The sequence below is a fragment of the Sarcophilus harrisii genome, chromosome 2 (genome assembly GCF_902635505.1).
Source record: "Sarcophilus harrisii chromosome 2, mSarHar1.11, whole genome shotgun sequence".
Taxonomy (NCBI): Eukaryota; Metazoa; Chordata; class Mammalia; order Dasyuromorphia; family Dasyuridae; genus Sarcophilus; species Sarcophilus harrisii.
Window position 1 is genome coordinate 262348345 of NC_045427.1, and position 144179 is coordinate 262492523.

At 35.9% G+C, this 144179-nt stretch overlaps 5 protein-coding genes and 2 long non-coding RNA genes across 15 annotated transcripts in view; 3 read left to right on the forward strand and 4 right to left on the reverse strand.

Annotated features, from left to right (window-relative positions):
- Nucleotides 1-1890: 1890 nt before the first annotated feature.
- On the reverse strand, nt 1891-18042 carry EXD1 (exonuclease 3'-5' domain containing 1). Of its 2 annotated transcripts, none has more exons than XM_031952113.1 (12): nt 17629-18042; nt 15442-15615; nt 13356-13424; nt 9873-9927; nt 9367-9500; nt 8726-8784; nt 7676-7762; nt 6809-6913; nt 6622-6702; nt 4766-4909; nt 3913-4104; nt 1891-2791 (listed from the first exon to the last, which is right to left on the reverse strand). In XM_031952113.1, exons 2-12 carry the CDS (start codon nt 15572-15574, stop codon nt 2234-2236), a joined length of 1617 nt encoding a protein of 538 aa, XP_031807973.1. In that variant the 5' UTR covers nt 15575-15615; nt 17629-18042; the 3' UTR covers nt 1891-2233. The 2 variants fall into 2 exon arrangements, with proteins under 2 accessions (XP_031807973.1, XP_031807972.1); XM_031952112.1 differs by having other exon boundaries at nt 15442-15684.
- Nucleotides 18043-18350: 308 nt separating this feature from the next.
- On the forward strand, nt 18351-64239 carry CHP1 (calcineurin like EF-hand protein 1). Of its 3 annotated transcripts, XM_031952115.1 has the most exons (8): nt 18484-18574; nt 27592-27664; nt 38918-39017; nt 40102-40182; nt 44462-44589; nt 53428-53489; nt 61872-61994; nt 62253-62589. In XM_031952115.1, exons 2-8 carry the CDS (start codon nt 27652-27654, stop codon nt 62304-62306), a joined length of 561 nt encoding a protein of 186 aa, XP_031807975.1. In that variant the 5' UTR covers nt 18484-18574; nt 27592-27651; the 3' UTR covers nt 62307-62589. The 3 variants fall into 3 exon arrangements, with proteins under 3 accessions (XP_003756043.1, XP_031807975.1, XP_031807974.1); XM_003755995.4 differs by lacking the exon at nt 38918-39017 and having other exon boundaries at nt 18351-18574; nt 62253-64239; XM_031952114.1 differs by lacking the exons at nt 18484-18574; nt 27592-27664 and adding an exon at nt 31007-31043.
- Nucleotides 44524-68041, reverse strand: LOC116421550. Its single transcript, XR_004231956.1, has 4 exons — nt 67927-68041; nt 46569-46620; nt 46036-46094; nt 44524-45793 (listed from the first exon to the last, which is right to left on the reverse strand). It is a non-coding gene; the product is annotated as an uncharacterized LOC116421550 (long non-coding RNA).
- A 95-nt stretch (nt 68042-68136) lies between these two features.
- Nucleotides 68137-87263, forward strand: LOC100926175. The gene is made up of 5 exons (XR_004231955.1): nt 68137-68211; nt 68336-68573; nt 71293-71385; nt 74838-74878; nt 79117-87263. It is a non-coding gene; the product is annotated as an uncharacterized LOC100926175 (long non-coding RNA).
- Nucleotides 87264-94327: 7064 nt separating this feature from the next.
- On the reverse strand, nt 94328-108338 carry OIP5 (Opa interacting protein 5). The gene is made up of 5 exons (XM_023500452.2): nt 107725-108338; nt 104420-104486; nt 101414-101536; nt 98731-98812; nt 94328-95392 (listed from the first exon to the last, which is right to left on the reverse strand). The coding sequence occupies exons 1-5, from the start codon at nt 108197-108199 to the stop codon at nt 95294-95296; spliced, it is 846 nt and encodes a 281-aa protein (XP_023356220.1). The 5' UTR covers nt 108200-108338; the 3' UTR covers nt 94328-95293.
- A 130-nt stretch (nt 108339-108468) lies between these two features.
- On the forward strand, nt 108469-131966 carry NUSAP1 (nucleolar and spindle associated protein 1). Of its 3 annotated transcripts, none has more exons than XM_003756024.4 (12): nt 108469-108671; nt 112076-112144; nt 115280-115429; nt 116530-116689; nt 116993-117052; nt 117783-117895; nt 120858-120908; nt 121461-121642; nt 124983-125149; nt 127140-127256; nt 130441-130546; nt 131036-131966. In XM_003756024.4, the coding sequence occupies exons 1-12, from the start codon at nt 108579-108581 to the stop codon at nt 131127-131129; spliced, it is 1362 nt and encodes a 453-aa protein (XP_003756072.1). In that variant the 5' UTR covers nt 108469-108578; the 3' UTR covers nt 131130-131966. The 3 variants fall into 3 exon arrangements, with proteins under 3 accessions (XP_003756072.1, XP_012401542.1, XP_023356367.1); XM_012546088.3 differs by having other exon boundaries at nt 116533-116689; XM_023500599.2 differs by lacking the exon at nt 116993-117052.
- An 11141-nt stretch (nt 131967-143107) lies between these two features.
- The window catches only part of NDUFAF1 (NADH:ubiquinone oxidoreductase complex assembly factor 1), a 10633-nt gene continuing 9561 nt past the window's right edge, over nt 143108-144179 (reverse strand). For 3 of the 4 annotated variants that reach the window (XM_003755996.3, XM_023500459.2, XM_031952117.1), the window contains exons 4-5: nt 144074-144148; nt 143138-143347 (exon numbers count right to left, since the gene is read on the reverse strand). In XM_003755996.3, the coding sequence (XP_003756044.1) occupies nt 143204-143347; nt 144074-144148 (219 nt within the window). In that variant the 3' untranslated portion in view covers nt 143138-143203. Of the gene's footprint in view, nt 143348-144073; nt 144149-144179 lie in introns of all 4 variants that reach the window. The other variant, XM_012546096.3, reaches the window with a different exon arrangement.

The window sequence follows — 144179 nt, forward strand, 5'->3', positions numbered from 1 at the left end:
TTCCCAAAGGCAGAGACTGTTTTGTTTTTATTTATATACCCAGAAGAGATCGTCTAGAAGGACTTCTTAAACTCTATCCACTTGTGATCCCTTTTCACCCAAGAAATTTTTACAGGATCCCACCTTGAATCTGAACCGATGTGTTTCTGGCAGCATTAGTGCAAGTGAAGAAGTACAAAGATAGTGTAAAGATAGTACAATACGCATGTTGTGTGTTCAGAACTAAGGCTGCAATGAAGTCATGTAATGCAGTAGAGCAAATACTGCCAGAAACAACTCAGATTCATTATGCATTTGATTCTGAATTAATTTTTGGTTGTTACATTCAGAAAGCTTTTTTATTGTTGCCAAATATTTCACAATCTCACATTCAGTTACATTTGGTCTAGAACATAAGTATTTAATAAACTTAGGGAATTGAGTAAAGAGTAGCTCTTTTATTTTTGTTACAAACATTCTACACATCCATTCATTTGCAAAGTCTTATCAATGCTGCAGTGATATCATCCATGTGTCCCCTTCTACATTCCCACTAATATGACTCAGCTCAGATTCCCATCACTACTTATTGACCTAAACGAAATCTCTTTGCATATGTCCTACACATTTACTTATTTTAAAATGCTTTTAGATATCTTTTCCTTTACATCATCTACTTTTTTTCTTTGACATTCTTCTTCTTGAAAGTCATCACAAAGAATTATAAAAATATTATGTAAAACTCTAAGGCTTTAATTAAATAAAGTCCCTAAGAAAAGAATCTTATCATTGGAAGGAGATGTCTACATAAAATATTTCTGATCAAACTCTGGTATTCAAGATGCATGGATAACAAATAAAAGATAAAAAATTATTCTTCAAAAATTAGTCAAAAGATATAAAGTCTCATCAGAATAATAATTGTAAAGTTATGAATAATCATATGAAATGCTCCAAATCACTAATAACAGAAATGTTAATCAAAACAAATGTGAGGTTTTGCCTCAAAGGTAAAGAACAAAAGATGAGAATAATCACTATTGTTATGGGTTATGAAAAGAAAGTACAAGAATGTTCCATATATGGAATATAAGTTGGTCCAATCATTTTGGAAAGCAATTTTAAATTATTAAATAAAGTGATTAAACTGTCCTTATGTCCTCCAGGCTTCATCTAAGGCAGTTATCAAACACCTTGTTAGGAGTTTCCATTCCAATCAGTAAAATTAGGATATGAGATACACAAAGAATCTTTCAAAATACCATGTTTTAAAGATAACTAGATTTCTTCTGGATTATTTCATAAAAATCAAACCCTGATCCTCTGAGCAATTTTTTTGAGAACATCAAGTATCAATATAAACTTGTTTATATTTAATAAAACAAAAATTTGAAATTTCAAACTACATAGATAGGCTCAATAAGCACCTAAAGACAATACCTGAGTACCTTGCCTAAGGATTTAAAGAAAAACACACCCATTAGATACAATTTATGAAAACAGTAAATCAAATTCATGTGCTAAGCAGTTGACAATGTATTGCTTCAAGAACGGGGTAAGTAAATAGAGTACAAAGAAAGAAACTAACTAAAGAAACTAAAAATTTCCTTGGCAGAAAGAAATTTGAAATATAATTCACTGATGTGCTATGGCACAAAGTCATTAAAAACAAAGGAGAAAAAAATATTAAAAACAGTAATGGTTACAATGTACCAACAGTAAAGTGCTATAAATATGACTGAAACTAAAATTCACCACCTCTCTCAAAACTAAACCCCAGGTAGAGAAATGACTTTTTGATAATCAAATAAGATTTTCTTCTACTTCAAACTTTTGTATACAATAGAAATAACTATTCCTACCATTGGTAACCTTGCCATACAATGGTGTATATATAATTTTGAATCTGACTTTCTCCATTACTTAACATGTCTTTTTTCTCACCCTCACCATAACAAAAACAAATAAAATACTAAGGAGTAGGAAGTGAAGACAGAATAAGATCACATATAAGAACCAAAAATTATACACACTAGGAAAAAACTCTTCCAACACTTACAAAACTAGGAAGATGACTATATACATGTTCCATTACAGGGACTGAAAGCCTGCTTTTAGGTTTGCAGAGCAGTTATATATGAATTTAGCTAGGAGCCAGGCTTCTTCAAGGCTGATCTAATCTTATTTTGGATAAGAGTAAGATTAGGGAACTATATAGTTCTCTTTAAAGGTTGAAAGTAATCTCCTAGAAACATTAGTTTCCTGCAGAAGAGAAAGAGACAGACACTTTGTTTTCTACATTCTCATCTTCCTTCCCCCCCATCAACAGCAGCTCTATTTTCTCTTGCAAGGACATGCTGGATTGAGTCTTGTTTGGCATATCAGTTTGTTCCTTCTGAGTTACTCTGACATCCTTTGACCCCTGTAAACCAAAACAATTAGATGTCTTTGTGGTAGAGTCACCTGTTTCTGTGACCTTCCCTGTGGAAGATGCATGTTGATGTTTTGTTCTCACTTGTTTACTGTCATATTTTGTTTCTTGTTTCTGCAAACATGTATCTTCCTGAGCCTGCTGAGGTTTGAGATATCCTAAATCCAAAGTTTTAGGAAGCATGGCTCCTTCAAAAGACAAAGAACCTCTAGTGCTTTTCTGTTTCCCTTCTTCCACTGCCTTTTCTTTGGGATATGTTAATTGTGGTCTGACAAGAAGCCCCTCTGCATTTGTCTCATAATCTTTCATGGCTCGTTCTCTTCGAAGTCTCTGGAAATCCATCAACTGACGTAATTCCTCTGGTAGTTCCATACATGATGGCTATGGAAAGAGAGTGAAACATTCCTGCTTTTTCAAAACTCTAATTTGGGGGGCAGCTAGATGGCATAGTGGATAGAGGTCCTAAAGTCAGGAGGACCTGAGTTCAAATTCAGACTCAGACACAACACTTCCTAGCTGTGTGACCCTTGCCAAAAAACAAAACAAAACCAAAAAACTCTTTAATATTGTATTTCAAATCATCTTGTACTTACTTGCAAGCTATAAAGTCTATACTTTAAATTATGTTAATACACTGCCCTCTAGTGGCATCAACTAGTATTGAGGACAGAAATTACTAAATTCATCAACAAAACTTAAAACAAAACCTGGTATGAGTGTGTATATGGTAGCAAACAATTCCAGAATGTGTTTCCAATAAGAAAAATTGTCTTCCAATAGACTTGGGATGGAAAATGCCAACCGTATCGAGAACTATGGAGACTGAATATGGATAGAAGCATAATACTTTCACTTTTTTTTTTTAAAATTCTTTCTTTCTCGTGGTTTTTTACTTTTTGGTTTGATTTTTCTTGCACAACATAATAAATATGGAAATATGCTTTAAATTATTATATGTATTTAATCTATATCAGATTGCTTGCTGTCTTGGAGAGGGGGGAGGTAAAGGAAAAAGGGAGAAAAATTTGGAATACAAAGTCTTATAAAAATGAAAGCTAAAAACTATCTTCACATGTATTTGGAAAAGTAAAATACTATTGAGGAAAAAAGAGCATGTGGAAAACTAAAATATCATTGAGGAAAAAAGAATAGCTGTCCCCAGGAAACGCCATCAATATGTTTGCTATAGCGACTAGGACACAGCTTAATAGAATGATAACACTAGTCATGGTTCAGTTCAAGTTAAACTTAGGTTCAAGTCCTGGTGCTGTGCCCTATAGTGTGATGATGGACAAATCTTTTAATTTCTTAGTTGGGGAAATGGGAATAATATCCACATGAGCTGCCTCACAAGATAATTGTAAGGAAAGTACTTCATAAATCAAAGTGCTCCATAAATGCTAACTTAGTAAACATTTCAAGTAGAACAGGCACTGTGTTTTCACAAAAAAATTAAGAATACCAAGATCTTTTGTCATATACCCACAAGCAAAACTGCCTACCTCAGTGCCTCCTAACAAATCTCCAGATCCTTCCCGATAGGTATTCAAGTATGCATCCACCAGTGTAGTCAGGTCAGACATCATCTCATCCAGAAGTAACAAGCGAAGGGGCAGCAAATACATTGTCTCCAGGGCTAAAACTTTCAGCAAGGAAGGTGGGAGGGGTCGCATAAACCATATTTCAGGATTCTCCTATAGCCACCAAAACAATGTCTTCTGAATTATAAGCAGATATTTAAGACTAACATCTACTTTTGTCCATGTTTCCTTTACTCAAGGGGTAATACCGCAGCTTCTTAAATACTTGTCCAATGCATATTTGATAAGTCAACTATTAATAGTTCCTTATTAGGAATTAGTATATCCCATGCCCTGCCTCAAGTTTCCAGTGATGAGAAAGCACTAACTTCTAATCAAATGAAGTCTTCTTCGCTCAGAGCTGGGCCTAGGAAAGTTAAATGAACTGGTTGTTGTAGCCACTGTCTTTATGGTTGTTGTGGCTACTGTCTAAAGTTTGGGGATCATGATTAGACCTCCACAGTAGCAGAAGAAATTATATTTTCTTTGAGAGAAACTGCTGAGAAAATTTTGATTCCCAATCCCTTAAGTAAGAATTTTGCCCCTCTATACCTAAACTTGAAAACTGAATGCTTTCAGAGAACATCTCTTTGGAAACCCAATAAAACTGGTCTTAGTAAGGTTAAAAATATTTTTCCAAGAAGAAAAATTAAAAATTTGTTATTATCCATATCTTAAGATTGCATCTAGCCTCTTCTCTTAAACTGATCGCTTGAACAAACACTAGAAAAAGCAAAATCATGCAGAATATTCTTTGAAAGTCTCTATTAATCACCTGAACCATCTTTTGCTTGTCATCCAGGAAGGAGACACATTTGGGGGTCATTTTAAGATGTCGAATTAAGCTCTCCTGCAAGGTACTGATACAATGTGGAAGAAAACCACCTGTTTCCATGGAAAACTGAAGGACATCAGCTACCTGTTATAAAATAAAACAAACATAAATAACCACACAAAAAGTATTTGTGCAGTGTGAAAACAGTATAATGCAGAATTACCAAAACACTGAACCCCAGTATTGGCACAAATCTGGCAGCCTAAGAGAAGCTTTAAAAGATTTACTACAAATCATTGTGAAGTTTGCTTTTAAGATTATAATTAGAAATTTAAAGTTTCCTTTTAGATATGGACTTACTAGGATTTGGCTAAGATTATCCTAAATACCAAAGAATTCTGAGGAAAACAGAACATTTGAGCTAGGCACTCTCTCAATGCTATTATGGAGCATATTTCATTCCTTGGCTTTGCCCAGTTTAAACCTACAAACCCTTTTCCACAAGCCTTCTAATCCTCACAAGTAAATCATTTTTTACCTCCTGATATTGTCTACAAAGAGTAAGCACTAAAAGCCATGTTTTCATATGTCTACATACAAATGCACAAAGTACAGGTGACTAGCAAAATAACCCAGAGATCCTGATAGTAAGAGCCCAAGTTTTACTTCACAGTCATTCCTGAGACTTGGTGGGATGAGGCCCATGAATAGAATATAGCTCTAAAATAAGAAAACAAGGAGAAAGAGAGAACAGGTGTAAAATGGCAATATTTATCAAGATATGCCTCTGAGAGGAAATCTCAGAATTGAAAGGGTAAAATACGATATCTGAGTAAACATTAGAGAAGTATAACAGAATTCTCTGAACTGGAAAGGACAAAACAAAACTGATTAATAGGGTATTAAAACCCAAGATATTTAATAAGAGAACATTTAACTTTGTCTGAGTTCTGTCTGCTAAAGTCCACAGATAGATTCTAAAGAGCTCCAGCTCCACTCTGTAAGTGACTACAAGAACCTACAGATGTGGTTGCTAACCCACACCATCAGTGATTCCTGAAGGAGTGCTGAGAAATGGAGAGATGCTATAGGACAAAAGGACAAATGTTCCCATTTAGACCATAGCTAGAGGACTGTTTTCTATTTGGAGTTCCATGTTTTAAGATGGACTGCACTGTTCTTAAACTGAAAAGTATCCATGAGAAGATAACCAAAATAGTGAAGGACCTCAACGTCATATCATTAGATTTGATGTAGAGAAAAACTTCCTAACTACAAAAGCAACATGTCTCCAGGAAAGGATAGATAAATACCTATGAGGGATACTGCAAAGGGAATTAGCAGCTTTTGAGTTCTCTTTCAATTCTGAGATCTTGTGATTCACTGCCAGATTTCAGAATCTCTCCTTTTAACACAAGGGAACTGGCCATTTGGCATAATAAGGCTTTTACTTTATTTTTTTGTCATAGTTCTTTCAAGTGAACTTAGGAAAAAAGAATAATATATATCCTATAATACAAACTGACTCATTTTTTTCTTCTGAATCAGAATCTACTGTTTTCTGTGGATTCAAAACAACAAAATACACATATTCCAATATACCTCTATATGCCAGAGAAGATTTACAGAGAAATAGTGACAAGAGTAATGAGGTGAAGAATTCAAAGACCCATGCTGGAGTCTTGGCTCTAACACTTATACAAGGGTAATTTTAAGCAAATAAATCTCTCTCTGGGCCTCTATCTTATCTGTACAATAGGGATAATACAGCTGTACTCCTGCCTCCCCAGGTAATGGGAAAAATGTTTTGAATGGCATAATATGATGAAAATATCAGTTATTATTATTGCACATACCTGCGTGTCAAATACATTGGAAAGAACAATTCCATATTGATGAGAAAGACAGTCAGAAAGCCAACGACAATCATGAATAACCTGAGGAACAAGAAAACAAAGTAATTAAGACCTGAATGACACAACAAATACCAATCTCAGACTACCCAACTTCATTCCACATATTAGGAGAATTACTTATACTCACCTTCAAAATCTTTCTATCTTCTAATACCATCTGAAGTCCATTATTGAAAGCTCGACTTCCCAGAAGGAAAATGTCAAATAAGTAAACCCGACTACTTGTTGCCACCTATTAAAAAAAAAAAATATATATATATATATACATATATATATATACATACACATACTCCAGGACTGAGAAGTTGTGGAGGAAAGAGTACAAGAACTGAATAATGGTGAAAATGTGACAAAAAGTTTGACATCCATGCTTTTATGCTATGGAATGTGTTAATAAAGATTTTTCTTTTCCTTTTTCTTTTTTTTCTTTTTTTTTTTTTTTTTTTGGCTGAGGCAATTAAGGTTAAGTGACTTGCCCAGGATTACACAGCAAGGAAGTGTTAAGTGTCTGAGGCCAGATTTGAACTCAGATCCTCCTGACTTCACAGATGGTGCTCTATCCACGGTGCCACCTAGCTGCCCCAATAAAGATTTTTTAAAGCAGGTTTATAATTATTTAAGAAAGGAACTACAAATAATCTGGGATATTTTCAAAGGAAAGAAACCAACAGTGTTTATATACATAACCTTTTTTTTGGAAAAACTGAAATCTCATTATGTTTTGACTAATTTACTTTCAATAGTTTAGTAATGCCCTCGAAAAACAAAGATTTAGAAGGAATGAGGAATAATATGTAATTGCTACTAGATAATAACTATATACCATTATGAACACAATATTATGCTAAAGGTTTGTCATATAAAGTTTCATAAACCAAAAACTCAATTTTATATAAATGCTTTCATTTTAAATGGGCAACACAAATTTGACAAATGTCAATACAGCTTAAAATATTCTGAGTTATAACTGGGTTCAAATTTTTTTTTTCTTCACCTGAAGCCAACAGAGTTTCCCATGACGACATAAATTAACTCCTTCAGCTGCCACACTCAGGACACTCTGTTTCTTGATGTGCAGCATCTAATAACAACCAAAAGAAAACAGTTCCTGGAAACTCTAAGGCTAATCAATAAAGGAAAGGAATATTAGCAGAACACAGATTTTGGTAATGAAAGAATTTTCACATAAAATAAAGATCTATGCTCTTATGAACCTGTTATATTATAAAACTTGCCTTACCGAACCTCCATTATGCATTACTTATTTCTTTCACTGGTAAACTCAAAACAGAAACCCCAACCTGAGAAATGAACTACATTTACAAATCAATATAAAAGCAATAGAAATTAGCTCCCACTAGCACAAAGGCTATTGTTTTTGCTGAGAAATTTTAAGATTCAAGTATCGTTCATTCCAAATTCTACAGTTCTGTAACAGATATTGGTAGTGTCTTTCTTTGTTCAGAGAAACTAAAATGCTCTGCATGAAAGCAATATAACATGATACAGTGGAGGGACCATTGGATTTGGAGCCAGAAAACCTGTGATCTAATCCTAGCTCATTCATTTATTCTCTGTGAGACTTTGGACTTGTTACATACTGTCTCAGAAATGACTTCCATATTTGTAAAACTGATGGAGGAAAGAAAAAGAAAAGAAAGCAATATGATTTTCAAAAGTCCCTTCCATCTCTAAATGTATTACAATAGTGAAAAAGACAAAATTTAGAACAAGTTGCTTGTTGAATGATTGAAAACAGAGAGAATAGAACCACATTTCTTCTGATTTAGAATGGACTCATGCTTCGGACCTCAGGAAATAGACCTTTAAAATCCTTTCCAATTATAAAGTTCTATAAATTTCAGGTTTCTTTTATTAATCATTAAACCAAAATAAAATCTTTCATCTAAAATTTCTCAAATTAACAAACTCTTGATAAAATCAGAACTAATCAATGCACAAACCTATCTAAAATGTTGTAGAATTTTGACCAGTAATGTTAAAATCTAGAAAGATATGACAAAGAATTTTAAATGATACTTACAGCAGAACCAAACTTTTGTTGGAACTGATTAACTACTGTGTACGTCACATCTTCTTCCTCTAAATGAGAAAGATAACATTACAGACAACTCTCTCATCAACTGATCCTCCAATTTTGACTATCTTTATGGATCTTCCCCATTTGCAAATCAAATACCTACTTTCATTATTGCCTGGTAAAGCCTCTCTACTGTCCCCACATCTATACTTTGAACATAGGCACAGGAAAGGGAATACCAGGAACAATTTCTTTTGATAATGCAATATTTTCATCCTTATAATGAAACCTTAAAAATCCTTTCTAGTTTAGATTCTATGTTATTTTCACAATAATTCTCACAAGATCTGAGGCCAGATTTGAAGTCAGAAAGATGTCTTTCTGACTCCATGACTGGTGTTCTGTGAAGTACTACACCACCTAGTGGTCAGTTTGTATTATATATTTAGCCTATTTTCAATACAGCTTATTTTATTACACAACTATCCAGAGGAAATGAGGCAGGTTAAATATTTCAGGAATAATCTTTTCATTAGCACAATCAACACTAGGTCAAATCCTGAAAAATTTTAAACCATGATAAATCTCATTGTGGAAAATTCACAATACAAGATTCTGTCTTCAGGCCCTTATCAATTAATTACCTGATGGACTGTATTTTAAGTCATTCAGCAAGGTGATAGTATGTGACTCAAAGGAAGAAGAAGCTGAATCATTCAGACTCTGGTCTGCTTCTTTCACTTTGTCCATCCTTGTTCCTTCTGTTTTTAGGCTATCCCTACATTAAGACAACACTCAGAGGTATTTATTCTCTACTACCAATGACACATATAGATTTTATCTTATATCAGTATTATAACACTGCAGGTCTTGCAAGGATGATCTTGCCCTTAGCATACCTGACATGTAGCAAATAATTAATAAATGCTTATTGACTGACTGAATTTAATTAAAAAAAAAAAAAGACCTAGTTCTTCTGGCTTAGAATCTCTTGAGAGAGTAAAATTACCTACAAAATAGAAAAACCCATCCCTATATCCCCTGTACAAAGTATAGGAAAGACTTTTTTTTATCCTGACCAGAGTGACATTGTTTCCTTGGCAAAGTTCCTAAAAGACAATGATTTTTAAAAATGATTCTTTCTTCATACCTAACAGAAGCTGTCTTTTCTCCTACTCCTTGTTCCATATCATCCAGCAGTTCCACTAAAAAAAAAAAAAAAAAAAAAAAAAAATACATATATCTGTTTCTGACAGTTCCTCCATATGGAAACCACCATAAACCCTCAAAAACAGACCCTGATTTTGTTAACCAACACAAGGAGTAAACTGAAAAATATAAAGTTTTATTGATGCCTTTTGCTTTTATGTCACTTTCCCGTCTATATATAGTCCTCTTCTCTCTCCAATGGTTCTTCCCTTCTAAGATTTTTAAAAAATCAAAACCAAATGATGTTGTCTGAGATCATATGGAACAAGTCATCTTCCCAACTATACAACAAAGGGAAGGAGATAGATTTTTTTTTTAAGCTTTTCAGCTGTCCCAACAACAGCTGAGATCACGCTGTTCTTTCTCTTTCTGCCAGTCCATTCAAAACTTTTGTGGTTACTCAACTGAGTTATAAGGCCATTTCCTTTTATGTATGTACCACATTTGCTAAGTCTTCTTTTCTTATTTTACAAGTTTTCATATTATTTTAAGTTATCAATGGGAAGAATTCTTTCCATTAATGTAAACCAATGATTGTCTCTACTGAAACTACTTTTTTCAGAGTTTACCAAATGCTCTACTAATTACTAAATCCAATGGCTTTTTCTCAATCTTCCTCTTCTGTGATCTCTGTATAGCTTTCATTAGTCATGATCAATTCCGCCTCCTGGATTCTCTAGATTTTCATAACCTTGCTTTCTCCCTCTTCTCCAACCTGACTGATCATTTCTTTTCATTCTCCACTAATTTATCATGCTACTCCCACTCTCAAACCATAGGTATCTTCCAGGACTCACTGTCTCAGAAGACTTGCTCTGCTGAAATGCAAATTAAGACAACTCTGAGATATCAATCCACACCTCTCTGATTAGCTAAGATGACAGGAAAAGATAATGATGAATGTTGGAGGGGATGTGGGAAAAACTGAGACACTAATACATTGTTGGTGGAATTGTGAACGGATCCAACCATTCTAGAGAGCAATTTAGAACTGTGCTCAAAAAGTTATCAAACTGTGCATACCCTTTGACCCACAGTATTTCTACTGGAATTATATCCCAAAGAGATCTTAAAGGAGGAAAAAGGACCCACATGTGCAAATATGTTTGGGGCAGCCCTTTAGTTTCTAGTGGCAAGAAACTAGAAACTGAGTGGAAGTGGATGCCCATCAATTGGAGAATGGCTGAATAAATTATGGTATGTGAATGTTATGGAATATTATTGTTCTATAAGAAATAACCAGCAGGATGATTTCAGAGAGATCTGGAAAGACTTACATGAATTGATGCTAAGTGAAATGAGCAGAACCAGGAGATCATTACACACGGCAACAATAAGATTATACAATGATCAATTCTGATGGATGTGGCTCTCTTCAACAATGAGATGATTCAAACCAATTCCAATTGTTCAGTAATGAAGAGAGCCATCTACACCCAGAGTGAGGACTGTGGGAATCAAGTATAGACAACATAGCATTTCCACTCTTTCTGTTGTTGTTTGCTTGCATTTTGTTTTCTTTCTCAGTTTTTTTTTTCCTTGTTGATCCAATTTTTCTTGTGCAGCAAGATAACTGTATAAATATGTATACATATATTGAATTTAACATATTTAACATGTATTGGACTACCTGCTATCTAGGGGAGGGGTTGGGGGAAGGAGGGGAAAATTCAGAACAGAAGCTTTTGCAAGGATCATTGTTGAAAAATTACCCATGCATATGTTTGTAAATAAAAATCTTTAATTAAAAAAAGACTTGCTCTGCTTATTACACATTCTCTTTTTTTTTATGTGATCTACTCTCAAGTCACATACATACCTTTACTATATTTCCTAAACTCTACTTATGTACCTTCAACAGCATATTACCCATATCTACCTCTAGCACTTCAAATTTAGCATCTCCCAAAATGAACTTTTATCTTCATTTTCCTTTCCTCCCCTTCTAAACTTCCCTCTTTCTGTTGGTAATATCACCATCTTCCCAAACATTGAGGTTCAAAATCTCAGAGTCATCTTTGATTCTTCCTTCTTCTTTATGCCTTACATAATAGATTAGCTGGCAAATCTAATGGATTCTAGCTCTAAAACATTTTTCTTATTTTTTTTTCCTTTTTTCCCATTAACACAACTATCACTGCTTCAGGCCCTTATTAGTTCTTGCCAAGATAATTACTAACTGGTTGCTGTCTTTTGTGATATAATTGCCAAAAAAAAAAAAAAAAAAAAAAAAAAAAAGTTTTTAAACCATAGGCCTGATAATGTTATTCTTCTAGTCATAAATGCTCAATAGACTCCTACCTCCTTTATGATAAAATGCAAACTCCTTGACCTGGAAGTAAAGACACCCCCCCATTCCTACCAGTATCCAGTACCAAATTATCTTCCACTCATTTTATCTCCATTCATAATATGTTCCAGGCAAACAGGATTACTTGCCATTTCTCCTAACTCAATATACTTCCTCCCACCTTTATGTAGTTAGTCATACTCTGCATAGTGGGAATTTGTATCTTCCTTTAAAGGTCAGGTATTACCTCCTTTTGTGATGTATTCTAAAATGTTCTCTTCCTTTCCATATTTTCCTTGGGCCACTTTACTTTCACTCCTATCTATTGTCATATTTAATCTATGTACACATATTTAATCTCCCCCAGTAGAATGCTCTTGAAGGCAGGGAAGTTCTCATTTCTGTTTTTATTACCTAGAGTACTGAGTTAATAAACTTTTGTTGAAATGAATTTAACAAACAAACGTACACTGAGATGCTCTGGCATAATGCTTCAAAATAGTAAGAAAAGGTAAAACTACACACAAAATTCTAGTGGCTTTATATTTAATGAAATTTCCTTGGGGAGTATGAGAATATTTCATAATCTCTTAAAAAATTTTTCAATAATATTTAATTTTTCCAAATACATGCAAAGTTTTCAACATTGACCTCTGCAAAACCTCATGTTCCAAATTTTTCTCTCTCTCCTTCTTTCCCTCCTCCACAAGACAGCAAGGAATACAATATAGGTTAAACATGTGCAATTTTTCTAAACATATTTCTTTATTTGTCATGTTATACAAGAAAAATCAGTTAATTTTTCCTTTAAAAATATATTATAGGAGGCAGGTAGGTGGTGCAGTGGATAGAGCACAAGCCCTGAAGTCAAGAGGGCCCAAGTTCAAATCTGGTCTCAGACACTTAACACTTCCTAGCTGTGTGACCTTGGGCAAGTCACTTAATCCTAACTGCCTCAGCAAAAAAAAAAAAATAAATAAATATATAAATAAATAATATTATCAAGAATCTAAGAGTAAGTCCCATCATAACAAAATAAAGTAATACTGTTCTTTTATTCCAATTGTTGGAGAATCCAACTTCAGTTTACTAATAGGATTAATATCAATCTTCTGTTCAACATGAAATACTCACCATTCACAATTTCATGGCCAAAAAACATCTTCACTCCTGGGACACTTCTGCCAGTCTCCAAATTCTTGACTACGTGTTTGAAAAATGATATTAACAAAATATCATATAGTAACAAGAATAATGAAACTACCCCAAATCTATAAAATATCTTGTCTCTTAAAAGCTTAAAATGCTTAAATTTGGATGGAAGAATAAATTGAACAGACACCACCAGTTGGCATTGATAACCTCTCCTTCCACCCCCTACAATTAAAAATTCAGGTAAGAAGTCAATACCTATTTCAGAAAAAAAAAAGGGGGGAAGGGGAGCTTTGAACTAGAATTTTCCTGATGTAGTAGATAATACAGGCAATTGCTGACAATAGAGATTAATTTCATGATAATGCTTTTGATTTGCACAGAAGTATGTAGTTTTCAAAATGATTTACTTCTATGATTTCACTGATGTCCATAATAGCCATCTAAATTTTTCTTAAACTTCATTTTGCTCATTAGGAAATAGGTCTCAGGAATATACTCAAGGTCATAAAATTGTGACAGAGAAATTAAAACCCAGATATTAATTAACCATAAATCTCTCCCTACTATATAGTACCCTTCAGAACAAAGATATTTCTCCAACTTAACAATAATAGTTCACATTTATAGCTTACATAAATCTTAAGGTTTGCAAAATGTTGATTATACAAATACTATATCCTGTTGAGTTTCCCTACTCACCAAGGGGAACTATAACTGAAAATCACCTTTCAATATCCCCTTTCACAAATGAGATAGTGGGCTACAGAGCAATTAAGTGACATATCCAGGTTCACATGACTAATTAGTAACAGGGCCTGGGCCCAGGACATAATCCCATGTTTTGCCTACTATAAACTGTGCTCTACTGTGCCTCTTACAAATGGACTATGTTCAAAAAGTTCATTTGTAAGTACATTCAAAATGTAAAAAATCATTTGAAATTTGGAACTCACTTTTCCACAGAAATTATGTTATGATTAATCAAGAAATTAAAACACAAAGCCTAATTAACACAAATAAAATGGAGAAAGCAATCACTACACTATCTTTGCCAAGAAATCCCAAATAGGAGCACAAAGAATCTGAATTTGCTGAAACAACTGAACAATAACATATTAACACAGTTGAACCAATAACTAAACATCATTAACTACAGTGTCTGTGTAGAACATAGGTTCCAAGTTGCAATTTGTATCACAGAATGCCTGTGAGCAGCCGAAAGGGAATCTTCTCCCATCACTCCTTTCTTCAAATTCTGTTTCACTGGAAATGGAGAAAAGTTCTCTTGTGAAAGCATCTTGAGAAAGGAAGTCCTTTAAAATAGCTGCTATTCTTAATACTAGGTGTTTTCATGTGAAATATATTACAAGCAATAAGAATAAATATTTCCGAAAAGGCTATGAATAATCATATAAAAAATTACACAGAACTAGACTTAGAGAATTTAGCACTTTAATAAGTGGTTACCTAGATTTATCATCTAACTAGTTGAGAAACCTAGCCAAGTCAGTATCTTTTCACCTTACATTTCTTATCTGTAAAATAAGGTAATTGGAATAAATTATTTCCAAGGATCCCAAACCCAAGTTTTGATTCTGTAAATTTAACATTCTTTGTAAATGAAGTGTGTGAATTGGAATAAATTTTTCACCTTAATGGGAAAAAGGATTATAGAAACTTTGAAAGGCAAAAAAGGTTACAGAGTTAAGGGCTGTTAGGCAAAACATTATCTGCCACAATCTCTCCTGTTGAGAAAAAGAAGTCTAACCAACCTTCCAATTTCCCTCAAAGTAGAGAATGTTTCAATATCCAAATGATCAAATGTTGTCATTTAAATCTTAATCATGGTTCATTTAAGAGAATCATAATTAGAAGATTAAAAATAAACAGAGGGGCAGCTAGATGGTGCAGTGGATAGAGCACCAGCCCTGAAGTCAGGAAGACCTGAGTTCAAATCTGCCCTCAGACACTTAACACTTCCTAGCTGTGTGACCCTGGGCAAGTCATTTAACCCCAATTGCCTCAGCAAAAAAATAAAATTAAAATAAAATAAACAGAATAAGACCTTTTTTCAGAACAATAATCTTGCTAGGGTCCACATGTTGAAGCACACCCTGGAAGATGCCACAGACTAAAGTAATTTTCACCCTTCTACCCAAAATCTGGTTTAAGAAATGGTAATCACTGCTGGGATCCATCTTGTTTGATACTAAAAATAATTCTTCAAGCTTGCAGCTTCCTAAGCAGTTGAAAATCGAAAAGAAAATGAGATAAAAGTTTTTTGCTATTGTTTTTCCTTTTCTTTTACCTGAAAGAAACAAAGAAAAGAATAAGAATTATTAACTTGATACAGTTACTAAGTTCCTATTATATGCCCATGCACTATGCTATGAGCTCTCTCAGGAAGTTCATAATGGTTCTTTGAAAGAAATATATTATCACAAATACCAATACAAAGTCATATTCTGAAAATCAAAGAATTATAGGAAAATTCTCCTGCTTCATTAACTAAGAGTAAGAGGTCAAGGAGACAATACATAAATTTATATGGCTAAAAAATACTTCTTAAACAAAATATAAGCAAATAGGAACAAACCAACATTGTGAATTGTTGTCCAAAACATTATTAGTTTCTATTTATTCAGTCTGATATTTAAACATTATAACTACATCACATCACTCTAGGGAAATAAATGGGTATCTCTGAATCTAATAGAATTGCTTGAAGAATGCTGAATGAAAGCTAACACCAGGAACAGAATATTAAATTCTATCCAGCATACAGAATAATCTCCAAAATATATGTCAAAACATATCACAAGCACAAAGCAAAATTAAAGATCATATTCTTCAAGCAAATGTTAAATTCATTTTTCTAAGTTAAATAGATAAGATTTACAAATAACATAAAAAAGAAACTGAAGAAAACCGATTCTAATAAAAGAGAAAAAACGTGCAGTTTCCTTCTATTACTTATTTATTACCTTACTTATTTGATTTACTTCAAAGCTTAATTTTAACATAGCTAAAGTAAAAATTAAATAATAATAAAACCACAATAAAGTTTTTACAATTATATCTATTTCATCATGTATAACATTCAAATAGAATAAGGCTATTATTAAGCTGGTGAACAATTTAAAGCAACACCTTGAAAAAAAGTATCCTTGAGAGGATAACCATATAACCTGGAGGAAAAGATATTATTAACTTTCCATGCTTGGTAGTGCCTTGCAGAACTTTTGTTCCAGTGGCAACCTCAGAAATCTCCAGGTTCACCTCTATAGCCACAGTGGGATACAATAGAGCAGATCCCACGCAAAAATTAAAAGTAGCAGCCCACTTTTTCAATTATAAAAGCTAAGGTAGCCAATTCTAAATATACACAGTAACTCTTCTCAGTTCCCTTCTCGAAATGGCTTAAAGAATGAGACTTTACAAAGTTTTATATGTCTAAAAACAGGGGAAATTAGAAATATAATTAGAAAATAGAAATAATCCTATGATCTGACAGATTTGCTGGTAAAAAGTAAAAGGAAAGCTTAGGAAATATCAGCAATGAAAAGCTAAACTAACTATAAAGCTGCAATCTAAAATAATCAAGATTTGAGCAGGGTAAGGATTAGAAGAAAAAAAAAAAAACAGATCATGGAATTTAACACATCATGGACTTTAAGCTGGAAGGTCGTGCATCCGACCAGACTTATCTACAATGAAGCAAGTTCAAAATGAAATGCCTATCTTTTCCTAGGCTATCCTGATTTTCCTAATCAACCAGGAAAACCTGCAATGCAAAAGAAAAAAAGTTCCTCTTTTTTTTCAAGGGTCAACAAGTTATCTGGGAATATTCTATCACTAAAAAAAAAAGATAAAAGAGTAGACCGTTTATGAAATGTGAAAATTATTGGCCAACAAAATGGATGGCTTTCAAGGCTTGCTTGACCATTTCATTCTTTATTTCAATGATGAAATAAAGAAAATTGGTGGTCACCTGCCCCTGCCTCAGAAACTTCTACCCTTTTCTGATTGTGGGAAAGGACTGTTTCTACCATAGAGCGGAAGGCGGAAGAAGTATATATGAAGCCCAAGTTCGTGACTACTCGAGGCCTTGCTAGGGGGCACCGGAGGGGACAATAAAGACAAGGGAGGGGAGCCGGATGACAGACGCAGTGTGGCCCAAGTCGGTGATTCCTCGAAGCCACGAAGTACAGGCGGCCCAGGCAAGGCCAAACTCGGACTAGGACGCCATTACCCGGGCTGTCCGAAGAGCCGGGCCCGGGAGACAAGCGAAGGGAGCTTGAAGGCGAAGAACAGGGCACTGGTCCGAGCTCAGTGTCGCTATGGCCCAAAATTCCGAGTCCTGCCGCGCCGAGCCTCCAGGACTCGGAAAGAACGCGGCCAACTTGGCGGCTAGCCCGCCCCCGCTCACAGGTGCCGGAGCTTGCTCGTTTCCAAGCGAGCCAATCAGCGGGAGCCAATGGGCGCGCGTCCCCGAGGGCGGAGGAGGGAGCGCGGCAATACGTCACCAGAATCCAGAAGCCCTCAACTCCCGACTTGCATTTCTCTAGCGGACTGGACTAAAAAGAGTGGGTTTGGGGTTTGGTTTTGTTTTTCACCCCCATCTGTCCAGCAAGCTGTAAAGCGGAACCCATAGTGAGCTTTTTTCAGGCTATAGAAGAGACCAGGCCTTGAGAACGCAAAAAAAAGGGGTGGGTGCACTTCAACTTCATTTTTGAGGTCACCCTGTCAGGCCACAGTTTTTTTGGATTCCTAGTGTATATGTGCCTCAGGCATTGCCCTGTTTAAGGGAAAGTAACCTGGTTTCAGGGGGCGGGGCTTCTCCCGCAATAGACTAGACCCGAGGGTCGGGTCGGCGATTTCCACACCGGGTCTGCGGTAGGCTACACGGACGTCGGTTCCGTGCGCGGGGGTGGATAGGCTGCTTGCGATTGGCTGACACTCTCGGGCCGCCCTCCTCCTCGTGCCCGCCCACAGTCCTCCCTCGGGTCGGCCGAGAGTCTCTGCCTTTCCCTTCCTGACCCCTATCCCTTCCTTCCCTCTCCCTCCCCCCTTTCCCTGCTGCCGCCGCGGCTGTCGCCTTTGCCTCGGGAGGAGCTCGTCCGTCTCGGCGATGGGTTCTCGGGCCTCCACGTTATTGCGGGACGAAGAACTCGAGGAGATAAAAAAAGAAACCGGCTGTAAGTAGGGGCTGCGGTCGGGGAAGAACTGGGCCGGGCCGGGAGTGTGAATACGGTAGCCGCGCTCCCTTTCCAGACCCGCGGGACGCTTACGGCTTCCCGGAGAGCAGGGTTTCGTAGGCCACCGAAGGGACACACCATCCCTACCTCCCCAAGCCGCGGCACCCCGCCACGGTGGTCTGGGAACCTTGTCCACCCCTTGGTCAGTCCGGCCTCGCGCGACACGTCGCCGCCGCCCACTCCACGAGTATGTTCTGGCGGGAGGAGGGGGTGAGCTCGGGTTCGGGGGGCCGGGGTCCGCATCTCGGAATGCGAGCGCCCCTCGCTTTTGTATGCATCGCTTGTTCTACTCCGTCCCCGGTAGAGGACAAGGTGTAACTCTCTAAATGAAGGTCTATCTAGTCCCTCCCCTATTCCAACCCCTCTTTAAACTGAGCGGTGCCCCGGACTCCGCAAGGCAAGCTGCAGCTTCCTAAAGGAGACTGCCGGCTCCCGTGACGTTTCTTAGCAGGGACCTCAACCGCCACCAGCTGGTGGAAATCGGAGATCTTTGCCAGGCGCAGAGTGGCTGCCCCCAAACGGGCAATGAAAGCTAAGGAGTCCGAGCTCCGAGGAGTGACCCAAGACCAAAAACCTGGCCAGTGTGTTGGATCCTAGGATCCCTCCAAGTAGCTCCTCACCCCCAAGTTTTCCCTTGTAAAAAGGAATCCATAGTCAGTCCATTTGAGTTGTCCAAACTTGTTAGCATCACGCTTGCTACCTAATTCCAGAGAGACCGATTTCTACAGCACTAGTGTGCCATATACAGTGGCCTTTCGAAATTGAATGTATTCTAGAAAACTCGGTAAGAATTTGTTCTTGCAGTTGACCCAATGTGCATATCTCCTCAGCCTGGGCTTAGAGATGATAGAGGACTTTTAAGTAAATCCATAATAATAATTTTAGCTGACATTTCTGTAGTACTACTTTCTAAATCTATAAGAGAGGCAGTTGTTGGATAGTTGATGAGTTAGGAAGATTTGGGTTCTAATTCCATCTTTATTTTATCTACCTGTGTTACCGCAATCCAGTCATATCACCCTTTCCAGTGTATTTTCACCTAAAAATGCATTATTATCAGTCTCAAAGGGTTTTTGTGAGGGTCAAATGAAATAATATATGCAAAATTTAAACTGATACGTGTCAGCCACTGTTACTATCAAATCCAGTTCCCTCATTTGATCTTTATAGCAACCCTGTGAGGTAATTGTTTCAGCTATTCTCATTTTCCATATGGAGTAATTCAGACTCAATGAACTTTGGTCACATAGCTTTCCTAATCTTCAGGTGAAACTTGAATCCAGAACTCTCCCTTGATAACCAAGTACAACGCCCTTTCTGTTTTACCAATTGGATGCCCTTACATAGATTATCTTATTTGAGTCTTATCATAACTCTGTGAATTATTACTACAAGTTTTATCCACACTTTGCACAAGGAAACCTGGCTTTAGAAAGTTTGCTATTCACTCATGATTACACAGCTGGGTTAGCTAGTAAAATGGATTTTAAACTTCCTAACTCCAGCTTTAGTGCTTATTCTCTTATGGTAGATGGGTATATCTCCTAAGACTCTGGTTTGAGTTTTCTAAATAAGACCAATATATAGACCCAAGTATTGACCCTTTAATGACATCTGCCTCTCAGTATATATACTGCCATCAAGGATAGTTCCTGAATTTTAATCATCTATATGTAAATTATAGAGAATATGGAATTGCTAGGATTTTAAATGACTGATAATCCTCTTGGGGTAAGTAAAGTACTGTCTTATGCATCCAAATGAGGATTGTGTTGCACAGCTTTATAGAGTCTTAGCGGTAGAAGGGGCCTCAGGTTAAACAATCCTATTTCCCACTCTTTGCAGCAATCTCCCCTTGTACTGAATTCCTAGTAGTCATTCAGTTTCTATTTAAATATCTTCTGTGAGGTGAAGTTTGAATATTGAGCAGGAAAGGTGGCTTAGTTAAATGCTTTTGATTTACAGTATTCATTTGGATTCTTAACCCCAACATTCTTTTTATGACTGGTTCTAACTCTAAGGATAGAGGCATAAGGAGTTCTTGAGTTCTTCAAGCACTTTATTACATTTAGCAATTCTGGCTTCTGGCCACATTGACAATAGGGCAGGATGACAGGAAGAGTTTGTCAATAGTCAGCAGGAAATAAGTTCTTCGAATATACTTCTTACCTCACTCCACCCCACCCTACCTCACCTCTGAAAAACATATCCAATATGAGGAAATGTGAAAGGAATCAAGAAGTTGAAGAGAAGATCCTTCCTTTAAAGTAGAAAAGATAGTAGCTTAGAACTGTCTTTTCTCTGATTAAATAAATAATCCACATATGGGGAGAGGTTAATCAATCTCTCCTAGTAACTATTTTAATGATATGTATTAAATTTTTGTTATCATTTGATTCCCAGTTTCTCTATTAAATTCTCTCTTTTCCTCCTCTACCTGTTGCATGCAAACATGTCTCAGTCCTCTTAGAGAAACATTACTTTCCTGTCCATCAGAATATGCTTTCAGCATGATGAGTGTCCAAGCTTCATCAGATGAGGATTTAAGTGGGTGGGCCAGAAAGGGGCTCCTAGCTTGCCTAGGAGGAATTCTAGCTAGCTCTTTGTTAGAGCAGGAGAGTCAGACATCTCTCAAACAGCATATTGATTTGGAAAATCACAAATTGACTTCTTATACAGGTGGTATACTTGTTTCTTTTATTAAACATTTTCACAATACATTTTAAACTGGAGAGTTTTGCCTTGAGTTTAACACCTTTGTGTGAGGACTTGCATGGTAACTCAATAGTTTGGGACAAGTCCACAGGTATCTTTTTTTTTTTTTTTAATAGCCTTTTATTTACAGGTTATATGCATGGATAACTTTACAGCGTTAACAATTGCCAAACCTCTTGTTCCAATTTTTCACCTCTTACCTCCCACCCCCTCCCCTAGATGGCAGGATGACCAGTAGATGTTAAATACATTAAAATATAAATTAGATACACAATAAGTATACATAACCAAAACATTATTTTGCTGTATAAAAAGAATCAGACTCTGAAATATTGTACAATTAGCTTCTGAAGGAAATCAAAAATGCAAGTGGGCATAAATATAGGGATTGGGAATTCAATGTAATGGTTTTTAGTTATCTCCCAAAGTTCTTTCTCTGGGCATAGTTGGTTCAGTTCATTACTGCTCCATTGGAAATGATTTGGTTGATCTTGTTGCTGAGGATGGCCAGGTCCATCAGAACTGGTCATCATATAGTATTGTTGTTGAAGTATATAATGATCTCCTGGTCCACAGGTATCTTTTTAAAAAGCTTACTTAGCTGTGGAGAAGAGACTGGCAGATATGAAATCATGAAATAGTGATACAAGAGTATCTATGTTTCTGCTAAAATTTGTGCCGTACTGTCTGGTGAGGGTTTGTCGATGTAGGTAACTTACAAAAATAATGAAATATATAAACCAAAGAACAAGCATTGCTTAAATCTCCTACCCCTAAAAACGATAGGAAAGAATGTTCCAAATCATTAATAAGAGAAGTATGAAGCCAAACTACACTGAAGGTTGACTTCACTGCCAGCAAATTAGCAAAGATTATTCATGGTGAGAATGCACAATATTGAAGGTGTTCTAAGAAGAAAGGGATATGGACACATTGTTGGTAGAGCCATAAATTGGTCCAACAATTCTAAAAAAAAAAAAAAAAAATTGGAATTAATCAAAAGAAAATAACCATAAAATGTCCATACACTTTGAATTAGAGATTCAGAGATAGTTGTCCAGGATAATGATAAAAAGAAAGTAACAATATAAATATTTGTAGGAGAACTCTGTGGGTAATGATTAATATTACTATTCTGTATAAAAAAAAAAAAAAATGCATTGTTGACTACAGAAAAGCCTGGGAAGACTTACATGAATTTTTTTTGAAAAAGAAAACCAGGGTAATAACATACACAATGATGGCACTGGTGTAATGGGAAATTATCTGCTTATGTATGATTTTTGCTTTGTTTATTTTTATTCTTTTTTTATTTATTTATTTTGATAAGAAAGAGTCACTAGTGTGGTACATAAGTTATCTCATCTTTACTCTCATTACCTTATTGGCCCATTTCCTTTTCTAGTAATACATGATTATGATGTCTTTTTATCAGTTCTGTTCAAGTCAAGAATAATTTTACATCTTTGAAATTCCCCTTATCTATCATATGTTTTAAGTTGGAGAGCATGGATTTGAGGTGGTCTCTGTGAAAGCTTTATACTGGAATTTGAAATCATATTCTAAGATTACCTTTTCATAGTTCCAACTTGCTTGAAATTCAGATGGTTACTTTAGCTATTTCTCACAATTTGAGCTATTGGCATTAGGTAAAATAATTTTAGGATTAGTTCAATATTATCCATTTTAATCGAACTATAGACCATTTTACTTACACTGTATCAACACTAATATAAATTATTGTCTAGAGCCAAGGCAGTGTTGCATAATGGATAAAGTACAAAACATTTAAATTCTGTCTGACATACACTGGCTATGTGACCATGGGCAAATCATTTAATTCCTTAGTGCTAGTTTAGGCAATTCTTTTAAAATTGAAAAGAAGATACCTTTTCTTTGAGGGTGTAGCTTAATCTTTGTACTTTGGCAGTCTCATTTATCATTTTATATATTTATTTGTATATGTGTGTGTGTGTATATCATCTATCACTACAATCACTGGGTGTATTTTTTTTTTTTGAGTAGTTCTACTTATTGCCATCTGTTCATATAAGTCATCATGTTTATTGTTCCTTAACAGCATAATAATGTTCCATTGCATTTGTGTAAATTCATTTAGGTACTACTCCTTGATTACCACTAAAAGGATGGCTATAAATATATTCGTGTGTAGGGAACCTTTCTTTTTTGTCGACTCTTGCATATGTGCTTAGCAATGGGATCTGTGGGTCTGTGTGTTTGCTCATTCCAAATTGCTTTCTGGAATGGTTGGAACCCCAATAATGACTATGCCACTGTTTGTCATCTTTTCTTGTATTAAGGGTATCAGAAGAGTTTTTTGTTTTATTTTCACTTATTAATAATTTCAAATAGTCTTTCAAAAATAAATGTTAATAGTTGTTAACAGTTTGCAGTTCTTTTGAGAACTATTCCATTGTCTACTTTTGTATTGGCTTTTGTACTTATATATTTCTGTGAGTTTTCTATCTGTGGTGGACACCAAGTCCTTGTCAGAGATTTGATTCAAAGATTTTTCCTGCAGGCTGTTTCCTTTCTTATCCTAAATATGTTCATTTTATTTGTGCAAAAGCTTTTCAATTTCATGTAATCAATATGACCTATTTTGTCTTTTATAATTGCCTGTATCTGTTGGTTAAAGAATTCATCCCCTGGGGGCAGCTAGGTGGCGCAGTGGATAGAGCACCAGCCCTGAAGTCAGGAGAACCTGAGTTCAAAAGTGATCTCAGACACTTAACACTTTCTAGCTGTGTGACCCTGGGCAAGTCAATCCCAATTGCCTCAGCAAAAACAAACCAAAAAATAAAAAAAATAAAAAAAATTAATTCTGAAAAGCCTTAAACCCTTTGACCCAGGGATTCTACTGGTGAACATGTATTTCAAAGACATTAATGACAAAAAGAAAAGCTATATATACATTTCACAAAATATTTATGTAGCAATGGTTTTTGTGCTACCAAAGAATTGGAAATAAAGTAGATGCTCACTCTTTAGACATTAGACAAGTATATACAATGAAAAATAATCTATAAGAATGTGATTACTATAGAGACGCATAGAAAGGCATTCATGAACTGATGCAGAATTAAGGAAGCAGAACCAGAAGAACAATATATACAATTATTCCAACACTATGAATGGAAAGAAAAACAAAATTTGAAGGAAATGAAAATGAGATTAGTCCCAAAAAAGTGATGAATAGCTTCTCCTGTGCCTTTGCCAAAAATAGGGTACTATGGGAGTGAGATGCCATAAATAATAGCAGATTTTAAAAATACATCAATTTTGTAGAATTTTTTTTCTTCCTTCAAACTTTATTATAAGATATTGAATATAATGAGAAATCAATAAAAAACTTTAAGGTTTATTTATTGTGTATATGATGTGAGTTTTATGGCATGTTGTTTAATTTTGCTGAATTTTTTCTTTATTGTAAGTGATGATTCTCTGACGTGTTGAGAGAAGATAACAGTGGGAAATGTATATGATATAAAAACAAGATAATAAGAGTTTATTTCTTTAAAAAACAGTCTATGTTAGACGTGTTAAATCAGGAAGGTTTTCAGGATCCAATTTCCTTCTTGGAAAGAGCACAAGATCTGAAATCAAAGGGTCAGTGTTTGAGTCCTAGCTTAGTCACTTTTAGCTATATAATCATGTCCAAGACTCTGAGCCGAGTTTCCTCATTTGTAATATGGGACTTAGAATATTTGTCCTTCCCACTTCCTAATATTACATATAAACTTTAAAATGTTATAGAAATGTGAACTATTATAGTATGAAATAATGTTTTATTAGAGAAGCTATCTTTCTTTCAGTGATCATGAAATTCTCATTTATATTTTATATATTAAAATGCTCCACAAGGAAGCAATTTTAAACTACTAAGGGTCTTCCTTTGGTCACCAAGAATGGTGTAGCTATCTGGCAGTTGTCCTTAGCTAATGCCTTCTAAGAGAAAAGAGTTAACAGGAAACACAGTAGGGATTGAGTTGATGCCAATAACTTCCTGAACTTCAGCTCCTTTTAAGGATAGTTTGGAATTTTGCCCAAATCCACTCCACCCCCTTTTTTTACCCTCTCAGGGTGTTCTTTGTGTTCACTGTTAGTATAGACTTGGCACCAGCTCAAAGGGTAGTATTACCATTTAAATCCCCAAAGCCCTTTGTAATAGTTTCAATACAGAAATGCCTTTGGAATCCAGGAAATAGGTCTTGGATGACACTTCATTGGAGAATGTTAAATATTGACATTTGATTGTGTATTTCCCCAGTAGTTCCATTGGTATGTTTAAAATAAAAAACAAAATCTTTAAAAAAATTTATAAAATGTTCACTAGTAAAGACTGACCCATTTTACAGGTTATAGTGTATAATGTATATCCCTACAAACTGCCTTATTGGGAGATGGAGAAGGCAATCTTAAAAGCATCATAGAGAGAATTGTTTTGACTATGAGAGGTTTACACCAAAGAATATCTTTTTGTTCAACTTACTTTAAAAAAGGATGTTAATGTTAGACTGAATCCTGGTAGCGAAATTCTAGGACAGTGGTAGATGAGCCTTTCTGTTTTTTTCCCCCTCATTTCTAAAATGGGGTAACATCTGATGATTGAAATCTACCTCGAAAAACTGTTGTAAGTTTCAGTTCAAATACTGTAGACTCTTCTGGATTTGCTAGAGGAAGCCTCTGGATACGTTCAGATTTGGGTACGAAGGGTATTGTTTTCTGGTCTATCTCCTGATCTCTTCAAATTGCTTTACACAAAAACTAGTCCATAAGAATAAATCCTAAGGAGACTGTTGGTATCCTGATAGTAATAGCTATTTTGTGATCTTCTGCCAAATTTTGTCCTGCTCCCTTTTCCCACTTTCCCTTATTTCTCATCGTCACTTTTGGGCGAGTTTTTGTTTTGTTTTTCCTCTGGGGCAAGACTGAGGTGCTTTAGAGAACTAGTTGTGCCTAGGTGCTTATCTACTCCTCCCCAGTGCAGCCACATCTCTGGCAACATTCAGCTTTCCTGGGGACTAGGCTGTAACAAAGTCCAAGCTGGTCACACCCTCTTTTTCTCCTTTGTTATTTCTCCTCCCTTATTCCTTCTGCACAAAATAAGTGACTCAAAAAGCCATTTTTAGGGATTCATTTTGTAAAGTTCTTTGTACTTTTGTCATTTGATAGTGATATAAACTTGCTATTCTGGATTTCTTTTTCTGTGTATGTCTGTGCCTTCCCCAATAGTTTTAAACTCTCCAGGAGTAGAAACTGTTTCATTGTTAATTTTTTTTTTTTTTTTTATCCTCAGTGCATAGTGCGTAGGTTCTTAATAAATGCTTATTGCGTGAATGCTGAATGCGTTGGCATAACCCAGTTCCATAGTTCCCTTACTCCCTAACATATTAGGAACTATATAGTGCTCATAAGAAAAAGGAAACTTATCTTAGATTGGTTTTAAGGCTATGACTACTCTTTACCTTTCCCAAGAGGAATTTTAAGTCTCAAATGGTTGATAAAAAGGAATAAATCCCTTCGTAAGACATAAAGAATCTACTTATCATTCCTTAATCTTTAATACTTCATCACTTAAGTCATTCACTTAGGATAGTGCCATACTGAAACATCAAACTGATGAATGGGTTTGTGGGTGTCATTAATAGATATATTATAAAAAAAAACCAGTAAGAACATAAGAGACTTGAATTTTTTTTTATTTCTTTTTTTTTTTAAAGAAACATTTGGATCCCCTTGGCTAAGAATTTATATTATATAAAGCAATAAAGTATATTGCTTTATGACAAGTAGATTTTTAATCCCAAAAATTCAAACCTATAGGCTTAGAACACAAACTCTTGAGTTAATCTATTTATAAGTTGAGCTAAGGACTTAGCCAAATGAAGTTTTAATTCAGCCCAGACCTTTCTTTATTCATGGCCATATTTGTTTGCATTTGATTTATCTTGCATTTCCTAATTCCTTTTATTTAAGTATCTTTACACACTTAAAACTTAGTTATTAACTTATTTAGCCATGTGACAAATTAGATGTGAGGCTTTGTAAAGGAAAAACGAGGCACATGGTTTGTAATTATAAAATGGTAGAGTCGGGAAGAACAAGTAAACTTGGTCCTAAAATACATTCATACAGTATAGTATTTTAATTTTGTGTTTGACTTTATGGAGGGGAAGACCCTTGCCATATTAATCTAGATCTACTTTTGTATTCCTTAGTCTCCCACAGTCAAATCACCCGTCTCTACAGCCGGTTTACCAGCCTGGACAAAGGAGAGAATGGTACTCTCAGGTAAGCATTGCCTTTCTTCATTCGCTGGACTAGGGCAGACTAGACAATCATTTTTTTAGACCAAGTTACCACTCCTTGAACAATTTCAGTGCATTTGGTTCATTGCATCTCTCCCACAGTGATTTCCTAGGATGCTTGACTAGTGAGATTCACTAGTAACAATCATATATTTTATATTTATTGTCTTTATACTTTTCCTTCAGATAGTTATTTGGCTGTTTTTAAATCAACATCAGGGTAAAAAATAATGACGTGTTGCATATTTAAGTATCAGATAAGTCTGATTGTTAAACTTCCCCACTGTAGGCTTTCAGTCTTCCAGAGTTGAGCTTGTTTTCTTATGGTAATGTAATGTTATTATAAATTATTTCTTACTGAACTCAAATGAGCATTTCCTCTAGTAGCCGTACATCGTGTTCTCAAATTAAGTAGATAACACACAATGAAACTGGTCTTTTTTAGAGGCTGGTCCAAAGAAGGTCAGGATTTCTATGTACCAAGTTTCTAGCACAATCAATGGAAAATAATAGAGGATTGAATGTATAGAAAGAATTTTTAACATTGTAGATTCTGGAAATAAATTGTAGAAAGGAACAGCTTGAACCATAAGACTACTTGGAGGAATTTCCTTGCAGAGAAAGCTATAAGTTCATTAAAATTAAATTTCAAAACTTAATATTCATTTGCATGTGAATCAGGCTAGAAATCTTGGCCTGATCATCTCCAAACACAATTTAGTAACCTATTTAAATATAGAAATTTGATAGCAATCTTCATTTGAAATGTAAACCACTTTAAAAAAGAACTAGCCTGCTTCAAGTCAGTTTCAAATTAGTGCATTCCTTTTTTCTTTGTAAGAGACAATTTTTTTTTTTTGCCTTTTGTTTTGTTTTGTTTTGCTGAGGCAATTGGAGTTAAGTGACTGCCCAGGGTCACACACCTAGGAAGTGTTAAGTGTCTGCGATCTGATTTGAACTCCTGACTTCAGGGCTGGTGGTGCTCTATGTACTGCACCACCCAGTTGCCCCAGGGTCTGGTTATTTGAAGGGAAAATTGTGCTAAGACTTTTGGAACATCCTGTATAGATTTGGGAATCTTCAATGCAAAGTGATAGATAAATTCAAAAGGAAAGGGGGAAAAAAATCTTAGAACTTTGTGAAGCACCAGAAGGAAGGAATGGGAAATGGGGAATGATCCAAGAAGCAAAATTGGGGAAGTTGGAAGAAAACCAGAAGAGAGCAATGTCATGGAAACCAAGGCCAGAGAATCAAGGAGGATATGGTAAGCACTATGGCCCCAGCTACAGAGAAATCACTCAATGAGCACTGGAGGGGAAATAAAGCACACATTAGATTCCTCAATTAAGGGTTCCTTGAACAATTTGGAAAGACCAAGTTGATTTTAGTAGTGTGGTCAAAAAATAGATTGCAAGGCAGTAAGAAATAAATGAGAGATAAAGAAATAGAAACAGTGAGTATAAATGGCTGTTTCTCAGACTTTGGCTATGAAAGAGAAAAATGAAAAAACTTTTGATAAGTGCATACTATATGCCAAGTACTACTAGGTGTTTGGGATAGAAATACCAAAGTGGGAGTCCCTACCCTTAAGAAAACTTATATTTGATTGGGCAAAATAACAAGTGCATTTAACAATGCAAAAATATATACCCAACTATAATATATAGACACACATGTATACATATGTGTGTGTGTGTGTGTGTGAGTGAACTGAGAAGGAAGCATTAGCAATTAGGAATCAGGAAAGGCTTCATTTAGCAGGTAGCAAATAAGTAAAGGAAGTGAGAAAGGAGTACATTCCTAGCATAGAAACAGCCAGGAGAAACACAGAGATGGGCAGTGCCATTTCATGTATGAGGAACTGCAGAAAGGCCAGTTTGATTGGTCCACAGATTTTGTAAATGGGAGTCACATAATCTAGAAATACAAATTCAAATCAGATTGTAAAAGGCTTTAAAGAACAAATGGAGGAGTTTCTTTGGCAATTATATGGAGGATGGATTAGCATGAGGAGATCTTAGGCAGACAAACAAATTATGAGACTTTACAAGAATACCTGGGAGAAGGAGTTAGAAATAAGTATTGTGGGAATTGTACTAGTAAAATGTCTTCCTGGCTTAACAATTTTTTTTTTCTTTTTTGCTGAGGCAATTGGGGTTAAGTGACTTGCCCAAGGTCACACTAGCTTAACAATCTTGAGTTTAAATCTCCCTGTTTCTGAACAGCATTAAGAATGTGTGTCCTTACTAGATAAACTCCTCCTTATGCTTGCTCATTATATAAAAAGTCTTCTAAATGTTAAAACACTATGCAACTTAATTGATTGTTGCTCCTGATCAGCTGATCTCTCTTGAAAAGTAATCCTTAAAAATTTCTAGTTACTGTGTTAGGAAATTGTACTGGGAAAATAGACCCATATGTGATAAACATTTGCCTGGTAGATTGAATAATCTCCTTAAATTCCTTTTAGTCCTGCTTTTTTGATTCTACTCTAGTGTCAGACTTATTTCAGAATCCTCCAGTAGCTTTGACTTTGGTAAAATTGAGTTCTACACAATTCCCAAAATAGAGATGAAATGGTAATAATAATCTCCATTTATAAATAAGTTAATTCACTCAGCTTTGGAATTCTTCCCTAGGGCTGAGCTTATTTGACAAGTGAGCGTAAACTCATCTAATCATGTTTATCTGAAAGTCTGAGCAATGCTTCCTGTCCATCTACCCTGAACCTCTTGGGACATCTTGCCATCCCACTTTTAACTCCCCTTTTCCTCTCACTACTTTCCTCCTCTTTCTTTGATAATAGAAATCAGATCAATACTACTATTGCTTCTGAAAAGGGTATGATAAGCTTCTAGCTCCCCTTAAACACCATCCCTGTGACTACCTTGATGAAAACTCAGTTTTCTCACACACACACACCCCCTCCTTATATGATTTGTCTCCTCTGTTAAAACCATCAGGATCTTGAGGACAAGAACTGTCTCATTTCAATATTTGCATCCCTAGTGTTTCATTACCCATATCGTAGCTATTTGAGTGCTTTTTCATTCATTCATACTCAAGTACTAATAAATATTGGAGAAAACTCCAAGAAAAGTTATTATGGTTAATAAAATCTCATCTATTTAAACATGAGGATGAAATATAAATGAGAACACTGCATTAATTAAGAAAGCCTTGGATTTTATTCTCTTACTAAAAGTGTCTTTTATCTTGAGCTATTATTTAATACCCTTCTGTGATTTTGATATTTCCTATGTAAAATGAAGATAATATTTGGTCTCCTTATTTTGACAGGGTTATGGGGATCAAATGAGATGATAAAGCCATTTAATAGATGAGAAAATGTTCTGTATACAGTACGTATTTAGTACATTTTTATTGAATTGTTGACATACTGTACAAATGTAAAATGTTATTGTTATGAACTATATAGAGGTGTGGTTTTCTTAGCTAAGTGTGACTATTAGAAGAAATAGGGGGAAGGGAGTTTTATCTTTTCATTGAGTATAGAATTATCTAATACATTAACTTCCTGTAGAGGCAAACAGGTGAATAATTGACCAAAAAAAATAGTTTTTTGGACTTGAGCTTAAAATATAAAAATTATGGCTATTTGGTGAGTAGGGAGAAAATAATCTGCTTAGAGATTTGCTTATCTGATCCAAAGAGCCTTAAACAGAAATGGGAGAGTGAGGGAAACAACTATTAGATCAAGATCAAAAAAGTAATGTGCTTGTTGGAGGAAAAACCAGGAATGAAAGGTTAGAGTAATTTACAGAAAATAATAGGAAAGAAAAACAAATTGTTTTCATATCCACAGATCAACATATTAATATACAAATCATGGGGTAATATGTCGATATAGACATTTCTTAAAGTAAAGACAAAAATATAACTTCATAGACATTACTAAGATCCACAATTGAGATCCACAATTTATAACTGGCTATGAGCAAAAGAAAAGTATGCAGCAAAAGGCAACAAAGTGGTATTGTGAAAGAAAAAAATTTATTGTCTATGAAAAATAAAATACCTAAGGGAGGAAGTAGAGTAGAGAGTATATAGGTGAAAATTAAAGAAAGAAGAGTCAAAAATTACTTCAGAGTTAGAATCAATTATAGGGACCTGCCTAAAAACAAAAATGGACTCTGAATTCCTCATACATATCACAAGGCTGACAAAGCCAATCTTCTTGGTATCACAAGTATTTATATGACAAAAGCAAAATAGCTAATACATTCTTGATTTGATTACCAATTATTTTATCTTTCAGAAGGTAAGAGCAATAAGAATTGGTATTATAGATCTAATTTTGTTCAATAAGGAAGAACTAATAGAAGAAATAAAAATTATAGGACTTAGCATGATGTATGAGTTTGTAATAGATAAGTAGATTGCCCAACATAGTTTATGTTATCCATTAGACTTTAGGAGAATAGATTTTGAGGAATACAGAGAAAAATAAATTTAATATGAGATGATAACAAAGAAGTTTGCTTACTAGGGATTCGGGGGTGGGGAGGGGAGAGAATGTACACAAGTCCCTTGAATGGAAAGGGGGGAAGGGAGGATACAGATATGGTATGGATGGCCCAGTGATACTACTGGTTTAGCAAACAATCTACTAATGCGTCTTGGTTGCCTCTAGTGCTACAAGCTTTTGACTAGTTCAAGATATATATCAGAAGCCAAACTTGAACCCAGATTTAAAGCAAACTACAGCTTGCCTGCCACCTTTTTTTGTACAGCCAGTGGACTAAGAATGCTTTTAATATTTTAAAATACGAATTATATTATTATGGCCTTCCAGCCATACGTTGCAGAAAGAAAAGACTTTGAAAAGACTGGTATAGCTATACAAGTTGTTTATGAAAGGACTTTATTTTTAAAGCAGATACTCAAAAGATAGGTGGACCAGGTAACTGAAGTTGAATGAAAAAGTGTAACATTTTCTTTTCAAAAAAATTTCAGTGAGACTAGAGTCTAGATCAGATTGTGGCACCAAAAGTGCCTTTTTAAAAGCTCTTTTGGAATCAAGAGCAGGAGGAGCATGAACAAGGCAAAAATGGGGAGGGGAATAGAATGATATCTGTCCTTTCTCAACCAAGGAGAATGAGCTTCACAGTGAAAAGGATAGAATGAACATGGTTAACAAGTAATTGGAATCCAAAGTAAGTGAAATATGAGCACCTGTTATACTGATAAGTTATAAGGTTTTGAAAGAACTTCCTAATAATGCTAAAAACACAGTGTTCTTTGAGGAATCAAAGAAGCAGAGAGGTACCTTGGGACTAGAGTTGGGCAAGTATAACACCATTTTTCTGAAAGGAGGAAAAATAGATCTATTAAGCTGCAGACCAATGAAATAGATGCTGGTTTCTGGAAAAATTGGGGGGCAGATTGTTAAAAGAACAGCTTGTGAGCACTTTGGCCAACTCACTATTTTGCATCCCTAAATCTCAACAACAGGTGGATTGGATTAAAAGGATTTTTAGCTCCAAGTTTCTGGCACAGACCTCAGAATGTTGGAACAATAGATAATATGTAATAATAATGGCTAGCATTTGTATAGCACTTTTAAGTTTTATAACATGACTTACAAATATTATCTCATTTGATCCCCACAATAACCCCTGGAAGATAAATGCTATTATTAACTTCATTTTACAGATGAGGCAATTAAGAAAGACAAAGATTAAAAAATTTGTCCAGAGTTACACAACTATGGAATTGAACTTGAACACAGGTCTTACTGATGCCTAAGCCTGCACACTATTAAATGGCCCACTATTTTCATCTAATAATATAAAATCTAATGGGTATAAGTATAAAACCCTTAAATGTTGGTTAAAAATTAACTCTGCAAGTACCAGATTAAGAAGACAAAGACAAAAGGTTTGGATGAAGTAAACTTGAGGGTTTTAGTGAATTTTGAACGATAAAAATATCCAATTTGGTGCCACAGTTGCATCCCCACTCCATTGTAGCATGTGGGACTTAACATGCACTGGTGGTTCATGGCAGTTACTAAGATCAGAATGAAAGAACTTTTTTGTTTGTTTTTAAGAGAAAAAAGTTATCTGGAATGAGTAAACAAGTTTTAAATACTATGAGTTTATTTGGTGAAGCCAAAATTCATAAGGTAAAACCAAGAGACTCATCATGGAATCAGTCAGTAGTGAATAAATATCTGTTAAGTTTCTACTGTATGTCAGGCACAAGAATGTAAAAAAAAAAAGAAAGAAAGAAAGATAGTCCCTGCCCTCAAAAAGCTTGTAAACTAATGGGAGGGAGACATGAAAGAACACACAAAAAGATGTTGAAAGGGAAGGGATGCCATACCAGAGGATACCCAGAGCAAAAGCATGATGTTAATGTTTTATGTTATTGAAATCAAGCAGAGACTATGAAGGGCTCAAAGAATGCACACTGGGTCAGTCAACATGCTGATGAGCTTATGGGGAAGAAAGTCATAAAACTGCCAATGGAAAATGAAGATATAGTAAGAGTGTGTATAGAAGCTGTCAGTGTAAGTAGAACCTATATAAAATGGAAACACTGTGCCCTCAGGGAGCTTATATTCTATAGAACAAAGCAACATATACATATCTGAGTAGAGAGAGAGATGTCCACAATCCTACATAATTAGGAAGGAAGTACTAGCAGCTGAAGGAAAAGATTTATAAAGGAAGTAAAATTAGTAATGAAGGAAGCTAAAAATTCTAAGATTCAGGGAGTGTGTTCCTGCCCATAGAGATGACTGGAGCAAGGAGGCCAGCTTGATTAGAGCTTAGAGTTACTTATAATAAATCTGGAAACATCTCCCTACCTTTCCTTGGTCTCCCCCCTTGGAGTAAGTGTGGCTGCAGACAGAGGGAGCCAAAATAATCCAGTGCTCAGAACAAGAGAAATGATCATCGATGTGGTCCTGATCAGACCACATCATGTCCAATTCCAAATGCCATAGTATTTTTTCTTCTATAAAAAAAAAAAAATAACTAACATTTATCTAAGTCTTTAAGGTTACAAAGCACTATGCTTACATCATCTCATTTGAGTTTCACAGTGACTTTGAGGTAGGTAGCTCAAAGGGGCTTTTGTGGTTTTCCTGATGTCACAAAGTGAGAAATGCCAAAAGCAGAACTCAGATTTAAGATTTCCTGGTGCCAGGCCAGCATTATCCACCATGGAATGCTGCTTTTCCTGTTTTGACACCTTAAATATTTCTCAACAAAATCCCTCTGCAAAATATATTCAGCCTCTTAAATAATTATGTTACCAATTCATTAGTCTCTTTTATCTTTGGCTTTTTGATATTAACATTGATTTGTATTTCACTGGAGTTTTGTTGCTTCTTCATGTTGACTTTCCATTACATTAATAGATTATAGTTAAACTAGATGACCTCTAAGGTTCCTTTTAAAGAGATCTTAAAGGATACCTACTACACTCCCTTCCTCATTCCCCACCCCCACCCCCCTTTTTTTAAACAGTTGAAGAAACATGACTCCCAAAAGTATTTTCTCATTTGGGTTGTAAGTAGCAGAAATTAGATATGTAAGCCCAAGTCTTCTAACTCCAAACTCGGCATTCTTGACCTTACCATGTTGCTGAGTACATTTTGTTCCTAGATTTTTGTCGCCATAAATAGTTCCACTCAATATTTTTTGGTACATAGAGGTCTTTTGTTGATGTCAGTGACCTTTTCAGTGGTGAAATCTCTGGGTCAGGAGCGGGAACAATTTAGCAACTTTTCTTTCATAATTTAAAATTGTTTCCTAAAGTGGTTGAACCATTTTGTAGCTTTACTAGCAGAAAATTGTTTTTCTTGACTTCCCTTAACCCTTCCCTATGCTACCACTTTTGCATTATCATAGTTTTCAAATGCTTTAAAGGTTATCTTGTGTGAGTATGATTAGGTTATTCTCTTTGGTCCTAAACAAGACACATTTTTGGCTATAGTTAAGGAAAAACTTTTATTAATTAAAGATGGTCAGTTAATATTAAGTCTACATTGTGTCAGAATACAAAGAAAGATAAAATTCCTCTTAAGGAGCTTATAAATTAACAGAAGAGGTTATATGCAAACAACTATGTACAAAAAAAGATACTGACAGGATAAATTGGAACTTGTCACTAGAGGAAGGAATTAAAAGGGGTATGGAAAATACTTTCTATAAAAGATGGAATTTTAGCACTTGAAGAGAGCCAGAAAAGCCTGAGAGATGAGATGAGAAGGAGCAGGCAAAGGAAGTACCAGTGAACATGTACAATTAGGAAATGGAGTGTGTCTTGTTTGAGAAACAGTAAAAAGAGCTCAGTGTCCTGGAGAAGTACTTTTGAAAATTATCAGCATGGGGGATGATAATTGAATCCATGGGAAATCATCAAGTGAGTAATGTTAGGGAAAAAGAGCCTAGGACAGATCCCTGTGAGGTACCCACATGTGGAGTTAGCAGACTTGTCCTGGATGAAGATCCAGCAAAGGAATCCTCAGGTAGAAAAAGAATCAGGAGAGTGAAGTTATGAAAACTTAGAAAGAAAAGAATATAAGGAAAAAGAACCTTTGGCATCATCAGAAGCTGTTGAGAATGCAGACTGATTAAAAAAAACCAAAACTATTTAGCAGTTAAGAGCTCATTAATAACTTTGGAGAGAGCAGTTTTAGTGAAATGATGAAGTTGAAAACCAGGTTGTATAGAGTTAGGAAGAAAGAAAAGAAGCATTTATTATAGATAGCCTTCTCAAGGAATTTAGCTACAAAAAACTGAGGGAGCAGTATGGAACTAGAGTCAGCAGGTGTGAGATAGATCAAGTGAGGGGTTTTGGAGCACAGAAAAAATACAAGCATGGTTGTAAGCAGTAAGGAAGCAGCCAGTAGACACAGAATGAAGAGGAGGGTAGAGGGAACTGTCTTCTGGAGAAGATGGGATAGAATGGGATCACTTGTACATGTAGAGAGGTTTGCCTTAACAAGGAAAATAGTCACCTCCTAATCTGAGACAATAAAGGTAGACATAGTAGCAGAGGGCATCTAGTAAATTTGAACTGAGGATCAGAGAATTGGGGAGCTTCAAGTGACTTGCGTTCTTTTAGTGAAAGTTGTGGCAAGATTTTCAGCTGAGAGAATGGGAAAGCTTTGGGAAGTTTGAGAAGGTATGAAAAGAAAGTCAACCAACGGGGATGAAAAGGTTTGAAAAAGTTCCTGTGGTCATTGAAGTAGGTTGACATAAGATAGATATAAGTGGAATGAAATTAAAAAGCTCTCCAAAAAGGGAGCAAGTTTCCTGGAGAGGTGGTGAAATTTCCATCGATATGGATGATCGAGTTTTGAAAATGTTGGGGAAGGAATTTGTACTAAAGGAATAAGACTGGATTTTATGGGGAAGATTATCTTGTCTTACCAATTTACACTTTTTAAAATGAAATTCCAGAGCAAGAAAAAGAATTCTCAATGTAGAGATAACTTATAGAGTCCACATCCATAGTAGCTGCATGCATGATTTTCTACCCTCACACAGAGGATTTCTTTGCCAAATAGAATACTGGTTAAATCTTAACTTGTCATCTTAAGTCATGATGATTTGTGACTTTCATATAAATCCAGGAGAAAAATAAAACTAATGGGCCTACAGAGCTATCAGATTCCGTTAAGGAAACTAACCTTGTGCTGAGGTACAGGAATCATTAAGCCAAGTAATATACCATGTTTATGCTCCTCAGTCTAATGACTCTTTCAGTATTGACTATTTGAACTTAGGGTGAGCTAAAATGAAAATCCAAAGCTGGGGCCCTTTTTCAGACTGAGTTTAAAGGAAATTGCTCACCAACCACTTAATCCTAGACTTGTTATTTAAACTGTGCAATTTTTTTCTGTTGAAATTACTTAAGACTGGTTAGATATTAAACTGAAGTTTATGACTCTTGCAATTCAAATTAGTCTTAATTTACCTCCAAGAATCAATGCCTATCTTTTTCCTAAGCTTCCTGTTTGTCAGACAACCAATAGCTACATTTTGAAGATAGTGTGGCTTCTATATTAGAGATTTTTAAATTGTATGCAAGGTTTCTAGTAACTTTTGTTACATTAATGGCATCAGGAGTTTTCTCTCTCTTTTTTAAACTTTATTAATTACCCCCCCAAAAAAAATCACAGAAAAGTAATTGTGACCCAGAAAAATAAAGGCATTTGCCTAAAGTTATACAAGTAGTGGGGTCACGAAAGGTAATGAGAAGTCAGTACGTGCCTCAAATTAAACTTTTTTAGTTGCCTTTCCTCTCCCCCACCTACTCATCCTTATACTATTTCCATCAATGGCATTACACATTTATTCACCCATAATTCAATTTTTATAATATTATTTTTTATTCTTAACATCAATTTTCAAATCCTTTAAGATTTATTGAGTAATATTTTTTATGTCTCTTCTCTCTGTTACTACTGTTACTATCTTAGTAGAGGTTCCATGATAGCCCTACCAAATGGTCTGGTCTCCTCATAGAAAAAGAGGTTATATTTATTTTGCTTATTTCCAAAACTAGGAACTGTGATTGAAATTTGCAAAGACTCCCATTCAAACAAATAAAAAAATTTTCTTATAGCTAGTATTGTCCAAAAATAGAACAGGCTACTGCCAAAGATAGGGAGTAAGCTCCCCAGCACCAGAAGTCTTCATGATGCAGAGGTAATTCTTGTCGACACGGGTGTTGGACTAGATGACTATATAAATGTTAGTATTTATCATCTTTATCTTTCTAATTTTGAGGTTCTATGGTTCTCCATGTCTGCCACACAATGCTGTGGAGAATAGTTTGGTTTAGTCGATCATTAACTAAAATTTAAGCTTCAAAAGAAATTGGTTAAAATTCACTTTTGTGTGAAATAAAAGCATTTCCAATTGAGAAGCAGCAGTAGGTCTTTGAATTGATTATTTTGTATTTAAGTAATTTTTATCTTGTAAAGACCTCAAAATTCTTTGATATATTTTGTCCTCAGAGCATCCCTTAGAAAGTTGCCTGGTTTTGCAGACAAAAGCATGGAGATCCAGAAGGACAGAATTATTTTTTTAGGAAAAACGTTCTTATTTCATTTTTTCACTTGGTATGAATTGTTTGACTCACCTGACATCTTTTCTTATATTCTTAATTTACACATAAAAATGACTTTATAATTTCAAAATATGACATTGAATGGAAAGTATATATAATTTTCTTTTGACCTTACCCTCAGGTCTCAACAGTTTGCTTACATTTAACCAATATGTATTAAATGCCTATTATGGTCAGGACATGGCATTACTCAAGGCTCTGGAGGAGCTACACAGATTAAGGTACCTACCTGCCCTCTTGGAGTTGATAATTTAGATGGGAGGATGCAACACAAACTCAACTATAATATAAAACAGAACAAGATAAGTGCTTTGCTTAGGTATATAAACCAAGTGCTATGCAAGCTGGGGGATGTCAAAATATCAGAAAAGATATTATTCTTCTTAGAGAACTCATTTGGATTGGTTTTGGGGAAGAATTTCAACAAGCAAAGATAGAGGAGAGGGGAATAGAAAAAGGAGACTTTCCAAGTGCAGAGAGTGGCATAAACAAAGATATAATTTGACTGGAGCATATGATTATGATGAGGAGCCACACAAAATAAGATTGAAAAAGTAGAGTGGTTTAAAATTCGTGGGGGGGGGGGGGGGGGGAAGCGCTGAATAATAGTGATGCAATCATATCTCATAAAGACTAAAATGCCATTAGGAACTGGCTCTAGAGTTTTGTGAAATACTGTATTTTATGTAAAATATTTACTACAGCAAAACTTGTTGGAGGTAATTCTAGTTACTCAATTTTTTGACGTTTAATTTTTTTCCTCTTAATTTACAAGCTAAAATAAAACCAGAGCAAGGAAGCTGCCTATTATTTCATGTTGTTATTTCTATAGATATAAACATTGTCTAAGTAGCCCTATATAGCAGTGGAGCCAGAGTTCTGCTTTCTTTGCTATTAATTAGGGGTAAGAGGGCTATCTGTAAATTTTTGCTTAGAGAACCAAAATTTCAGGCTAGCTCTGCCTTTGCTTGGTGATGGCATCACTTTTGCCATAAACTGTCCTGATTGGACTGGAAATAAAATAGGAATGCCTAGGGAATCATTAACTTGTAGGATTAGTATTTGCCTAGAAATTAGTTTCCTTAATAAAGCTATGTGCCGAATTCACTGGAGTATAGCATAATCAAATCTGGCTTCTTCCTGCTTCTCAGAGTTGTTGAAGGAAGAACATTTGGCAGCTTTTACAGTGCTATATCCTGCAGTTGTTCAACTACATTTGGCATATAAGTACGTTTCAGAAGGTGAAAAGTGTGATCAGGGTCAACGCGTTCTTACTCAAGGTGGATTTTTTTTCTAATTGGGTAGCCGGGAAGACTTCCAGCGGATTCCAGAGCTTGCCATCAACCCCCTGGGGGATCGGATCATCAATGCCTTCTTCCCTGAGGGGTGAGTTTTTCCCTTGGTTGGTAGTACCTTAGCCTCTATGAAGGTCTAATTTGAAATAGTTTTGGTGACTAGAATCTTACTAGAATTGCTCCCCAGTTCCAGACCTCTCCTCCTAATGTTGCTTTGTCTTAAGTATCACAAAACCTAGATTTGCTAGAATCAAACTGGGTATAACATTGCCTCTAATTTGTATGTTAGAAAGTGTTCGGAGATAAACTATAAGAAGTAAATTTATGAGAAACTGAACAATCTGTAAAACAGTTTCTAGATTGGTCTGTCTTGACAAAGCAGACTTTCCTGGGTCATTATATTCCTTTTTTTTTTTTTTTTTTTTTTTTTAAATTTAATAGCCTTTTATTTACAGGATATATACATGGGTAACTTTACAGTATTAACAATTGCCAAACCTCTTGTTCCAATTTTTCACCTCTTACCCCCCCACCCCCTCCCCTAGATGGTAGGATGACCAGTAGATGTTAAATATATTAAAATATAAATTAGATACACAATAAGTATACATGTGGGTCATTATATTCCATAAAGCTTCTTAAATTGCGGGTCTTTACCCAAGTGTGTAACTGAATGCGGGGGTCCTTAAAAATATGACAACAACAAAAGATTTCTTGACAGGCAACAACCACAAAATTAATTCAGAATCAAATTCTTACTGAAACCAAGGTATTTCTGGCAGCACTTACATCATTGGACTTCACTGCATTCTTGGTTCTGAACATACCAGGTGCACTTTGCACTGCTTATGCCCTCACACCATGCAGTACCCAAAGAACACTGCCAGAAAAACCTCAGCTCAGATTTGAAATGGAATCGAGTAAAAATTTCTCAGGCAAAAAGAGGTCATGAGTACAAAAAGTTTAAGAAATCCTGATTTAGAAGGACCTCTAGGACCATTTTTTGATCTGCCTTTTCTTTGCCCTGCCAGCTATGTTTTATCCCTTTTCTGAACCACAGTCCAATTTAACATTTCTTGGGTAGAGGCAATATTTAGTGCTTTTTATAATGGTCAAACAACTGTTGTTTTTAAAGAGGAAAAAATGAGAAAGAAAAAAGAAGAAAAAAAGGTGAAAAGAGATGAAAATATTATGCTTTTATTCACATTCAGTCTCTAGAGTTCTCTCTCTGGGATACAGATGGCTCTTTCCATCACAAGTTTATTGGAATTATCTTAAAAGTCACCTCATTGTTGAAAAGAGCCAAGTCCATCACATTTGTCACATAATCTTATTACTGTGCACAATGTTGTTTTGATTCTATTCCACATCATTTAGCATCAATTCCTGTAAATCTTTTTCAGGCTTTTGTGAAATCAGTCTGCTCATTATTTCTTATAGAACAGTAATATTCTATTACATTCATATACCATAACTTATTCAGCCATTCCTCAACAAATGGGAAATTGCTACACTATTGTTTCTAAATCTCATCACTCCACCCACACTTTTTCATGTAATCCATTTCTTCTCCTTCCCCCACTTCAGGTATCCTGTGGCAGAGTTTCTGTCTGTCAGAGGGTGAGGTACATTGGGAAGCATTACCCCAAGACACAAGACACACAAGTGTTCCTATCCTAAATCTCATCTCACTTGATTATCTCCAATACTCCTCCACTTGCCAATTAAGATACCTGATGTTGCCCCCTGGATTCATCTAGTCAAATGACCCTAAAATCAAAATTATAATTTTTTTTGGAATCAGCAAGGCTTTCAGATTTCTTCTGTGCTTTTCACTTAATAGATGCTTTGTAACTATTTGCTGTTTTGATTTGAAACCTTAAAATTTTTAATGTGTATCTAGGTGCTAGTATTTGGTTTTATTCATGTGAATAAAGACTATATAATATAACTTTATACTGAGCAATTACACAATCGCTTTCTGTCTCCATGTCCCAGGTGAAACTGGTACTAAGAACAAAAATTCAAGTAAATGATGATTCTCAGTTGTGAAACAGTTCCACCTAGAACAGTAAATGTAAATGCCTAGTCTGGAAGTTTTGATATCTAAGATTATCAGCAAAGGAACTTTTTAGTTAGCAAGGAGAAAAAAGAATGGGAAAACTGGTAGCTATCTTGTTTAATCAGATACTGAATCTAAAGAAAAAGTTAAAGGAGGATGATTCGTGTTGATAATATTTTCCCAAAACTTCAAACTTTACTCCTTCTCTGCATACTAATCTAGCTCATTTCAAGTTTAGCCCTCTGTAATCTTTCCATCTCCTGATGCAGAGCTAACATTGAATGCTAGGTCTGCCCAGTATTCAAGCAAGTTTTCATTGAGAAAAGAAAAACCTCATTAAACTACTCTTCTCTAAATTTACTTATGTTTTCATGCATATAAGAATCCTCAGATACTACTGATAGATATGAGCATAGATATTAAGTTTAAAAAATTTAAACTCAGAAGGCTGGTTCATGCAGATAATACTTTCTCTAAATATTAAGTTTGTCTGCCAACAAATCAATTTTTACTATGAGTACAGTATTACTTGTATTTGTGGCACTGCCTGCCCATTTTCTTTTTTTTTTTTCTTTCTTTTTTTAAATTACTATAGCTTTTTATTGACAGAACATATGCATGGGTAAATTTTCAACATTGACCCTTGCAATCACTTCTGTTCCAACTTTTCCCTTCCTTCCCTCCATCCTCTCCCCTAGGTGGCAGGCAGTCTCGTACATGTTAAACATATTAAAGTATATCTTAAATACAATATATGTGTACATATTTATACAGTTCTCTTGTTGCACAAGAAAAAATGGATTTAGAAAGGTAAAAATAATCTGGGAAGAAAAACAAAAATGCAAGCAGTCCACACTCAAAATTTTCCCAGTGTTCTTAAGCTGGGTATAGGTGGTTCTGTTCATCATTGATCAATTGGAACTGATTTGGATCCTCTCATATTGAAGATAGCCACTTCCCTCAGAATTGATCCTCATATAGTATTGTTGTTGGAGTGTAAAATGATCTCCTGGTTCTGCTATTTTCACTCAGCATCAGTTCATGTAAGTCTCTCCAAGTCTCTCTATATTCATCCTGCTGGTCATTTCTTACAGAACAATATTCCATAACATTCATACCACAATTTACTCAGCCATTCTCCAATTGATGGGCATCCATTCAATTTCCCGTTTCTAGCCACTACGAAAAGGACTTTTTCTTGAGCAAGTTGGAAATAGATTGTATATCTGAGTTCTTGGCCATTCATTACCTCACATTACCTCAGAATTAGGTGTTTTTCTTTTCTGTTCTTTTTGATTAAACATGAAAAATCAGATTTGGAAGTAGACTTTTAAAGATAATTTCTTATTAAAGATATTTCTTATTATTCAATCAAAGATAATGAAAAAAGCAAAGATGTGAATGGACCAGAACTACTCAATTCTTATTTACTTGCTAGACTTTACTCTGGTATGACATGCCACCACCATCTACTAGTATTATCCTAACAAAGTAATTGCATTGTGAAACGAATGTATCAACTTTTGTCTTCTTAAAACCTCTATTCCATCTCTTGATCATGCTGAGCATCCTGTCATCCAATATACCCCACATAATATACCCACTGTGGCCTGGGATTTACTTTTAGATGTCTGTGGTAGGTAGGCAATGTGTCCCATTACTGCCTTTGAATGTCTAAATAACTTCGTAAAATATTTTATTTATCTCTTTAAAACAACAACAAACTCTTTTGAAGAATCTTTTTATTTTTCCTTTTTAGAATTGTTATTTGGTCTAGAGCAGGGGTCCTCAAACTTTTTAAATAGGAGGCCAGTTCACTGTCCCTCAGACTGTTGGAGGGCCAGACTATAGTAAAAACAAAAACTTTGTTCTGTGGGCCTTTAAATAAACTTCATAGCCCTGGGTGAGGGGGATAATCGTCCTCAGCTACCGCATCTGGCCTGTGGAGCAGTAGCAACACAGAATGTAGACCTGTCAACTAGTTGAAGCAATTGTCCTTAGTTATCACTAATTTAGTAGTAGGCTACTATTCTTTAAATTTTTGATGAATGAATTATCACAACTAATATTTAGCAAGTACATTGCATGTTATCCTTCATGAGCTTAACAACAATTCTGTTGGGCAAATGATATTTCCATTTTATAGATAATTTAAAAGAATTTCAGACATAATAAATGAGATTGCCTTTGATCACGTGTTGTCAGCAACAGAATTTTAAGTTGAGTCATTTAGTTCCAGCAGTAACTATATAGAAAATAGTCATAATAATCAATAAACATTCTTGTGTTTGTTTTAACTGTTATTTAGAGAGGACCAGGTAAACTTCCGTGGATTCATGAGGACTTTGGCTCACTTTCGACCAATCGAAGATAATGAAAAAAGCAAAGATGTGAATGGACCAGAACCACTCAACAGCCGGAGCAATAAACTACACTGTAAGGAGCTATCTGTCTTTTTTGTTGAACTTTTTACTTTTTTATCTACTTTTTTTATTTCTATTGTGTTTCCATTCATATCTCTTCAGTGTTCAGTCAGACTCCAACTCTCTTATAAACTTGATGAACACAAACTTCAGGTCTTTTCTTCATCCCTATTACCTAATTCCTTTAATGATAATTTAGATTCAGATATTTTCAAGAGTTGACCTTCTGTTCTTGTTTCATTTGGTGATTCCTCCTGACTTTCCAACTCCTTTTTCCCTGTACACTGCAAGAATTTATTATGTTTTTTAATTAAAGTATTTTAAAATTGTGGAAAGTTGAATTACCACATAGATGGAAACTTAAAACCAAGCTGCTGTGCTATAGGAAGCAAGAAAAATCACTAGGAAATTCTGCTAATTAAAATTCTGTTTATAGTTCTGTGAGAGATAATTACTTTGTAGCTGAAGAGATGTTCCTCAATTGACTATAAATATAAGAAAATGTTGACTTGACTTTCATGCTCTGGAATTGTAAAGGAGAACTCAAGTATTATTCATTAAGAAAAACTAATCACCAAAAAAGTAGGAGACTTAAGTCCAAATGTGATTAGAACTGGCAGTATGGTTAACAGTCCCCTAATTAGCCCTCAGTATGTTTTCATTCTTAAAAGTATATTGATTAAAGGTATTAGATTAGCATATAAAGTTTGGGAAAACTTGGTTGTAATTAGCAAGTGAATTTGTGTTTGTATTCCAGAAGTTTTACGTGTCAAAAGTCTTTCATTTCATATTGAAATTAACCCTGTTGAGTCTCTAAGCAATATAACTTTGATAGGTGTGAAGAGAAATAGTAATTTAGCATTTTTTTCCTAGTGCTTGTTTTTATTCAATTTATTGTGAAAATGGTGAGTATCACATATTAATATTTGATTATCCAGAGATAAACAGCATGGATATTTCAGCATTTTGGATAAGTCGGAAGTCATTTTATTTTGCTTGAGAAAGTGGATTTTAAATAGTCTCAGTGATTTTTCCACTTCTGACACCTCAAAAATGGATGATCTTTGGCAAATCACTGAATCTTCTGGGCTGATGTTTCCTTATCGGTAAAATGAAGGCATATTAGGGGCAGCATAGGGCCTCTTCCCAAGTTTAAATCAGGCCTCAGATACTTGCTGTGTGATCCTGGGCAAGTTCCTTTGTCTCAGTTTTCTCATCTGTAAAATGAGATGAAAGAGAAAATGGCAAATCATTTCAATATCTTTGCCAAGAAAATCCCAAATGGGGATCACAAAGAGTCAGACTTGGCTGAAATGATTAACAACAAAATTGACTGTGAGACCACTTATAATTTTAGATTTATGATCCAAGAATTCTCTCCAAACAAAATAAGGAAACCATATGTTGTGCTTAGTTCTGAAAATACCCAGTTCTCTCATCTTGGTGTTAAGTAGATTACCTCTCAAATATTCCTTAAAGCTGGATCATGGTATAAGTTATAGATTCCAAAGATCTTTCCTGAATGAGAAGAAAGAGTAAACAAAATGTGATATGCACAAAAACAGTTACTTTTTTTGACACGAAAAATAAGAAAAGGTTGGTTTTAATTTTTCAAAAAGTTAGTTTTAAATAAAGTTTTAAAAAATTTTTAATCAGAAAAAATCAGTCTTTTTACCCTCCTACTCTTGAAAATTAAAGGAAGACAAATCCAATTCCAGTGTGTATAATCAATCAAAACAAACTTCTACATTGGCTAAATCCCACCCCCAAAAAAATATTTGTCTCATTGTGCACGCTTTATAGTTGTTTGCCTTTACCATTTTGCTATCCTTATAAAAGTTGTTCTTCTGATTCTGTTCACTTTACGTGGCATTACTTTGAGTAGAAGTCCTCCCAGTTTTCTCTGAAACCAACCCCTTCACTTCTGAGGCAGCTGGTAGCTGGTACTGACTAGAGCTAGGGTCTGGATTCAGGAAACCCTCAGGTACTTACCAGGTGAGTAATCCTGAGAAAGTTACTAAACTTCTCTTCTCATTTTCTTTACCTGTAAAATGGGGTTAATAAAGCATCCATCTCAGAGTTATTGTATCAAATGGGATAATACTTGTGAAAAACACTTAGCATAGTTCCTGACACACATAAATGCTTATTCCTTTCCTCATTTTCTTTCTTATACTATCATATTATTCTATAATATTTATAGAATATATAATAACTTATATAATATCATTTCCCAACTTACAGGCACTTACTCGGGTTTCAATTCTTTGCCACTTCAAAGGAGCTATAAATATTTTTACATAGAATTCATCACTCTCTTAATTTAACCTCTCAAATTCCTCCTGTCTCTTCTCTTTCTTTCCTATTTTCCTGTTGAGTGAAATGTATTTCTGTGTAAAATTCATTCTTCCTTCCTTTAGCCAATTCAGATAAGAGTGAGGTTCAAGTACTCTTTACTCTTTGAATAGATCTCTATTTGTGCACATAATTATATGAGATAATCTTCTTTACTTTTCCTTCATCTTCCCCTTTTTTCCATTCTTAAGATCAACACTACATAATAGGATGTCTCTCAAGCTTTATCTAATTAGACTTCTTTCTGTGATCCCTGATAATAGATAGGGATCACAGAGAAGACTTGTGTGGAGTGAGGATACCATGTTTGAATTGAATTAAGTCATTTATGTTTACCTTTTTATGTTGTTCTTTACTTTTGTATTTAAGTTGCAAAGTTTCTCTGCAGCTCTGATCTTCTTAATCAGGAATTGATTGGATCTTCTATTTCTTTTCCTTGTAATATTATACTCATTTTTATTAGGTAAATTACTCATGGCTGTAAGCTGTTTGTTTTCTGCAATATCTGATTTCAGGTTCTGTATTCCTTTGTCAAGGTGGCTGCTAAATTGTGTATGATCATCACTGTGTCTCCTCAGTACTTGAATTCTTTCTTTCTGGCTGTTTGCAGTATTTTTTTCTTTGACCTAGAAACACTGACTTTTAGCTATGCTATTCTTGTGAGTCTTGACTTAGGGATTTCTTCCAGAAACTACCCACTTTACTCTTTGCTTATAAGAGAACTGAGTAATTTTAATATTTCTTGAAATAGAATGTCTAGGCTCTTCTTTTTTTAATCATGAAATTCAGATAATCCAGTGACTCAAATTTTTTTCTCCTTGGATCTGTTTTTTGCCATGTAATAATTATATTTTCTTTTAGTGTTTCAGTCTTTTGATTTTGTTTTAATTTATCTTATTGCCTTATGAAATAATTAGCTTCTATTTGATCTATTCTAATTTTCAAGTTGAGGGGTTTTTTTGGGGGGGGGAGGAGGCAAGGCCTAATATTTTTTCTTTTAAGTGTTTTCATATTTTTTTTAATATAAACTTATTTTTAAACTTTTTTTAAAAAATTCTTCATCTCTTCAAGGAATTCTCATTAATTTTGTGCTCTAGTTTTTGTCTCAAGCTTTATAGATGTCTTGGAGTTATTCTCTACTTTTGGGTTTGTTTCTTGAGCATCCCTGCCCCTATAATAGCTGTTTAGGATGAAATTCTTTTTTTGTTTGCCCATTTCCACATTCTAACATCAAACTTATGCTAGAGCCAGGCTCTGCACACTTTGAGGAAAAATCTAGGCTGAGCCTGTTAATGCCTTCTTCCAGTTTTTAGTGTTATTATCCCAGAATCTCAAGGAAAGACTGGAGACCTGCCAGTTGCTTTCAGTGCTTCTTGGTTTGGTTTGGTTTGGTTTGGTTTGGTTCTTCTTGGCTCAGCCAAGAAGTTTTAATTAAACCTATACAAAATATTACGCACTGAAAATGCAAAAATCAATTAGTCTCTTAAAGGAGCTTCAATGCCATTAAGAGAGAATATGTTTACATGAATTTGTATATGAAAAAATATACAAAATGTACACAAGGACATTTCGCAAGCACTAGCAGTCAAGGATGGAGGGTCAGGGAAGGTGCAGATGTAAGGACAGTTTGGTTAGATTATAGAGTTCAGGAAATGGAATAATATAGTTGGAAATAGGCCTAGGACCAGTTTGTAAAGAGTTTTAATTGCCCAAAAGAATTGTTGTTTGATCTTGTTAGCCACTAAACAGTAAGAACTTTGCTACGCATTGGGGCTACAAAGAAAGGCAAATGACAGCCCCTTCCCCCAAGGAGCTCACAATCTAATGGGGGAGGCAACATGCAAATGATTATGTTCAAAGAAGCTTTATACAAGATAAATAGGAAATAATTAACAGAGGAAAAGCACTAGAATTAAGAGGGATTAGGAAAATCTTCCAATAGAAGATAAGATTTTGCCTGGAATTTTAGGGAAACTAGGGGGTGAAAATGATGGGGGGGAGGGTCAGTGAAAATACTCAGAATCCTTATTGAAAAAATGGTAAGGAGGCCAGGGTCATGAATCAGAGTATTCACTGTCTGGGAAGGGTGTGCAGCAAACTATAAGGTGGAAGGGGGGTGAGGGAGTCAGGTTATCAAGTGCTTTAAATGTCAAACTGAGTATTTTATTTTTGATTCCAGAGATAATAGGTTAGCCACTGGATATTAATTAGTAAGCATAGAAATGATATAATTAGACTGCACTTAAGGAAAATCCCTTGAGTCATTCAGGCCATTTATTCAGGAATCAGAAATCAATAGTAACTCTGCTAAAAGGTCTAGTTCCATTGGTTTGGGTATTTTATGCCTCAGTGAACAATGAGGCCAGACTAATGTTTCTAACCCTAAATTCATCAGGCCACTCAATTCTCAAGGACATCCTCCATATACCCTTACTAGGAAACCAGTCCAATTGATGTAAAACAAGCACCACCAAATTACATCCCACCCCAAAGGCAAACTCCCAGAATTTTTCTAGTACCATCTACCCTACTAAGTAGTTTTAAAACAATTCAAAGCTCATAAAGAGGAGCTTAATCAAACAGTAAAAATTTAAATAATCTTCATTCTCATAGTGATGATAATATCAAGATTAGGTTAGAGTAGATTTCCTAATCGAAAAAGAGAAAATGTCAAGGAGTATCACAGGAACAGTTGATCAGTAGCACAAGTGACAGTGCCTCCATTGCTAACCAGGTCATCTGTAGCAAAGTATCTAAGAAGTCACAGACTTCTTGCATGAAATGAAACCCCTGCTTGGACTTGAGTTAATGGCAGAACTCATCCCCTGCAGTATTTTAACAACCAAATAGACCATTACAAAGAAGCTCCATCAGGAAATGGTACCAAATCTTACCCCCTTTAGAGGACTCTATTGTGAGAGCTAGTTGCATACTCTCTTTTCTCCCATCCTGGGAATTATATTACCACCAGATCAATTAATGGATTTTCTTTATTCTAGGTGAATTTTTATCAACCACAATTATAAAAATACAACTTTACCTTGTCTATATTTTTTTAAAAGAGCACACTTTCCAGCCTTACAGGAAAAAGTTGTTCAAATCATCCTTGGGGAAAGGTTACCAATTAAGTGGAACTTGAATCATTTTCTTAGGTTTTATAAAATATTCTGATGAGACAGAAACCTTAATTGAGATGATATCCAAAAGCATTCTTTTCTGATCAGGTCAGTCTTAAGGCCAAACAGCTTTCTCCCTTCTTAAGTGCCATTAATATATCAAACAGAGCTTTAATGGAAAACATACAATCCCAATTATTAGGGGTGTGGTGGTGGTGATGAAATTGTACTTTTAAAAATTTCTACAAACATTCAGTGATAATTGCCTGTGGAAAATCAATTAATGGTGATGGTTCCAAGCCAAATTTAACCTTCATAATGAATGTCCTGATCAGAGGCAATGGTATGAGAGAGCTATAAAGAATAAGAATATGTTCACATGAGCTTTGATGCTGGTTTCCATAGGAGCAATTTAAATGATACTTCAGTCTCCTTTCCCGAATAGAAACTACAGTGAGAACCTCTTGCCCTGAGATAGAATAAGAGAATAAAGGCAAATTTCCTGATTGACATGGAGTGTTACATCAATATTGTCCTTACTTAAGATAATCATATGGTCCCACATTCACTGCAACACTGCATATTCAAATTTAAGATAGAGTGAGTCCCTAATCTGCCACTATTGTACTAGATTATTTGGTTCACCAGAGGACATGTGTTTCTAAGGGGCTTTAATTATACCCCATAAACAGTTGTACGGAATAAGACATTAACAAAATTTCTCTATTGTTCTTCACCTTAAACAGGTATGTCTTTAATTTTCCTGTGCTAGTCTTTCAGGACTCTAGACTACTTGAGCAGATCCATGGCTCCTACCCAAAAGGCAGTATAAATAAAATTTTTTGTCAAGACTATTACATGTCAGCCATGCAATTTACATCTTGACCCATTTAAAAGATTTTTAAAGGTTGATCTCTCCTACCCCATAGCTTATATAAAACACCATCTATCTGTTCTAAGACCTGTGTTTTCCCATTTAACATTGATTATGATTTTAGATTTCATTGCCCTCAGGAAGCAGGTCCTTTTTCAGGTCTTTGTCCACTAACTTGGCAATAAGAAGATTCAAGAAAACTGAGGAAAATTGATAAAGGTAGTAGAGCAAAAGCCTTCCCAGAAAAGACAAACTACTTCTACCTCATCTTCAGTCAGGGGGATGGAGAAAAAAATCATTTTAGAGATATCACTCATTCAGGGCTCTGTCTTGTTGAAATCAAGAACAGCTACAAAAATCAACTCAACTTCATTTATCTCCTGAAAATCTCCTATTAGTAACCAGGTTCCATCTGCTTCCTTCACTGGCTACACAAAAATATAGCGGAGTCAGTATAATGAAGAACTCCTGCCTCTTCCATCATTAAGAAGGAAAATATTTGTCACTGCTTCCTTCCTCACAATCTGAGGAACCTAACATTATTTGATACTAATTACAAAGGGTGGCTTGGGCAAATCCAAGGATTTCTGTTTAGCCTTACCTACCCTTATAAATACTACCATAGGCTGCCATAAACATATTGACTCCTGGAATTCCTAATATCTACAAATACTATATACCTGAGCTCATTATTGGATTCCCTCCTATACCCCATGCCACATTAGAAATTGGGAAACTCCTGTAAATTGCTAGGGAATCCCTGGAATGATGGTAACTTGATTACTAGTATTTAACAGCTTTCTCTCTTTCCAAATCATAGTGATTAGTGATGTAGCTTCCAGATCCTCCTATAGTCTTATGGGTTAGACTTCCTGCACCTTGGAGGAACCACTGTTCCCCTGCTACCTGGATGAATTAGAATTCTTTTTGTAAATGTATTTTATAATTATTTTTAAGGTAATTGGACTTAATATAGCCAATAATCATTCTGAATGCCTTTTTACTTTATGATGGTTGGTTTATTTTCCACTTTTGTCTGTAAAGGCTACTTAGGTTTAACTTAACCTAAATATTTTATGGAAATGTGGAGCTCTCTAATTACTTGATGTAAAATTAATGTTCAGAGAAATTTTTATTTAATATTTTGTTTGTTTTATTTCAATAACTTGTAATTATTTGTATGTTCATATTACCTTTTATTAGGTGAAAAGAGTTTGAAGCATGCCACTGGGCCTCTCAGTATCTCTGGGCCAGTCTTTAGGACTTTAAGTTTCTAAACAAGTACTGATCCAAAATGATAAAAGGAACATTATGCCTTATTTCACTGAAATCACAAGTCTGCCAAGTGATTGAGGGTTCCATCTGTGATTTTCAGATGGATGGAAGCTCATGACTTACTATAAAATAATGACTTTGCTGAATATAATTATTTAAAGTTAAAGTGATAGTAGATATTAGAAAAAGACAAGTCCCAGTTTACCAGTTGCCTTCTATTTTTCTGTAAAATTAAAATCCCAGAATCACATGGCTAATAAATGAACCTAGGCCAGAACTGGAGTCGTCAAGCATTTATCCACAAGCATTTACAAACACTCCCTATGCTAACCTCTGGGAAGACACAGAAAGGCAAAAACATGGTCATTGCCCTCAGGCAGTTCACATTCTAATGAAGATGGTGTGCCACATATACAAGGAGTAGTGGAGATAATTTCATAGGGAAGACACTAGCATTGAGAGAGTAAGAAGTTGTAGATGATACCTAGGTACCTGGAAGCCTGATGGTAGCCTCAACATTAATGGTAAAATTTTTAAGTAGGAACAGTTTGGGAGAGCAAAGAAAATGATGAATTCATTTTTAGATATGTTGGGTTTTATCCAATTTGAAATGTTCAATAGGCAGAGAGAGTGACTAGAGATTTAGAGAAAAGTTTGGGCAAGATAGAACTGAGAATTACTTGCATAGGGATGATCATCAAATCCATAGGAACTTATGAAATCAAACAAGATAAAATACAGAAGAGTTTTGTTGTTTTTTTTCTAACTGTAGATGAAAAGATAGATTTATTGCAGTCTTATGCACCCTTATACCCAAAGCAAATAGATACATATTAGACTGAAAACAGATAACTAAAAGGGATAGGTAGCTGCCCCACCATATCTCCAGCAGGGATTTTTACTAGAGGAACAATCTGCTGAGACTTAAGTAGTCTTCAGGGCAGTTAATGTCATGCCTTCATCTTTTACCCCACCATTTTTAATAGCGAAGAGAAGCATCAGCTAGGTTGGCTATCAAATTAAAGGCTGGTCTACATTCTTAAGACCAAGGATTATCATTTCAGAATTAATTTCTTTTAATTTTTAAAAACCCTTCAGTAATAATATTGTTCTTAGAGAAATCTACTATTTTTTTTTCAATTTTATATATTTCCTTCATAAATTCAATACTTTGGGAAAGGAAAGAACAAAATGCCATCCATTTGAAATTATTTTATCTTTTCCTTCCTAGTTGCCTTTCGATTGTATGACTTGGATAAAGATGACAAGATTTCTCGAGATGAATTGTTACAGGTATGTAGTGCTAGAGCTATGGATTAATTTGTGTTTTGATTCAACCCGTTATAAAGAAAATCGTCAATTCATTCAGCTAGCTTCTGATATACAGAGCACTATATAAAGAAACTTGAACTGGTAGATATTTTAGTAGGAGAATGGCAAAAAGATTGTCCTTGCTATATATAAAGTACCTGACTTAACAAACTCTGTATATTTGGTCAAACAAGCATATAGGAAATAATTAAGCTCAGAAAAATTAGTTGTTGGCAGATGACCTCTTGGGCAGTAAGAACACTTGCTGAAAGGATGGCAACTACATATGTATATATATACATCCTTCAAACTCAGCCTCAAAAACAAACAACAACAAAAAACCCAACCAGGAGATATTAGCTAAAATGAGAGGACAAAGACTGTTCTGAAAAGGCCTGCCTCCTGTTGTCAGCTGGCCTTACTACCTCACACTCCTAGCATAATCTGTGGTTTTCCTGACAGGGGCTGCTAGATGTTTACTTTGGCCTAATCTCTCTCTTCCTTTAGTTTAGGGGAGGAGAAAATACATTTCAGTTCAATACAGCTTTATAGTAGTTGTGATCTAAATGATCTTCTAGGACCTTAGTTGACTCGGCATTTATTTTATTTTAGAGTGGGCTCACAACTTGATAATTTGGAGCTATAAAGCTTAGTCTAAATAAAGTAAATCAAAATTAAATTAGTGTCTGGAAAGGAGGAAATGGAAGATGATTCAGGCCACTTTTAAGGATTATTCCAATTGATTATCAGCCTGTAGTTGTAAAACGATACATATTATAACTTGTCTTTAGGTGAAAATATCCTGTCTTAAATGAGAGGTTCATTCATTTCTTCTGTAACAAACTCAGAAGCCAATGGGCAATAGGATTTCATAAAGAAAATTCCATAGAATCATGTCTATAAGGCAATTCACCAGAAGGATCTTTCTATATTTTTATACTTTGGCTTAGACCAGACCACAGGAAAGCTTTCAGTTGATTTGGGTTTCTTTGTATTTTCCCTCAGGCTTATTAAGTGAAAGGAAAGCTGAGAGAAGGATGTCTGATTAGAGCATGGTTCTAGACTTTTTTGGTGTCATTGATGCCTTTGGCAATATAATACAATCTTTGGACCTCTTCTCAGAATAAAGTTTTTAAATATATAAAATGTATGGCATTACAAAAGAAACTAGTTATATGGAAATAAAAACAGATTTTTTCCCCATCTAAATAACAAACCTCCTGAAACCTGTCGAGGTTCTTGGAACCCAGGTTAAGGACCCTTGGAACTACAGTGTCAGTCAACTCCTTTTCTAGTCAGTGGCACTGAAATGTTGAGATTAACTATGCAGCATATTCATTTTTATATTTTAAATGTTTTTTGTTGGTCTGATAGCACTTTCAGAACTCCTGCTTTCTTTTTTTATTCAACATGATCTATAATAGTAAAAAAAAGTTCTAATCCTTGTTTTTATGCTGTATATGTCTTTGTTGTAAGCAGCAGGTCCTTTTTATCCTTAACCAATGCCACTTTTTCATCTTGTCGGATTACTTAATCCATTCATATTTCAAGTTATAAGTTAAGTTTACCTTTTTCCCCCATTTGCACTAATGAAGTTTTTTCTTCCCTCTTTCTTTGTAAACACAGTATTATGTCTCTTCAATTATTTTAGCTAAGCTGTTTTAGGCAACTCTGTTCCTACCAGCTCTCTTCCCCTTACTTTAATCACCTTTCTCTTATTACTTCTTCCCCTATGCAAGAGTTTTTTGCTTAACATTTTATTGCCTTTTTCTTCATTTAGGGGCAGTTAATGTTGCATTGAATAGAACACTGATCCTGAAATCAGGAAGAACCAAGTTCAAATCCAGCTTCATATACTTACTAGCTATATGACCCTGGGTAAATCACTTACCCTCTCTTTGCCTCAGTTTCCTCATCTGTAAAATCTGTAATAGAACCTACCTCACAGGTTCATTTTAAAACTCAAATGAGATATTTTTAATCAAGTTGTTGGCACAATGCCAGGCAAATAGGAGATGTATAAATGCTTATTAGTTTCTCCTTTATTGTTTTTATCCAGTTATTTAATCCTTCCCCTCTTTTTTCCTCAAAGTTAGTCAAGTAAAATCCTCTTTCCTCTGCTCCCCTTCAACTTGTTTTGTTAGTTTTAAGTTTAATTATTATTATTATTTTTTTAATCGGGCTTCTCTCCTTCCCAATCTTCTCATAGAAGTTGTTGCAAACATGTATAGTCAATTAAAACAAATTTCTGCATGGCTAGGCTCTACCATGCATCTGGAGGGAAGATCTGGACTGCTCCTGTGCTGTTCTCTTGAGGTATTGGATGCTTTGTTATTCTAGGATCTCAGAGGTGGATTTGGGACCAGCAAGCTCTCAGTGACCCAATCTAGTCTGAGTACTGCTCTCTGGTCTGAACTTTTTGAGTTGCAACCTGTATTTGGGTTCGATCCACAACTTTGTTCAGAATAAAGGAACTATAAGCTTCTCTTTGGTTTGCAGTCCCCGCTCTAGGTATTTTTTTTTGCGAGCTTCAGATTGGGCTAGAAGTTCTTACTGAAATCCTATTTTACTGTTAGGGTCTGAGCCATAGCATAGCACTGCTGCCTACTTTTGAAGTTGCTGCCTCCAATAGAGCCTAGGTCCTCTATCCATTCTTTACCCTAGGATGCTACTCTTAGATTCAGGTCCCCCTTCTCAGTCCAATGTGGATATGTGACCTAGAATTGTTAGTAACCAACACAGCTTGTCTGATATGAATCTGTGATCTTGTCTTGCTCTTGGGTACAGTCCCTGCATATTACTCCTTAAGATGTTGAGAACCTTTTTTACTCTGGCATAGTATACATTTTCTATATATACTTGTTCATCTTAGCAGGTGATTCAAGTGTAAATTTCTTGAGAGCAGGGACTATTTCATTTTATATTTTGGATCTTTTAGTATTGATATATAGTAGACACTTGATAAATGCTTGTTGAATGAATGAGGTCACTGTGATGTTGAATGGTTAATGTAAAGTTTGTCCTGCAGGGAATTTCAGTAAGAGTGTTCTTTTGCTACTGAGATGTTTGTCAAAACATAATAAATAACAGTGACACTAAAAAAACCTTAATCTGTGATGTTTGTACAATCATGGTATGAGATTAAAGCTCAGTCTTGTAACAAGAAGACTTGAATTTCACAGCTAAGTCACTTAAAGTCTAAGTGCCTCAGGCAACTGTGTAAAACTATGTGTTATAGTTTAGTGCTGATCTTTATCAGTGTAATAGTTTCCTATACCAGTAAAATCAGAAATCTGACCCAAAAAAAAGAAATAAGACGATTGTGGGAAGATGATGGCATTATTAGGTCCTAGAGGAATACAAATCTCCCATGAACATCCTACTAAAGTTCTAAAAATGTGTAAGGTTTTTTTTTTTTTTAAGGAGATTTCAACTGTAAGCTCCAAACAGTACAGAACTGCAAAAAACAAACAAACAAACAAAAAAAAAAACTGCTAGAATCTTGTAGAAAATTGAAATAGAAATGATGAAAGACAAAGTACAAAGTATTTGGTCCCACTGGCAGGAAGAGCTCCAGACCCACCCTTAGTAAATTCCAAACAGAGCCCATATTTACACATTGAAACTTCCATGTCTCTTATAACACCAAAAAACTTAGTAAAAATAAAAAAGATTTTCTAGCTACCCCTTGAAGAAGAGAGAGAGAGAGAGAGAAGAATCCCTGTATCATAGAGTCAAAATTAGTATTACAGAAGAATTGGCAGTTACCAATATGAAGGAGAGAAAAACTTGGAATATGATATTTCAAAAAGAAAAAGGCTTGCAACCAAGAATAACTTATCCAGGATCAATAAGTTTAATTCTACAGGGGGAAAATGAACCTTTAATTAGAGGATTTCTTTAATTGCAATCAAGATGGCACAGTAGTAGGAATTAGTATATTCAAACTTAATTCCAAAGAATTCCTCCAAACATATTTAGAAAATACTAACTCCTGATGAAGAAATTTTAAAAAAGTCAAAGTGAGCCATTTGTTCAGGTCAGACTAGCATAGAAAAGGAGACAGGTCTCCAGGGATGGATTTAAGCCATGTTGTACAGTAAAATAAGAGAGTTCCAGGTGCATACTTAGGCACTGTGATTTTAACAGGTCATGTCACCCATTACCCAGGTCCAGCTTACATATGCAGGATAAGCTAAGAAGGGGACCTTTGCAAGTTCTCAGGTAGAGACATCCTGGGCCATAATAGAGAACAGAACAAGTTCTAAAGACTTCATCACTGTGTTTTGGACCTAGGAGCAGGGTGGGGTCATATTTCCAGCATCCAGCCTAGCCTGCAGAGAAATAACAAGGGCAGGAATACCAAACCAAAGGGAAGGTTACAGTTCTGTCATTGGTCCAGCAGAACTTCCTAACTGGATGATATGGATTAAGTTCAGCAGCAGACTACTCATGCTAAGACCCAGGGCAGGAACTTACAGAGTTTAGACCCAGGATCAGATCACTTTGGGAATATCGGAAGCTTGCATATTCTCAGTCCATTCCTGAGATCCTGGAATAACAATACTCAATACACCATGAAAACAACAATAGGACCAACTTAGATCTTCCCTCTAGAAGTGCACAGAGCTTAGTTCCGACCATTAAGTGGGAAGTCAGAAAATAGGCTGGAATAAAGCATCCCATTATAAAGAATTATTATGGTGGCAGGGGCATTCAAGATACCCAGAATAAGTCCAAAACATCAATTAAAAGCCCCAGAGAAAAACACAGCTTGTACACAAATTCAATTAGAGTCCTCAAAGAGATGAAGCATTAGTTTGTTTGTTTTTTTTTTAATTTTTCAATGAAATGAGAGCACTTGTGAAAAAAATTAGAATAAGGAACTGGAAAAGGACTTGAAATCTAAACACAGGAGCTACAAACCCTCTAATAATTAGAATGGAACTAAGTAGGAGCCAATGACTCCATAAAGCAACAAGAAATATTAAGACAGTAAAAAGATAGAAAGGTTAGGATGAAATATAAGATATCTCGAAGCAAAAACATCTTATTTGGAAAACAGATCAAGTAGGAAAAAAAATTTAAGAATTGGATTATCTGAACGTCGTGACCAAAAAAATAGCCTAGATACTGTAATTCAAGAAAACTTAAAACTGCCCAGATAACAGAATCTAAGGGGCAAAGTGGAAATAGAATCTTCAGTTTACCTCCTGAAAAGAAATCCCAGAATGAAAACTATTAGGAACATTATAGCTTAAATCAAGAATTTCCAAGTCAAAAAAAAAAAAAAAAAAAAAAATACAAGCAACCAGAAAGAAAGAAAACAAGTATCTAGAAGAAACAGTTGAGAACATATATGATTTAGCAGCCATTATTATCTATAAAGATGTGAGAATTTGTATTACAATATTGCAAAAGATAAAGCCAAGAAAAACTTATCCATTAAAGTAACTTATAATAGAACAGGGTTAAAATGAACCTTTAAAAAAAACAGGACTTCCACATACTCTTGATAAACAGACCAGAGCTGCAAAGGAACTTTAAAGTTAATAAGAGTAAAGAGAAACATAAAAAGGTAAATATGAATGAAAAATAATAAGGTATTAAACAAGGATAAACTACATTCACATGTGGGGAGATAATACTTGTCTCTCTTTTAAGCCCTGTCTAAGGAGGGAGTTTAAATAGATTAGGGGTGGGGGAAGTAGAACCTGGAATTGGTTCTATTATGTCTTGACAGTCTTTAAAAAAGAATGGAGAGAAGGAAAGAGGAGTACATATGAAGGTGAAGGGAAAGCAAGGTTAGGAAAAATTTTCTTAGAATGCACAAGTAGGCCTCTATACCCAACTAGGTGGTCAAGTAGGAGGGAGTGGCTAACACTTCAACTTCACTCTCATCTGAAATGTTCAAAAGAAGGAAGTATATATGCAAACACACAATTGGGTACAGAAATTTATTTCATTCAACAGAAAAACCTGAGGAAGAAGGGAATTAGAGGGAAGAAAGATTAAGAGCAGAATTAGTCCTAACTGAAACAAACCAAAGATGGACAAAAATATTTATAGCTCTCTTTGAATTGGCAAAGATTTGTCACTTTGAGGCATATCCATAAATTGAGAGAGGATAAAGAAGTTAAAGTATCTGGGACACAATTCATTGTTGGTGGATTGTGAACTGATCCAACCTTTCTAAAAAACAATTTGGAACCATGCCCAAAGGGCTATAAAACTGTGTATACCATTCAATCCAGTAGTGCCACTACCATGTATGTATTCCACTTGTTGGTTGCAGCTCTTTTTGTGGTAGCACAGAATTGGAAAATGAGCAGATGCCCATCAATTGAGGAATAGCTGAATAAGTTGTGATATATGAAGGTAATGGAATATTATTGTCCTATAAAAAATGAAGAACAGGCTGATTTTAGAAACACCTGGAAAGATTTACATGAATTAATACCAAGTGAAGCAAACAATCAGGAAAACATTGTACAAAACAATAATAACATGGTGTGGTGATCCACTGTGATAGACTTGATTCTTTTAAACAATTCAGTAATTCAAGACAATTTTAATAAATTTTGGATGGAAAATGCCATCCTTTTTCAGAGAGTGAAAACTATGAAAGACTGAAAGCAGATTGCAATATACCATTTTCATCTTTTTTTCCCTCATGGTTTTTCCCCTTTGTTCTAATTTTTCTCTTGCAATATGACTCATGGAAATATGTAAAAAATAAATGTAAAAAATTTTTTTAAATTTTTAAAAAATTAAAGATATGTAAAAGGAAGAAAAAATATTACAGCATATAAACATGTTAGAGTACTATTGTGCTATAAGAAATGATTTAAAAAAAGAATGATTTCAGAGAAACCTGGGAAAATTTATGACCTGATACAGAGTGAAGTAAACAAAACCAGAAAAACAGTTCATTGCAAATACAATATGGTAAAAACAACTTTAAAAGAATTAGATACTCTTATTAATTTAATGAGTGGCAAACCACCATTGCTGAATAGTAATGAGTTAGTAATGGTAAACAGTATTCAACTCCTTTGATAGGAGAATGAGTTTTTTTTTTTTCTTAAGAACATAAGCCAATGTGATTATCAATCAGATTATCTACTCTAACAGGCTGTAATGCGTTCAAAATTTATAATGAGACAGACATTTTTGGACATGACCAATGAGGGAATTTCTTTGCTTGATTATTCGTATTATGAAGGTTTTGATTTCCTTTTTTGTTTTAAAACACTTGGGGGAATATGAGAAGTGGGATAAAATAAAATAAAAATTAATATAAATCTAAAAGGGTAAAATATAGGAGAAAATAATGAAATGCATTATGGTGGACTCTTTGTAGTTGGGGCCCTAAATTCTAGTCACAGTTTGGCCACTTATGACTTTGGGCAAGTACTTTTCTTTTTCTTTTTTCTTTTTTTTACTCTTTTTTTTTTTTAAATAGTTTTTTATTTACAAGTTATATGCATGGGTAATTTTACGGCATTGACAATTGCCAAACCTTTTGTTCCAATTTTTCCCTCCTTTCCCCCACTCCCTCCCCCAGATGGCAGGTTGAGCAATACATGTTAAATATGTTAAACTATAAATTAAATACAAAATATAGTAAACATGTCCAAACAATTATTTTGCCGTACAAAAAGAATTGGACTATAAAATAGTGTACAATTAGCCTGTGAAGGAAATAAAAAATACAGGCGGACAAAAATAGAGGGATTGGGAATTCTGTGTAGTGGTTCTTAGTCATGTCCCAGAGTTCTTTCGCTGGGTATAGCTGGTTCAATTCATTACTGCTCCATTGGAACTGATTTGGTTCATCTCATTGCTGAAGATGGCCAGGTCCATCAGAATTGACCACTATATAGTATTGTTGTTGAAGTATATAATGATCTCTTGGTCCTGCTTATTTCACTCAGCATCAGTTCATGTAAGTCTCTCCAGGCCTCTCTGTATTGCTCCTGCTGGTCATTTCTTACAGAACAATAATATTATTCCATAACATTCATATACCACAATTTATTCAGCCATTCTCCAATTGATGGGCGTCCACTCAGTTTCCAGTTTCTAGCCACTACAAACAGGGCTGCCACAAACATTCTTGCACATAAAGGTCCCTTTCCCTTCTTTAAGATCTTTTTGGGATATAATGGGCAAGTACTTTTCAACCTTTATTGGCCTCACTTTATAGATTCTTTTCTAATCAACCTGCAATTCAGAGTTAAGCTAGTTGAATGTAATTGACTAATGCAAAATTTCAAACTACCTTGGCTCACCATTTTCATATTTACAAAAAGGTTTTCCCCAAAAGCAACCTGTGATTCCCTGGACTTTTTGTGTTGATAGGTACTACGTATGATGGTTGGAGTGAATATTTCAGATGAGCAGCTGGGCAGCATCGCAGATAGGACAATCCAAGAAGCTGACCAGGACGGAGACAGTGCCATATCCTTTACAGAGTTTGTCAAGGTCAGGGAATCATTTCTTTTGTACTAGAAGTCAAATTCTAATCCCTGAGAGGAAGAAAACATATATGGTCATGTATTTGCTGGGGATAAAACCTGTAAACTTGATCTTTGCTGTGTTGGATGTAGACTTCTCTCCTTCCCCTTCTCTGAGATTTGGCTTCCTGACCCCACACATGACTGATTTGTGGGTTGGGTTACTAAAGGGATGGAACTTAAAGCCAAGAAGTTGTCTGACTGCCTATTTGGATTCTTCTTCCAGGTTTTGGAGAAGGTGGACGTAGAGCAGAAGATGAGCATTCGATTTCTTCACTAATAGATTGGGACCAAATTGTTCCTGTCTTGCATTTAAGAAGTGGAACTTGAGTTTTTCCTCCCTGTCCCTTCAGAGCCCCTTCTCTCCCCAAGTGCTGCTGCTGTTGCATGACAAACCCTGCCCTGTTTGTGCCAGCACACATTTGCCAGCCTTGGTTTTAGAAGCAGGGCACTAAGGAATGAATGGTACACCTGGGCTGTCCTGCTCTCTTCGGTTTCTCCCTCTACAAATTTCCATTTATCGATATTGCCTTTCCTTTTTGTGTTATTGTCAGCTATAAATCCATCATTCTAAAAAAGGGAGGGAGGGAAGCACTCCCACCATCCCCCATCCCCAAAGAGCCAGCAAAGCCCCTTTCCTAGATAGAGATCGGAGCCATACATATGTTCTAGTCAGTTTTTAGCATGCCTCCTCAACTTTCTTTAATGTCTCCACCTGCACGATTGTAACTGCACAGCCAATCTTTCAGTCTCAAATTTCCTTTTTATTGAGTCTCACTCTCCCTTGTTCTTTCTTCCCTATTCTATACCCTATTTCCTTTCCTATACCTATCACATTCACACATTTGTCAGGGCTTATAAAGTTGGTGAGGTGGCTTAATGGTTTTTAACCTCCTTCCACTCAACTGGGACTCCTAAAACATTGCCTCTCCAGGAGTTTTTGGGTACCTACCACTCCTCTTTGAAGAATAGGAACACATCCTTGGACTCCTTACACTCTATGTTGTAATTGAAAGACTGCAGGATGGAGGCATTCTTCCTGAAAGTGAGTGGCCAAAGTGGTCAAGCTCTCTGGGTGTGCTCACGTAGGTCACCTCACCTCTGATCTCTGACCTGCATGATTACTCTTGTTAGTACAGTATTTACCCTTCAGAAACTGGCCATCCACATGGAAGCATGCTTGATTTCTGGGCAGGTATTAACTGAGAAGGCATCTGTAGAAGTAAGTGAGATTTCTCATGGCTCCTTGGAAATGGAGGCAGGCTTAGTGTCCTCTGAGATCTTTGGTATTGACACCTACAGCATGGTTTATACTTCAATATTATTACACTTAAGTATCATAGACTTTGAGTGTCCAAGTAAACAGACTAGTGTTAAGGAAGTGCCTAACTTATCCTAGACCAAGAGATTTTAAGATTGTTCTCAGTATCTTGAAGTTTTGCACACAAATTCTCTTTAAAATTGACATTTGCAAATGATTATGCTGGAATTCATTACCAGCTCATGTTACAGGTTCAAAGAGATGAATGTATTGCAAAGTTAGCCTTCTGGTTAACTAGCTTTCTAGCTCCTCATATATACTGCAGCTGATTGTTCAGGATCGAGGGCTCTGGCATCAATCACACATGCCGAAATGGGTTTGCAGGCCCTTGAAAAAAGCCAGAGCAACTTCCCTGCCAAAGTCAGCTTAATTGAGACTTCCCTGAATTGGACTGTGCCATGCTGTTGTATGAGTTGATTCATTTCTGTATCTGCCCTGAACTGGCTTTTTCCTGGCTCCTTGCTTGCTTATTTGCAACAGAAGACTAATCTAAGGTGTGCATAGGATTCTTTGGTAAGGTACCTTGCTGACCTATCCTGAATCAGAATGCCAGCTGAAAAAGTAAGGTAGAGTAAGAAAGGGGTCAGGGTGGGGCAGTGTAAATGCAAATTGCCAGTGATTTTCTCATGAGGGAATGAACCTAATTTACTACTCAGATGATGTAATATAGGAATTGTATAAAAGGGAAGAATTGTCCAATGTGATCTGTTAGAGAGGTACTTAAGTGGCTTTGTGACTTGCATATTTAAGGTTCTTAAGGAAAAAAAAAATGCATTTTCCCCCATTGGCTGTATAGCAAACTGTTTTAATCCACGGTTGTGCCTTACTGTTCCATTAAAAAATTGTACTCTTCAATCCATCAATAAATACTTGTGGTTAAAACAAATAAAAAGCTCTTGTTTTAGACTTTGTTTCAAAACACAACTCTACTCCTTTCCCATGAAAACATACACACATTCTTCTCATCTCCTTCACCAATGGTAGATTGCAAGTACAATAATTTATCACTGATCAACAGACCATGACCACAGATGCAACTAGACAAAAGACAGCTATCTTAATTTGATACATGTGTTTGGGGGAATTCACCAAAAGTCTATACCTTTCTTTTTTAAAATTAATGAAAGATGAACTTCACACAATCACCACTAAGCACACAGATATTTCCTTATAGAGAGAATAGAAAATGAATGTTTCACATAACACCATTATTGTTACTTACAGCTATAAATATGTGTGGATAAAATGTATATAATTTAACATTGTAATTTCAACACTGCCCTAATTGTGTAGCCTAAACTGCATTTTTTGAATGTTTCTTTGATTGCTTCTGTCATATTTTTGGAGAATATTATTAGCACTCTTTCCACAATTCTCTCCCTTCCCAATTCCCCCCTCCAATCTTTCTTGTAATAAGCAAAATGAATCCATACATAAGCTGTGTCTGAAGATGTATGTCTTATCACACCTCTAGTCCACCTCCTCTCTCCCAAGATGATGGAAGCATAACTCCTTATCCTTGGTCATTTCGTCTTCTTACAGTTACTTTGTTTTACAATATTATAATTTATGTTCACATCACTGCCTCTGAATATGTCCCATGTGTCATGTGTTATTCCCTATCCCTCTTATAAACAGTTCTAACAATTCAATCCACAAGCATGTATTGAGCACTTACTATATTCTAGACGCTAGAGAATTAGCTTTTCCTAGCCCATGTGACAAAAACCAAACTGGGAATGCTTTGAGAATGATGACTGTAAGAGAATATGACATAGCTGAAAGTGAGCTAATCTGTTGCAGACTGGCCCTGCATGAGTCATTTAAGCTCTAAGAGCTGACTCTAAGAGACAATGCTCTTAAGAGTATCTTATAAAGAATGTAGGAATTTATGAACTCTCAAGTTTAAAATAAAAAAGATGACATGGTATGAGAGAACCTTCCCCTCCCCCCCAAAAAAAATCCATAAAAAGCAATAATAGCATCCTCTGGAGCTATAGTATTTATATAATTCTCTCCAAAACAAAAGTAAATATTTGTTCTAGATACTCTTAAGAAATCAAAGAATGAAGTGACACTGCTCAGGAAAATTTCTGTCTTAAAAGGTTAAATAAAATAAAGGCATGTGCTTAAAACAGCAATTACCACTTATCTAGAAAAATCCATTTATGTGGAACAGATTTGGCATCCCAATAAATGGTTAAATAGTGTTTCTACATATGGAAGCTTGTTATATTTGGAGTTCAAGAAATTGATATTTTAACTCCTATATAAGTGGCTATCATCTGATTTTTTTAATTAGCTGGGAAAATCCATTATGAGATTAGCACAAAACAAGGATGGTCTTATCAACATAAATTCTAAGCCCATGAAATGGTTTTTGGAATGTCAGGAGAAAAACTTGTCTGCCTACAAGCTGCCCTCTCTTCAGCTGACTTGGTTCACATCCATATTGTGACTATTTATTGAAAATACACAATTTGTTTAGATGTGACTCACCCCGATGAAAAGGATAGCTAATTCTGCTCTGTTTGTGTATGTGTACATTCCTAGAACTATGTGGCATTAAATGCTGTCTGCTATAAAAGTGTGTGCTATGAAGAAAATATACATAGGAATCTCTTGAATGCATTTTCTAGGAGGCAGAAAAATAAACTAAAGTAGCCTTCCAAGAGTGGCTTTCAGAACTGTCCTGCATTTTCATGCTACAAAGTAACAAATGCAAAATACAGAATCAACTATAGGTCTTTATGCGAAAATAAGTTCAATGACTCAGATACAGTATCTGAGATATAACAGAATTAAAAGAATAAGCTTAGAGATTTGGGTGCCAGTGATACTCAGCTAAAGAATTGGAAGACAAGCAGATAAAGACTGATAGTTTCTGTACATCCGTTTTCCCCAACTCCCACCTATCTACTTCCCTCCCCCCACGCCCAGCACTCCAGTCAACTGAGTGAATACCTTATTATTAAAATAATAACAATCTTACAACTCTGAGATACCACTACACATCTGTCAGATTGGCTAAAATGACAGGAAAAAATAATGATGATTGTTGGAGGGGATGCGGGAAAACTGGGACACTGATGCATTGTTGGTGGAGTTAGGAAAGTAGTTTGGAACTATGCTCAAAAAGTTATCAAACTGTGCATACCCTTTTGATCCAGCAGTTTTTCTACTGGGCTTATACCCCAAGGAGATACTAAAGAAGGGAAAGGGACCAGTATGTGCCAAAATGTTTGTGGCAGCCCTGTTTGTAGTGGCCAGAAGCTGGAAACTGAGTGGATGCCCATCAATTGGAGAATGGTTGGGTAAATTGTGGTATATGAATGTTATGGAATATTATTGTTCTGTAAGAAATGACCAGCAGGACGAATACAGAGAGGATTGGCGAGACTTACATGAACTGATCTTGAGTGAAATGAGCAGAACCAGGAGATCATTATATACTTCAACAACGATACTGTATGAGGATGTATTCTGATGGAAGTGGATTTCTTTGACAAAGAGAAGATCTAACTCAGTTTCAATTAATGATGGACAGAAGCAGCTACACCCAAAGAAAGAACACTGGGAAATGAATGTAAATTGTTTGCATTTTTGTTTTTCTTCCCTGGTTATTTCTACCTTCTGAATCCAATTCTCCCTGTGCAACAAGAGAACTGTTCGGTTCTGCACACATATATTGTATCTAGGATATACTGCGATATATTTAACATGTATAGGACTGCTTGCTATCTGGGGGAGGGGGTGGAGGGAGGAAGGGGAAAGTCAGAACAGAAGTGAGTGCAAAGGATAATGTAAAAAATTACCCTCGCATGGGTTCTGTCAATAAAAAGTTGTTTTAAAAAATAATAATAACAGTCTTAAACCTTGCTGCTTCCCCTTTAGCTTTCACATCTCTGGAGTCTTCCCGAAGGCATGGATTTGAAAATTCCTATCAATTGCATCAGTTGGGAGATAGTTAAATAAGTTAATGTAATGAAATATTGTTCTATATGAAATGAGGAGGCTGATTTCAGAAAAGCCTGGGAAAGACTGACATGTACTGATGCTAAGTGAAGCAGGACCAAGAGAACATTGTACACAGTAATGGCAAGATTGTGTGATGATCAACTGTGATAGATGTGGCTCTTTTCAACAATGAGGTGACTCAAGGCAATTTCAATAGATTTGTGATAGAAAAAGCATCCAGAGAGAGAACTATGGAGACTGACTGGATCAAAGCACAGTATTTCTATCTTTTTTATTTGCTTGTTTTTTCTTTCTCATGTTTCCCCCTTTTGATCTGATTTTTCTTGCGTAGCATGAGAAATATGAAAATATATTTAGAAGAATTGCATATGTTTAACCTATGTTGGATTTCTTGCTGCCTAGGGAAAGGGGAAGGGGGAAAGAAGGAAGAACAATTTGGAAAACAAGGTTTTGCAAAGATGAATGTTGCAAATTATCTTTCCATGTATTTGGAAAAATGAAAATCTATTATAATAGACAAAGAAAATCCTGTCATTTTAGACTTATATGGAATTGAAATAACTTTATCTTCCTAAATCATACCTAAAGATCACATGCTTACCTGCACAGTCTTCTGCCTTCTCGATTGGAGTTTAACAATGATCAATGTCACGGTGCTTTACAATGTGCAGTGATGTGCTTACAGTAACAACGTGGTAGAGTTGTGAAAGCACTGTCCCTTAGCCACGCCATAAACTTTACCTGGAACTAGTAAATAGAATCACAAAGCCCAGTAGGGCAGAAGGGAAAACAACTTGGTTCTAAGAAAGAGAGTAACTCCATGTCGCCCCCGCTTGACTGCTGCGGGAACAACCACTAAACTAGGTCCTAGAAATGCAGGGAAAAGGTGGGATAACAAACTAGTCCACCAATCCCCGTTCCCAGAAATGTCTGCCTTGTTGCCCAATTGGATAAAAAAAAGGTGAGGGAAGAGCCAGTTGATAGACATTAATTTCGACCAATTATTACAGGAAAACCGAGCATGACGGGTGAATTCAACTATCAATCAGATTTCGGAGACGGATATGAAGGTGGAGCTTCGGGATTCCCTCGGTCTCTGGGTAGGCGGAGCTGAGAAGGAGAGAAAGATGGCGGAGTGAAGAACTGCCGCTCCCGCTGCGGCTGTGGCTGCGGCCGCGGCTGCGGGGAATCCTCGGAGGCCGAGGTGGGCCAGCCTTGGTCAACGGCGCACTAGTCTTGACAACTCAGGTAAGCGCGGGAGGAAGACGGATAAACGGTCACGGGTGCGTCCTCCGTAGGATACGGAATGGGTAGTGCCTGTTCTTCTCCCTGTCGGAGCCTCCCTGTTATCTAGGGGGCGAGAGGACCGGAGATCGGTCCCTTCATCCTGGGGAATGCCTCCTTCTCCAGTCCCCGTCTCGGCCGCCATTGGCCTGTTCCTGGGGGTCCCGTATTCCCTCCATCTCTACAACTTTCATTGGCTCTTTCCGGCAGCCCGCCCTCTAGGCTCGCCCATTGGCTGACAGCGCGGCCTCCTCGATCAGCCTCTCGTCCTTCTCATTGGCTTGCCCTTGCTGCCTTTGTGTTATCCCGGCTGTGCTTCCCTAATTGGGCAAAACTTGGGCGTGTTACGCATCCGCTTTTCCTGTTAGCCTTTGCGGCCTAGGCGCTGCATCCTTCATCTGGCTTGTTGATTTTAATTAAATTTTTTTCCTTCTGTCATTAGAATTCTAACCCTTTGCTCCTTTCTCTCCCCCTTTTCTCCTTACTCATTTTCTCATTTGGGGGGAGTCGCTTTGATCCTGACCCGCCCTCATTCCATTGACCTTGAGATTTGTCTTCCCCGAGAGGTTTCCCGGATGGGCTTTATTCTGGTTCTGTGCAAGGTGGACACTACCCAGGTTTCCCTTGGGTTCTTTTTGGGGAGGGCCTTTGCATGTCTTACTACTGAAGTCACTCCTGCCTCCGTTAACTTGAGCGTTCTGAAATTCACAACTAGATTATTGCCTCAGGGTCAAGAGAAGCCATATATAGAATCGGTCTCTAATGAGAGTGCTTTTGTCAAGAAACCTCCTTATGGAGTCATCTCCTGACACGTTGGATCAACAACAAAGTAGAGGGAGAGGCCAAAAACATTTTTAAGGGATTTGGTTGTATGTATGTTGTGCTATAAGTTGTTTTGCCATACTGAGAATTATTAGAATGTACTATATAACTTGGATTCAATTATAAAATGTAATTGAGGCAAAAATGAATTTATTATGTAACAATACTGTTCAGTAGCTCTTTGTAGTTATAACACCTCCCTTCTCCCATCCCACCATATAACTTCAGGGACTTTTACAGACTTTAGAAGGCAAAATATAGTTTTTCTAATTAAGTTTCATAAATATTTCTATATTATGTGCTTTAAATTCTAAACTCATGAACTTTAAGTCGTATACATTGTTGTTCCTGCCTTTTACAAAATAAATTTAATTTGATCCTCTTTCCCCCAGGGAGGAAGTTAGTGCAGTTCTCTTCACTGCAGATGAGAAAGCTGAGACTTAAATAAATTAGGGTGGGGTATGTGGTGAGAACATTGGACTTAATCACTTTAATTCCTTAATTCTTCAAGTCTTTAATTTCTTCCTCTATGAAGGCTGGTACTTTCACTCTTTGTCTCTGGATTCTTTTACCTATTCCACACAGATTCTTAGAAAAAGTCAGGTGCTGGAAAGGCTAAATTCTTTTTTAAATTCTCCCAGAGTTCTGATTAATCAGTATTAAGCTTTTTTTTTTTTAATTTAAGCCTTTTTATTTTCAAAACATACATAATTTTCAACATTCACCTTTGTGATACCTTGTATTTCAACTTTTTCCCCTTCCTTTCTCCCCACCTCCTCCTCTAGATGGCAAGTAATCCAATATGTTAAACATATGCAAATCTTCTATACATATTTCCAAAATTACTATGGTGCACAAAAAAAAAAAAAAAATCAGATAAAAGGAAAAAATGGAATAGAACAAAAATACAAGTAAATAAATAACAATTTTAAAAGGTGAAAATAATATGTTGTGATCCACATTCAGTTCCCACAGTTCTCTCAGGGTGCAGATGGCTTTCATCTCAATTGGCCTGAATCACCTTGCTGTTGAAAAGAGTCACGTCTGTCAGAATTGATCTGAATTCTTATTTGTTAATGGGTTTATGTCAAAGGAAATCTTATATAAGATAGGACTTATTAAAGCTTTTGTCTGTCAATCAAGAACTGTTTGAACATTTTATAATGTAAGGACATAGGATGTTTAGCCCAGTCCCTTGTATATAGTAATGTCTGTGTATGGAACTAAAGTATTTCTGATATTATGTGCTTAATAGTGTGGTTCTTGTTTCAGCATGGCCTTGAAATACTAGAAGAACCACATTTAGTTACCCTTAAGTCATTTCTATGCAGTTCTGTTTAGTTTTTGATTATAAGAAAGAATATCAATTTAGACCCTTTTAGAAGAAAGGAGGATTTAAAAGAAAGAAGGGAAATTTTCTGTCACAAATCTTTGATCATCATAAAGAGAGATTTTTTTTTAGCATCATTTATTTTTAGGTTTCCTTTTTTTTTTTAATTAAAGCTTTTTGTTTTCAAAACATATGCATAAATAATTTTCAGCATTCACCTTTGCAAAACCTTGGGTTCCAAATTTTTTTCCCTTCCTCCCTAAGATGGGAAGCAATCCAGTGTTAAACATGAGCAATTGTTCTATAAGCATTTCCACAATTACCATTTTAGCATCATTTTTTAGGTAAATTCATTTCAGGGTAAAAGAAAAAATAATTATCAAGCTGTGATTTTTTGTAGCATGTGATAAGGAAATTTTTAAAGTTAGATTGGTTCATTTTAATAGTCCTATACTGATTCATAAAGTACCCATGAAGGGTATATTAAAAGCCTTTGAAATAATGGAATTTTCATTTTTTCCTTATCCATAGGTTCCTCATACTAGGCAAAACAATTTTCCTACAATGTTTATGGTTGTCCTCATCTTGGAAGGAAAACAGAACCCAGAGCTCAGGATTTAGCTGGTAAGTAAAAGTTGAAGCATTATTCCAAATCCTTTCTTTTTTGAACAACCTCTTAATAATTCTCTGGACAGTTTGCCCTAAACAAGTAACAATTTGTAATGGGCAAGTAAAAAAAAAAAAAATGCAAATTTTATTTAATTTACTACCATAAAAGAGGTAAATTAGTTTAAAAAAAGTTATATAAATAAGTAAATTTTTAGTCTAAAAGACTGATTTAAAACTTTTCATAAGGATTTGTGTAGTGTAAATACCTTGAAATCAAAAGATCTTAGTTAATTCTTGGGGTCACTCTGGACAAATCATGTAACTCCTTAAAATGATCTAGCATGTAATCATTTACAAAATACTTTCGATCAAAACCCAGTGATATTGCAAATATTAGCATCCTTACTTTACAGATGAAGAAGTTTAGGAATTTAGGATTTTAGTAATTACATATGTGAATTTTAAGTTAGTTTATGTCCTGTAAAATAATTGTTATGTAATGTTTTCTTTGATGACCATGTATAGTATTATATAAAAACTTATCAGGAAATGCATCTGAAAGATTCCTAGTTCTTTGTCTTCCATATCAGTTATGTGATATCTTCTGAATTTATCATAGAAGGGAAATAATTTTTATGCTTAGAAATTTGACTTGAAATGTGAATTTTTTAAGGTTTCTGCCCAGTCTCCTAATCTAAGAAACAGGCATTATAACTACTCTACTATAGTTAATTCTATGATGTGAACATTATGTAGTATTAGAAAATTAATTTGAAAATTAAGAACCTATTACATGAGTTTCGTTTTTGGAAGAAGGGACCAAAAAATGAAAAAATAAACTGTTGAATTAAATCTAACTGAATTTATTACCCATATTCGGCACTTTATGTAAGAATTGGACTCTGAAAATAGAAAATTAAGGTTCTGTCATCTCTAAAAGTATGTATTTTAGAGAAGATGCTAACCTGCATTGATAGAAAAAATTCCTGTCAGCTCACAGTTCTGTTTAAAAAAATAATTATCCAAGTGATTTAAAAAGAAGCAAAGAGAAAGGAAAATGCATTTGTATAGCACCTGGTATATATCATGCACTCTACTGAGTGCTTTTTACAATATTTTATATGATCCTCATGACAACTGTGCTAAGCAGGTGCTTTTATTTATTATCTTCATTTTACAGTTGAGGAAACTAAGGCAAATAGATCAAATAATTTGTTAAGTCACACAACCAGTATGGATCTGTGTCCATATTCAAACTCACATTTTCTCGACTCCACACTCAGTGCTGTATACACTGTGCTTATGAAAGTCATTTTGCCCATTTTTTATATGTACCTTCCCTAGATTACAAATTTATGATGTGCAGAAACTGTTTTCTGTACAACCCTCTATGGTATCTAGCATATTACTACATGCACTTTTTTCATCAGTGCTTTGGGCAGCATTATGAAAGAGTATTACAAATTTGCAGTCTGCATTGTAGGGCAAGATACCTGCATTATTCTGGACAATGAATCATTCTTCTGTCACAAAAATAAAAACGTGGTTCTTAATTTCCTAAACAGGGTAGTGAGATTGCTTTTATCAGTTTTTACTGAAAAGTCCTGTTTTCCTTTTCTGCTAGTAAATCACATTTGCTAATGAAATGATCACTTTAATTTTATGTACGGGTGGCTTCAGAGCCTTGAAAGTGAAACATTGGACTTCAGCTTTATAGGGCATTTTATATCTATCCATATCTGAATGATAGTTCCTTCTCTTTAATACTATATAACATAGAATAGAAACTTATTTCTATCCTTTCTATTGAGTGCAAGCATTTAATAAGAGCTTGTGTAGAAAGCATTGTTTTAGATGCTGAAGGAAGTAAAGGTTCATGAATATAACATACTATTATGGCAGATAAGAAATGGAGGTAAATAATTTAATTGCAAAATGGAACCTAGGTATATAAGAAAAGTAGAGGGGAAAGATTATGAGATTTCTGAATGGGAGACATTTCTAGATGAGAAGATTTGATAAAAACTACATGAATTAAGTGATCCTTCAAAATGAATAGGATTTTAGCAGGTAGAGACTAAGGGAGAATAAAATTCTATACTTAGGACCTCCAGAAAGCATAGAATATGTATTATTTGACTGAAGAGTAGACTTTAGGAGGAGATAAGAGCTAAAGTTGGAAAATTAGATTGCTGTCAAGTGATGTGATGCTTTGAATGCCACTATGATTTTTAGCTACATATGAAGTAAGAGCAAGTTATAATTATGAATTATTTATTAGATAATTGTAATGCACTGAATTCTTTGCAGAACATAAAGATGTGTCCTGTTGAATTATTTAATTACTGAAACAGCAATGAGGAAGATTTTAGAGATTATACAAGAGTGAAGATAATTATATCATTTCTGGGAAGAGCCTATGCTATTAATTAGGTTGATTCTTGAAAGCATCATCTATAGAAAAAGAAACATTAGTTTTCTTCTTACGCCAAATTTTCATTAGAGATCTTTTATAGTATAGGGGTAATAAATGTCTAGTTTGCTTCAGAAACCATTTGCAACCTATTTTCATTGACCAGAAACAAAAACAGTATAGGAAGAAAAGTCAGAGGAAAATACTTTCTTCTTTTATGTTTTCTTTACCTTCCAGTTTTATCCATTCTGCCACTTATTTAAAAAAAAAAAAAAAAAAAAAAAACCTAACTGCAGCATTACTATGTTTTCATTTCCTCTTCTGCGTTTGTATAATCTGAGAAAAAGTATTTGCTAATTCTTCAGAGGAAGATAACCTTTCTTTAAAGTAGAGTTAAGAGTAGAACATAGAACTGAAGATTACAGAAAAACTAATTTTAACCTCTTGTCCGTAAAGGATTTTTGCTGATGAAGCTAAGGCTAGGGAGTAAAGACAATGTCATACATATGACTCAAACTATAGTTTGTAAAAATTGACCAGAGGTGTTTACATAAAGCATAATGAAGAAATGGAAATAGATCTCTCTAGAAATCAATATTGTAGCCTGTTAAGTTACCTCATAAAAATTTAAGCAAATAAGTGATTAACAAAATAAATGATGATCTACAAAGATTAAAGGGTTTAAAGTGATTTTTGGAAACTGGAATTCTTGATTGGGAACTGTCAGTATGAAAAGCCTATTTTGATGTGGCATGTATCACTGCAAACTGTTGTTCGTAACTCTGAATGACAGTGTGCCAGAGAAAAAAAATTCTTCTACATACAGCCTTTGTACAATTTGACCTCATTTCAGAGAACTCTTTAGGAGTTATATGTCCCCGTCTTCTCCTTCCTATCTTCTTTCACAGTAAGAATTTCCCTACCTAAAAAAATGTCTCTAAGTCTCTTCTCCCGGTTTTCAACAATTAATTTTCTAATATTAGTAGCTACCAGCTTCTATTTTTTTCTGCTTTTAAAGAATCCTCATTAGATATATTTTTTCTTTGTCTTACAGGTTCTTTAGAAGAAGAAAAAAGATTTCATTTGCATCATTATGTAGGTATCTCTGGATTTAATTTTGGGGAAATCTTAATAATAAATTAGTAACAAATCAATGATTCAGCTTTCAGGCTCAGTCTTATCCTCTTTCCATTTCATTGAATGACCCAGAATAAGTCCTTTTCAATGTCTTTATTTCCCCATGTGTACAATGAGGATAATAATTTTTACTTGCTTACATCATCAAGCTGTTGTGGGAATTAATGAGGTTATGTCTTTGAAATGGAATTTCTCAGGGGTGTAGTACTAAGCAGACACATAATAATTAACAGTTAATAATCATTTTATAACTCAGTGTTTTTGTACTTTAACTAGATACCAATGTCATTCTCGTTTATTTATGAATAAATAGGCTGTTTGAACCATTTCTTGTAAATTGTCAATTTTGCACACAGGGGTGTGACTACTATTCTTTGCATAACTCCTACTGATAACACAAAATGAAATATGAAATGTAATGTTTTTCAGTATCAAGTCCTATGTCTTAAGACTTTCATGAGTTTCCTATATAAAAGTAGAATTACATTATACCACTGAAAGTTGATGACAATCATTTCTCTTTTCTCTTATCCTCAGTAGTCATGGTTTAGATAGTTTTTCTTTTGGAGAATAGTCTTTGTTTGCAAATGCTTATGTTGTTTGTATTTCATATGTAGCTGAGTGTAAAAGCTGGAAGTTTCGGTTTGAAAATCAGAATCAGACAGCAAGAAATTACAGACTGTCATGACAAAATGCTGTCAAGAACCACAGAAAACAGTAGCAAATTGCATCTTACAGAAAGGATTTAGTCTCTTCTGCCTGTAGGAATGTTTCACAGTGTAGATGAAAAAAAAAAAGGAAACCAGCTTTTGTAGGCTTTGAATTAGTCCAAGAAAGCTCTGGCTAATGAAACAGGCTTGCTAAACAGAAGTGATCAGTCCTTTCAACTACCGGGTTGTCAACATCCCAAAGGTTGCCAAGAATATTCACCTAGCCTGCTCTTTTATTTATTTATTTATTTATTTAATAAATATCTCATCGGTGCTTCTTGCGGGATTTGCACATTTTCCCTGATGGGGCTTCTATAATTATCAGAGTTTCTCTCCCTAGACTTTTATAGCAGGTTTCAGTGGAGAGATTTGTAATAGTCGAAAAATCAGATAGAGGCAATTAGGGGCTTCAGGGGGTAGAGCACTAGACCCAGAATTAGGAAGACCTGACTTCAGATCTGGCCTTAGACCAGAGGTCCTCAAACTTTTTAAATAGGGGGCCAGTTCACTGTTCCTCAGACTGTTGGAGGGCCAGACTATAGTAAAAACAAAAACTTTGTTTTGTGGGCCTTTAAATAAAGAAACTTCATAACCCTGAGTGAGGGGGAACTCAGCTGCTGCATCTGGCCCGCAGGCTGTAGTTTGAGGACCCCTGTCTTAAACGCTTGCTAGCTGTATGACCCTGCTCAAATGACTTAACCCTGTTTGCCTTAATTCTATGGAGAAGGAAATGGGGATCAACACAAGAAAGGCCTAAATAGGTCATAAGAAATTAGACATGACTCAATAAAGACCAAATAGGGGTTATTAAAATTAACTAACTAATTAAGATCATAGTTATAGTTTTGTCATTTACATTTCGAAATCTCCCTTTCAAACCTCTTAGACTCAAACTCCCTTTTCTGGGCTCTGCTTGCCCTATATCTGTAATGCTTCTGTCACTAACAAAAAGAAAAGCCTCATATATACCAAAAGTAAAGGAGGACTTTTGTCCTGAAGCACTTCATACAATGTCTAGCAAATAGTAGACACTTAAGTTTTTGTTGATTTTCTTATTTTACAGGATCAGAAAACTGGGAACAAATCACATGGCCTTTGACTGGGGAATGAATAAATGGGTGTGGGTCAAAATATTACTGTGTATAATGGATATGATAAATGCAGAGAAGCAAGGGGAGACTTAAATGAAGTCACATAAAGTGAAGTAAATAAAACCAGGGAACAATATATTACCATAACATTGATTGTGGGAAGAATAGCAGTTAAGCCTGGCTTTTAGAGAAGGTCCACCCCACCTATAGTACAGGCCAGGAGAAGGAATGGATTGGGGCAGGGTATGAATGCACACACTGTTAGCTTTTCTCATATGCTGGTTTTTCTGAATTTTCTTTGTTATGAGGGGTAGTTTACTGGAAGGAGAGAGGATCCATTGGGAAATGTAAGGAATATTTTTTTAAAGTTATTCGATTAAAAAAGAAAGTATTAATCTGGGAAGCATTTTTGCTTTTGTATTCCCAGGGAACTGGTACACTCCCAGGTGTTTACTAAATTTCTTTAATTCTTTTTTCTGCCTTTTTACAGTAATTAATGTGCCTGTCTAATGAAATTTGTTAAGTGCTAATCATGTACCACATACTGTGCTAGGTTTTGGGATACAAAAATCAGAAGTGAGAAGAGCACATTTGGGAGGCTATTGGGAGGTAGGAATAAAGTAAAAAACTAAAAAGAAATCACTCTTGCTCTTAAGGAGTAAACAAGGAATTTACATTAGGATGTAGGAAAGTAAAAATACAGATTATATAAGGATGTAATTGTTAGGTGATATTTATGTGCAAAGTACTTTTATACAATTACTCTAGTAGACAAATTTGTCTATTGTCTTAATCAAAGCTAAAGAACTTCAGCAGAAATATAAATAAAACTCTGTCTAGTGAACCTTTTGTAACTGACCTGCGGCTTTGTCTTTGACTGTATCACATTTAAATCACCTTAAAGGTAGTTTCAAATGTTATGCATGAGATAGAGAAATGTTGTTGCCAGAGGAAGACATAAAATAAATTAGCATGTGTTTCATAGATTCAGGAATTAAATAAGTTTATGTCTTTGGAGAATAGTAACCATATTTTTTTTTTCTTGGACTTTGTTAAGAATATGATATTCTCATTATTTTCTGATTTGCAGCTGAACCAGAATAGAATCTTAGATTCTTAGCAGTATTTTCATTCAAACCTCTACCTAATGTAGGTGTTTTCTATCATCCTTTCTTTGTAACCAAGCTTCGTCATTGTAATTTTACAGCATTCAATCTTGTTTGCTTTGTTCTTACCATTTAGATTGTTGTTGTGATTATCCATATTGTTTTGCCAGTTCTGTAATTCATGCACGAATGGGATCCTTGTTGGAAGTATGAAATGGAAGTGCGTAGACTTTTATATTTACATTCTATAGCATACTGATATTATCTTTAAACCCACCTAATTGATGGAAAGATGCATGGAAAGGAATTTCATCGCTTATTTTTTATCAACATTTTAAAAGCATTGAATTTGGTAAATTAAAAAAAGCACAGCCTTAAAACCAACTACCAACAAGTTTTCTCTTATGCATTTGTAAAGATTGAAGGATTATAGATGCAGAGCTTAAAGACACCCTGTGGTCAAATTTGCTTCCATCCCCCCTTCATTTTGCAGAAGACAAGATTTGAACTTGGAGAAGTTGTGATTTGTCCAAGGTCACACAGGTAGTAATTGACTGAGATAGGAATTAAATGGAAGTTCTCTGCTCTAAATCCAGTACTCTTTGTATTACACCATGCTGTTTTCATCAATTCTATAAATTCCTTGAAAGATATAATAGTATTATTAGATGATCCTCTTATTATAAATATTAAACCAGACATAAAACAGGAAGATAATAAACTCTTCCAAAGTGTTTTCTGCTGTCATGGAGGACATTTTATAACAGAGGGTAGATTGCCTGTAGATATTAAGGTTTTCATAACAAATAACATTGTTATGATTATAACTTTAAAATGTTGAAAGTCTTAAATTACAAACACTTGAGTTCAATCTAATATCCATATAGGGAAACAAAAAATGGGAACAGTATTTGTTGCCTCATAGAGTAGATTAGATTGTAGAACTGGCCCATTGATACCCAGCATATCTAGCTAGACAGTGAGTAGTTGGGCCTAAAAATAAGAAGAGAGTTTTACATTTGAGAACTTATTAATGCTATGTCTGTAAATGTATGGATATTTTCTGTAAGTGCTTAGCTGCTTTTTCAGAAGAAACACTTTATGCTTACGATTTTGCCAGTATTTATTTTTTTCTGATTGAACATTTTAAACCATATGTTATAGATAGATAGATTGACTGATAGATATAGACATATATATGTTTTTGGTTAGAGAAATAAACCTTTTCAGTGAAATAAGCTCAAGCAGAAATAACTATCCTAATCCTATTTTTCTTTTTCTGTTTTTAGATCCTTCACTGTTTTCTCAGGTGATCCTGCTTTTTTTTACTTAACTGCAGTCCTTGGTCTTGACATTTGGATCTATCTCCTCTCTACTTGAACTCCATGAACCAGAATGGAAAAGATAACTTCACATCATGTTCCACTTCTCAAATCCAGCACATTTAGCTTTGTTAGGTGGCTTTCCCCAGGGTGCCATCTGTCAATTACACCAGGAAAAAAGAAGTGATTGATGTTTGGTATGCAGCAACTGTTTGCTTAGATGAAAGAAGGGATTTTTTTCCTCCCATATAGAAGCATAATATTTAGATTGGTGCCAGGTCCTTAGATGGTGATATTTGTGAGTTCTTTGCCTAAGAACTCAAAATGTCTGCAGGGGCCACTTGTATCCTGTTTGAATTAGTATAGAATTACATGTATACATAATTAGAACAAGATATCTTTTATTTCAATATGGAAAGTTCATTTTGGAAACTAAAAACAATGTGTCTGAATCCTAATTAATTCCATCACATAGATTTCTTAATCCAGAACAAAGGGCCAGCTTTGTAGATACCCATGTGACATGGTAAGTAAAGCAGCTTATGTATAGTATACTAGATTTTTTTTTTTTTTTTTTTTTAACGTATGTGAAGAAAATATCATGTTCTTTGAACAAATATATTTCTGGAAGAGTATGTCCACATTTATCAGTGAGAAGAAAGATTTCTTCCTAAGAAACAAAGCCTGGCTGCATTGCCTGTTCCCTAGGTAACATTTGACTTCATACCATTAAGATGTTTTTTTCCATTTTCACAAAAAAAGGAGCAGGTTGTTCACAAGCATGCTCCATGAATGCATTCCTGGATCCGTTGGAGAAAACAGATTTCATTGACTTTTGATTAAACAAAGAACAAAAAATTTTGATCTTACCAAGAATTAAGGCTGTCTTATGGATACTTGATTTGCTGTCACCTTTCTTCTTTGTGGAATTTTAGTTTTCATCCTGCTGTTGCCAAGAGTGAACTGGAACAAGGAGTCTGCCTCTGTATACTTATAATACCAGATCAAATTTGTGGTTGGCTATGAATATAGCAGAATGGAAAAAGAGTGGGAGTAGGAAAGAATTTTCCCATGTAACTTCACCTTGAAAGACAAAAAGCTTAAATACTTTTTGTAGCTCCATTTGCATGACATATCCTATATTATCATCCCTTTCAGTGTCAGTGGGAACATAATCCTTCAAATCAGATGACTCTAAGAGAAATTTCCATGAGTGAAAACTGAAGCATCTTATAGGAAGATGGGCTGCATAATAATGTTCATCAACTTTGGCTTGAGGCAGAGGTCTTGGAGAATTTTAGGGATTCCATTCCCATTTGCACGTCTTCCCCCCCAACCCCACCCCCCCCCCAAAAAAATCCACAAACATAGTTTTATATCTAGATCAAGCACTGCATATGGCATAGCTTATTTTCCTCTGGGGAAAAAAAATGCTTCCCTTGGCAGCTGAAATCCTTCCTTGCTCCTGAGAAGTACAAAGCAGAGTTTGGGATGAGGCATTACTAGTTCAAGAGAAGATCACTCTTTTATTTGTGATGTTACATGACTAGAGAAATCAGTCATGAAACTTTCCAGATAGTAAGACTCTATGTTACATCTTTGAGTTTCTGGGAATGTGCTCATCCAGAACCTTGGTATGATGCTAAAAGTAAAGACTCTGGATTCAGGATTGGGTCTGCACAAGTGGAAGTTTGTTAAAGATGAGGATTGTCAAAATGGAATATGAATTAGTAGGTCTTAACCAATGGGAATTGAAATCTAAATCAAAATGTCTTTTAGGAGGAAAAAAAGATGTGAATAAAGTATGATTTTATAAGGGCAATAGTTGAAATTGGCTAGCAGTAAAATACAGCATTCTCAAAGTCCTAGTGTAGTTAAGCTTTAGTAGCTTAAAATTACACTGAGACTTTTGGGATACTCTGAATAGGTGGTAGTCATGCCTTTTGAAAGTTCTATGTTTGCATTAATTAAAAATCTTTCAATTCAGTCAGGCAGACCTCCCAGTCATTTGTTTATATTTTTATTCATTACTATTCTGCAAAGGTAAAGGTCAGTGTTATTGGAGAAACTCCTTACTAAAGGGGTATTGGTGCCACCAAGATGTTGAGAAAGACTGTAAATCTTGGTTCTCTGCCCTTCCCTTTAATGTCTTGTTATTGGTAGCCTTTCTGGCAAGATCTGCTGGCAGGCAGCAGGGCCAACCTATTCTCTTTACGTCTTCTGTCAAACTTGCAACAGATCTGCTCTGGCCCATTGGTGCTTTTGGCATCAGATCTACTACTTTAGATTCCTTAGAGTTTTCTGAATCCATAGCCAATAACTTAACTGTTTAGTGTTTCCCTTAAATATATGCCTGCCTTATTTACAACTGTCAAAAAATCTTGTTACAACTAAAATTTGTTTCATGATCGGTTGTTTCAGCCTTATATTCCCTTAAGACACCTTTTGTGTTTTTTTTTTCTATCTGTCTTTCTACAATTTCCTTCCTGGCTGTGGTTTTAGGCAGTGCTGTCTATGACCTCTTGCTATACTCTCTATTTTTCCAGTCCTTCTTGTTGAGTGGGAATTTTCCTTTTTGAAAAGTTAAAACAAATAAACAAGGGACATGTGCAATAATTACATATATATGTGTGCATATATATATGTATGTATATATATATATATATTTTTTTTTTTTTTAATACTTGTGGACAAAATAATGTTACAAGTTGTTTGAGAACAACAAAATCACCAATGTCTTCCATTTTGATAATATGTATAGTTTCAAAAGCATTAATGCTTTGTAGGAAAATGTAGTGCCATGTTAGGGGCCAGTGCATGAGCCTAGTAGTAATTTTAAAATTAAAAGTGATGAATTCTTTATATTAATAATCAATAGTATAACAAAAAATGGAAAATGTAAAAATTTCCCTTTTTGTGTAAAAGTTCTGAACCTGTATCTTCTCCCTGGGGGGAAAGTGACAGACTAAAAGGACTAGTTTAGAAATAGAATTATTCTGGATTGGAGGCCTTGAATATGTGTGGGGATGTTTCAGCTTCACATAATATTGCATATTCTAAACCTGATGTAATTGACTGTATCCAATCTATACCACAAACTTAAACTCTGGATGACACCTCCGTTTCCCCTCCAACATTGTGATCCTGGCTTATGCTTCTTGTGTAGGTGAGATTATCCCCATGTCCCTGTATATCTTCTAGCTTAATCCTGTTTGATTTCTGTATGTAGACTTTCTCTGTATCCAGGGACCACAGTACAATTTATATATCTTAATTGGATACTCTTATCTGCCTTACATGAGATGCTCTGTCAACTCAAGGGTAGCATGTAGACTGTTTCACATTTCCTATCTGCACGTCACTGTCTCTGGATTGTGCAGAGAAATCTTTGTAAATATTAGAATCAAAGTATTTGTTTTAGGTTGTCCTCACTTTTCAAATACATTTTATTATTTTTGATGTGGTTTTCTTGCTACTTCTCTTGCTTGATTTGCATTTTGAAAATTGGACGTGTAGTCAGAAATTTAATAAGTTACCTTGTAGTGAGAAGTAAAAGAGTATTTCTTGTGTTTGCAGTATGCAGTTTAAGGATGTAACTTTCAAACTTGTACATGTCCTCTTTTTCCTACCTTTCCAGAAGAAGTAGTTTTGCCACTCATAGGCTAGTTCATCTTTCTCTGATAAAGCAATTCCTGTCTGTAAATGACTTCTTTGAGAAATTGGAGGTGATTTTCCTGAAATTTCTTCAAATAATGATTTGAATCCAAAAACCTCAGATAATCCAGATTTTATAAAATATAGACTCTACAAATATGTGATAAGTGTACAACACTGCATGAGAAAACAACTTTGAGTAAGTAGGCCCCTTTGTAGCAGTTCTCTAGGGACAAGGTTCAGGTTCTCTTAGTCTAGACTCAAATAGTTATACCTTTGATTCAAATAGTATAGTGCTTAGGAGAATCAGTTTTTTAAAAAATACCTCTGAAACTGGAATGCAAAATAGCACAGTATGCAGGGGAAATGCCCCTGATGCAAACAAAGCCATAAAATAATAATTTTAAAAGGATAAGATTTTAGTAGCAATAACTATTTTGCATGTACTAATAACTAACTTGAATTAGCAAACATGTAAAGTAAGTTACCACCCAAGTTTGTGGTGTGTGGTGCTCAGTCCTTGACAGAGCTGCATGAAAGAAAACATGTTTTAGGTAGATGACATCTATAAAAGAGAGGGATATGTGTGCGTGTGTGGGTGTGGGTGTGCATGTGTATGTACACACTAGAGAAAGATTTCATTATGTGAGACTGAAAACCCTATTTGTTTCCCCAAGTAATTGAAGTGAGCTTTTTCTGGGAAACAAATTGGAATCTCACCAGTGCATTCCAAGTAGCTTTTCTACTTGAGATTTTACTTTGAGGATAACTCCTCCATGACAGATTTTTTTTTCTTTCTTCTTTGGTTTCTTAAATTCATTCTCTTTTTTTTTTTTTTTTAGGATTAAGAAAACAACTTAAATTTGATATTTGCATTTTCTATATTTGTGGTTAAGAAAGCTCTTAGTGTTACACTTGTGAGAAAGACTTTATGTGTGTGAATTTGTTTTTCTTTGTTTTTAACCATATTTTTAATGGAGGAGTGGCCAGAGTCTCTGGCAGTTTGTCCTCTAATGTGGAAAACTGTTCCACTTCCCAGCACACCATCCCAATTCAGGAGCCAAGATAGAGTAGTGAGACCAAGTAAATTTTTCTGTTGTCTCATACCATCTGTCTATATGGATAATTCATCCTGGCCATTTAGCGCCTAAAAAATAATTACATTTCTATATAAGCTGGTTATAAATCCCTTGGTTCATGATGTTTAATTATATGCCTGTATGTGAACCTGGGGAGGGGAGGGGGAAGGCAAGAAAGTCATGCCTCTTGATCTGATATTCTTTCTTATTTGCTGATCCCCAAAGGTAAGACAACAACTAAATGTAAAGTAACCAACATGTCTCAACCCACCAGAGGAATGCACCCCCTTGGCTTCCTCTTGTTCTTTAGTGTGCCCCATGGTGTCACACATTGGAACAGGCAAACAATTTTCAGATATCTGGCTTGGTCACAGGTGTACATTTATGCTAGATAAAGGACTTTATAGAACAGCCACATTAATTGTGAATCTAAATGCTGTAATTGACCAGATACATCCAGTGCAAGGATGGTATCCAGATAAGCATCTTACATTCAAGGGTGTAAGCATTACCTTTGCGTGGAGACATCACACTGATGGGTGAACTCTAATTAAATATGAAGTGTGATCATATGGTACTCCAGGCACTATGCAAAATGGGATGAGGTCTTTGCCCTTGAGGAGTTTACATTCTCTTGGTGCTGCTGGTAAAGGCAAATAGCTTCCTTTGTTTAGAACTTGTTGGGCTGTTAAAATAACCTTGGCCCAAAAGATTGCTTGTTAAAATAGTTTTTAGAAGCAGAGAGCTACACCAAATTTTAAGGCATTGGAAATTTAACTAGTTTATATTGTACTAGCTATGCTATTAATCTTTCCAGAATGTATGTGGAGCAGGAGGATAAGGAATACTATATAAGTAATTTCTTTCAGCATTAGTAAAAGAAACCACTTTACCGAATAGGTTCTCCACAACATACTACCTTTTCCTTTTGTGGTATCATACCCATCACAAAGTTGGCCAGGAAAATCCCTAACAAATATAAAATTGCATATTTACTTTTCTTAATAGTGGCTATTATTTCTGCTGCCATATCATTTCCACCTTTAAGGGATTGGATTTGTATCCCAGTCTCCCTTGTACCAGTGTGAAATGATCCTGAATTTTACTTTTTTATTTGTTGGTAGTTTTGTAATTCCATTCAGAAGCATCATAGGAATAGACATGTAGAGAACTTGATTAATACTGTCTTCCCAAAGGTTTCTCAGTTTTCTCCCTTTCAGTTACAGTATTTCAAAGAAAATTAATTGCATGTATATCAGCTAAATCCTATGATGCCTCTGAATCAAGAAGTTTTGTTTGTTTTGCATGTTTATCAAATATGGGCCTGATTGAGGGACCCAAATGCATGATGACCATAAAAGTAACAGTGGCACAAAGCCCATAATCCCCATTTTGTAGAGCTAGAATTCTAATATGCATGATTTAAAATGCTTAGTGTCATATAATTACTAGAAAACTGATATATGCATTTATATATAACAAAGCAATAGTAACTATTAATAGCTTGAATTTACTGCTTGAAAACTCAGTTCTTGTGTGGTTTGCCTCCCATCAGTAAAGGGAGGGTGGGTAGAGAATAAACAGGGATAGCAGCATGACACTCCAGCTGTTTAGAAGAGGATTTATATTAGCCCCCAAAGCATGTTTTTTAAAATAACGGGACAAACTAAGAAGAAGCATGTGGTGTTGATGAATGATTTTTTAGTTATCTCAACTGTAGCAATCAAAAAGGTGCAGAGTTTCAGGAGTGAGTGGGTGAGGCCCAACTGTAGTATAGAAAGTAATAACTGGGTCTATTTTTAAAAAGGCAAAAGTGGCCTGAGTGTAAGCCCAGTAAAACTAGTACTTTGAAGGTGAATGATATCAATGAGCACAGTGCACGTATTTCAGGTGTTGAGTAGCTTTTTAATACAGTATTTTTAGGTAATTTTAGCCACTTAAAGACAACTGTACTGAATTGTAACGGTGTCAATTAGCAATAATAATGGCTCCCTGCAACAAAGGATACTGTTCCATTTTGCAGGATTCACCTGAAAATATTGTTACATCTTTGTTTAGTTGTTATATTGATATATTTTTGAATTTATGTAACTTGAAATAGGTTTTTAGAGCCAAAGATACAAAATTATTTAGCCCTGATGATCTGGTCAGTTAGACTCCATAAAGAATTCTTGTCCCTTAAGATGAATTTATGTGCATCCTTATTTCATTAAATAGATTTACCATTAACTTCCTCATTTAGGGAGAAAAAAAGCAAATGCTCTTCAATTCACTGTAATACTTAAGAATGTTGGGGACTAAAGATTCTTATGGAGCTTTTGGAGTAACTTGACCGAAGCATGTGTGATTATAGCAAACAGGAACTAATACATGACAAAGAAGTAATAAGAAGCTGCTTCCCGCAGAGGTTTTCCTTAAGTTAGTATAACCTCACTGTAATTGTAGGGCTTATCTTGGCACTGTTGGAAAAACTCTCATCTTCCAAGTTAAAGGATAAAAATAACCTTCAAATAGGCCAGAGTTGAACCACTTAGTTCATACTTAGCAAGTTTGTTCCTAACACACATTGGAAAGATGAGCTTTACTAAGCCTCTTTACAGTTTTTCTCTAGCCACTTATTGATAGAACATCTGTGAAACCAACTAGGGAAATTAATTGTTAATTGTTTTTGGTTTAAGAATACATTAACCATCAATCTTCAACTCCTCTAAAAGGGAGTTATAAATACTCTTATATGCAACTCTTTTTATCTTAAAATACATCAAGAAATTCAAACTTTAAGAATTATTCTTTAAAAGCAAAAACTCATAAACAGAAAGCCTTCCTTGTAAAGATATTTTTCTTTGAAAATAAAGGTGTCAATATGCTGCGCCACTGTTGGAATGTTAGGTTTTATTTTTTCCATCATGGGGTGAAATATCCAAAATAAATAAATTGGAATAGTGTATGATAATTTTCTGTAACTGTACTATTCTTGAATCTGCTTTTAAGTTGTATGTAAAATAAAACAATGTGACATTAAATTAGGAAGACCCAATACTCACTTTTATTCTATGTATTGATTTTCTTTAGTGCAGGAAAGATTGTTTACTTACTGTATGCACATGCAGCACTGTAATCTCTATTCCATTGCACAGTTATACTTTATGAGGTAATATTGTTAGAATTTCTTGTTGTATATACCTGAAATTTTGCAGACCGCAGCTTGCTGTTATATCTATGCATCTTTGGGATTTTGAAGAAGAGATTTTATTCTTTTGATGGTATAATGAGAAACTTTTTTAAACCATACATTGGAAACTCTGCAACTCTGTATAAAATTTTTGGGCTTTGTTTTTGGTTTTTAGCAATAAAGCAGCATGAGCTGAGAATGCACTGAAACTTGACTCTGTTATTTGTTACAAAGAGTGAATGGTAATTCTACAAATGATTGTGAAAATGAGTTGGGAGCTTTAGGAAATGAAAAAATCAAAAGAGGGTTTCTAAGGAACAAAATAACTCATGGATGAGTTCTATTCCATATGAATGAAATATATTTACAAACAGATCTTGTCTCTCCCCTCTCCCATGCCTCACTCTTTAAATTTCCCCAATAAACATCCCCTAGGATGTGAAAGATTCCAACATCCTAGTTGCCAAGGCTTATCCATCTCTGGCCGATTTGCTATACCTCATATTTCCAATCTATTGGGGGGTTTTGTGTGTTTTTCATGTTACCAATTTTATTTTCTGTATTTCATGTTATGGATTATTTCTTGGTCACTGTTAGGAAAAGTACATATTATCAGAATCAGTATTACCCCAGGCAAGACAAATCATTTCTATTTGCCTCAATTTTTTTTTAAGTTTTTTTTATTTACAAAACATGCATGGGTAATTTTTCAACACTGACCCTTGCAAAACCTATCTGTTCCAAAATTTCCTTACTTCTCCCCACTCCTTCCCCTAGATTGCTGGTAGTCCAAAACATGTTAAATATGTTAAAAGTATATGTTAAATCCAATATATATACATATTTATACAGTTATCTTGCTGCACAAGAAAAATCAGATCTAGAAAGAAAAAAAAAAAAACCAAAAGAAAAACAAAATGCTATCAAACATCAACAGAAAGCATGAAAATACTATGTGGTGATCCACACTCAGTTCCCGCAGACCTCTCTCTCGGTGTACACGGCGCTTTTCATTACTGAACAAGTGGAACTGGTTTGAATCATCTCATTGTTGAAGAGAGCCCCGTCTATCAGAATTGGTCATCATATAGTCTTGTTGCCGGATTTAATGATCTGGTTCTGCTCATTTCACTTAGCACCAATCTGTTGTTGAAACTACTAGGTAGAACTCTAGAGCCTAGACTCCAGAAATCTCAAATTCAAATATGACCTCAGATACTAGTTGTGTAAATTCCTCTGTCTTGGTTTCCTTATCTGTAAAAGATTGGGATAAAAGCACTTATCCTACAGGGTGGTTTGTGAGGATTGAGCTAATATTTGTAAAGCTCTTCTTAAAGTACCTGATACACTAAGTCTCTATAAATGCCTAATCACTTATTGAATATGTTTATTTCTAATTTCACAACATCTATATGTCCCATTTCTACTCATAGCCACTAGATTGGTTTAGGGCTTCCTCATCCTTGGACTAATGTAATAGCTTTCTGGTCAGTCCTTTGCAAGTCTTTCCCTGCTCTTGTCCATCACCTGCTCAGATGCCAAAATAATTTCTCTAAAGTATAGATCTAACTCACTCTCTACCCAGTCAGTTCCAATGGTTCCCTGACATCACCAGATAAAATACATCATGATGTTTAGCTTTTAAAGCCTTTCAAACCTCTCTACCTTTTTAAAAAATCTTTATTCTCCAGTCCACCTATTCTGACTTTGTTGCTATTCGTTGAACATGATACTCCTTCCCTCTTGACAACCAGTTCCCCATGCCACGAATGCTTTTCCTTCTCATTTCTATTACCTGTTTGCCCTGACTTCTGTCAAGACTAAGCTTAAAACCCACCTTCCACAGAAAGCTTTTCTTGGTTCCCCTTGCCTCTCCCACCATGGGCTAGAGCCTTTCCTCAGATTTCCTTCCATTTGTATTGTACATATCTTACATGTACATTGCATATTGTGCCTACCATTACAATGTAAGCTTGAAGGCAGGGACCGTGTTTTTTTTTTTGTTTTGTTTTGTTTTTTAATTTAATAGCCTTTTATTTACAGGATATATACATGGGTAACTTTACAGCATTAACAATTGCCAAACCTCTTGTTCCAATTTTTCACCTCTTACCCCCCCCCGCCCCCTCCCCTAGATGGCAGGATGACCAGTAGATGTTAAATATATTAAAATATAAATTAGATACACAATAAGTATACATGACCAAACCGTTATTTTGCTGTACAAAAAGAATCAGACTCTGAAATATTGTACAATTAGCTTGTGAAGGAAATCAAAAATGCAGGTGTGCATAAATATAGGGATTGGGAATTCATTGCAATGGTTTTTAGTCATCTCCCAGAGTTCTTTTTCTGGGCATAGCTAGTTCAGTTCATTACTGCTCCATTAGAAATGATTTGGTTGATCTCGTTGCTGAGGATGGCCTGGTCCATCAGAACTGGTCATCATATAGTATTGTTGTTGAAGTATATAATGATCTCCTGGTCCTGCTCATTTCACTCAGCATCAGTTCGTGTAAGTCTCTCCAGGCCTTTCTGAAATTATCCTGTTGGTCATTTCTTACAGAACAGTAATATTCCATAATATTCATATACCACAATTTATTCAGCCATTCTCCAACTGATGGACATCCATTCAGTTTCCAGTTTCTAGCCACTACAAAAAGGGCTGCCACAAACATTCGTGCACATACAGGTCCCTTTCCCTTCTTTATAATCTCTTTGGGATATAATCCCAGTAGTAACACTGCTGGATCAAAGGGTATGCACAGTTTGATAACTTTTTGAGCATAGTTCCAAACTACTCTCCAAAATGGTTGGATTCGTTCACAACTCCACCAACAATGCATCAATGTCCCAGTTTTCCCGCATCCCCTCCAACAATCATCATTATTTTTTCCTGTCATCTTCCTGTCATCTTTCCTATGGGAGTAGGTCCTTCTATGGCTGATGGTAGTCAGGGGTGTGATTAATAATGACTTGGAGCATCTTTTCATATGACTAGAAATAGTTTCAATTTCTTTCTGAGAATTGTCTGTTCATATCCTTTGACCATTTTTCAATTGGAGAATGGCTTGATTTCTTATAAATTAGAGTTAATTCTCTATATATTTTGGAAATGAGGCCTTTATCAGAACCTTTGACTGTAAAAATATTTTCCCAGTTTATTGCTTCCCTTCTAATCTTGTCTGCATTAGTTTTGTTTGTACAAAAACTTTTCAGTTTGGTATAATCGAAATTTTCTATTTTGTGATCAGTAATGATCTCTAGTTCTGCTTTGGTCATAAAGACCTTCCCCTTCCACAGGTCTGAGAGGTAAACTATCCTGTGTTCCTCTAATTTATTAATAATTTCATTCTTTATGCCTAGGTCATGAACCCATTTTGACCTTATCTTGGTGTACAGTGTTAAGTATGGATCAATGCCTAGTTTGGCAGGGACCGTGTTTTAGCCATTCTCTGTAACCGAAAGTTCCTGGAGTATAGTAGGTACTTAAGAAACACTTGTTGACTAACTTGACAATACCATCTTTATGACTAGCTCACCTTCACATAGTATTCTAAACCTAATAAAGCACTTTCTTCACAACAACCCTATAAGGTAAATAATAAAAGTCATTGCCTCCACTTTATGGCTAAAGGAACAGAGAGGCTAACTAGACTTGTGATTTCAAGGTCCATGCTCATTTCACAGTGGCACAACACTTGGAATATAAAAGGTATTATTTTAATGAATCAGTAGTTGATATTGGAAAAATAAAATAGGAACTTAATTGGAGGAGTAAAGTTGCATTATAAACAAATTATTTAATATATTCAGGTAGGGGTCAAAGGGAAGAATGAAGGTTAGTATGGGCAAGAATCTCATCTATTATCAATCAATCAGTTTTTCAGGGAAAGAAGGGCCAAGAATTCCATATTAAGGATGTGGTTGAGTTTCTCTGTGGTATGGTTTGGTAAACGGAATATTATTGTGCTAAAGAAAATGAAGTAAATGGTTTCAGAAAAACCTGGCAAGTCTTAAATGAGCTGATCCAAAGTGAACAGAACTAGAATTTTCACAATGCTCTAGAGAAATGCACATTAAGATAACTCTGAGGCATTATCTTATAACTATCAGATTAGCTAACATAACAGAAAAAGATGACAAATGCTGGAAGGGATTTTTCCACAAAAATAGGTACCGCTGTTGCACTGTTGGAGCTATAACTCTCTGTGGTATGATTTGGATTAAGGGTTCATCCAATTTTGATTATAGATCTTTGGGATGGGGGAAGGAAGAAAGGAGGAAACCCATCGCCTCCCAAGGCTGCCCATTTCACCCCAGGACTGAATTTTTTTTTTCTTTTATCAGGTGCTTCTTTTCTCTCAATTCTGTTCTGTGTCCAAAAACAAATTTAATTTCTTCTTCCACCAAGATAGTTGTGTATCTTCTTTCTCTAGGCTACAGAACCCCTCATATAGCATCTCAAGATTTCTTTCCTATGATGGTAGCCCTTCCCTAGACGTCACAATTCACCAGTATATTTATCAAAACCAAACACAATCATAACATGGATAATTTTGATTAGATTAAATTAAGAAAGTTTTGCACAAAACAAATGTAGCCATTAAATAAATTAGAAGGAAAGCAGTAAATGGAGTGAAAGTTTACAAAGTTTCTCTGATAAAGGTCTCAATTTTTAAATATATATGGAACTGAACCAAATTTATAAAAATAAGACACAGTCCAAATTAATAAAAGGTCAAAGGATATGAATAGGCACTTTTATTTTTTTTTAAGGAATCATTGAAATTTATTTTTTTAATAGCTTTTTATTTACAAGTTACACGCATGGGTAATTTTACAGTATTGACAATTGCCAAATCTTTTGTTCCAATTTTTCCCCTCCTTCCCCTCTCCCCCTCCCCCAGATGGCAGGATGGCCAATACATGTTAAATATATTAAAGTATAAATTAAATACAAAATAAGTATACATGACCAAACTGTTATTTTGCTGTACAAAATTGTACAATTACCCTGTGAAGGAAATCAAAAATGCAGGCAGGCAAAAATAGAGGGATTGGGAATTCTATAATTCCCAGAACTCATCTCCCAGAGTTCTTTCACTGGGTGTAGCTGGTTCAGTTCATTACTGCTCCATTAGAACTGATTTGGTTCATCTCATTGCTGGAGATGGCCAGGTCCATCAGAAATGATCATCATCTAGTATTGTTGTTGAAGTATATAATGATCTCCTGGTCCTGCTCATTTCACTCAGCATCAGTTCGTGTAAGTCTCTCCAGGCCTTTCTGAAATCATCCTGTTGGTCATTTCTTACTGAACAATAATATTCCATAATATTCATATACCACAAATCATTCAGCCATTTTCCAATTGATGGGCATCCATTCAGTTTCCAGTTTCTGGCCACTACAAAAAGGGCTGCCACAAACATTTTGGCACATACAGGTCCCTTTCCCTTCTTTATAAAACACTGCTGGATCAAAGGGTATGCACAGTTTGATAACTTTTTGAGCATAGTTCCAAATTACTCTCCAGGATGGCTGGATGTATTCACAGTTCCACCAACAATGTATCAGTGTCCCTGTTTTCCCACATCCCCTCCAACAATTGCCCATTATCTTTCCCTGTTATTCTACCCAATCTGATCCGTGTGTAGTGGTATCTCAGAGTTGTCTTAATTTGCATTTCTCTGATTAATAATGACTTGGAGCATATTTTCATATGGCTAGAAATAGTTTCAATTTCTTTGAGAATTGTCTGTTCATATCCTTTGACCATTTATCGATTGGGGAATGGCTTGATGTCTTATAAATTAGAGTCAATTCTCTATTTATTTTGGAAATGAGGCCTTTATCAGAACCTTTGACTATAAAACTGTTCTCCCAGTTTATTGCTTCCCTTCTAATCTTGTCTGCATTAGTTTTGTTTGTACAAAAACTTTTCAATTTGATATAATCAAAATTTTCTACTTTGTGATCAGTAATGATCTCTAGTTCTTCTTTGGTCATAAATTCCTTCCTCTTCCACAGGTCTGAGAGGTAAACTTCCTGTGTTCCTCTAATTTATTTATAATCTCATTCTTTATGACCAGGTCATGAACCCATTTTGACCTTATCTTGGTGTAGGGGTGTTAAGTGTGGGTTGATGCCTGAATAGGCAATTTTCAGAAGATATCAAAGCTATCAATTTTCACAATACTCTAGGGAAATGCACATTAAAATAACTCTGAGGTATCACCTTACAACTATCAAATTAGCTAACATAATAGAAAAAGATGACAAATGGTGGAAGGGATTTTTCCACAAAAATAGGTACCACTGTTTCACTGTTGGAGCTATAAACTGCTCCAATCATTCTCAAGATCAGTTTGGAACTATTACACTCAAAAGGTGATAAAACTGCATATCTTTGACTCAGCAATACTTTTTAAAAAATAATAGCTTTTTATTTTCAAAACACATGGAAAGATAGTTTTCAACATCACCCTTGAGAATCCTTGTGTTCCAAGTTTTTCTCCCCCAGTCCCCTCACTTAAACAGCCTGTAATCCAATATAGGTTAAACATGTGCAAGTTTTCTAAACATATTTCCACATTTATCATGCTCAACAATACTTCTACAAGGAGTATGAGCCATAGAAGTTGAAGATAAAGGACCAATATGTACAAAAATATTATAGCTCTTTCTGTGACAGAAAAGAATTAGAAACTGAGGGGATACCTATCAATTAGGAAATAGTTGAACAAGTTAGAGTATATGTATGTGATGGAATATTATTGTGCTAAAAGAAATGAAGTAAATGGTTTCAGGAAAACCTGGGGAGTCTTAAATGAGCTAATCCAAAGTGAACAGAACTAGAACATTGTACACAGTTACAGCAATATTTGAACAAATCAACAATATTTGAACTTTGAAAAACTGATCAATTATCTTGTTCAAAAGAGCAAAATCCATCATAGTTGATCATCACATAATCTTGTTGCTGTGCACAGTGTTCTCTTGGTTCTGCTCACTTCACTCAGCATCAGTTCATGTAAGTCTCAGGCTTTTCTAAAATTACCTGCTCATTTCTTACAGAATAATATCATATTATATTCAAGTATCATAATTTATTGAGCCATTTCCCAAATGATGATTCGGAATCCACTCAGTTTCCAGTTTCTTGCCACTACAAAAAGAGCTGCTATAAATATTTTTGCATATCCACATGGGTCTTTTCACTTTTTTATGAACTCTTTGTGTTACAGACCTAGTAGAGACATAGAGACACTGCTGGATCAAAAGGAACATACACTGTTTTATAGCCTTTGGACATAGTTCCAAATTTCTCTCCAAAGCTGTCTCCCACCTTATTAAGTGAGATCCTTGAGAACAGAAACTGTTTTGCCATTCTTTTCACACAGTACCTGGCACACATGCAGTATTTAATAAATGTTTGTTGACTGGCAAAAATATTATAACCAGAAATTCCTTTGTAAGAATAAATACACAGCTCATCACAATTTTCTCCAAGTTCTTTTTAATAACTTACTATTTTTTTAAAATAAGTAAGAGATTCATAGGTAGGAAAAATAAAAAAGAAAAGCTGTAATAATATATAGACTGTCAAGATCTCAGCAATATTTATATAAACAAATACTTTGTACAGGTTCAAAATTAAAATAATATTCTGTTTACTTTCAATATTTTAAAACAAAAGACACATTTGGAAGACAATCATATATCTTAAGTTTGGGGCACATACAGCCCATTATAATTACTAGTTACCTTTGAATTTATAGTCATTAAATGTTTTCTTTTTTTAAAAAAGACTATACTAAAAAAAATTTTTTTAAGACTACTTACTAAAAACTTTTTAAAAAAGACTACTGACATTTATATAAGCTGAAAAAAATTTTTTAACACAACTGAATTCTGAAGCACTGCAAACTGGACAACATTAAAAGGAAGTCTCAATAAGCTTACTTGGTAAGAAATGTTCTTACAGACAAATTACTTTATGAAACTTGAGTCTTGAGATATATATTCCTGGTTTTTAAAGCTTTCCACTCCCATCTTTACTTTTCAGTTACAACTTATCAATACATCTGGCTAACCAGAAGAGAAAGATTTTATTTGGAGAATATGCTTTTTTTATGTCCTAGAAATCAACCAAAGTTAAGACATTAAATACTTCCTGTGATCACAGTACAGAATGAGCCTATTCTTAAAAGGTTTGTTTCTGATTCAAATGTTATTCTAGCTCTATATCCAGTGGTCCATGGATCATCCTCTTCAGCTCCCGAATTATTTTTGTTAAGTGAGAGTCCATCATCATAATCTTCTCTTTCAGCTAGGGAGCACACAGAAATCAAAAAAATTCAGTATGTATTAAGTTACAAAATACATTAAGTAACAAAAGAGCATCTTTACATTTAAACTAGATCACTAGCAAGTGAGCTTTCACTCTTTCAAGACTTAAATAATATATTAGATCCATTTCTGGAACCATGGAAACCATATCAAGTTTTACACTATTGGGCTTTAAAAAAAAAAAACTATAAATCTGAAAACCACCAGAAAACCAAGAAACACTTAAGAGGAAAAGAAAAAAAATTAAACAAAATACCAAGTAAAACAGTTTGACCTTAAAAAAAGAAAATACACTAATTCTGGAATAATTTAGGAACAGTAAAGAACAGAGGCAGCAATGTAATGATACAATCTTATTTTCATCTTATCCTTCCAAATGAATCTTTTCTCTCTGTCATTTCATCTTAACTTATTTATTGTGCACTTTTATCATTATTTACAGTGCAATAATATTTCATTTCATGGATATATCAATTTATTTAACCATTTTCCAATAATTAGACATAAGAATTTTTCTTCCCCTTTCTTTAATAGGAGCTAGTTACTACTGTTTTTCGATTAGGTTTTTTTTTTCGGCTGAGGCAATTGGGGTTAAGTGACTTGCCCAGGGTCACACATCCAGGAAGTGTTAAGTGTCTGAGGTCACATTTGAATTCAGGTCCTCCTGACTTCAGGGCTGGTACTCTATCCACTGTGCCACCTAGCCACCCCTAGTTACTATTATTTTTCAAAATCATCAAAACTTTAATGTCTCACAAATAAAAGTTGTTTCATTATTTAATATATCTATCAAACTAAATCTATAGTAACCAAAATATCTTTTTTTGAAGTCCTAAAGGATTTCCCTTAGGCAGTACCTATTTCCAGATAGGCAACATATATATATTTTAGACATGTATAATACAGATAAGCAGAGTCTTGGCTAATTCAGAACAAAGAGCTTAAAATTTATAAACTCATGGTTCTTCTATTTCAGAAATAAAGAGACTTTTGCTGAGCTTTAAAAAAAAGAGGGGGGATACAATGGAGTTTTATTGGACTGTTTGCTGAAACAAAAACTAAGAGGTTTGTCAGATAAACCCAAATTCCAATAAAAGTTCAAAAATGTATGCCAAAGCTAAATATAAAAGATTGTGGGTTATCAATGGAGATATATCCATCAAAGATTTGGGGCCTCAGGAAGCTGGAAGTTTTGGAGTGCTCTAAAGACTGGGAGCTAAGTACCTAATCCATATTCAGCTTTTTATCTTGGAAGAGGCTATAGAGCAGGAAACAAGTTTGTAATCCTAAAATTACAAACATTGGTCATCATGACTACAGAGCTCTCAGAATTGTAAGAAATCTGGCTAGTGGCAATGGAGGAGAGCTTGTGCCCTGTGGAACTCCCATCTATCAGAAATGTTTCAAGGCGTACCAGAAATGCTGAGACTTACAGTTCTTAGAATTCAAAGACTACAATCTAAGTATTGGCTCAGTTCGAAATAGACTAAGTGTGTCTCATTCTGTGCTTAAAAAAGATCATTGTTCAACCCAAAGAACCCAAGCATCCCATCTTTATTTATTGGGCCTTCCACAAGTCATCTCCCTATTGCTCACCTCACTACATCTCGTATCTCTTCCTCTCCCCATCTTTTTTTTTTTTTTTTTTTTTTTTTTTTTTAAAAAACAGGTGTTCAGGGAAAGCTTGCTTCCCCCCTTAACAGTTGTCCTTTCCAGGGCTGGGGGCTTATTCTTTCATGCTCCTTATCACCCTGGGCATACTTCTGGGTTTCTCATAACTCCTTTTATTTTTTAATTTCATTTTTTTCCAATTATCCAGGGTCTACTTCTCACAGTCACTTGTGGACTACAGCTCTGCACCATCACACAGCAACTGCTCTGTGGTTCACTGCCTTCATTTGGTTCACACAGTCCAAATCCTGGTCTCCACATCATTTCTCTTTCTTTCTCAAGGAAATCTATAGCTGGCTCACCAAATTCCTTTTCATCCCAATGGGATACTCAGAGGGCTTCAGTAAACATTGTTGTGTCTCCTAAAATGCCCTGGGCTCCCTATTTCACCCCTACTCTCATGTCGCCCATAGGGATTTCATTATCACCTATTACTAGGGTTATCTCCAAAATCTTGAATTCTGCCTTTCTTCCCTCTGACCATAACTTCTTATCCCTTCAATCTAACCCACTCCTCTTTTTATCCTCACTGTGACTTCAAGTCATTCTTCCCATGCTCTACAAATTCCTGCTAAGGTCTTTTTCCCCCAAAACATATTCTTGATTGACAACTTCAAGAATATACCAATGATTACTTGATAACTACAAAGTTTAACAGCCTCTTCCCAGTCTTATTTCTCTTGATACCTCTCCAGTGTTTGATGCTTTGTTACCACATCTCTTACTGAATACTCTTTCCTACCTTGTATTTGGTGATACTTCTCTCCTTTTTCTAAGCATCTGACTTCTCCATCACAGACTCCTTTGATGAATTATAATCTTTCTCCTGTCTACTGAGTGAGAGTGTCTTCCATAGCTCTGTTTGGAGCCCTGCATTAATTTCTCATTAGTCCCACAGCATCAACTGCTTACTAAAGAACTCCATTTGGATTTCCCATCAGCACCTAAAACTCAACATGTCCAAAATAGAGCTTATTTTTTTCCCCTCAATGTATCCCTCTTCCTCCAAATTTCCCTGTTTAAATTAAAGGTATCACCACCCTCTCTCAGCCATCCTTTCTTCTTTACTCTTCCTCCACAGCCAATCATCTGCCATGCGTTTCTTCTACAATCACATTCTCTCTTGCATCTATCACTTTTCTTCCTATTCATAGTCTATGAACAAGTTTAGTTCCTTATTCCTTCCGATAAAATGACATAAATGGTGTCCCTGCTAATAATCTTTCCCCTCTCCAATCCATCCTTCACAAGGTTGCCAAATCAATATTCTCAAAACAAAGATCTTGCCCATGTTCTTCCCTTATTAAAAAAAAAACTTCAGTTTCTTCAAGAACAAAATATAAGCTCCTCACCCAAGAACATGAAGCCCACCTTCCTCCAAAACTAGGCTTGCCCTAACTTTTCAAACATTTCATTGTACTCCTTCTCCCCCCCTCCCCCCCCCATATATTCTCTGATCTGGCCAAGCTAGTCAACTAGGTAAAATATGTAGATTGTTGATTGTTTTATTTTTGATTTTGCATGCCCTGCTTTTAACTTAAATGTTTTAAAAATTCTATTTTATGCACCTGAAATCCATTTCTATTAGTGCAAATCACCAAGGGGATTCTATTTAAAAGAAAAACACACAATACAACAAAAGTTTACCTTTGAAATTTGTGCACTTAGATGCTTAGTGGGAAATTCCATCTCAGATGCATTTACTACAGATTTAGTTTTTAAAAGGTAGCTGTAAGAACACAGACATGTCATTAGTATTACTTTCTATTACTTAATAGAGGAGATATATTACAATAACACTACCTACAAAAACAATTTCTATGGAGCAAACCCTACATTATTACTGACTATAAAAAAGAGAAGAGAGGAGGAGTAGAGAAACTTGAGATAAATTTCTGTTATGCAATAAGTAATAGAATAGTGAAATCCAGATGGGAAATAATGGGTGGTATAAGTGGAAAGGCAATCAGGTATGGATAATCCCTGGGAACTTCTGAAGAAAAGAAACCCAGACCCAATTTGTGGCACCAGGTAAGTGGTCAGTCTTGTTGCTTACTACCAACTCCCAGGGTACCATCCCTCCCCTCATTCCTGATCTTTACATTTTTCCCTCAATGAAGGTATTCCAAATCCTAAAATTTGTAGTGTCTACTAATACCAGGTAAGTGAAGACTGATTTGGGTATCCTTGTTCCCAAATCCCTAGTATGGTTAGTGGGGAGATCTATTTCTGGCATCTCTGAAAGCTATTTCCAATAGAAATACTGATGGTTAGGTTGTATAACACAATAAATTCAGTACCATAATGATTCAAACATATTATGGCCTAAATAAGGTGAGGTGGAAACCTCTTTACTGTAACACTATGGAAAAATGACTTTGTAGTTTCAAATAGTTCACTAAGATAGAAACTTATGTATAAATTGACCTAAGCGTTATGTTCTTAAACAAAAATTACATCTTTCTTTAGTGAGAAACAGTGTCTTGTAGAAAAGCTCTGGTTTGAGATGAGGCCTGGGTTTTATCATATACTTGACACCAATTTGTTATATGACCTCAACAAGTTATTTAAACTTTCTGAGATTCAGGTTCTTGAAAAGAACAGTATCTACTGCAATACCTACTATGGAATTTTTAAGAGGAAGATGTTTTGTAAACCATAAAAATTCAAGTTCAGAAGCTGTCAGATTTAAAGCTAGAAAGAATCTTACAACATTTAAAATACCTTTTCACCTTACAATGAAACTTGCCTAATTCTCGTTTTTCAGTTTAACTTTTGTCTCTAAAAATTATAAATGGTGATGAACTGTAACTGAAGCAATGTGTTAATGACAACATACCTACTCAATTAGTGGTTTTATAAGAAATTATAATTAACTTTAAATGAAGAGATGTGGTTTTAAATTTTTTCCCTCCTCATACTGCTACTGCCTGTATTTTACTTATTTTGCCGAGTCTCTCCATCTCACTCAAAGTGGGGTTGAAGTTTTCACCTGCTGTTGTTTCTGACCACCATTGGTTCATCCCTACTTCTAGAGGCTTTTTATCGATGGTGGACATCCAGTCACGGTTAGCCCTCCTTCAGAGGACCAGCCTCAGAACCCCAAACTCTAGTAGGGATTATAGGTATGTCCTATCATACACTGCTTATGTTTGGCATTTTGATAGCTTGTACAATGACCTGTGGAGCTACTCAGTTCTATAAAAACGAGTACAGTTATTGGTACTGCCCATATTCTATGAGACAATATGGTCCAGTTGAATAAAGTTCTCGCCTTGGAATCAAGAGATGTGGATTTAAATTCTGCCTCAGACTAATTTTATCGCTGGGGCAAATCATCTAAGTGTTCAGTCTCAGTTTCTTCATCTATAAAATGATCACAATAATACTTGTACTATGTACCTCTAAAATTTGTTCTGAAAAAAGTACTCTGCAAACTTTAAAATACTGAAGTGTTGCACAAACTTCAGTATTTCTTATTTTACTAAAACAGAAAGTCAATTCTAATACTATTAGGCCATATTTGGCGATTTTTTTTTTTCTAGACAGGAGACATGCGAATTTTAGAGATGCAAAAGACTTTTTTAAAAAGCCCATTTGACCCAGCCCTGTCAATTATAAAGAAACTCAAGAGGCCTACAGAAGGACTTGCAAAGGACCACAGCCCTAGTACTTAGGGGAAGAACCTGGACTAAAATCTAGTTCTTCTGACTCTCAATTTAGAACTCATTAAATGCTTCATTTAATTCTGAATAGAAATTTCATAGTGGTAGAAACTAGAAACTGATAACCAAGTTTCCAGACTGTAATACCACCAGATTTTATTATCTTGAGCCCCTTAATGGAAAAATAGAAATCCCATGTTTTTTTAATGGATACAAAAATAGGATGCCACTAAAGAATGGACAGAGCAAAAAACAAACAAACAAACAAACAAAAAACTTAGAATTTTCTTCCAATTCAATACTTTAGATCCTAGCTAGTACATTCAAATAGAAATTAACTGTGGAGAAAAAAAATGCAATGGCTTCTTTAATAATAATGACAGCTAACATTTACGTAGATTTATAAAGCACTACATGTGTTATCTCACTTCTTTGCACTATTAAAAATAACAAAATGTCTTCTGAAGATATTTGCTAAGGAAAGAATTTAGAAATTATTCTGATTGTTTAAATGACCAAGATTCCCTGAATAGTTGTATTCAGTACTACTCGTCATACTAACACTTAGTCCCTGTTCTTAATTCAGTTCTTTAATATCATTCCTATAACAAATCACCCTGATCCCCTGAATATTTTCATATATTTAATGATTAAAGTTTACTTACCATACAATGCTATCCTTAAAAAGGCAGAAGAGACCTTTCAAGTCAGAAAGAGTAGCATATGTAGAATAAAGTCTGAAGCCTATAGAAAGCCCACAAGAATGACAAAATAAAGGGTTGTAGGTACTGAAAAACAAGAAAGATAAGACAAATTGTAGCACAAAAATTAATCAGTCTCCAGAAGTTACCCAGTTTCCATTGTTCCCTTTTACCATATACTTCTAGAACAATATTCAAATCACCTTGGTCACTGCCCCTGAACTTCCCTAAGAGTCTATTTGCAATCCTTAAAGTTTCCAAAGCAAAATCTCTCTCCTTTGGCCATCATTCCTTAATATGTGTTCTCTTACTCATTCAAATACAAGTTTCAGAAAGCAGGGACTATCTTTGCTATTATGCTTAGCACATAATAAGCAAGGAATAGGTGCTTTTTCATTCATTCATCACCATTAAAAACCAGCCAGTCACTAAGCATTAATAAATTAAGCACAACTTTGTGCCAGACATTGTGTTAAGGATACAAAGAAAGGAAAAGACATTACCCTAAGAGCTCATAATTCTAACGAGAGAGATACATGCAAACAATTTATCCTGTAAAACAAACCAGAGGATGAATTGGAAGTAATCAACAGAGGAAAGTCATTGGCATTAAGAGGATTCAGGAAAGGCTTCCAGTAAAAAGTGGGGCTTTAGCTGGAGCTTAAAGAAAGTCAGGGAAGTCAGGAGGTAGAGAGGTAGAGAGCAGAACAGAAATCATTCCAAATAAGTGGGACAAATAGTTCAAAGATAGAGCATCTTTTGTGAGGAACAGCAAGGAAGCCATTTCATCTGGGGAGAGGGCAATAAGGTAAAAGAAGGCTGAAAAGTTAGGAGACAATTGGGTTATTAAAGGCTGTGAATGGTAAACAAAGATTTACAGTTGATGCTGGGGTGATAGGGAGACACTGGAGTTGAGTGGGTAATAAATAGGGTGGTAACATGGTTAGGAAGACCAATTTGATAGGATAGTTTGGACTGGGGAGAGACTTGAGGCAAGGAGCCCAAGTGGAATATTACAACAATAGTTCTGTCATAAGGTGATCCAAAGCCCATAGCATAAAGTATCATAAATTCAATAAAATTTGGCAACAAACTGGATATGGGAGAGTGAGAAGAAATGAGAAGCCTGGTTAGAAGACTTGTTTGGAAGCCTGAGTAACTAAGAGGATAGTGGTATCCTCAATATTAATAGGGAAGTTCAAGGATGGGGAGGATTTAAGGGAAAAGATGAATTCAATTTTAAATATGTTGAGTTTAAGATGTCTACTGGATATCCATTTCAAGATGGTTATCTATTAGAGATACTAGACTGAAGGTTCAAAGAAAGGATGTGACTAAATAAGTAAATTTAAGAACCAGCAAAATAGAAATAACAACTAAACATAAATAATCTAACCAAATGGTAAAACAAAAACAAATAAAAAAACCATTGTGAATACTGATTGCAAACATCAATCAAAAGTATGTTTTAAATTTTTTTAAAACATCACTGAATGTTTTACATAACAGCACATGTATAAACCAGATCAAACTGCTTACCTTCTTTGGAAAGGGAAGAAAGAAGGGAGAAAAATTTGAAATTCAAAATATTGTAAAAAATGGATGCTAAAAATTTTCTTTTAGAGTATCTGGGGGAAAATAATAAAATGCCATTATATGAAAAAAATTTTTTAAATAATCATTGAAAATGTAAGAAATTATACAGTAACATCAAATATATAAAAGATTTAAGATCACAAATATTACATAATAAAACTTGGTATCATCATGTGAATTTCTAATTGAAGGAGAAAAAATGAAACCAAATGTCTCCCGATATTGCCAACAGTCTCTTTCTAGCAGAACTTGGATAATTATAATGAAAATCAGCTTTATTTGAATACACTGATAATAATATAGACCATTGGCATTCAAGACACTATAAATTGGCTCTAATTCATCTTTCAAGTAATATTCCACTCTACTTCCCTTTATACATCCAGCCTAAGTGGACTTAATACACAGTCTCAGAATTGGATGGGATCTCGGACACCAATTTGATTCAACAAGCATTTACTATGTGCTAGAGATGTAAGACAAAAATCAAGCAGTTTCTCTGCTCAAATTTAGAATCCTGCTCCATCCAGCAGATGATAAATGATTCCTGTCCAGTCTTCTGATTTGAAGATTTCCAAGAAAGGGAAAACCACCAGGTTCTGAGGCAAATGTGGACAACTTCAATTGTTGGGGAATTATCTCTTATCTTAGATTTACCTCTGAATTTCTACCTACTGTTTTTACTTCTCCAACAAAAGTATAATTCTTCCATACAACAGCCCTACAATTCCTAACAACTGTCTTCATAAAACCCAAAGTCTTTTGTTCTTTAGGCTAATAGCTCATGGCATAATCTCTGTCCTTTTCAGCCATCTCTGGATATACTCTGAACTTATTTATGTCTTTCCTAAAAATGTAAGGACTGGACACAGTCTCTCAAAGGTAGTTTGACTACCTGTGCTCTAGATGCAAGGCTTTCTCTTAAGGCAACAAAAAAATTTCTAGTCATACATCCTTTGAGGCTAATTTTTGTTTCTCAACTGTAAAACATTACATTTACTTCCATCTCAATTCATCTTATTTATCTTGGCCTTCAATCTAATGTATGGATCCTGAATCTGTCATCTAATGCAATAGTAATCATTCTAAGCTTTGTGGCATTGACAAATTTACTAAAAGTTCCAGGTAAATTGCTGATGGGCACAGAGTATCCCTTACCAGAGAGCTCCTCACAGACAAAGTTTAAAAAACAAAGGGGGGGACAGAAGGGAAAAAAGGGTAGAAAGAGAAGAGTATAAAATGGCACAAAGATTATATAAAATGTGAAAAAAAATGGAGGAAAATAAATTCTTTTTTCTAATACATCTAAATATCTTTCATTATAGTTTTATCAAATCAGAAACCACAGACACATGTCAAACAATTAGTACCTACCTGCCAAGGAGACCACCTTCAATGCCAACCAGTAAGGACTTATCCAAAATGACATTATTTGTAAGTCCTAGAAAAAGAAACACTAATAAGAATCTGACTCTCTAGTAGTAGTAATTAGAATTCTTCATCTAGTATCTTTTAGCCTGGTTCACCTTTCTCAATAAAACAATAATTATAAAGCTCCAATAAGATGCAAGGTATGGTATATTAGGCCTGGAGATGCAAAGAAAAAAGGTTCAGGGGCATATATCCTAACGGAACACAACACATACATAAGAGAGAAGTTAAAAACAAGATAATCTGAGAAAAGTAGCAACACTGTTTATCAAAGAAAGATTCAGAGAAGATAGGTCCTAAACTGAACTTGGAAGTTAAAGGCTCTGGGCAGACCAAACTAAGGGTTGAGGATATTACAGACAGGAAGAAAGTCCCATGTGAAGGTGCAGAAATGGAAAGTTAAATATGTGAGGAATCTTCACTTTGGTTGGAATGTAAAGAAGTAAGTCTGGAAAGATAGATTGGAACCAGGTTGTAAGAAAGGGAAATGAAAAAGCTGAAGATTTTGTATTTTATCCTAGCGACAATATAGAGCAAGGGAGTCAGACCTGTATCTGAAGAGCACATTGAGTTGGGAGAGTTTAGATGGAAACTATTAGGAAACTTTGTAAAGAGAAATGTGTGGGAAAAGGTTTGAACTAGAATGTCGACTGTGGGAAAAGAAAGCAGAGAGAGATGACAAAGAGGCTGTAGAATGGCTTGACTCATTAGATGGGGTGGCAGGGAACAGTGAGAGAGAAACAGAAATCAAGAACAAATTCTAGGTCATACTACTTCTCCAATTTTAAGAGAGGATTGGAAAAGAGTGGGAAGTTCCATTTTGAACATATTAGATTTGAGATACCAGATGACATCTAGGCAATATGCAGCAGGCAGCTAGCTATGACTTCAGGGAGCAGGAGTAGAAATGGGCCTCTGGGATGTACAGACAAGTAGAAAGGATCATCAAAGAACAGAACAGAAGAGAACAGGGCACAAAACACAACCATGGAGAATGCCTATGTATGGCAGGCCAGAGATGGGTCTTGAAATGGAATGAGGATGCTAAGTGAAATGAGCAGAATCAAGAGATCATTATATACGTCAACAACGATACTGTATGAAGATGTAATCTGATGGAAGTGGATTTCTTTGACAAAGAGACCTAATTCAGTTTCAATTGATCAATGATGGACAAAACAGCTACACCCCAAAAAAAAAACTAGAAATGAATTAAACTTTTAAATTTAAAACTTTTGTTTTCCTCCCAGGTTATTTTACCTTCTGAATCCAATTCTCCCTGTGCAACAAGAGAACTTTTGGATCTGCACACATCGTTGTATCTAGGATATCTCGTATTCAACATATAAGGACTGCTTCCATCTGGGAGGGGGGGGGGGGGGAGGGAAAATCGGAACAGAAGTGAGTGCAAGGGATAATGTTGTAAAAAAAAAAAAAAAAATTACCCTGGCATGGGTTCTGTCAATAAAGTTATTATAATAAAAAAATTAAATTCAATTAAAAAAAAAAGAAATGGAATGAGGAATAATCTGATAGGTTAAAAAAAAGCAGGAAAGAACAATATCCTAGAAAGCAGCAGAGACCTCTCCCCCACATCTTTTTTTCTTCCCTCTTTCTCCCCCCATTTGTCTCTCTTTCCCTTTCTTTGTCTCCCCCCCCCCCTTTCTCTTCTCTGTCTCTCTTCCTCTCTCTTCTCTCCCCCCTTCTCTTTCTCCACACCACTGGATTTGAATGTCAGATTTTAAAAACATCCTAGATTTATTTTTGCTTTTTCTTTGTATTACCCATGGAATAGCACAGTGCCTGGCACATAACAAGGATTTAATAAAAACTTGTTGAGTGGCTGCCAACTCCCACTTATTTGTCTAGTGGAGCAAGATCATTTTGAGGGTTGAACCACTAGAAACCCATAACCCACAACCCAGAGAGTTTTGGGAAGTCTGCTCGAAGACTCCCGTGTAAACTTGAAAGTCAAACCTTCCATTTCACAAATGAAGCAAGTGAAGCCCCCAAAGTGAGATGCCCAAAGACACATGAGAAGAAAATGACAGAGGTGGAGAACCTGAAACAGGAGCCTCAGACTAAGCCAGCATTCTTTCTTCTGTGCCATGTGTAGCCCTGCCTCAATGGGAGTTAATTTGCCACTTGAAACACGGAGATTTCTAGAGACCCTCAGACCTCTCAGGCTTAAGTTGACAAACTTAATCAGCCCTGACTTCACTGGATTGTAAAGAGAAGCAAACGAGATAATCTATGCAGATTGCTTTGCACACTTTGAAGCGCTAAGTAAATGCTAGTTATTTATTTTAGGTTCAACCCGCTATTACAGGGAGCTGACCCCAGAGCTCACACCCCTAATATTCATCTACCCGTAAATCGCTCGGCCCCTGACTCCCCAAACTCCCTTCCCCCGCCAGGGCTTCCCCTTACAGGAAGTTGTCTTCCAGTCAGTAAGCAGTGCACGAAGCGCCTACTACGTGCCAGCCACTGTGCTAACCCGCTTCTACATCCCCGCGCGGTACCCGCAGTCGCCCCGCGCAGCGGCGGCCCCGGGGCGTCTCGCTCCCCATTCATTCATTTGCTCCCTCCTTCCCTCCCTCCCTCCCTCCCTCCCTCCCTTCCTTCCTTCCTTCCTTCTTCCTTCCTTCCTTCCTTCCTTCCTTCCTTCCTTCCTCCCTCCTCCCTTTCTTTCTTCTTCCCTCCCTCCTCCCTCCTTCCTTCCTTCCTCCCTCCCTCCTTCCTCCTTCCTCCCTTCCTTCCTCCCTCCCTCCCTCCCTCCCTTCCTTCCTCCCTCCTCTCCTTCCTTCCTCCTTCCTCCTCCCTCCCTTCCTTCCTTCCTCCCTCCCTTCCTTCCTCCCTCCCTCCCTCCCTCCCTTCCTCCCTTCCTCCCTCCCTCCCTTTCCCTTCCTCCCTTCCCTCCCTTCCTTCCCCCCTCCCTCCCTCCTTCCCTTCCTCCCTCCCTCCCTTCTTTCCTTCCTCCTCCCTCCTTCTTTCCTCCCTCCCTCCCTCCTTCCTTCCTTCCTCCCTCCCTCCCTCCCTCCCTCCCTTCCCTTCCCTTCCTCCTCCCTTCTTTCCTTCCTCCTCCCTTCTTTCCTTCCTCCCTCCCTCCCTTCCTCCCTCCCCTCCCTCCCTTCCTCCTTCCTTCCTCCCTTCCTCCCTCCTCCTTCTTCCCTTCCTCCCTCCCTCCTTCCTTCCTCCCTCCTTCCTCCTTCCTCCCTCCCTTCCCAGGCAGGAGCCCGCCACCTCACTGCTGAAGACGAGGATGCTCAGGAGGCGCGTCTCCTCCCGGCACAGATGCACCGAGTCTCCGAGCACGGCGAAGCAGCCCAGGCACTGGAACACCACCATGTTCTCCAAAAACTCCGACTTCTCGGGCGCCGCCGGGCCCGGGGGATCCGGGAGGCTCGAGGGCCCCGGCACCGCCTCGTCTCCGCGGAGTCCGCGGGGACGCAGCGGGCAAGACCTCTTGGCCGCCTTGGTCTCCCACTCCATGGAGGCGAAGGAGGTCTCCTCGCCCACCGACGGCTCGCCGACGCGCCGGCGCTCCCTAGCGGCCTGCGCCTCCAACTCCTCGAAAACCAAGCCGAGCGACTTCCTCCCGGACCTCTTAGAAGCTGCCGCCGCAGCCCTCTCCTTTTCTTCCCCCTCCTCCTCTTCTTCCGCCTCGCCTTCCGTCTTGACCTCGGCGCGCGGACCCCGCTTCCGACGCGAGGATCTCCTCATGGCCAGACTCGGCGCCGCGAGCCGCAGGACAGCTCCGGATGATCCGCCGGGCCGCGGAGGGGAGTCAGTGACCTAAAAGGTTAGAAGAAAGGAGCACGGGCCCGAAGAAACATGCCCCAAGCAAGCCGAGCCAATCGCGCTCGCCGGGGGCGGGGCGAAATCGAGGTCGGCGCCGCTATTGGCCGAACACGGGGCCTCGGCTCCCTTCACCACTCTCAGCCAATGAGAAGGCGGCATCCCTCAATTTAAACTGCCCGGCACAAGTCAGCCAATAACGTTTCCGGGGGCGGCGCGGGAGTTTTGAACTGTAGCTGTCTGGGCTGTTAGACTTTGGGGATCCTGACAGCGGGAGAGGCGCGTCCCGGCGGGTGAGAGCGGTATGGCCTTCCCTTTGGCTGCGGAGCTGGACTCTCTCAAGTACTGCGAGCTGCAGAGCTTGGCCAAGAGCTTGGGCCTCCGGGCCAACCTGCGGGTACGAGGGGCCGCGGGGCTCAGCAGCGAGGGTCGGTGGGTACGGGGCAGGTAAAGAAGGGTGATACCCGGATGATCTCTAAAACTGGTCCTTCCCGTTTCGGTTAGCTGGGGGCGGGTTGCGAGATGCGTCTTGTGAGTAGTTACAATGCAACAATCAGCAAACGTTTATTAAATGTCACTACCGTGCACGCACCGTGCCAAGCGCCGGAAATCGGGTCAACCTACAAATCAGGTGTAATGTATTGATTAATTGTCCAGACTTTAGGAAGTAGTGGAGAAAAAAATGTTAGATATGCTAATTAAGCTCAAACTGTTCCATGGACGTATTTTTTTTTTTTTTTTTTTTTGAGAGGCGGTTAAACGTTGAGACCCTGAGCTTTGTGCTCGACAGTACGGCCATCTGCCCTCGGAGATTCTGTCCGAGTTGGGAGGTATTCCTGCTTTTGCCTGCTTGTGTATAGGAGCTTCTTTTGCTCTTGGTAGCATTCAGTGGGTACTTTATCAATGCTTATAGACATGCGCATCCGCGTGGTGGAGCTTGGTGGTAGTTACTCTCACATCCCTTCCTTGCTGGGCCAGGGAAGTCCCATCCTGGCACCCTAGATTCCAAGCAGGGAGGGACGTTGCTTGCCTAGTCCTGCCCAGGACCTTTGTTTTATGGAGGGTAAAACAGAGGTCCTCAGATGAAGTGAGTGTGCAAGGCCCGCAGGTGGTAAGATGGCATTTGAATCCCTATTCTTCTATCATACAGTGCTGCCTCACAGCCTTACAGTCTTGGGAGCTCCTGAAGCCCTCTAGCTTTGTCCAGCAAAAGGAGGCTGGGAAAGGGATTGGCTGGGAAAGGAGGCTTTTTGGGTAGAGGCCGAGTTAAGGGGTTACAAGAAGTCGTGGTGTGATTTGTGATGGGATGCTGTTGTGCTGTAAAAAAATGACAAGTGGATGATTTCAGAGAAACCTGGGAAGACTTATATGAGCAGCTTTATTAAAGTGAACATTGTACACAGTAATAATATTGTAAGATGAACAACTATGAATGACTTAGCTATTCAGAGCAACACAAGACAATGCTGAAGGACTTATGATTAAAAATGCTATTCACTTCTAGAGAAAGAACTGATGAAGTCTGAGCGCAGATCAAAACATATTTTTTAACTTTATTTTTATTGGGGCCAGGGAGGGTCCAGGATATGTTTTTTTTTCAATATGGCTAATATGGAAATATGTTTTGCAGGACTTCAGACATATAATGTATATCAAATTGCTTGCCTTCATAAGGAAAGGGAGGGGAGGGAAAATGGCAGAGAATTGGAACAAAAAAATGTTTTTAACATGTAATTGATGGAGAGAAAAAGGAAAAAATAGGTGCAGGGCCATATCTGAGTTCATTTTGTGTGGTTCAGAAATGGTGAGGGGTAACCATTTAATAAAAAAGCTGGAGAGATCTCTAGAAGCAAAGCTAAGTTTATTATATATTCTCAAGAGAAGGGCATCGTACCCATCGAGCAGACAATCGAAGGAAGTCCCATGGGGGCAGGGTCAACACTTTTAATCCCTAAAGCAAATACCCCCTCCCACCACTGACCCCCATCCTTACTGGCAGAGGACTTTACATTCTAAACTCGGGAACTACCCAAGAAATTGAATTTGATCAATAAGTACATCGTTGCCCATATTTGACAGAAAATAGGGAGCCAGTGATGCCATGGGAGGATAGCAGGAAGAGGACTTAAGTATGCCCTTGACTCAATGCTTAAAGTCCTTCAGACCTATTCAAACTCTGAAGTAGATGAAGCCTTACTCGATTTTCACAACTGTCTTGAAAGATCTTACCTCATCTCATTCAATTTCAAACTAAATAGCTGCTACACATACGGTGTGTTTATTTCAGACAACCTTCCATTTGTTCCTTGGTGCAGATCTTAAGTAGAAAATTAATTGCCTAATGTTTTCTTTCAGATGGCATGCTAGTGATCGCTTAATTTCCTCAGCTTCCTATAATAGTATAAACTCATGAATAATTTTTCTCTTCTCATTGGGAGAGAAAACCTCTTATAAGAATTATATACAATTAAGCAAAGAAGATTTCCACATTGGCTGTGTCCAAAAAATTTGATTCATTCTATACCCTAAGTCCATCACCTCTGTCAGGAGGTGACTAATATATTTTGTCATGAATCCTATTCAATCATAATTGGCCCTTGGATTGAACAGAGTTCTTAAGTTTCAAAGTTTTTGTCTTTACAATATTATTGTTATTGTGTAAATTTTTCTCCTCTGCTCATTTCTTAATACAAGTTTTCCAGATTTCTCTAAATGGTCTCCATCATATATATATAGTTACATATCATAATTTGTTCAGCCATTCCAGAATTGATGAACATTACCTTAGTTTTTTGCTCTTTGCCACCACAAAAACAGCAACTTTTTTTTTCCTTTTTCTTTTATTTTTTCTCTCTCAGTGATCTCTTTGGGGTATAGGCCTAGTGGTGGTATCAATAGGCAAATGATATGAATGGTTTTGTAACTTTTAGGCATAGTCCTAAATTGCTTTTCAGAATGGTTCTGCCAATTCACAGTTAAGGGGAATTAACAATACCTATTTACCCATAGCTCCTCCAGCTTTGTCAACTTTGCCAATCTAATGAATGAATCGTTTCTTTCAGAATTTCATCGGCAGAAGTGTGTGTCACTGTTCTTAACTTCCATTCTAGTTAAGGAAATCGAACGTGCTTATTAGTACATTAGTATTTCTATCATAAAGATCCATAGGATGTGGAGCCAGAAGGGACCTTGAGGATCACTTAGTTCAAGAACACTTTCATTTTACAAATGAGAAAACTAGGCTCAGTGAATTAAAAGTATCTTGCCAAAATCACACAGATAGTAAATAGCATAATTTTTGCATCCTGACTGCAAAATAAGTGGGTTTTTTTTTTTACCTATACAGCATTGTTTTTTGATAAGTGAGTCTCTGAATTGGTACTCAAGTCATATAAAGTTTCTTTTCTGATAATTATCTAGGCTTTCTCTCACTTGAAAGTCTGCACTTGATGGTGAGAGTTAGGGTCAAAGAAAGGGGTAACTACGGTGAGGTTTGCAAGAATTAAATATATTTTTTAATAACTTTATTGGCAGTACATATGCATGGGTAATTTTTTACAAAATTATCCCTTGCATTCACTTCTGTTCCAACTTTTCCCTCCCACCCCCTCCCTTAGATAGCAGACAGTCTTATATATGTTAAATATGTTATAGTATATCGTAGATACAATATATGTGGGCAGAACCTAACAGTTCTCTTGTTGCACAGGAAGAATTGGATTCAGAAGGTAAAAATAACCAAGAATTAGATTTCTTCATTTGATTTCGGCTGTAATTATGAATTCTTTAACCCCTTTATAGGGAGACAAACTTTTAAAATCATTGAAAGAACACTTTCAACATGAACTGAAGAAAGAAAATGAAAATCAGGTAAGTAAGCGCAGTTTGTCATTAGCAAAAAACTGACTTCAGTAATTATTCATAATTGAAGTTGACTTACAATCTTCTGATGCATATTATGGAGACCACTGTTAGAAGCAGAATTAGTTTCTATGTATAATTAACTAAAAAAGTGATTTATTTGGATTAATAATGTTGCTTTCTAGCTACTGTCTGAGTGTTGAATATAGTGCCTTAGAGGACAAAGTAGAAAATTTAATGAAACTGCTGACCGCCAGACTTTGTTCCATTGTCCAAAGATCAGAGTTTTCAACAGTCAGGAAATTTAGATGATATCAGATGGATCACTGAATGCTTCAATGAAGTATGAGGAAATATAGTCAAAAGGAAGGGAAACTGAAAGTACTTAAGACATTGTAATAGTGGTTATACATAAATATGATCTAAAAATTAAGTATTATTATTCTCCACAAGCTTTTCTGTTTCCTTTATTGTCTTAAGTAGATCTGTGTCTCTGTCCCTAACCTTTTAAAAGTCTGGTTTCCTGTTGATGAATCCTTCATTAGTTATTCCAAACTAGTAAGCATTTATTTTTATTTGTTTTTTTGTTTTCAAAGCATTTGGGGTTATAGCCTGCTCGGGGTCATATAGCTAGGAAATATTAAGTATCTGAGTCCGAATTTGATTCTTCCTGAGTCTAGGGCAGGTATTCTATCCATTGTATCATATAGCTGCTCCTAGTAACCATTTATTAAGAACCAGTGATGTGAAAGACGTTGTAGAAGGTGCTAGAGAAACAAGCCAAAATTCTCACCCTCAAGGAATTTACCTTCTGTTGGGGTGAGTTGGGGTAGGCTACAACGTATAAATGCTTAAGAATATGCATTATTTGAGTGGAAAGAAAGCATCAGGGAATTAAGAATCGGCTTTCCATAGAAAGCAGTAAATGAACAGAGGAAGCTAGGGGTTCTGAGGAGTAGAAGTGATGAGGTCATCCATTCCAGGAACGGGAAAAGAGCAGTGGAAATTTATAGAGGTGAGAGAGAAGGCCAAGTCCAGGGAATACCAGTTAGGCAACTTTGGTTGAAATATAAAATGTGTAGAGGAGAATAATGTGAATTTAGTTTTAAAAAAAGGTAAGCTGGAACAAGATGGTAAAGGGCTTTAAAGAACAAACCAAGTGTATAGTTTTTTTCTAGAGGCAAAAGTGAGACCACTGAAGATTCGTGAGCAGGGGAATGGCCTGATTAGACTTGGATTAAAAAAAAATTTTTTTAATAATAGCTTTTTGTTTTCAAAATATATGCAAAGATAGTTTTCAATGTTCATCCCTGCAAAACCTTGTGTTCCAAATTTTTCTCTCTCCCTTCTTCCCATCCTCTCCCTTAGACAGAAAATAATCTATATATGTTAAACATGTGCAATTCTTGGGTTTTAAGATTATTGTGACAGCTCTATGGAAAATGAATGGGAAAGATGAAAATTAGGAGACTTGAATGCAGTTGCAAAACTGTTGGCAGTAATTGAGCTGAATACAGCAACAAACACCCAACTAAGAATAATGTGATAAAAATAATAATTCATAAATGTGCTTTACAACTACATTGGATTATTTGCTCTCTAAGGGAGTGGGGGGAGGAAGGGAGAAACATTTGGAACACAAGGTTTTGTTGAAGTGAATGATGAAAATTATCTTTGCATGTATTTTGAAAAATAAAAATTTATAAAAAAAAATTCAATTGCTTGCTGTTATGTATAAGCAATTGATAAAAGTAATGCATTATATTTTCATCTTATTCATTCATTATATCACTTATGCCAGTTAAAATTAGCCCCACTATTATTGAATAAAAACAGTTTGAATAATAGTTAAATGCAATATTTGAAGGGGAAAGTCAGACAAGACCTATGATACCTAACACATACTATCACAAGACTGTCTAGGGCAGAGGTCCTCAAACTATGGCCTGCAGGCCAGGTGCGGCAGCTGAGGACGATTATCCTTCTCACCCAGGGCTATGAATTTTCTTTATTTAAAGACCCACAAAACAAAGTTTTTGTTTTTACTATAGTCCGGCCCTCCAACAGTCTGAGGGACAGTGAACTGGCCCCTATTTAAAAAGTTTGAGGACTCCTGGTCTAAGGCACTAAGTTGTCAGGGTCACCCAGGCAAGGATGTGGCAGAGTCAGAATCAGGATCCCACCTTTCTAGTCATCCCCTGGACTTGATCTAGATGAAATAATGTATTTACATTTCTGTAGCTCTTTATGATTAACATAGCATTTTATCTCACTGGATGATCCCAACCATCCTGTCAAGTGGCAGTTGAAAGTATCATGATCCCAAGTTAACAAAACCCTAGAGCTTGCCCAAGATCACACAGGTAGTAAGGGCTGGAGCAGCAGGGATTTGAACTGAGGACTTCTGCTGCTCTTTCTGCTCTATCTATCTTCTCAGCCTGAGATCATCACTTCTTAATATTCAGATCCAACTGAACCTGAAAAGATACCTATTGCAACCCTTCTCATTTTAGAGATGAGGAAAGAAGCTCTTAGGAAGTAAGGAGCAAAATCATAGCCAAATCCAGGTCCTCTTAATCCAGATCTAGGGTACTTTGGAAAAGTATGTTTGTCATCCATGACACTGAAAAAAGAAAGTATCTGCTTTATTTCAAGGACCTGTTATTTTAACAATATGGAGTACTGCCCCTACTAATGGAAAAACCTTCTATAATTTAGGAAACGGCATTTAAGAATTGCTGTCTGCTGCCATACCCACCTTTTCCCTCCCTGCAAAAATCACTACAGCCAGGCTAGTTCTAAATTTTAATTCTAAAGTCAGATAAGGTAGTTCTCTGACAATAGTTCCTCTCTGGACCCACATGCCTTAATCTTGAAGTCTTTCCAGTCTAAGACTTAAAAGAATTTGAACTGTGCTAGGATAAGCTTCAGAAACCCAAGGTCATCCATGACAAGGCATTAGAGTAGAATAAAAATGCCCTAATTTTCTTCCCTTAGACATAGTCTTCATTTAACAGGTTTTTCAAATATTGCCTTTACACATGGTAAGTATGTTTTGTATTTCATTTAGAATAGAGTCTTTCATATATAGTTTCTCACCAAATATTTTCCTATATGTGATAGATTTGTTCCTCTTTTTTACAGAATGGCAAAAGTAACATCTCTCCTTCCTCTCATGAGGACATAGAAATGCTTAATGACAATGAAGAAAAATCTGATCAGGAAACTGCCATTGTCTCTGTCACTTTACCTCTGGGAAGAGACAAAGCAACTCCAGAAAACAGCGGCTCTGAGGTGAGAGTGTGGTAACCCAGGCTAGATGAACCCTGTGAAAAGGGGCAGTGTGAGGGGCAGCTAGGTGGTGCATGGATAGAGTATCAGCCCTGAAGTCAGGAGAACCTGAGTTCAAATGTGATCTCAGATACTTAAATACTTCCTAGCTGTGTGACCATGGGCAAGTCACTTAACCCCAATTGCCTCAGAAAAGAAAAAGAAAAGGGGGGGGTGTGAGTGATTAAATGTGTTGCTGCATTCTGAGGATATTAATTTAGGACCTAATATTAGTGCAACTATCTAAGGAGAATATAAGACAAACTAGAAATAACTGCTGGGTTCAATGCTGGGAAAAATCTGTGGTGGTGAATTTTCTACTTGTTCCAGGCTTCATCAGGTTACCCTAAGTAAAAGAGATACCTAGGAGGTACAGAGACTTCATTTTAAGCATGGCCCATACAATGCATGTTTTGAGAACAGGTCATTCTACATGGGCTATATTCAGACTTTTATGTCTGAGATATGTTTTAGAAAGGAGACTCTTTTTTCATGATAGTGTAGATATATAATGTGGAGAAATAGAAGTATAAACCTAAAACTTTTTTTTTTTTTTTTTTTTTTTTTTTTACAATTTGATTCTGAAGGATTCTCCATCTGACTTCTTTAATCTTTGTGGGCAGTGAGCCATTGTTCTCTGGAGTCTTCCCCTCATATTCTCGAATAGCTTGATAAAGAATTCCTTCATTTTATCCTTTTTTTTTTTTTTTTTTTTTTTTTTTTTTTTTTTAAAGATATCATCTGTCCTTAACTTAATATACTTTTAATCTAGATGTGTTCAGGCTCTACTTGTCTACATCAGGTCCCCAATCTTACAGGTACTCCAAAGGAATCCTGTATTCAAATTTTCCTTAAAGGTAGACAAAAAAGTATCTCCCAATTGCACATTACTTTATGACACTGTTGACATTTCCGCTAAAGAGTTAGCATTATTCTGTCTTTCTCCCTGCTGTCTTTACAAATAGACTCGAGTGAAAATTCTTTCCTTCCAATCTCTATTTAATTTTTTGTTTCCCTCACTTTGGTAATCCTTTTATGGCTTAATGGAGTCTTTGAATTTGTAGCAGGATCATTCAGAGATGACAGAAAATGATCATACTGGGTCTTCCAGAGAGAAAAAATACCAAAAGGAGAATCTCTTAGCCATTACAGAGGCTACAAAGCCATCCAAAGGAAACCAAAAGAACAAGCGGACATTTTACTCTGAAGAAAATGAAATGGAAGGTATGTAAAGTAGTTAAAGAATAGAAAACCAAAAAAAAAAAAAAAAAAAAAGAGTCCAACAATAGTAACCATCAGTTGGAGCTCCACAAAGTTTAAGTAAAATAGAGTACCTGTTCTGCTTTCTTTTTTCTTTGGAGGCAGGCTTAAAAGTATAAGAACTAGGAAAATAAGCATCTCCCTCCTCCCAGGAATCTGTGTGGCTAAACACATCAGGTTGAGAAATTGCATGAAATGGAAATTTATTTTATGATCTGAGAATAAGCTTCATTAAACCTTTTTAATTAATATTTCTCTCTGAATTAGGTGATACACAAGATGGTTTGTCCAAACCTAAGAAAAGAAAAACAATATTTACAACTCCAAGTAAGTTTTTAAATAATTCAGAGACAGCCCTAAGTCAGATGCAAAGAAAGTGCATAAGGAACTGCTTGAATGCTTCCTGCTTTGATATTTATATATTGCCTAGTATGCTATTATGTACCTAGGCACTAAAATGTTTACAGAAATAATGAATAATTTTAAAAGTCAAATTGTGATGCATAAAAATGCATTCTATCTAAACCAAGATATTTTGGTGAGCAGTGAAAAGGGTAAAGAAGAGATAGTAAAATACAGGAAAATCTACAAAGTAGGATTATTCTTCTATATTATCCTACCTAGAGTTACCAAAAACTTACTATGTTTGGGAAAACTTGCACAAAGCCCATGTTGAAATTTGCACATCTCTGATAATGTTCATCAACAAGCATTATTAAGTGCCTCCTATGTGCCAGGTATTGGGCTAAATGCAGGGGACCGAAATTAAAAATAAGTGAAGCAGTCTCTGCCATTAAAGAGCTTGTATTCTAGTAGGGAAGACATGATCTTATATAGGAATACATGAAATGAATATGAGATAGTTTGGGGAAAGGAGAGAAGGAGATCCCTAGCAGCAGTGAGGGAGAAGTAGAAGATGTCACTTGAGCAGAATCTTGAAAGAAGTCAGAGATTCCAAGAGTTGACAAAAGAAAGGGTTAGTAGAAGGGCAGATTGTAACTGAATAAGTTTGATCTTCATGACTCAATTTTCATATTTTGTTGGGGTAATATTCTAGATTTTAAGAAGATTCACGAAGCTCATTTTAAGGAAATGGAATCTATTGACAAATATATTGATCGAAAAAAGAAACGTATGGAAGTCCTTAACAACTCAGTGAAAGAATTAAAGGTATGAGATCTAAACTGCATCCTTGATTGATTTGGCCTTTTATTTTTAGACAATGAAATAAAGTTATAGGAAAAGCTAATTGTTAATGATTTACTGAAGATAGCTTTCATTTTACACAGCTACTATTAAGTCAAGGAACTGTACCATGTATGTCATTATTAGGCTGACTTTTAAATAATAATTTACATATAAGAATTTCCATCCTCTGAAAGATCATCACCTACTCAGAATCCTATCAGTGGCATAAAAGAACATAGGGTATAGATGTCTTCAGTGATTTGAACCTCAGTAATTTGATATATAAACCCCCCAAACATCTAAGATTTTTATCCCATTTACGAATGAGTGACTGACAAATCTAGCCCCTTGAAAAGTTAGCTTACCTCTAGCTCAAATAAATTCCAACTCCAAAGTAATTCTACCAACACTTGTATTCACCTAACCCACTTGTGAGTGAAGTATCCTGAGGTTGCTAGAGAGCCTTTCATTCCCTTTGTGAACCTTACTATCAAATTGCATTGGCCCCTGCTATCTCTAGGTCACCCCCAAAAAAGACTGGAATGATCTGCTTTCCTAAATTCAGTTTGACCCTTTCTACTTGATGGTTTGCTCCAAAATTCTTGTCATTTACAAACTGCAATTTTTGTCGGGCTCTGACTCTTGCAATTGATAGAAATGTTTAATGTGAGTATTCCTAGGGAAATCTATTACCTTTTTTATTCAAGAAATCAGTGTCTGATTATGACACTCCCCTGTAGCTCCTCATTGACAATAGAATAAAATATAAACTGCTCATTTGACATTTAAAGCCCTTCCCTATCTAGCTCCAAGAGTCCTGCATACATATTACTTCCTCCCTAGGGTTCTAGTTAAACTTGCCTTTAATATTTTTGTAAAAAACATTCCATTTTCCTATATGTCCCCCAAAACTGAAATGTTCTTTTTTCTCACCTCTACCTTACAGAACCTCCTAGTTCCTTTTGAAGCGCAGCTTAAATGTTACCTCTGTCAAGAGACTTTTTCTGATTACTCCCATGTTACTCCACCCCAAATCACTTTTGTATTTATTATTTATACCCTATGTTTATCTATCTGGGAATATATTTCATTCTTCTATCATTATGCTCCATTAGAATGTAAGTTCCTTAAAAACAGATACTATCTCCTTTTTGTATCACGGGGCAGTACTGAACATAGTAGGTACTTTAATAAGTGCTTATTGATTGATTGGAAAGAGCCCATTACTTTTTATTTCTTGTTTGTGGTTCCTTTCTAAATCGGTTCCCTTGTCATGACCCAAGGGATCCATTTCTTCCCTACCCACATTCACCAAAATTCTTTGGTTCTCTTTCTTTCTCTGTCTTATTAAATACACTTCTTCTCATTTTAGTGTCCATTAACAAGTACAAATAATGAAATATACATGTACAAACAAAAGAGAAAAAAAACACAAAAGAACGAAAATTATTACTCCTATGGCATATACTATACTATTATTTACCAACTCTTCTAAATAAAAACACCCACAAATTGATCTCTTTTGAAGGTTCCATGTGTGTACTGTGTAGTGTGAATGTTTGTCTCTAGTTGTTTTAGCTGTCCCAAAGTGCAGGTGTGACTTGACTGAAAACAAAGAGGATGGAAACAGCATGTAGTGTCCCCTCTCTTTAGGGCCAAGCCTTCTTTCATTGCCATCTACCAGGATGTTAAAACATTGTGGCTTTTGAAGTCAGCAATAGAATTCTTTTTTTCTTTCTAATATGTCATTTAGGACAATTATCACCCAACAAACTTCATAATTACTATAACATCATGGATAAATTTTTTTTTTTCTCCCATGATCCTGAGGAACTGGAAACTTAGAATTGTTTGGAGCTTTGTGTTCCAACCATTTGTAGGAAACATCATATATAAACTATAAAATGTATTCTGGAATCAAATATAAATTACCATTATAGTCTTCCCACCTTTTTGTTGTAGACTTTTTAATTTTCAAAATACTTTTATGATATCTTTTGTCTTTATATCACAGTAATTTCAATCCTTGTTCCCCAACTAAATATGCCCTTTGCCCTTGCAAAACAAGTTATGCAAAAAACATATAAAACAGTAACCATGTTTTATAAGATATGATAATGTCCTAGGAGTCCTCAACCCTTCTGCTATGAGATATGTTTTAGTCTATTCCATGGGAGGTTTTTCAGTTTCTGAAAGTTTGACTTCCTTTGATCATCTTTACATCTATATAGTTAGTGTTACTGAATGTGTGCTTTTATCCATATAGAAACTTATAAAATGGCTCTTTACTTTGAAATGAATTCTATTTACTTTCTTTCACCAGCACCTTTTTTTTTTTAAAGTAGACTTTCAAGTAGCCTGTACAATATATAAGTCCCTGGGACAGAATTACATATAAATTAATATAAGTTAAATTATTTGTTATGACCATAGGAGGTTTAGCCATAAATAGTGTTCTTCCTTCAGATGATTTTATCAGAAGAGTTAAGTTATTGTTAATACAAGTAGCTACTTGATACTCTTTTAGAAAGCAGAGCCATTAGAAAGCTTTTCAAATCAAACTTAAAATATAACTGGAATTGACAGAAAAATCATCTTACTAAGAGTAATAAAATGTGGATTTTTGAAAGTGGAAATAAGAATTTCTTAAAATGCATTCTGTAATAGACGCATTTTATAATATAGATGTGTCATAAGGCTAGTTCTACTCTGCCTATGATAAAGGGTAACTTTACTTTAAATTTTGGCATTGTTGTATAACATTAGACTTTCAATGCAATCCTCTATTTTCCCTTTTAAATCTGAATCTGAATTTTGCCACCTTTCCAACAGACTCCCAATTTTATTGGTCTTCTCTGTGTCACCAAATAATCTTAAATTTCTTTTGTGATGTAGTTGAGACTAATAGAATTCAATACTCAAATTTTTCTTTCTCTTTTGACAGATATTAGCTAAAAATGCTAACCTAACTGGATCTCCCTACACTAATTCCAAGGTGAGCGTTTGAACATTTTTCTGAAGAATTTAGGAATTTATATGTAGGAGTTTCATTCTATATTATCAATATATTCTAGTCTTGTCTTTAGCTACTGAGTGCCTAGCACAATATCTGACAAAAAAGCAGGTGCTCGAAAACTTTTTAATCTCAATTTTGTTTGTTTTCTATCATCTTTAGTAGCAGTTCTCAAATAGATTAACAAGCATTTCTCTAAGAGATCTCATAGGTGTTCCTCTTTGGAATATTCTCTTCAAGATTCTTCTATTCCATTTGTATCCTATATATTGATCAGTAATTAAAGAATCTGTGGCTACCATTTGTACTTGTGTTGTGTTCTAAATCACTATAGCAACATGCCTATTGTTGCAGTTCCTGAAATGCTAGAGTCCTTTAATCTTTTGTGGGGACAGAATGATAATGAGATTATTTTCGAAGCTTTCTATTTACACTAAAGAAATAAACTTTGCCAGTAAAACATGATTTTTAGTGGACCTAAGTCATTGGAAACCACTATGTTAAAAATATAATTCTTTTTGTTTCTTCTTTAAGAAAAGTTCATCTAACATGAGAATAATAAGCCCAGTTCCTCGGAGAGGTAGGCCTTCTTCTACCTGCACTCCCATCAATCCACGACGCTCACTTCGTACATCTCTTGGGACGGCAAATCGAAGTATCTTGTGTCAGAAACCGTTCAAGCCTTCCACCCTCTCAACTAACAAAATGAATGTCAGGTAAAATAGAATCCCTGAATTGAACCAGTAGGCAATATTCAGAAGCTCTTTTAATCCTAGCTAAAGATTCAAATAATCAAAAATACAATTATATTACTTACTTAGTGCTGATGTCTTTGGATGCTCTAAACAAAATTTCCAAGATATTTTTCTTTCCATTTAAACTAAAAGCTCCTAATCATCAGACTTGGGTCATTTCCTTTGATCCATGATAGTGAGCATTCTATGAGCTAAAAATGTAGCCATAGCATCACAACCACCCGTTTTACGAAACTACTATATTCTTCACATCCTTTGATTCATCCATCTCCTTGGAAAATTCTGATACTTGAACAATGATATCTGACCAAGAAGTAATATATTTAATTAGTGTTCACTTCCCTTACCATGAGAATTCCTAATATCTATGAGACTTTGAGTAAATTAATTCATTTCTCTCCTCTTCATTTTCATCTTCTATAAAAATGAAATAATCCTAAATCATCTCCTGTTGCGTATTTTTATAAAATCTCCTTGAATAGACTGAATTGGCAGCTAGCTAGATAACCTAAATGGTTCCTTCCCCTTATAGCACATTGTATTAGCATTAGAAAGTCAGGAATTCTGAGTTTAGATTCTCACTCTGCCACTTACCAGCCTTGTATATTTGGGCAAGTCACTCAACTTCCCTGAAATTCAGTTTCGTCATTTGTACAATGGGAATAATAATCTTTGAACTTAATATCTCATAGGACCCTTGAGGAAAAAGTCTTTTGTAAATCTCAAATACCATATAGAATTGGGTCAGAAGGGTCAATTATTCTCCTGCTTGTACTAAACTAGCCTCAGGGATCTGGACTGTCCTAGAAACATCTGGCTTATACAGAGATAAAAATTACTTTTCTTTAAGACCCAATCTGGAGTCAATAATACTTATAAGTAGCATTTATATTGTACTTTAAAATTTGTGAAATGCTTTACAAATATCTTGGAAGGAATGGGGTGCTACTGTTATTCCCATTTAACAGATAAGGAAACTGAGGAAGGTAGAGACTTAAGTGACTTGGCCAAGGTCACACATCTAGTGCCCAAGACCATATTTGAACTCACATCTTTCTGATTCTAGATCCAGCACTTCTATCCATTGTGTTATCTGGCCAAAAAAATGTGAAGGTATTAAGAAGAAAAAATATATATAATATAAGAGGATTGAACTAGATGATCTTCAACTGTCAAATTCTATTTCTTAGTGTATTTGTATCGAATTATATTCTCCAGTACCTTCTACTATTTTGATGTGAACGCTAAACTAACTTATTTCCAGGAATTGCTTAAAAAAAAAAAGTCCATCTTGCTCCTTTATTAACTTTGATCAAGTCAAGACTGTCCTATTTGCATAGAATGATGAGAGGGTGAAATTCTTAATTAGCTCTAATTCAGCTTCCCTTGTCTCAGTAATGCTTCCATCAAAATCATCAGATCATCTTCTCTGAGCCTAAGTTAACATCTTTATTTTTTTTGATTGATAATAACTTTTTATTTTCAAAATTAGATGCAAACATAATTTTTAACATTCATTCTTGTAAAACCTTGTGTTTCAAATTTTTCTCTGTCCCTTCCCCAATCTCTCTCCCCTAGACATTAAGTAATCCAATATAGGTTAAACATGTACAATTCTTTTAAATATATTTCCACAATTATCATGCTGCACAAGAAAAATTAGATCAAAAAGAAAAAAAAAATGAGAAAGAAAAAAAAGCAAGCAAACAACAACAAAAAAGGTGAAAATGTTATGTTATGATCCACACTCAGTCCCCACAGTCCTCTCTGGATGCAGATGGCTCTCTTCATCACAAGTCTATTGGAATTGGCCTGAATCACCTCATTGTTGAAAAGAGCCAACATCATCATAGTTGATCATCATATAATCTTGTTGCTGCTGTATACAATGTTCTATTGGTTCTACTCGCTTTACTTAGTATCAATTCATTTCCAGAATGGTTGGATCATTCCATAACTCTACCAACAATGTATTAGTGTCCCAGTTTTCCCACATCCCCTCCAACATTTATTATCTTTTTTTGTCATATTTAACTGATCTGAGAGGTGTGAAGTGATATCTCAGAGCTGTCTTAATTTGAATTTCTATGATCAATAATAATTTAGAGTATTTTTTCATATGACTAGAAATGGCTTTAATTTCTTCACTCGAAAATTGTTTGTTCATATCCTTTGACTATTTACCAATTGGGGAATGGCATGTATTCTTATAAATTTGTTTCAATTTTCTTTATATTTTAGAAATGAGGCCTTTATCAAACAATGGAAATAAAAATCTTTCCCCAGTTTTCTGTTTCCCTTCTAATCTTCACTGCATTGGTTTTTCAACATTCATTTTTGTAAGATTTTGTCCACATTTTTTTCCCTTCCTTATCTCCCCTTTCCCCAAGACAGCAAGTTATCTGATATAGATTATACCCATACACATATATCCCCCCACACACACATATGTATACACACACACACACATACCACATATACAATCTGATTACTCATAAATAATATTGACTCCTATTGATTTAAGGTTTTGTAGGGTTTTTCCCGCTCCCTCCCAAACTAATGATATATAAATACATTATTAAAGGAGATCTTTTTTTTATTCATCTTAAGCCTTTCTTGAAAACTACAAAAAGGGCTGCTACAAACATTTTTGCACATGTGGGTAAAGTTAGCATCTTTAAAGACAGATCAATAACCTTTAAGACAAAGTTGATGGGAACTGAGCTTTTGCAGACTATTTTTGGACAGTCCCAACATCTCATTTACATCCTTATTAGTCCCTAGATCTTGCTCCCTCCTCTGCCTCCCCGACCTATAAAATATCTGTTTGCGCAAATGCAAATTATTCACTCATTTATGACTCTGTCTTGTATTTGCTTGAGCCCATGTTTGATACACATAGTAAAATAGTAAAATCTCTAAAATCTATTACCTGTGATGGATGTCTGACTTGATTTCTTCAGGTCTACTGAATTGAACTGAATCTCTACTATATTATTACATAATATTCTTTTATAATTATGCTCTCCCAAATATATTTCTCATTACCACTCCTGGTACTTTTATACCACTTCAATTTTTACCAAAATTCAAAAGATTATAATAAAATAAATGTCTGTTTTCAGACTTGTAACAAATTTTCCACCTTCTCCCCAAAGAACAAAAATTAGAGAAGTGAGAGTAGAGTTTGAGTGGATGAGAAAGTTCTTTTGAAATCGTCTAATATAGTCTTCCCTCCCTCACTACTTGGTTAAACTGAGCCTCTCGATAACATTGTATTCCACTGTATCATTCTGTTAAGGTTCTCAGAAACTACTAAAGATAATGAGCATAAACGCTCACTGACCAAGACCCCTGCCAGAAAATCTCCATATATGTCCATGCTTGACACCCAGCCACAATGCGAGGCTGTCCTGGTGAAGAATAAGGAAAAGGAAGCCACTCAAGTTAAGGGTGAACATACTTCAGGTAATGTTTGCTTCATGTTATCTTGTCTTTCTCCTCTAACAAAATATTGCAAATCTTCATCTTTAAGCCAATTGGTTTCCTGGATTTTTTACATATATTTGTGTCCCTAAAGTTTCTCATAGCAGGCATAATCAATAGTTACATTCACAATGCAAATATTTTGTCAAAATTAACCTATTCCCATTAGGGAAAATGCCAGATACTCCCAATCACTGAATCAATCTAGCTTTCTAGATTCTAGAAGTATGGCCAAAATATTGAGCAGAACCCACCTGGGGCTATATTAAACATTCACATTCTTTTTTTCCTCCCAATTACATGTAAGAAAAAAGTTTTAACATTTGTTTTTTTCAAATTTTGAATTCCAAATTCTTTCCTTCCCTTCCCCCCATTAAGAAGTTAAGCTATTTGATAAGAGTTTATATAATACATATTCACATCTTAGAAGAAATACTCTGCTGATCCTAATAGGCAATCTTTGAATGACAAGATGTACTTAGTATCCCATAATGGCAGCTGCTCATAGAATAAGATCTAGGCCTTGAATTGTATTCAGAAGTAGACTGTACAAAGTAGAGTTTAGTTTGAGCTAACTGCATCCAAAATCCCCTTCTGCAAGATAGTAACTATGGTCCTCTTTAATTACAACTTCTGGCTGCAAAGTATATTACAACAGTAGTCTGAAGGCTGCAAAGTCTCCACACAGAAAAAGACAACAGAATAAAGGGTAATTCAGAGGCTTTCTTTACAACTCAGACCTTGAGAGCCTAGATAGTCATGACATGTGGTTCAGTGGCAATATCAAAAGAGTGCAAAGTGTTAAAAGTATAAATTCAGACTTCTGTCTTATAAACATCTCCCCTTTTCCTTATCTTAGACCAGTAGACAAATTATATTTTGTTTTAATGGACCAAAATGCCTTGGTTTGAGGAAGACTCCAGTTTGTAACACACACAAGCAAGTCACTTAACCTTTCATGCCCCAGCATGAGTCTATAAGACCATGGCAGGTGCCTGTCCAGTCAAAAGTGTTTCCTCACAAGTGGTTTCCCATAGCCCTGAAATCACAAGTCTGGCTCAAAAAAGAAACAAGCCAGTTGTGCTCAAGCTTCAAGACCATCAAGGAAGTTGAAAGAATGATTTCTGCTGTTAGCATACTGCATGTCAACTCACAGAGAGCAAACTGAGAAGGCTTAAAGGGAAGCATGGACAGGGCAAAGTGATCTAAGGCCAGATGAGACCAATATAACAAAAATCACCACCTAACTCAATTTACTTTGGTAATTAACTACCAAAGGGTTACTTTATAGAGCTGGGGAAAAAAATAACAAAATTCATCTGGAGGAACTAAAGTCGAAAAACCCTCAAGGGGAATAAAGGGAAAAAGTGGAAGGAAGGTGCTGAACAGCACCAGAGTTCTAATTATACTACAAATAATAATTATGAGAACTATTTGACATGATATATTAAAAAAAAAAAATGAAAACCTGGATAAGTATATGGTACACTAGAGCAAACAAATAGCTACATTACTCAATAAACTCAAAGACCATAACTATTGCAGTAAGGACTCACTTCACAGCAAAAACTTAAGAAAACTAGAAAATAGGTAAAAATTAAGTTTAGACTAATATCTCACACCAAATAACAAAGTAAACTATAAAAGTATACTTGATTTAGATATAAAAAGTTACATCATAAACAGTCGCACAGAAGGAAGTTCATATAAAAACTATGGATAGAGACAAATTTTTGACCAAATAATAATCTTATCAAAGAAGATTACAAAATGTTTTAAGAGATACAACAAAAAAATAAGGCCCACTGGATAATTACTTTCTATCACATAACCTTTCCTTAATTCCACTTTTTATCAAGTTTAGACTACTTAAATGCCTTCTCAAGACAAGATATTATTACTTTGAAACATGTAAGGCTCTGAAGTGATTTATGTACTATTTATACCAATTTTCTATTGTTGTGCTTTTTAGTTGTTACCCCATTCAAGTTTACAGCTGAAGCAGTACAGACTCCAGTCAGTAATAAGAAACCAATATTTGATCTCAAAGCAAGTCTTTCTCGTCCACTTCGCTATGAGCCACACAAAGGTATGTAATGTTTTTGTATAGGGCATCCAAAGAGTACACCCCTCAAGCAGTTCTACCATCCTGAAGATTCAAATTTTTTCTAAAAATGAGAAAGCTATCAGCCAGTTTAGTGTGGTAGTCATTTGATTAATGGTTGACTAACTACAGCTATCCTAAGAAATGTCACCTCATTTTTTTCCTTTTTGATTTTGAAGGAGGAGGGAAACTGTTCCTTTTACTGAAGTCGTGTTCCCTTTAAGAAACTGTATTTCCTTTTGATCTGTGATCTCTTTCGGAGTCTTAGTCCCTCGTGGGGAAGGTATATCCCCCCAGATAAGTTATCTTTTGGGGATGCCAGAGCCTTTGATTCAATTAGAAATCCTCATCAAAAGGCACTCCTTTGAAATGTTAATTCCAATAGAAAATCTGGGCTAGAAACTGATAAGCATCTAAACCTGGAAACCTGAGTCCTTAAGTCTCAAGACTCCTTAAAAAGGGGCAACTGGACTCAACTCCTTGCAGAGGGCCAAGCAATTTGGTAGGATCCTGCCCACTGAGAAGGCATTCTCTTCTCAGCGCAAGAATCCATTTCCCCAATAGGACTCTGCCACTATAGAAGTCAGTCTCTTAGCAAAATGGTTTCTATCCAACAATAAACTCATTTTGCCAATCAATAATTTGGGATAAGTGAATTCTTTCACTTTAAACCTGCAGTTAACCAGAGGGGGATATTAACAACTCTCTTATTGTCACTAACTTCATCACTACTGGCAATCCAGGGCTTATAAACCTCATCAATTTGATTTTTCTTGTGCAGCAATTATGCATAATTATATAAATATGGATACATATATTGGATTTAACATTTTTTGCCATGTTTAACATATATTGGATTATGTGCTATAGGATGGGGGGGAAATTGGAACACAAAGTTTTGCAAGGGTTAATGTTAAAAAATTATCCATGCATATCTTTTGAAAATTCAAAAGCTTTAATAATTAAAAAAAAAAAAAAAAGAAAAGAAATGTCACTACATATTTGTCTAATTTAAATTTAAAACTAGTACCTATTTTTGCCAATTGTTGAAGAATTGCCTGGAAAGAAAATGAACAGGAATAGGACTGATTTACTTTTTTTCCTCTTTAAGCTAATGGTTGCTAAATTGGTAGATCAGAACAAGTATAGTTTACCTCTATTTTATCCAGTGTTTATCAAAGCATTTCATGCCATTCTTGTGGAAAAGCTGTGGACTATAGATAGAATACAATAGAATTGTAAAATGAGTTTGAATGTCTGGGACTCCAGGAAAGTCAAAGAGCAATGGAGATCTCTGCTTGGCCTTAGGCTATTTTAACACTATAAAAAAAACTTACTGCCCATTATATTCATAATCAAAGGAATTACTGGGTCAAAAGGTTAAGAATATTTTTTGTTGTTACTACCACATTGCTTCCCAGTAATTTAATATTTTGAATTCTATCAGTAGTAAATGAACATACTTGTTTTGCCACAACCATGCTAATACTAAGTTTTGTTACATAGTACTATTTCCAAGTGGCTATTAATCAACATATTACATCTTTTGAAATTTCTCTTCCTGTTTTTTGACTATTTTGACTATTTAGTGTTGTCACTGACACATAGTTTAGAAGTCTTAATTTATGATAGTATTTATGAGCAAATATCATTTATATATGACCATAAATATTTTTTCTAATCTGTTTTTAAAATAGCTTTCAAGGTTTCGGGTTTGGGGTTTTTTTTTATTTCATTATTCATGTTGTCCCCTGAATTCTATTTGTTAAATCAAAAAATTGGTCTTCCATGGTTTTGAGATAAATTTTATTCTCTTTTTTCCCATCTTTTCAGAGTTGTGTATGTTTGTACTTCACCTATTTAGAATTTAGACTTGTACATATAGATCCAATTTTCTTTTCTGTCAAACTGACAGAAATGTCATTACTTGTGATTTTAAGTAGTTAAAGGTGATAAGGTTTAAATTTAGGGAACCAAAATGAGATTGGGTTTCTGGTGGTCAGGAAATTAAATGATAAGGTCTAGTGGCAGGTTCGGGGTTCAGGGAATCAAATGGAGAAGTTTGGCTTCCCTGCAACCCCTTGGGATTCGGTGCAAGGGTAGGGAGTTTTAGGGACTCCCATCTGGTGGTGCAGAGGTTCTCTGTAAAAGAATTTACAGACCCGAAAACCTAGATTGCTAAAAGGGTTAAATTATGGGGATTGGAAGTAAGGTTATAAATCCTGACAGAGGCATAAAGTCTGGTTAGGGAAATAGGTGAGGATAAAGAGAGGATGGCACTGGAAAAGAATATTCCAGTGGGCAGAGGCCCTTAGCATCCCAAGCATGGAGCTGGTATGTTTGGAACCTCTGCCAAGAGAGGATTTTAGTTTGGCTCTTTTGGCTGGGACTTCTCAAGATGGCTTGGAGCAGGGGATTGCTCTTGATGGGGCTGAGGACAGCTTGAGTTGAATTGAATGGAAGATCTACATTTCAATAGGGTTGAAATTCTCTAGCTCTAGACTCAATCAGCCCCACCTAGATAAACCACTTTATCTGATTCCCTGTCTCTCACTGAGGCAGGGTTGAAGATTTTCTCCTTTAAGGATTTTTTAGAGTTTCAAGGTCCCCTCTTCAAAGGTACTACTATCAAGTCTATATTTTTAGAGAATATCTGCTAAAATAGAGTAATTTGGATTTTGCTCTTAAGGTTGTAGACTGACTCTAGATACTTAGAGAACCCTAGAGGATTAATATAAAACTAGTTGAAATAATTAACCATCTTAGCAAAGTGCAGGATATAAAATAAACACGACTTATCGGCATTTCTATATATAATCAACAAAACCCAGCAGGAAAAGATAGAAAGAAAAATACCATTTAAATAACTGTAGATAATATCAATGGGAAATCTACCTGCTAGGAAAGAGAAGTACTTGTTAGCATTTTTATGTTGCTATAACTGAGGTGTTAAAATGGCTTCTTTGTACTTTGCAAAAATAATGAGCACTTAAAATGAAATTCTTTATAAAATTTGATTGTGAACATGAAAACCATAAGACCTAAGTTTTTTTCTACCTTTGACTTTCAAAAACCTCCTAAGAAATATATTGAAAATTCAGTGGCACAAATAACAACATGAAGATGACCACATGCAAGAGGCTTTAAATCTCATTTTTCTCTTATGTAGGGAGACTAAAGCCATGGGGGCAATCTAAAGAAAATATTGCTCTGAATGAGACAAATAGAATTGACTTCCACAAGAAAACTTACAAACAGCCATGTCTCCAAATCAGGTCTGTATATAACTATTATGACTGTTTAGTTTTGAACTTTTCTATGAAGACATTTCCAATAGTATTCCTGCTTTAAACATTTTACTCAAGCACTGCTTTTTAACTGCCTAGGGATGACAAAGGGACTCTTAACCATCTGGACCCCTTTGGCCTTCTCTTGCAGCCCATAAGGCTCTTCTCAGAATAGTGTTTTTAAGTGATGGAGATGTTAACTTTCAGTTAGAGGCTAGTAAAAATAAAGATGATGTAATTTTTTTCCCATTAAAGTTCACAGAGCATCTCTTCCCCTATAGGAAATCTGTCCATGGAGCCCAAATTAAGAAAATCTCAATATTTGTATGCTTTCATTAGATGAAATGTTGTCATTTCATATTTGGCTTATTCATCATTTGAGCACAAATACTATTCTAATATAAAAGGGGTGGTATTATTGCTGCAAGATACCTTGTTGCTCCCTAATTTCAAATAAGTGATTGTCTTTATCCCCAGAGAAGAGCAACGGAGGAAACTCGAGCAGAAAAGAAAAGAGAAGAAAGATGGTGTCCTCGGAACACGAAGGGGACTCGTCATGCTTGGAGACTGAGTCCGCCCAGTGCTCTGCAGACAGCCTTGATTACGAGTCCTTATGCTTCTGTAAATATTTCTCTATTTGTTTTGTCCTTGTACACTTCCCCCAGCCTGTCCTCATGCTGTCCTTTCCCTACTCCTCCTAGAGGCTGCTCATCGCCATCATGGAGATACTGATACTATCAGCTCACAAAGGTCTCGATACAAACTCTGGCAGACTGTCTAAAATGGCTTTTCCTTGGCTCCTTTTTGCTTAATAAAGTATAGCCTCTTAATTCTTAAACCCAATTTTTTATCAGTCTCCTCTTCCAGTCCTTGGATCTCCAGCACGCTAGACATAACCTTTTTCATATTTTAAAAATGGGAGAAAAGGAGAGGGTAGAATAGAAGACTCCTCTATAAACCTCTAGAGAGCTTACTAACTAAAAATATTGTTCTCTACCTGAGTAAGCATCAATATAAAAAAGTTAAGCTTCCATATTTTCTTAGATTTTTTCCTTAATTAACTGTTCTCTATAAATATATATTTGTTGTAATTTGTTAGTAGATGCCATAGTTCACATTTATGCCCTAACTGCTTTCAAGATTAAAGCAAAAGGATCATGCTTACAAGAGTCTTCAATTCTCATATTATTTCTTTAAGTTAGTTTTCCAAGATTGTTGTGCTCTAATCTCTTATTCAAAGGATATAAAAGACTGCAGATGCATAGAATTATAGCCATATCTATTGATTTTCAGAATTTAAAAATATTTGGCACAGTCTCTGTCAGATTAAAATACTGTACTTAATCTAATCTGCTCAATGTTTTCTACTGCTTTGTAAAATTTTTATAAATAAAATAAAAACTGAAAATTCAATTTTTCCTCAGCTGTGGTCAGTTTTATGCTTTTGATAATAATAAAACTTGGTATCCCAAAGGGAAAAGAGTAACAAATAAGGGGAGATGATCAGAGAAAGAAAGCTAGTAAGAACCAAGACACCTTAAGGCAAAGTAACTGAAGTACCTTGTTTAGAGGAAAAGGGGTGGGGGATTGGGTAATCCTAACTTGGAAAAAAAAAATCCAATATTAGAGATAGATGGAGGAAAATGTAATAATACAAAAATGAATGACAGACTGAAACAAACCCTACAGTCTGTTGCTAACAAGAAACAACATTTAAAAAAATCAAAGACATAAATGAAATAAAACTGAAGGGATAGGAAAAATTACTCTGCATCAAAATAGTACCAAAATTCATTGGAAAAAACAAAATCAAGGGAAATGATTAAAAGTAGAATGGATGATACATATGCTCTGACCTACTAGGCCATGAGAAGATTTAAAAATATAAATAGAATTTCTCAGGGCAAAAAAATTAGAAATTGAGGGATGCCCATCAATTGGGGAATGATGCAATAAAATGTGGTTGTGATGAAATATTGTTCTGAGAAATAATCAGCAGGATGTTCTCATCTCAAAAAAAAAAAAAAAAACCCTGGAAAGTCTTCCATGAACTTAAGTAAAGTGAAATGTAGTGTATACAAAGTAATAGTGTGTGGTTCAGACAGCATTTAATAAAAAAAAAGCTGGAGAGATATCTAGAAACAAACCAAAGTTTATTATAATACGATCTCACGAGAATTGGGCCTCCCACCCGTGGAGAAGACAATCAAAGGGAGGAAGCACCGGCAGGGTCAACACTTTTTATCCCTAACATAAATACCCCCTCTCACCACTGACCCTCATCCTTATTGGCTGAGGATCTTACATTCTAAACGGGAGAACTACCCAAGAAATTGAACTTGACCAATAAGTACATAGTTGCCCATATTTGATCTAAACAGAAAGACACTGATGTCATAGGAAGATAACTAGGGGACTTGTATGCCCTTAGGAGCACAGCAGGGAGGGGACTTAAGTATGCCCTTGACTTGGTGCTTAAAGTCCTTCAGGCCTACTTAAACTTTGAAATAGATGAAGCCTTACTCGATTTTTACCACTGTCTTGAAAGATCTCACCTCATCTCATTCAAAGCAATGTTCTGAAATAACTGAGTTGTAAATGACTTTGCTATTCTCAACAGTATCCATGTCTACTCTGAAGGGCTTATGATGAAAAATCCTATCCATACCCAGGGAAGCAACTGATTGTGTCTGAATACAGATTGAAGCATTTTCTCTCTCTCTCTCTCTCTCTCTTTTTTAAACTTAATTTTTCTTAAATGTTTTTAATTTCATTAGAGTGGGAATTCTATGTTTTCTTTCACAACTTGACTTTTTTGGAAATATTTTGCGTAATTTCACATGTGGTTTCCTAATTGTGGGTGGGGATAAGGATCAGAAACTAGAACTAAAAGTTTTAAAAACAAATGTAAAAAATTTGTTTTGAAAGTAATGGAGGAAATATTAAATGAATAAATAAAATTATGCTGAAAGTATGTAATAATGTAACAGGGAACTTACTTTGTTAAGGGCCAAAGTAGTAATCTTTTCTTGGCTGAAATGGGGCAGATATCTGGAAAAGATTCTCCTCCAACCCCAGCCCCACCCCCAACTCCAACCCCACCCCAAAGGAAATCTGCAGGAAGTATACTCAGACTGATAAAGAGACTGGGTTTATTTATGACTTGGGAGCAGATTGATGAATTCCTCAATACATTAAAACATCAGTTCCCTTGGTTCTTCAATGAAGAAGAGATGTTTAGATAATTGGAAGCTTATAGGAGATCAATTATGTGAATATTATAATGATGGTTCCAAGTCAATTTTCAAAGAAACATTATATATATATATATATATATACACATATATAACATAATACAATTGGCCTTAAAAAATACTACAAGTTATAGAAAAAAGAAAAGTTTTCAGAACAGCCAGATGAGAAAATGTAAGGACAAAGAGAACAAAGATAAAGAACAGATTAATGACCATATCCCCACAGGACATGGAGATTTAAGTGAGGTTCAAGGGTGTGGTGACTTTCCATCCCACCAGGAAACTTCAACCCAGCCTGAGGAGCAGATAATTGACTCTCCTCCATCAACTCCACCTTCTGGGATGGAGGGAGGAGTGGGAGGGGCAGTGACACCACCAGCACCGCCCCCCCAGCAACCAGCCCTGCCTATGAGTAGATTGCAAAAGGCACTACTGAAAGCCACTGAGGAAAGAGAAAGATGTAAATGAGTTAAGACTACTAATTTATCCAATAATTCAACAGTTTAACTCTTCAGGTCAAGAAAGTAGAAGATACGCTCCTTCTGATATAGAAATCCTCAAAGACCTGAAAAAGGCTTGCACCCTTTATGGAGCTACATCAGCTTATGTTAAGATGTTATTACAGATTTTGGCTTATGAAGTCTTAACCCCTAAGGACTAGAAACCTATAGCAAGGACATGCTTAGAACCTGGACAAAACTTGTGGCTTTCTGAATATAGTGAGTGCTGTAGGATACAAGCCCAACAAAATAGTTCTAGAGGAGTTAATCTTCCAATCACCTGTGACCAACTAACAGGGGTAGGTTCTTATGCAGAAATTTCAGTACAGATTTAATTATCCCATAGCAACATATGAGCAAATTGCTGCTGCTGCTATCAAAGCATGGGCTTCTCTCCCCTAAAGACAAGAGTGAGGCCTTCACAAAAATAACACAAGGGCCAAATGAACCCTTTGCTGATTTTTTGAGACGTTTGCAGACAGCTGTCATACGAACTAATGGTGAAAATGCAGTAACAGACATTATGATAAGGCAACTTGCTAAAGAAAATGCTAATGAGGTTTGTAGAAGAATTATACCAGGACTACACAAGAATGCTCCTTTAGAGAAGATCATAAGACGCTGTGCCACAGTGGGCACAAATGCCTTTATAGCCAGGCTATGATGCAGACTTCCCAAGATCCCAACATGGGAAGACAGGGTCCCTTTTGGCAAGGGACTTCCAGAGAGACTTGTCAATTAGTGTGGTAAAGTAGGGCATCTGAAAGCTCAGTGTTGGTATAGAGACAGAGTGAGAAAACAGGGTGGGAGAACAACATCAATACCCCAATTCCAAAATGCAACAGAGGCTTCCATTGGGCCTCAGAATTTGGGGAACCGGTATGAGGGGCCCAGCCCCAGGGCCCCAGGCAAAAAACACTCGAGGCATAACGGCAGCCCGATGGTGCACCCAGAGAGTGCCTAGAAGTCCAGTATCCAGATATGACCAATCAGCAAGGAAGCCAAATGATAGGAGAAAGGGATTACACAAACAATCAGCCAGGAAGTAACCTGATGGAAGAAAGGGATTACAATTGGGGAGAATAGAGTTATATGCAGCTGGGACAACTGAGATATTCCCTGGAGAGGTAAAATCTGCTCCTCTCCAGCCTATGGATCCCTTGCCTCCAGGCCCAGTAGATTTGACCATTTCACCTCCTGAGAGCACTTACAAAACAGTGTTCATCCATACACTGATGTGGGAAACTGGGGAATGTGTAGATAATATCCCAGTCACTAATACAGGTAGACATTGTGTGATTTATCACCCAGGAGAAGTAGTAGCATCAGGTTTACTGATACAGACTCCTAATAAGCAATCTGGTGAGAGTCGCCCAGATTCTGACTCCAGACCACAAAATCCAGGAGTGTACTGGACAGCATCTGTGACAACTGACCGACCTATGCTCACGATCTATATAAATGGCCTTCCATTAGAAGGATTGGTAGACATTGGTGCAGATCATACAGTCATTAGAGGTGCCAACCGGCCCAGTCACTGGCCAAAGATTAAGGCAAACATCTACATGTCTGGCATAGGGGGACCAATAGCAGCTGAAGTTAGTATTGCTCCTATGAGATGGACTTCTGAAGGCAAAACAGGGGTTTTTATTCCTTTTACAATTGAAAAAAATCCCCATCAATCTGTGGGGAAGAGATGTTTTACAACAATTAGGATTAATTTTTTTAGGCAGGGCTGCTGTTGAAGGCCTGCCAACACTTTCACCTGCTCCTATCCCATGGAAAACTGATACACCAGTGTGGATAGAATAGTGGTCCTTAGGTGGCGATAAAATTCAAGCCTTATTAGATATAGTACAGGAGCAACTTGACCAAGGACACTTACAACCTTCTCTAAGTCCTTGAAATTCCCCAGTGTTTGTTGTGAAAAAGAAATCTGGAAAATGGAGGATGTTGACTGATTTAAGAAAGATAAATGAACAGATGGAAACTATGGGGATTCTTCAGCCTGGATTTGCATCTCCTACTCAATTGCCTAGAGAATGGCCTCTTTGGGTTATAGACATTAAGGATTGTTTCTATTCTATCCCTCTGGATAAGGAGAATATGAAAAGATTTGCCTTTTCAGTGCCTGGTGTTAACTTAGCTGAGTCCTATAAAAGATATGGACAGTTTTGCCACAGGGAATGAAAAACAGCCCTACTATGTGTCAAATGTATGTTGCTGCTGCTTTTGCTCCAGTAAAAAAAGCATTTCCAAAAGTTATGTTACTACATTACATGGATGATATATTAGGATGTGCACCTGAGGAACAAATGTTAGAAGCATGTCTACAAAAGACCATAGAAACACTAAGGAACTACAAATTGCACATAGCTACAGAAAAAATTCAAGGACATGCTCCTTTTCAATATTTAGGATATGAAATATACCCTAAGGTGCTTACAGTACAAAAACTGTCCTTAAGAACAGAGAAGCTAAACATCTTAAATGACTTTCAGAAATTGATAGGAGATATCCAATGTATGCACCGAGTGGTAGCCTTGACTATTTATCAATTGCAACCATTATATGACATTTTAAGGAAAGACAGTGCTTTAAATTCACCATGCCAGTTTATAAAAGAAGCTCAAGAGGCTTGAGAGAAGTTGAACTGGCTTTATCCAATGTGGTTGAAAGAGTCACTCAAAATCCCTTGGAGATATCAGTTTTTGCCACACAAGAGGCACCCACAGTAGTCCTTCATCAAGGAGATAGTGTGATAGAGTGGGTGAATCTCCCAGCACAACCAGAACAAAGCCTTACTCCTTACCCAGTGCTTGTGGCTAGAATTTTATTCAAGGCCATTAAGCGAGCAGTACAATTATCTGGGACAAGATCTGACAAGATATACACCTTTTATACTAATATACAAATTAATGTGTGTTGTGAGACCATCCCAGAGTGGCAAATTTTATTAGCTATGGCTCCAAATTTTACACACGGGTCTCCATTAAAGATAATCAAACTATTACATAATTGGCAATGGATTCTTGAAAAAAAGATTTCTAAAGTTCCTCTTAAAGGACCAACTATTTTTACAGATGCATCCAAACATAATATTTGCACTGTATACTCTCGTGACTTAATTATAAAGAGAGTAGTCAGAACTCCTTTTCAGTCCACTCAGTAGAATGAATTGTATGCAATCATTCTAGCTCTTACTTATTATCCAGGAGATATAAATATAATATCTGATTCGGCCTATTCAGTAGGTATGGTACAAAGAATTGCTACAGCCCAAATAAAATTTGTAGCCTCTTCTATATATCAGCTCTTTAAGAAACTTCAAGAGCAAGTGAGAAAGCATCCAGGTAGATTTATATCTTGCATGTCCACTCTCATAGTGGATTTCCAGGTCCTACTTTTGATCGTAATTCAAAGGCAGAGAGCTTTCTAACTTGTTGGTCAATACTCCTTTATTTCAAGAAGCCCAGGAATCTCATTCTAAATATCACCAGGCTGCTTGAGCTTTACGTTTACAATTTGGAATAACAAGAGAGGAAACTAGCAGCATAGTAAAAGTCTGTACGGCTTGCCTTCCTTTGCACACTCCTACACTGCCTCCAGGGAAGAACCCTCGTGGTTTTGCGACCCAATGAAATTTGGCAAACGTATGTGACCCATTAAAATCTTTTGGTTGCCTGTCTTTTATCCACATTGTGGAAGACACCTTTTTAGGATTCACTTTTGCAGTACCAGCCGCAAAAGAGACAGCCCAAGTGGTCACTGAGTTCTTTATTGAAGCACTTGCAATTATGGGTATGCCACAAGCAATAAAAACAGATAATGGATCTGCATATACTTCTAAACATTCTGTATGCTTTTGTGCACAGTATAAGATTTTACACACCACTGGCATACCCTTTAATCTCAAGGACAGGCAATAGTAGGGAGGAGAAACAGAGACATTAAGACGCTTCTCCAAAAACAAAAGAAAATGGGAGCCACAGGTAACCCTAAAGAACTTCTAAATCTAGCCCTTTATACTATTAACTTCTTGATTTTTGACAAAGATGCACTGGCAGACAGGTTTTATAACCCACTGGAAGGGCAGTGTCCAGTGTGAGCAGCTCCACTATATTTAGATAATCGCCAGGTGATGTAGAGAGATCTAGAAAGTGGTGAATGGAAGGGACCAGATAGGTTAACTGCATGGAGGAGAGGGTTTGCTTGTAGCTCTACAAGTGCAGAAGGAATTGGATGGGTGCCAATGAGCCGTATTTGCCTTGTCCATCGGAGACAGAGCAGACCCTTGAAACAAAGGAGAAGATCCAAGAAACATCGGGTGGTTCCATTGCTGATTCCCTGACATGCAAAGTAATGGACAATAGATTGGTTTTGGAGTATCTCGTGGCTGCTGAAGGTGTATGTGTGACTGTTGTTTACAGTTTACTCCTTCTAGGACTTCTGGAAATCTTTTACAACACCATGTTGATTCATATTGTTTGTTATATCACTACTTGCATGTACAATTCATGTTTGTTATACCACATCGAGCCTGTACTGACTGTGGGGAGAGTCATCACTAATAGCCTGTGCATTATTGCTATGTGCTTGTATAATACCGCCCAGGCTGATGGGTTTGTACATACCTGTTTTTAATAAGACCCTTCAGCCCAGAAACCTGCTAGCAACCCCCACTTCCTTTTGGTGCTTTTCATCTCCCTTCCTGAGGTGTCAGTGAAGGCATGATCATCTCATTTTTAGTGCTTTCACTTCCCTTCCTGAGAAGTCAGGGGGGTTGTGATCACCTTCTTTTCGGTGTTTTCACTTCCTTTCCTGAGAAGTCAGGGAGGGTGTGATCACCTCCCCTTGGGGGCTCTCACCTCCCTGAGAGGTCAGGGATGGCATGACCACCTGTGTTCTAAAACAAAAGAAAGAGGGAGATGTAATGGGCTGAAGTTGAGCCAATGCACTGAGGTCCGAGCACTTGAGGCTAATTAGCAATTGGACAATACTCTATTAATATATGCTTGGAGAAAGAATGGCCCCGCCCACTCTCTGAGCAATGTGTTATATAGGAGATTGCATAGAAGATTTGGTGGGTGGAGTGTGAGAGCCAGAGGCACCACTGGTCAGATTCGTGTTGTGATTGCTCTCACTACGTGTTGCCATTTCCCTTCACCTCCACAAAGAATAAAGATCAAGGATTTTCCCTTATCCTGACTCTGGCTGATTTTAAAATACCCTGGGTGCTAAACTCGGTCATCACAATATGCAAGGATAATTTTTTCTTTTTCTTTTTCATTTCATTTAATTAAATTTTTTATTATAGTAACTTTTTATTGACAGAATCCATGCCAGGGTAATTTTTTTTTTTACAACATTATCCCTTGCACTCACTTCTGTTCCGATTTTTCCCTCCCACCCTTCACCCCCTCCCCTAGATGGCAAGAAGTCCTATATATGTTGAATATGTCCTAGCATATCCTAGATACAATGTATGTGTGCAGATCCAGTTTTCTTATTGCACAGGGAGAATTGGATTCAGAAGGTAGAAATAACCCGGGAAGAAAAACAAAAATGCAAACAGTTTACATTCATTTCCCAGTGTTTTTTTTCTTTGGGTATAGCTGCTTCTGTCCAAAGGATAATTTTTTCAACAATGACCCTTGAAAAACCTTGTGCCCAATTTTTCTCCCTTTCCTCTCACCCCTTCCCCCTAGATGGCAAACAATTCAATATATGTTAAACACGGTAAAAATTATGTTAAACCCAAAATAGACATACATATTTATACAATTATCTTGCTGCACAAGAAAAATACGATAAAATAAGAAAGAAAATCAAATTCAAGCAAACCACAACAAACAGTGAAAATGCTATATTGTAGTCCTTCCTCAGTTCCCACAGTCCTCTCTCTGGGTACAGATGGTTCTCTTCATCACAAGATCATTGGAACTGGCCTGAATCATCTCATTATCTGTCAAAATTGATCATCACATAGTCTTGTTGTTACTGTGTACAATGATCTCCTGGTTCTGCTCATTTTACTAGCATCAATTCATGTAAGTCCCTCTAGGCCTTTCTGAAATCATCCTGCTGATTGTTTTTTATAGAACAATAACATTCCGTAACATTCATATACCACAATTTACCCAACCATTCTCCAATTGATGAGCATCCACTCAGTTTCCAGTTTCTTGCCACTATAAAGGCTGCCACAAACATTCTTGCATATGTGGGTCTCTTTCCCTTCTTTAAGATCTCTTTGGGATATAAGCTCAATAGTAACACTGCTAGATCAAAGGGTATGCACAGTTTGATAACTTTTTGAGTACAGTTCCAAACTTTTTGAGTATAGCTCCTCAGAATGGTTGGATCCATTCACAGTTCCACCAACAATGCATCAGTGTCTCAGTTTTCCCACATCCCCTCCAAAATTCGTCATTATCTTTTCCTATCAAATTAGCCAATCTAAGAGCTGTGTAGTGGTATCTCAGAATTAATTTCCATTTCTATAATCAATAGTGATTTAGAGCATTTTTTTCATATAAGTATAAATGGCTTTAATTTCTTCATCTGAAAATTGTTCATATCCTTTGATATCAATTTATCATTTGGGGAATGGCCTGTATTCTTATAAATTTCATTCAGTTCTTTATATATTTTAGAAATAGGGCCTTTATAAGTGATGTATTCTTAACCAAACAAGAGACAGAGGCAATCTCAAAAAATAAAATGAATAACTGATTATCTGAAACTGAGAAAGCTGCAAAGAGGACATTAATGCATCTACGATAAGAAGGGAAGTGGTCAAATGTGAAAAAAAAAATCTTTTTTTCAGATTTCTCCAATAAGGGCTAGATATAAAAAAATCTATAAAAAATAAAAATATATATATGTGTTTGTGTATGTGTATGACTAAAAGCCATTCCCCAATATAGCTATATGTTGTCAATGGATATGAACAAAGAGTTCTCAAAAGAAGAATTAAAAAGAAATATTCACTACCACCTGAATAAATGCTCCAAATCACTAATAAGAAAGAGTACAACAACTGATTTTATATCTTCCATTCTACAAATCGACAAAAATGACAAAAAATGGCACTGTTCAATGTTGGAGTGAGTATAGACATACTAATACGTTGTTGGTGTAACTGTGAAATGGCACAATCATTTTGTAAAGTCTTTTAGAATTATGTAAATAAAGTTACTGAAATGTCTATGCCCTTTCAGAGATTCTATTACCAGACTTACAGCCCAAAGAAAGCATCAGCAAGAAAACAGTTCCCACATACATCAAAGATTTACAGCATTTTTTTGTGATAGCTAAAAATTGTAATAGCCCATCAATTAGAGAATGGCTAAACAAACTGTGACATATTAATATAATGGAATATTACTATGCTATAAGAAATTATGTTTGTATTGAATACAAAGAAGCATGGAAAGATTTCTGAATTGATGCAATGTGAATAAGCAGAGCCAAGAAAACAATATATATAGTAATTAAACAATGTTAATGGAAAAATTAACTACATACCAAAAAAAGAAAAAATAAATGAAACAATTTTAAAATTCAAGCAGGATTCAAAAGAAGAGATAAAAGGGGGTACCCCCAACCCATCCCTTCATGGAGATAAGAGATCTAAACATGTTATACATTGTACTTGTTTTCAGACTTTTTTCAATATATTTTTTATTTATGCTTATCTTTTTTTCTAAAAAAAAAAAAAAACACTTTGTTATATGGGCTGGCTCTGTAGGGAGAAAAAAAAAGATACTTGAGATAACTATAACAACGTGGACACAAACTTATTTAAATAACAAATAAATATTTTAAATGGTACTGAACTTTTGTTTTATCTGGCAGTCAAACAACCTGTTTGAATTCTTCCACTTAAGAATTTATATTCAAGGAGCAGCTAGGTGGCACCGCGGATAGAGTACCAGCCTTCAACTCAGAAAGACCCGAGTTAAAATTCGACCTCAGACACTTAACACTTCCTAGCTGTGTGACCCGGGGAAAGTTACTTAACCCTAATTGCCTCAGAAAAAAAAAAAAAAGAAGAAGAAAAGAAAAAGAATTTATATTTAAATGTACATACTGTGAAATGTCAGATGTGGTCAGTGTTCAGGTTGGTTTTGCTGAACTGTCTTTTTCTTTTTTAAAGCTTTGTTACAAGAGATTGTTAGAGATGGCATTTATTTGGAAATTAACATGAATATAAGGCAGTCATATAAAAACATTTTCTTAAATTTATATTCATAGTAAAAAAATTATCTGAGTCACTAAAAAGACAGTTACATGGAAATAAAAAGAATGAGCTCTAGGCTAAGATAGAACTATGAGCTGTTTTGCTATCTTGAAAACATCATAGTACATTATGTCTACCTTGCAGGGATGAGAATCCCTAGGTTGAGAATCTATACTCTTAACATGATTAATGCAGAAATTTGTTTGTATGACTATATGTGTTTGTAATAGGTTTTGCTTTTCTTGTCTTCTCAAAGGGGAAGGAAAGGAAAAATGGAAGGCAGAGAAATTTTAGAATTGAAAATAAAGCTGAATTTAGAATCTATGGTCACATGGCTAATGGCTGAGGCAAGAAAGTCATATACCTCTTAGTCTTTACCTAGAAAAGGATGTTAATAAGGCCACTACATAGTTATTGTGAAGAAAACATTTTGCAGACTTTAAATGCTACTTAAAACAAATTGTTATCATAAGTGCCCCATACATCCCTTGCCTTCTCTTCAGATTTGGATCCAAGGTTGTTTCTGTTCCACTTAAGAAATAACACTGCATAAAACACTAATACTAAAAACTTTATTTCATCACTGTCAAATAACAGAATGATATCAATTACTTAATTGCAAAGAAATGATGATTTACTGTGCTGGCTAAAGATTTCCACAAATCTTTTTACTATCTTCATAGGCAAATTCTTCAGTATGGGTTGGGTCATGAAATACTCCAATAAAATCTATTTCCAGGTAGAATGGACCATTAACTTTATCAGCCAGGGTGAATCCAACACTACTGATCTGTATTGAAAAGGAAGAAAATAATTAAATTTTGTGTTCATTCTTTACAATATATCTATAATTCTCTCAAATGTTTATTATAGCTGAGTCTCTTCATACTTCAGCGTGAGATGTTTCTATGTTCTAATAAAGACAAGTAAAACCCTGCTAATCCCTAGGAAGTATTAAAAAAAGATTCTGGCCTCTCAAGCAAAGCTAAAGGAGATTATGACTTGCCCATCCAGACCACTGAAAGGCTGCATGACAAAGAGGACAGAGAATTTTCTGAAAGCTGGCTCTATCACTTACCTTGCCATGCCAAGAGCCTGTGTTTCAGCTTCCTCATATGTAAAATAATATAATTCTTGTTTCATAGAGTTGTTATAAGAGGATTTATAAACTCTTAACACACCATAAAAATGTTAAGAGTGGCTCTCCTCACATGTGACCTTTCTCCCATCCACTTCACTATGGCCTAATTCCCTTCCAGGGAAGGCCTTTTAACAGACTTGTGCCACTGTAAGAAGTCCTGGATTCTGAAATGTTCCACCTCATTTTAAAGATGAAATACACCTCTACAATTCCTTCATTTCTTATTCTGCCTAATAAATAAAAGAACTGAGTGAGGATCAGCTTAGGTGTAACACTGGCTCATCAGCTATCCGTGGAAAAATGTAGCGAACACTTTCACTAGAACAGCATTACTCAAAAAGACTAAATGATCCTGAAAATTCACAAAAAACTCACCTGGTCTGTAAGAAATGGATGCTGGTCATCCTGGATCCTCCCCTTATTGGAGAAAAAAAACTTGGAGAACGGAATCTGAAGTAAGAAAGCACTCATCTCATCACTC

Excerpts from the sequence above, each read along its gene's own strand:
- OIP5 (XM_023500452.2), bottom strand. The coding sequence starts at position 108,199 with ATGAGGAGATCCTCGCGTCGGAAGCGGGGTCCGCGCGCCGAGGTCAAG. Across the intron at positions 101,537-104,419 it reads GAAGGTGGTCTCCTTGGCAG|TACCTACAACCCTTTATTTT; the intron begins GTAGGTACTAAT and ends CTTGTTTTTCAG. Across the intron at positions 98,813-101,413 it reads TTTAAGGATAGCATTGTATG|CTACCTTTTAAAAACTAAAT; the intron begins GTAAGTAAACTT and ends GTGTTCTTACAG.
- NUSAP1 (XM_003756024.4), top strand. The coding sequence starts at position 108,579 with ATGGCCTTCCCTTTGGCTGCGGAGCTGGACTCTCTCAAGTACTGCGAG. Across the intron at positions 108,672-112,075 it reads GCCTCCGGGCCAACCTGCGG|GGAGACAAACTTTTAAAATC; the intron begins GTACGAGGGGCC and ends ACCCCTTTATAG. Across the intron at positions 112,145-115,279 it reads AGAAAGAAAATGAAAATCAG|AATGGCAAAAGTAACATCTC; the intron begins GTAAGTAAGCGC and ends TCTTTTTTACAG.
- EXD1 (XM_031952113.1), bottom strand. The coding sequence starts at position 15,574 with ATGGATCCCAGCAGTGATTACCATTTCTTAAACCAGATTTTGGGTAGA. Across the intron at positions 9,501-9,872 it reads GAAAAGACAGCTTCTGTTAG|GGATAGCCTAAAAACAGAAG; the intron begins GTATGAAGAAAG and ends GTCTTAATGTAG. Across the intron at positions 4,105-4,765 it reads ACAAGCAAAAGATGGTTCAG|GAGAATCCTGAAATATGGTT; the intron begins GTGATTAATAGA and ends TGGTGGCTATAG.
- CHP1 (XM_003755995.4), top strand. The coding sequence starts at position 18,508 with ATGGGTTCTCGGGCCTCCACGTTATTGCGGGACGAAGAACTCGAGGAG. Across the intron at positions 27,665-40,101 it reads GGAGAGAATGGTACTCTCAG|CCGGGAAGACTTCCAGCGGA; the intron begins GTAAGCATTGCC and ends CTAATTGGGTAG. Across the intron at positions 40,183-44,461 it reads AATGCCTTCTTCCCTGAGGG|AGAGGACCAGGTAAACTTCC; the intron begins GTGAGTTTTTCC and ends ACTGTTATTTAG.